This window comes from Gorilla gorilla, chromosome 22 (genome assembly GCF_029281585.2).
Source record: "Gorilla gorilla gorilla isolate KB3781 chromosome 22, NHGRI_mGorGor1-v2.1_pri, whole genome shotgun sequence".
NCBI classification, from domain to species: Eukaryota; Metazoa; Chordata; class Mammalia; order Primates; family Hominidae; genus Gorilla; species Gorilla gorilla.
Window position 1 is genome coordinate 43,937,804 of NC_073246.2, and position 137,806 is coordinate 44,075,609.

The following is a 137,806-nucleotide window of genomic DNA, read 5'->3' on the forward strand; positions in this document are numbered from 1 at the left end:
TAGTGCCTACTTCACAGCCCATCTGGGGTCTCTCCCTGCTTGCTTCTGGGCAGAGGGTGTCCATTATACCACAAGCACAACCCTGAAATGTGCTGGAGCAGGAAGTCGTGCAGGACCTCGTTCCCCAGGACTTTCCATACATGAGGAATGCAGGGCTGAGCAGGTGAGATGCGGCGGTGGGAGGCATACCGCCTGCTCCCCCTCCTGATTCACTGGGGTTTTGGGCTGCAGACGGTCAGAAGGTCTCATTTTGGGGGGTTCTCAGCAATAGATGGGGATACAGTAGGAGGGCAAAGTCACAGAAATTCTCTGCTGGAACTCCAAGACGCAGGCGCTGGGAACCGTCTGCAGGACCAAGACCCAGAGTTGGACCAGGATTAAAGGCGGTGGGGGGTGTGGGGTGCCGAATGTGAGGAACAGAACGGAAGTGCAGGAAGACAGCCCGACCTCCAGGAGACACCATCACTCTCGGTGTTTTCCTCCCTGTGTTTCTTTCTTCCAAGAAAGGGTATTTCCAAGAGGACAGATTGGATGACCAAAAGGCCATTTTATTTCTACTTTATAAAAATAGATGTAAGGAGACTTGAAATTATTTTGCCTCTTACATCACTGGGTTTGGGTTCTGGAAGTCCCTGGAGGGTGCGCCTGTAGCCCAGCCTTCACAGGTAGACATGGAGGTTATGCAGGTCACATGGCTGGTTGACACCTGTAAAGCTATGATGGCCAAGCAGAACTTTGCCGGGTATTTCTGGTCCTATTCCCTCCCCCGGGTCATCTGCCTCTCTCCTGGAATTGATTGATTAAGTGCTGTCCCTCCATTTCGTCCAATAGACCACGGGAAGGATAGGCCAAACAAGAAGGGCCTACTTCAACTTACAAGTCAGGGTTTCAGAACACCTGATCTCCAACCTCTGTCCCCACCACAAGCTAGCCCGACAGTGTCCTCATCTGATTTTCTCAAAATAGTTTGGGCGATCTTGAGGGCAAATCCCATTAAATATCTGTACCCAGTCTAGCATCCAGAGTTGTCAGCGTTCGTGAGCAAACAGATCTCAGAGGCATCAGTGTTTGTGAGCAAACAGATCTCAGAGGCGTCAGCATTCATGAGCAAACAGATCTCATTCTTAGTGAGAGTGCTTCTCCTCTGGAAGCTCTTGAGGAGACACCCTCCTTGCATCTTCCAGCTGCAGGTGTTACCGGCAAACCGTGGTGCGCCTTGGCTCACAGCCACATCTCTCCAACCTCTGCCTCCTCGGAGTCCTTTTCTGTCACTTAGAAGGACGCTGTCCCTGGATTCCGGGCAATGCTAGGGCAGGATGATCTCATCTCTGACCTTACATCTGCAACAGCCCTTTCCAAATAAGGTCCCATCCTAAGATTCTGGGTGGACATGAATTTTGAGGAGACACCATTCAAACATATCTTTGTATCTCTTCCTTCTCAGAGTGTGTCCTACCCCTCACAGCTTATTCTTTTTCCCTTCAAACGCTCTGTTGAGACCCTTACACGAGGCAGTTTCCCCAGACACCGCACAGATCTCTCCTCCCTAACGAGTTCCGCAGACTCTCTGGAAGTCTGGCTGGAAATGCTGCTCTCCCTTTTTCCTTCTGGGATGGAAAAACGCTCCCGATGGCTCCACCAGTCAGTCAGTGAGACGTTCCAAACAGGTCTTTCCACTTGGGCTTCCTCATCTGTTTATCTTTTATTTATACAAGCCTCAAACCACTGAACACTGCTTGGTAAACATTCCCTCATTTACTATGCAAATGTTAGCACGGGGGCCTACGCCCGCCCTTCCCCCAGGAAAGCCACTGAGTGCTGAATGCGGATGGACTTTCTTCACATTCTTTGGGGTTTTCGGAAAGGGTATGTTTTTCCTAACGTCACTTCAAATGTATTTCTTAACAAAAACCTCCTAACCTTTGGAAAATGGAAAAGAAGTTACTCATCTGGAAGGAAACTCCAAGTTTTTAGGACCTCTAACCAAACCCCTGAGTGACTGCGGTCACCTCGCCTGCCAGCATGCTAAGAAGGCATTGTCTTGCCGCAGGGCTGGGTTTCTGCCAGCGATTTCTGCAACATGTTATGTCTGGGTTATGTATTTGAATTCCCGGCCAGGATTTTCTGGTGGGTCTCCCTACCCTCCGTGAAAGAGTCCCTGTGCAGTGCCAGCCCTGCATCATGGTTCTCGCAACGCCAGAGCATTCTGCACGCCTGGAAATGTGGAGCAGCCCGGAGGATGAATGGCCGTCAGCTTCTGAGTCCCTCCTCATCTTTACAGCGCAATAGTGAGAGTCTTTTTCTAGGTCAGTGGTTTGTAAAATGGCCAGCTTTAGAGGGAGCCACCACCCTTCTAAGAATTGTAACTATATAATCACATGGCATTTAAATATATTACCAAGACCAAGGGCATCAGAGGGCATCAGTTTCTCAGCTGGGAGTGACTTCCTCACACTCCTGGATTCCCTCGGCAGGAGGCAGATGAAGAGAGCTGCTGAAAAAGTGACTTTCCTGGTTTGTGATCTCCACGGGAAAGAACATGCGACCCGTCTGAGCCTTGAATGTCGGAATGAAGTGTTTTGCTGCTGGTCACGGCTATTCAGGGAAGCACGGCTGTGGGTCTGTGAGACCATAGAAGAGGTCCTTAAAATAAGATGCACGCCCGGGAGTTGGGAGCGATGAGCGGCTGTGGGGAGCCCTCTTCTGCCTGCTGCTTCCTGGTCCTACCCTAATGTGTATGTGGGCTGACCCCAGGCCATTCAACAAGCACTTATTGAGTACCTACTGTATGCCATACATGGGCTGGGCCCCAGGAGGAAGTAGTCTTAGGTCCTGATTCCTCCTTTTGTTTTTGTTTTGTTTTGTTTTTGTTTTCGAGATAGAGCTTGGTTCTGCTGCCCAGGCTGGAGTGCAGTGACCTGAACATGGCTCACTGTAGCTTAGACCTCCTGGGCCCAAGTGATCCTCCTGCCTCAGCCTCCCGCATAGCTGGGTCTACAGGCACACACCACCACGCCTGGCAAATTTTTTCTTTTGTATTGTTTTGTAGAGACAGGGGTCTCACTATGTTGCCCAGGCTGATCTCAAGCTCTTGGTGTGAAGTGATCCTCCTGCCTCAGCCTCCTAAAGTGCTGGGATTACAGGCGTGAGTCACCGCGCCAGGCCCTGACTCCTCCCTTTGTGCTGCCCATCACCTATCAGGGCAGGGGAGACCTTCACTCACATTGTCACAGAATAAAGGGACCAATGACCTCAGAGAGGCGACAGCGAAGTGCTGTTTTAGGTGTCGGGAAGTGGGATGGCAGTGGGCCGAGGACTGAAGGGCAGCAGGGAGGAATGAGAATTTGAATTGGCACTGAGTGGGATGAGTGTTTGAACTGGCACTGATTGGAATGAGTATTTGGATTGGCACTGAATGGGTCAATATTGGTTCTCCCCTTTTGGGTTGATGCTGATTTGTGGCCCTAGCGTCCCCCAGGCAGGGCCCCAATTGTGTTGCTTGAACTTGGCCTCTGACCCCAGGCTGACGTGGACCCTGGGTTTAGCTGCTGCCGCTCGTGGGTTTAGCTGCTGCCGCTCGGCTCTGCTTCTGTTGCATTCCGGTTCTGGTCATCTGCTCAGTGGCTCAGCCCCTCTGGGGATGGCTCTTGCCATGTTTAGTCCCAGTGTCAGGAGTTTCTGGGCCTGGAATCAGCCCTGCCACTCCCTGGAGGACCTTCCCGAGGCCAGCTGCCTAATCCCCAGCCCCGATCCCCTGTCTGTGGCCTTGTGTCGTTGTGATCCACACTGTCCTGCCCACCACGCTGTCACCTGCTTGCCTCAACGCTGGCCAGCTACTGCTGAACACCCTTGGAAGCCCTGACCTGGCCCAGGCTGAGTGTCCCCTCCCCTGACCATTTGTGGGGACAGCTCCTCCAGCACTGGCCGGCTCTCATCGGGGTCCATTGGGGGCCACTTCTAGGCTAGACCCTCACTGCCTGCCTGTCTGTCCCTAGAGACCACCAATGGCAAGGAGTCCATCTGGCCAGTAGTCCCATGGACAGTGGACCGTGGACAGTGACAGCAGGTTGGACAGTGACTGCAGTGGACATGACACAGCCCTTTCTTGCAGGGAAGGTTGATTTCAGGGTCACTCTTGCACTTGATCTTCCTAAAGAGGAGGCAAGGAAGCCAGCCTCTCCAAAGCTCTGATTGCATCCTGGAGTCTCTGAGCAAGCTGGCTCAGTTGCCACCTGTGGGCATGCACTATTCTTCCACTTGCAGATTAGATGCCAGGACAAGTGTCTTCCAAAGGCCACCTACAAAGCAAACGTCAATGGATCTGGGGTTAGACCTGGCTCTGCAAAGACCCAAAGGTCATGGCAGCCCTCTTCCTCCTCGTCGTCCTCAGCGGTCAGCGGCTTCTGATGTCTCTTCCCCAATCGCTGCATACTTGTGCCTCAGAGCTGAGCTTCTTATCTACCCTCCACTGACGCTGCCCACTCGGGAAGGAGCCTCCCTTGCTCTGAAGCTGTCACTCAGGTACGGAGGCTGGAGGGCCCCATAGGGGACAGACAGGGTGGGTAGGGGAGTGCTGCCTGCCTGGCAGATTCACCCAATGCCAGCATTTCTCATCACAGCACCTCAGACAAGGCAGCCTGAGACTTAACAGCCCTCATTATCTGACCTAAATTCCTGCTGAAATTGAAGTCGGCCTCTTCTGATTCTGCCCCAAGTGATCTGGAGGCCTCGGTCACCATGCCCCTGTGAGGGGTCGCACCCTGTGCACGGAAACTGATGGTGACCGGGGCCACGTTCGCTGGTGCCCTGCCTTGATGCCCACTTCTAGAGAGGCAGAGCTCTCAGCACCTACATTGTCCTGGGGGCCGGGCAGGCCGGGACCTGGCGTGTGGCTGGAAGGGTGGAGTGATAGGGCAGTGGAAATGCATCTTGTGCCCTGTGCTCCGGCGTCCCTGCCCTCTGCATGGGTTCCTGGGTGAGGCCAGCTCCCGGCCCCAGCCTCTCCGGAGGGCCCAACTGACCCTTCTCCCTTCAGGCTTCAGTGTTGGTGCCACGGACCCTGTTGTCTGGGCATAATTGGGCGTGGGATTATGTTTAACCTACAGGTGCACACCTGTAGTCCCAGCTACTCGGGAGGCTGAGGTGGGAGGATTGGTGCCCAGGAGGTCGAGGCTGCAGTGAGCCCAGATCCTGTCATGCACTCCAGCCTGAGTGACAGAGAGAGACCCTGTCTAAAGAAACAAACAAAAAAACCAGCCAATTACTAAACAAACAAAAAAGCAGTGAGGGTTGGACATGGTGGCTCATGCCTGTAATCCCAGCACTTTGGGAGGCTGAGGCGGGAGGATTATGTTTAACCTGTTTAACATCTTCCCCTTTAGACTCTGTGTGAGTCGGCTTGGGCTGGGAACAAAGCAGTGCATACTGGGAGCTTAAACAACCGACGTTGATTCCCTCACAGCTCTGGAGGCCGGAAGGTCAAGATCCAGGTGTCTGGACAGAGCCCTCCTGGCCTGTGCTGGTGTGGGCGGGGGCGGTGGTCCCTGGTGTGCCCTGGCTGCAGCCGCCTCGCTCCTCCTCCACCTCTGTTGTCTCATGGTACTCCCTTCTCCATTCATTTGCATCCACATGTCTCTCTTTTTATAAGGACATATTAGATTTAGGGCCCACCCTACTCCAAATTGACCTCATTTTAACTACACCTGCAAAAATCCTGTTCCCAAATACAGTCACATTCACCAGTTCGGAGGGGTAGGACTTCAACATATCTTTTTGAGGGACACAATTTAGCCCCCAAGAGACTTTAAGGCTTTTGGAGGCCATGAGCGGGTCCCACTGAGGCCCCAGGCTGGCCTGCAGCAGGCAGGGCCGGCGAATGTGTGTGGAAGGAGTGGGGCAGGGCAGAGGCTGGCTCTCAGATGGGCAGCTGAAGAAAAACCCGGCGCATCCACGGGGAGTTCGTGCTGGTGTCTTCTCTCTCTCTTTTCCTCTCCTTTCTTATACGTTGGGTTCTTCTCAAATGTGAATTTTCTGTATCAGCATCCCTCCTGCTTGCCCACACCCTCCTCCCACCACCCAAGTCTCACTTCCTGTTTTCGGCCTTTCGCCTGAACTGCTTCAGAAGTTGAAACCCCACAGGGCTGGGCCTGCCCCTGCGAGGCATGTTTTTTTCTGGAAGGAGGAAGCGGCAACGGGTTACAGGCTGGAGGCTGTCCCTGTGCTCAGATCCCACACACGTCCCCAGCAAGCCCCAGCCCCTGCCCTGCGGGAAGTGGGGTCTTGAACACTGCCCTGTGGGGCTCTCTCAGGGGCAGGTGAGGCAGCGTCTTCTCGCACCCTCATTTCCCTCAACTTGTCTCCAGGGCAAAATCCTACGCAGTGGCACCCAGTGGCCGGCCCTGACTTTGCTCTTGGGTGCTTTCTTCTCCACCCAAGAGGCTCTGAGGTCATCTCTGTATCAGAAAATCAGCAAGATCCGCAGCGGGACAGTGGGGACTGATGGCCACTGTCATCAGCATCATGGTGAGCACTTGAGCTGTGGTTTCCTCAGGACAAATTGGCCTTCCCCACGTGAACTCGTGGCAGGCAGAGAATCTAGGTTGGGACCCTGGACTGCACCCGGTGCTGGGCTCCTGGCCTTTTCCCTCTCCACCCTGCTAAGGCTGCTGTGTCGAGCCCTGGGACCATGCAACAGGGAGAAAGGCCTTGGGACAAAAATGACACTTTCTCAACATCACCCACTGTTGAGGTTACAAGAAGCAGAGAGTGTGAGAACGTTTCCAAATGAAAGTGGGGGAAGGATCGCAAAGAAGCAAGTTAGTTAGGGCTGTGCCCGGCCAGCGCCAGTGCCAACGCCGAGCCGCCTCTGCAGGGGAAACCGAAGCAGATGTGGTGAGATAATACATCCAACCCTGAGCGCTACTCTAACCTGCCAGAGGCGGAGGGTTCTCAGTGAGATGAAAGCATTACAGATGCGTTAGATCTAAGGGAGGGGCCTGCAGAGGCGCAGCTGGCAGAGAAACCAGGGAGGGGCTGAACTGTCAGTCCCGACCACCAGGGATCTGAATCAGTTCACCGACAGCCTTGGGGACATTCACCTTGGGCTCCACAACCTGTCAGAAATGCCCCCAAGCCCAAAGGCATCGAGAGAATGGCCAGGTTGTTTCAGATTGACACATATCCTAATGTACAAGTCAGCCCACACACCCCACCTGCACTGAGCGTCTCTTGTTGTTCACCCCAAATAAACTCTGCCAGAACTGGGGCGGGCCTCGCAGGGGCGGAGAAGAGGGGAGACGGGCAGAGGGCAGAAGTGGATGGTGAGAAGAGCCAATGGAGGGGCCCCATGAGAGTGAGCAAGGCTGCACCCCTAACCGACGTCCTGGGGCTACTGTACAAAGGAAGAACCACAGGCTGGGAGGCTGAACAACAGACCTGCACTCCCTCGCAGCTCGGAGGCTGCAGGTCTGAAATCGAGGGGCTGACAGCGCTGGTTTCCTCTGGAGGCTGCGAGGGAGAAACCGTTCCCTGCCTCTCCCAGGCTCTGGGGTGAGCCCTTCCTGGCATCCCGGGCTCATTGTAGATGGATCACTCCAATCTCCATGGCTTCTCAGGGCTTCCCTCCATGCACCTCAAATCTCTCTCTCCTTCCTTTTGTAAGGATGCCAGTCATTGGATTTAGGTTCACCTTAAATCCAGGATGATCTCATCTAAATTACATCTGCAAAAAGACCCTTTTTCCAAATAAGTTGACATTCACAGGTACCTGGGGTTAGGATTGGACATATCTTTTGCAGGGGTGCAGGGGGCTGCCATTCAGCCCACTGCACAGGGTGACCTTGTGCCACTCAGCCCGCTGCACAGGGTGACCTTGTGCCACTCAGCCCGCTGCACAGGGTGACCTTGTGCCACTCAGCCCGCTGCACAGGGTGACCTTGGCCAAGGGCCCTTCACTTTCACTTCGTCATTGGCAAGCTGCCCTGTGTTTGGACTGGGCCGAGGCTGTCAACCTTGCTGCCCCTCGGAGTCCCCCCAGGTGTCCCCCAAAGAGATTCTAAGCTGCTTTTCCGGGGCTGGAGGCCAGGCATTGGGATTTTTTCAAGAGCTTCCCAGCAGGTGAGCAGCCTGTCATGGGTATCAGGAGACCTTCCTGGCAAATGTGGTGAAGGTCCTTCCTCCTGAGCAATGCCTTAGACCCAGGAACCCAGGGAGGCTGCTCACCTGATCATTAGGACAGGAGCAGTGGAAACCTCTGGCCTCAGTCCCCCTGGAGGAATCCCTCCCTCTAAGACTCTGGGACTGGTGCACGCAAGGAGCTATCGTGAACATTGCTCCCAACTGGCCGCTTGCTTGTCCCCTGGCTCCCCTTGGCCCCAGTGGCGGCTTTGCCTGAATTAGAGGGCGTGAGAGCCACCTGTGTCTCAGCACTGCAATTAAAGCAGGAAGCCCTTTCGGAAGCAGCCGTGTGCACCAGCCTCCCGTGGGTGGAGCAGAGCAAACCACCCACTTCTGCCCTCTGCCCTTCTTCCCTCTTCTCAACACCCTGCGGCCCCCCAGTTTCAGCAGAGTTTATTTGGGGTGAAAAACAAGAGACGCTCAGTGCCTGTGGGATGTGTGGGCTGACTCATACATTAGGACGTGTGTCAATCTGAAATAACCCGGCCGTTGTATGGATGCCTTTGGGCTTGGGGGGTTTCTGGCAGTTTGTGGAGCCCGAGATAAATGTCCCCAAGGCTGCTGGTGAATCAGATCCCTGGCGTTCTCAGTTGGCAGTTCAGCCCAACAGTTTCTCTGCTGGCCGTGCCTCTGCAGGTCCCTCCTCTGATCTGATCGGATTAATATTTGAATCAATAGACTGAGTCAAGCAGAATGTGGGTGGGCCTCATGCAATCAGCCGAAGCCCTGAAAAGAGCAAAAGGGCTGCCCCTTCCCCCGAGGAGGAGAGAACCCCTCCTGCCGGACGGCCTCCGAACTGGAACATCAGCTTTTTGCTGCCTTTGTACTTGAACTGAAACATTACCTCTCCCTGGGTCTTGAGTCTGCCTATGTCGGCACGGGAACTACACGTCGGCTCTCTTGGGCCCCAGCTTGCTGACTCACCCTGCAGGTGGTGTTGGACTTGTCAGCTCCATAACTGTGTGAGCCAATTTCTTATAATCACAGATTTCTTTCTTTCTTTTCTTTTTTTCTTTTGAGACAGAGTTTCGCTTTCGTTGCCCAGGCTGGAGTGCAGAGGCGTGATCTCGGCGCACTGCAACCTCTGCCTCCAGGTTCAACGATTCCCCTGCCTAAGCCTCCTGAGTAGCTGGGACTACAGGCGCCCACCACCACACCTGGCTAATTTTTGTATTTTTAGTAGAGACGGGTTTTTGCCATGTTGGCCAGACTGGTCTCTAACTCCTGACCTCAGGTGATCTGCCCTCCTCAGCCTCCCAAAGTGCTGGGATTACAGGCGTGCACCAACATGCCCGGCCCACAAATTTCTTTCTTTTCTTTTTTTTTTTTTTTTTTAAATCAGTTTTCTGTTTCTCTGGAGAATCCTGACAAAGAGTGCATATCTGAGAATTTTAAAATCATTTATTGGAACTATTGAATCTGTTGTATTCTGTTTTTACTTTTGAAAATCCTCGTGGCTGGGGGAATGTACACCTTCTCTCTTTTCCTCTTAAACATTAAAGCCTGATTCAAGGTAGAGGCAACTCACTGTTGTGATGTCCTTTTATCCCAACCTCAGCCCCGGCAGAAAGACTCCGCACCTTGGGACATTGGTGTTTTCCAGGAGTGAGTGTGCTGGGGCAGCTGCCTGTTGCGATGAGGGCTGGCGGGGAACGATCCCCTCTGAGTTTGGCGTCACTTATTTGGAACCCTCCAGCAGAAAGCTTTCTAAGATGCCACACTATAAACTCATTCATGCAGTTATTGCGTTTCAGTTCAGATTCTATTGCTCTTGCTTCCTTATTTCAAAGCCACATGATGATATCCATTACTGGGTGTAGAATGGCCCTGATGGGTCTAGAAGCACCATGGTCTGACCCGTCCTAAGAGATGATCCAGTCATGAAATGCTGGTGCAGGTGTGGATCGAGCCAGTTATCTTCACCATCTGGAAACAAGACCCTGAAGTCCAGGTGGCCAAGGACTGCACCAGATCTTTTTCTTTTTGAGGTGGAGTCTCGCTCTGTCACCCTGACTGGAGTGCAGTGGCATGATCTTGGCTCACTGCAACCTCCGACTCCCTGGTTCAAGCGATTCTCCTGCCTCAGCCTCCCGAGTAGCTGGGATTACAGGCATGCACCCCCATGCCCAGATTTTGTATTTTTAGTGGAGATGTGGTTTCACCATGTTGGCCAGGAGGGCCTCCATCTGCTGACCTTCTGATCCGGCTGCCTCAGCCTCCCAAAGTGTTGGGATTTCAGGAGTGAGCCACTGCACTCAGCCTGCACCAACTTTCACAGACAGGCTGGAGTCCTGTCTAGAAGTCAGGACACCAGGCCTGGCTGGCACCCTATTCTCGACCATGCTGCCCTCCGTGGTCAGGTCCCAGGACCCAGACATAGGTGGATTTTTGCTTCTGACTTGCATTCGCTCTTTTACATGAACCGTGAATTCTTTGTCCTAACGTTACTTGTTAGGACCGACAGCATTCCTGATGGTGGTGCTAATGCTGTTATCAATAGGCTCCAGAGCTTATCCTTGATGCTCACGATCTCAGAGTTGGAAGAGTCCCTGGCAAGCACCCAGGCCAGTCTTCTCTGGTCAGTGCCCTATGCCCTTAAAACCACCTCAGGATTTCAAGGACAGAGACAAATTAAAAATAGAGGCTTAATTCTCCTGATTGAAAAGAAGGGAAGAGATTTTTCTCTCCTTTTTCTCTGAGCATTACTCTTTTTTTTTTTTTTTTTTTTTTTTGAGACGGAGTCTCGCTCTGTTGCCCAGGCTGGAGTGCAGTGGCGCAATCTCGGCTCACTGCAACCTGCACCTCCTGGGTTCAAGCAATTCTCCTGCCTCAGCCTTCCGAGTAGCTGGGATTACAGGTGTGTGCCACTATGCTTGGCTAATATTTTTTGTATTTTTAGTAGAGGCAGGGTTTCACCATGTTGACCAGGCTGGTCTTGAACTCCTGACCTCAGGCGATCTGCCCAGCTCAGCCTCCCAAACTGTCTCCTGGCCTCTCTGATTTCCTAGGGAGGCCAAACGCCTAACTTAGTCGATCTTGCTCCAAGCTGCAAAACTACCTCCTGTCATGAAGATAGGAGTTCATTCTTCTTCTAGATACAGACAATTAACAAACACAGATGGTAACCCCAGTGACCAGGTGGTTCTGGGGTCAACAGTGTGTGACAAATGGCACTGTCAGGGCCTCTTCCTTAAGGACTAGTTATTGTTTATGTTGAAAACACGCATGCAGTGAGTTGTACCTGTTTGAGTCTTTAAAAGGATAAGATCCTTTCTTTGCAATCTCTTAGCCATTGCTTGTGATGCATATCATCTTCTGGCTTAATGGTTATTCAATAATGAAACTTTTCTTTCTTTTCCACCTTTGTGGAGAGGTTCTCTGGGTTGAGAGCACATGTCTTTTTTCTTTCTTTTTTTTTTTTTGAGATGGAGTCTCGCTCTGTCCTCCAGGCTGGAGTGCAGTGGTGCGATCTTGGCTCACTGCAACCTCCGCCTCCTGGGTTCAAGCAATTCTCTGCCTCAGCCTCCCAAGTAGCTGAGATTATAGGCATGTGCCACCACACCTGGCTAATTTTTGTATTTTTAGTAGAGATGGGGTTTCACCATCTTGGCCAGGCTGGTCTTGAACTCCTGACTTCGTGATCCACCCCCCCCCCCCTTCGGCCTCCCAAAGTGCTGGGATTACAGGCATGAGCCATTGTGCCTGGCCAGCACATTTTATTTTTAATTATATTTCCCCAGTAATGGCCTTACCTACATTTAATGACAATAAGTGATGGATACTTAAAATACACTCTAGTTCTAGAAGGCATTCCCATACATTAATTAATTTGGTTTTCATAAAATCGGGAGGCATTAAAACACCATTAAATTAGAAGGCATCACTATTCCCTTTTGGTAATTTCCCATTTAGGAAACTGAGGCACTGAGTGGATAAATGCCACCCAGGGGACCCTGTCCAGCTGTTGGCAGAACGAGGACTGGACTGAGGGTATTTGGCTCCTAATCCAGGGCTTTCCCCAGGTTCCACTGTGAGGCATGCAGGGTCTGAAAACACACCGGCACGTGCGTGTCCACTGCCCCCCTGGCCTTAGCTATGCCTTTGCTGTGTTACAGAAGCACCTCTGAAGGCCTGGGCGCCTCTTCTGGGAGTTTCTTGTGTCTCTTCGCCTTCCGATCTGCTCTGGCCTTGCCACGAGAAAGCGACAGGCCCACGCTGCTCCTTGGGGCCTGGAGACAATGTCCCAACCCCAGGCCGCACCCTCGCTTTCCATCCAACCCGGCAGCTGCTGCCCGTGGAGGGCCACAGTCTCCGAAGTGGAATGTGAAAAAGGAAAAGTCATTCGGGCTGTGATAAGAAAGCCGAGCTTCTGCAAAGGCAAACGGAAACAGAGACAAAGACGAGGGCACGTGTCTGTGTGAGTGAGGGAGAGAGAGATGGGGGAGGGGAGCAAAACAGAGGCGGCCCGGAGAACTCTCCAGAAGGGTCCGAAGGCTGCCACATGGAGGAGTGGCACTCACTGTCCAGTGTGAAGGTGGACCAGGCTTCTCGGGTGTGGTCGTTCCAGCAGGAAGGCCAACCTTGATTCCACATAGTGAGGAATTTTCAGGCAGAGCCATCTGTCCACAGAAGGGGCCATCCCACTGGATTCGTGGCCTGGTGTTCAGGAGGACGGGGTCCCGTCCCCAAGGTCGTGTGAGCACCCAAGTCACCCGGATGCCGGGGGGCCTATCCTCCAGTGCCTGAGAGAGGGGCGAGGCTGGGAGCCTGCATTTTCTATATGTTCCCTCCCCATGCAGGTTGTCCCCACCCACACCCCGAGAAACAGGGTGTTAAGTCACCGCCGCTGTCGGAGAGCCACCTGGATGGGCTGGTTGCTGGGCCGGATGACTCAAGGTCTCTTCCAAGTCCAAACCATTTTTTGGTTGCATGACTCTCCTCCCTAGCTTGTCCTCACATTCTCCATCACAACCAGCTTTCCCTGAAAGGCCACCCCTTGGAGATGAGGGCTTCTCCCACCCTGCCTCTTTCTGCCTGCACCTGCCTGGCAGCCGTTACCATGCATGCCCATATACATATGAGTGAATATGTGTACATGTGTTAGTGTGGGCATGTGTGAATGAGCATGCATGAGTGAGTGATGTGGCATATGAGTTTGTGTTTGTAAGTGTGTGTAAGTGTGAACGTGTGTCAGTATGTGTGTGGACTTGTGTGAGTGTGTCTGTATGTGTCGGTGCACATGTGAGTGTGGATGTGTCTGTGTTTATGCCCAGTGTGAGCGCATGTATGTGAGTGTGAGTGGGTGTGAATGCCTGGGCATGTGTGCCCTGAAAGCCAGCATGGCACACCAGTGGCCTCCATTGTCTCTCCAGCCCTTGGATGCTGTGTGGGGGATGCTGGCCTTTCTGCACAGAGGCCCTGAGCGAATTTGGGGCTCTCTGCTGGATGGACTGTGGAAGACACACCCCGGCAGTGTAGGACACCAAGTGCTGGAGAATTCTCTCCCTGTTGGGTTACAGTATGGGGTTGTTTTTCTCCTCAGAGTGTTTATATGGAGAGGGCAAACGTGGAAAATCCCTCTGGCCATCATGCAGGAAAATATGTATAAAGGATAACTGGAGAAAAATGCCTTCCGTGGACAAAACACAGACAGAAACACACACACACACACACACACACACACACACACACACACACACAGCAGCAGGGGTATCTTTCATTGTGCCTCAATAAAACGGAGGCTGAAGGAGAGACCAAGCTAGAAACAGACTGTTAATTTTGGGATTTTTTTCTTTAATCATTTTAATATAAAGAGACAGCATGTTACAATGACATTTTATGGATGATTGTAAATTATTATGAAGTCCTCAACTGGTAAAATGTCTTGACTTTGTTCCCCTGTCTTGGGGTCTGTGGTTAAATCATGACAGACCAGCAGTGGAGTGGAGTGTGAAGAACTGCGGCTTGAGGCTTAGACAAGCCTGGGTTTACTCTCTTGTTTACTGGCTGTGTGGCCTTTCTGAACCTGTTTTCTCACCTATATAATAGGGACAAAGGACCTATTTCATAGGGCAATCGTGAAGATGAGAGACAACGGTGCACCAGACGAATTTTGAGTTTTAACCTGTAATATTATCCCTGATTTACCTTGATATTTTATAGACATTCATACATTATAGTAGCAAACATTTTGAGATGATATATACAAGATAATACAAATTCATCTTGCATTTTAAAATGTTCAGATTTACTTAAATCATAATACTTTTTATTCTTTTAGTGTTAATAAAATTTCACTTTCTTGAGTATTATATAATAGCTTTAACATTTATTCTTTTCCTATGAAAACGTTTTTTAATGAGCCAATTCTGCGTGAAGCTTTTGGTTTTCTATAAAAGCTGCTGTGTTCCAAGGACACCCGTTGTACGCAGCCCCTTTGCTGTGAGATCATTTCCAGCCTCCTTTTTGTATTCTTGTCATGGCATCTGACGTTTAGTCATTAGCCAAGCAAATGCAGCAGTTCATCATCTCAGAGATTAATCTACAGAGAATAAAAGAGGTAGCAACGTTGGTGCGGGAGTTAGGTGAGAAGGTCCCTTCTGGAGGAATCGTTTTGTATCTAGAACACCAGGGAATTATGCTCCCGAACCATGCAGCCAACGTGAATCTTTGTTAATTCATCTGAATGTTTCCTCAGTAAAATCAACAAGATCTTCTTCATCCAATGTTAAAAATTGGGCTTCAGCAGTCAACACTAAGAAGTGAGAGGCAATCAACGGTGTGGTATGAAAACATCATGAGCTAGAAAGAACTTAACATGAGATTTAGAAATCTACTTCACATATACCATGATGACTACTGAAATAAAACATTAATCACCTGTATTCTTATCACTCCTCAAAATGTTTTCTTCCTGTCCCAGGGCCCTTTCTGGAGTTTTCTCCATGCTTATATAACTGTACAGAGTTGTCACTTTCATGGAGATGAAATTGCATGCGTTGCTGTTTTGACTTCACATTGTGAAGTATTTGTTTATGCTACTAAAACTTCATGGTGAGCATTTCAACGCCCGTGTAATGCTGCATCCAGATGCTCTGTAATAATTACTCTCCCACTCTCCTGTGGCTGTCCAATTATGTAATTTCCCACTTTAAGTCATAATAAGTAATGCACATCCCTGTGACCACAGCTTCGTGCTCTCAGCCCAAGCTCCGGGAGGAGAGGACTGGGTCAAAGCACCTGGACATTTTTGTGACTTTTCAACTGCATTGTGGAACCGTGTGAAGGACGCTTTTCTGAACGTGATGTACCACTTTGATTTGACGCTGTTTTCTTCTGCCAGTTCAGAACGATAGGGTAAGAGAATACTCCGTGTTGATGGAGAGACTCAGATTTGGGTCTCAAATGTGTTTTCTGCGTAACAACGAGATGGGATCCAGCGATGAGGTCTGGGCTTTTGGGTACTCACCTTTCCTAAAAGATGCCATCTGCTTGGAGCAGAATAGGCTGTGACATGCAGGAGCCCCCAAGGAAACGGCCATGGCAATGGTGGGTGTTAACGAGCAGGCATAAGGGACTGCTCCCAGCGGTGCTTCCTCTGAAGTCATTGCCACCTGCAGCAGCACAGGGGACAGAAAGGCCGTTTCTCCAGGTCCAGGCAGCTCAGGCCCCTATGAGCCCTGGCGTAGCAGAGACCCAGGCTTCTTGGTAGAGGCCCAGAGCCCTGTACTTCCACCACTGCCGGACGATGCTCAGGACCTCGGGGCTGGCACTGCTGGCTCTGGTCAGTGCTGTGGGCCCAAGCCAGGCCAGCGGCTTCACAGGTGAGGGGTCTGGGCTTGGCATGGGCAGTTCTTAAGGACAGGGGCTCCCTGGCATGGGTCTCATGAGGACAGCCCCCTGCGGAGACCTGGGCAGGCAAGGACGCCTCTGCTTGGAGAGGCGACATCTGTTCTTTTGTGGACAAGCTTTTCCGTAAGCGCACATGGTAGCAGATGTGGAGGTGGAGCAGGAGTGCCGGGTAGGGTTTTGGGAAGAGGACTCCCCCAGTGGGAACCTGTTGCTGAATCACCTGGGCGTTCGTAGGGGTAAAATGCAGATTCTTAGCCAGCAGGTCTGGGGTGCAGGGCCTGGAACTCTACATGTCTGTGGGTGATGCAGATGCTGTGGGTCCTCAGATCCCACTGAGAACAGTGAGCTCCTACAGACGCAGAAGCAAGGTCTCCTGAACCTTGGTGCATTCAAGTCCTCGCTTACAGATTTAAAAAAAAAAGGAGACCTAGCCTGGGCAACATCATGAGACCCCATCTGTACCAAAAAAAAAGAAAAAATTAGCCAGCCATGGTGGTGCACACTTGTGGTCCCAGCTACACAGGAGGCTGGGATGGGAGGATCACTTGAGCTTGGGAGGTCCAGGCTGCAGTGAGCTAAGATTGCTCCACTGCACTGCAACCTGGGCGGCAGAGCAAAAGCCCCCAAACAAACAAACAAACAAAAAAAGCCACAATACAAAAACAAAAAAGAAAGGGAGACCCAGAATGGATCAGGGACTCGCCCAGGCCACACAGCTCACAGGGCAGAGTCACCACAGGAGCCAGAGGCTGCACCAGGGCTCTGTCCGGAGTTTTCCCAGGCATGCGGAGAGCAGAGCAGCTTCTAAAAAACACACGGGAGTTCTGAAACCCCAGAATCCAGGGAAATGGGACTGCAGAATTTTAAAATCATTTTCCTCTTAAAATCTGTCATATTCAGTTACAAATTTAAAGGAATCCATTCTGTTTCTAAAATCAACTACGTTTTTGTACTACTTTAACGTTTTTCACCCAGAAGCAGGATTTTGCTTTGTGATTTGTGAAATGGATTTTCCCATTGGAACAGGTAATGTGTAGACCCCACAGTTCAGATGCATAATGGGTGGGAATCCTGGGAAGCTGGAGAAGGTCTTAGGAGGTGTTTCCAGAACCCCTCATTGTATATGAGGACACGGGGCAGAACCTCAGCAACCCCACGCGTGCTCGCCCCGAATTTTCCCTGTGTGCCAGCACTGCCTTCACAGGCATGACCCCACTTCAGCCTTTTGCAGCCACAGGACATGGCTGTTATGTCACAGATGACAAGAGAGGGGCACTGGGAGGGCATGACATGGGCGCAATCATGCAACAGGGGTTTGTGAGCCCGGGTGTGAGCGCAGGTCCATCTGACCCCAGGACTCCTGTTGGCCCCAGAGCATTAGGCTTTCCCATCTCTGAGACCGGAATCCAAGACCCCCGGCTCCTGCTCTGATGGCCCTTGTGGGTCTTTATGGAATGGCAGGATCTGCTAACTGCTTTCTTCTCTGGGCTTGGCCAAGAAGCCAGGCTTGGGATGGCACGTGACCTTGGATAAAATGTTAAAAACAAAACAGGGCAAACATCTCCCGGGTTCCACAGGAGATGAGTGTGTGTGTGCACGTGCGCGCGTGTGTGTGTGTGCATGTGCACGTGTGTGCAGGACGGCTCTGCTGCGGACCAGCTGGGGCCATGTAACGATCAGGTGGGGCCCTGGCACCTCTCTAGACACCAGGAGCTGTAAGTGTCCTTAATGTGATTGGCATCTCTGCTCAGGTTACGATGAAAAACGCAAGCTAGATCCACTCTGCTGAGTTCTTGGTGCAGGAAGTCCTCGGCCTTTGCCTAGCTCGGCATGGTCACTGAGTAGGTGAGCGCGTTCCTTCCGGCCATATTCCACCGTTCTTCATGCAAGTCACCTCTAGGCTCTCAGCCAAGCTGCCCTGGTCCCGGAAGCTGATTTGATTTGTCCTGTTCCACCCCGTACGATGAGGACCTCCCGTTCCTTTGCAGAGCTCACAGTAACTACCCCACTGGTGATGCCAAGCAGCAGGTGGTCCCCATCCCCAGAGGCCCTGCTGAGCCCGCAGAGTGATTTGGGGTTCAGCCCCCAGAGGAGGTTGCAGCTCCAGTCCCTGTTGCTTGTGGAGTGGGGTCGCTGTGCAGCAAGCCTGTGGTCCAGCACCTGTGTTCTGCCCAGAGCAAATCTGCAGCCTCTTCCCTCACCGTGTTTGAGGGCTGGCTCTGCCCTGTTTCTTCCTGGGGTGAGTAACAAGCCCCTGGAGTCCTGCTTTCTGCACACTTGTAGGTTGCTGCGAGGTCCAAGGAGGGAATCTTCAGAGATGCTGCCCCAGTGGAGCGAATAAGGACAGCAGTGGTTTTGTGATCATTTCTGCTCCCATCTCTGTGTTCCTCCCCAGAAATCAATCCAGCTACTCATTGAGGGAAATCAACTGTAATACTGAGCCCCCACCTCTTGGGGGTACAGTCTAGTAAAGCTTAGAGCTCAGGGGTTGAGTGTCTGAAATGCAAGCACTGTATGTCAAATCCTCCGTTCATCCTGCACTGAGAGTCCATGTACTCAGGGCCCCCTGCTAGGTGCCACGGGGGAGCTGGAGGGGACCCTTCACCATCCCTGTCTGCACTGGCTAGGGCTGCTGTAACAAAGAAACACAGCCTGGGTGGCTTAAACAGCAGAAATGGATTCGGTCACAGTTCTGGAGGCCGGAAGTCTAAGATGAAGTTGCGGGCAGGGCTGGCTCCTCCCGAGCCCCTGCAGGAGTCTCTGCTCCGGGCCTCCAGCTTCTGGAGCTGCTGGCAATCTTTGGTGTTCCTTGACAGGTAGAAGCATCACCCTGGTCTCTACCTTCTCCCTGTGTGCCTGTCTGTCTCCACATTTCCCTTTAGTATAATGGCCAGTCATATTGTATTAGGATCCACCCTAATGTCTCCACTTTAACTTGATACCCTCCGTAAGACATTACTGCAGATAAGGTCATATTCTGAGTTACTGGGGTTTAGGACTTTAACACACTAAGTTTTGGAGGAACACAATCAATTCAAACTAGGCAGTAGGGGCTCCCAGGGAGATGGGAAGCCCAGGCACCACGTCAGGGGATGTCCATGACCAAAGAGTCTCGTGGTGAATGTCATGGGGCCAGGGGTCTCGAGAACGGAGTAATCACGTTGATGGAGGGGCGGTGGACCTTGTGTAAAGGAACCAGGCTCCAGTGAGAGATGTGTGGGGCCTGACAGGGTAAACTTGATGCTTGTCCTGCAGCGGGGGTGACTGTGCCTCCTCCTGATCACAGTGGTAACAGCTGAAAAGTTGAACTGGTCTTTTTTTTGAGATGGAGTCTCGCTCTGTCACCCAGGCTGGAGTGCAGTCACATAATCTAGGCTCACTGCAACCTCCGCCTCCTGGGTTCAAGCAATTCTCCTGCCTCAGCCTCCTGAGTAGCTGGGATTACAGGCACCAGCCACCACAATTTTTTTTTTTTTTTTTTTTTTTTTTTTGAGACGGAGTCTTGCTTTGTCGCCCAGGCTGGAGTGCAGTGGCGCGATCTCGGCTCACTGCAAGCTCCACCTCCCGGGTTCACGCCATTCTCCTGCCTCAGCCTCCCGAGTAGCTGGGACTACAGGTGCCCACTACCACGCCCGGCTAATTTTTTTTTTTTGTATTTTTAGTAGAGACGGGGTTTCACCGTGTTAGCCAGGATGGTCTCGATCTCCTGACCTCGTGATCCGCCCACCTCGGCCTCCCAAAGTGCTGGGATTACAGGCGTGAGCCACCGCGCCCGGCCCACAGTTTTTTATTTTATTTTTTATTTTTGTTTTTTTCTTCAGAGGGAGTCTTCACTCTGTCACCCAGGGTGGAGTGCAGTGGCGCAATCTTGGCTCACTGCAACCTCCGCCTCCTGGGTTCACGCCATTCTGCCTCAGCCTCCCAAGTAGCTGGGCCTACAGGCGCCCACCACCACTCCCGGCTAATTTTTTGTATTTTTAGTAGAGAAGGGCTTTCACTGTGTTAGCCAGGATGGTCTCGATCTCCTGACCTCGTGATCCGCCCACCTCGGCCTCCCAAAGTGCTGGGATTGATTATAGGCATGAGCCACTGTGCCCAGCCCACACCCGGCTAATTTTTAAAAAATATTTTTGCTGGAGATGGGGGTTTCACCATGTTGGCCAGGCTGGTCTCGAACTCCTGAGCTTGAGTGATCCGCCTGCCTCAGCCTCCCAAAGTGCTGGGATTACAGGTGTGAGCCACCGCGCCCGGCCTGAGCTGGTCTTTTATCATCAACAAACTTCTCACACACTTGCCACAGAGCGACCCCACTCCACAGGTGCTTTAAGTACCTGCTTACTTGTCTTCCACCTCATTGAAAAGAAAGCCGTCATTGTCATGTCCTGGCCACAGCAGGCCTTCAGTTTGCACTGTGGAGGGAACTGCTGCACATTCACGTCCTATGTGGCAACCTTGAGGCTCAGGGGGACTAAGATGTAGATGTGCACGAGATTCTACGGCCTGTGGAATCAGCTCACATGGAGCAGAACAAAGGGATGTGATCTCTAAGCGTTGATTCCAGCGCTGTGCTCTCTCCTTCGTATATGGACCGTGAGAACTCTGTGCTTCAGGAAGCATGCGTGGGGCCCAGGTGGCACCTCCTCCTCGGTCACGGCGGCTTTCTTAGCAGGCCAGCCTACGTTTATGCTTTATTCTTCTGTGCTCACTCATGCAACAGCCTTCCTGGTGCACTAGCAGGCAAAGGCCGGTGGAGAGGGCCGGTGGGCAGCTTCTGAGAGGCCTGCCCGAGTGCGGGAGGTGTGGTCTCACTTGCTATTGCAGAGGGACGCCTTGCGGATAACCACTCGCACGGATCTGATCCTGGTGTTCTCAGTCGCCTTCTTGCTTGCCTCTTTTAGAAAAAGGCCTCTCCCTGTTGGGCTACCAGCTGTGCAGCCACCGTGTGACCCACACTGTACAGAAGGTGGAGGCCGTGCAGACGTCCTACACGTCCTATGTGTCCTGCGGCGGCTGGATCCCCTGGAGGCGGTGCCCTAAGATGGTTTACCGGACCCAGTACCTGGTAGTGGAGGTCCCCGAGTCCAGGAACGTGACCGACTGCTGTGAGGGCTATGAACAGCTCGGCCTCTACTGTGTCTTGCGTGAGTCCAGGGCTGCTGGGCTGGGGCGGGGCCACCCTTGCCGTCGAGACGCCTGATGGGACAGTCACCGTTGGCATCCATTGGCCCTGAACTTGCTAGATCTTCCAGGAGCACGGCTCCCAGCCTTGACCAGGCAGCAGGTCATCGGCAGGGCTTTCCCTGGCCCCACTCCCAGGTTTCTGAGTCCGTGGGTGGGGGTGAAGTATAAGAATTTGCCCTCCTGACAAGTTCCTGGGTGACACTGACGCTGCTGGCCCAGGGACCCCACTTTGAGAACCTCTGCTGTTCTCAGAGGGCTCCTGGATGGCTTTAAAAATGCAGATGTCTGGGTCTCTTCCTGAGAGAGTGTGAGGGAATTGGCCCAGGGTGTTGACAGAGTGTCAGGGAATTGGTCTGGGGTGTGGCATGGGTGTCGAAAGTTTTCAAAGCTCCCAGAGTGATTCTCATATACCGCTGAGTGTGAAAGCCAGCACTGAACTCTCTTCTACAGCAGCCTTTTCTTTCTAAAAGCTACAGTGAAATGCTTTCGTAGCCAAAATCCTATTCTGAACTCCAATACGTGAAAGAGCTGGAAGGAGCCCCGAGCCTACCACCCTAAGTGCTCAGAGGCCCCCAAGTCCTCCCGGTTCCTCAGTGCAGTTTGGAAGCTGCCTTCCTGTAGGATGCTTGGGGCCAGTTACCAGGGTGACCTGTGTGGTTATGCCAGGCCAGGGTCTGAGCCGTTGGGATAGGGCAGGGACTCAGGGCTCAGCCTACTGACACACAGGTGATCTCTTCCAGGGGAGGGGTTTGTGTGTGTGTGTGTGTGTGTGTGTGTGTGTGTGTGGTGGCTGCTAATTTCTGAGTCAATACCAGATCTGCAATGAGTTTCTGTACAGTCAGAAGGTCCTGCCTCGCACCCACACTGTGGAGGGATGTGGGGATGTATGGCTCCAGCTTGGTGTTGGCCAGGGTCACTGAGACATAAGGGCTGTGACCTCCAGAGTGCAGAAGCCACCAGCTCCTGGGTGCCCCGAAGGGGATCCTGCAGGACCCATCCTTGTGGCCTGAGACTGTTGTACCCAGGTGAGTTAGAGAAAATGCCATACTTTGAGACGAATTAAGAGTCTTTTATTAGCCGGCGACCGAGAGACGGCTAACGCTCAAAATTCTCTCGGCCCCGAAGAAGGGGCTAGATTTTCCTTTATACTTTGGTTTAGAAAGGGGAGCGGGGGTCTAGTTAAAACAATTTTACAGAAATAAAGTAGGCAAAAAGTTAAAAGGATAAATGGTTACAGAAAAGTAAACAATTCCAGGTGCAGGGGCTTTAAGACTATTATAAGACACGAGGCTTTGGGCGTTATCAATCAGACGAATTCCTGGGAACTGTGGATATAGCTCGCCACAGTATCTTATCAGTTAATTGCATTCTTGGATGTGCTGGGAGTCAGCTTGCACAAGTTAAGTCCTTGAGGAAGGGGCTGCCAGTGAAAGAGGCAAGATGGAGTCTGTCTGGCTCTCTTAGCTAAGGGAGAGTCCATTCAGATGGAAACAAGCCTAAAAACAGGGTTAGTAAAAACAAGGTTGGGCATTACAAGACCAGGACAACAGCAGAATGGAGCGTGGACTCCGCAAACCAAGGTGTCTGCCTCCTACAGAAACCAAGGTTCACAGATTGTAGAGTCTGGGGTCTGCATAGACCTGCATGCTGGGCCATCCTGAGTGGGCCCTCCCTCAGCCCCCAGTGCTATTTCACTGATGACAGGGAGAGTTGATGCGTTTCTGTTGCCCCGTTCAGAGGGCCAGGCAGAGAGAGGGCCTGATGGTTTCGGGTGTGCTGTTAACAGGCATGTTCCTCTTTCAGGAGTGTTAAAACAATACCACCATAACCAACACCTCCATCACCAATAGAAACCAGGCAGGGCCAGCTGACCCCAGAGCAACACCTCCATCACCAACAGAAACCAGGCGGGGCCAGCTGACCCCAGAGCAACACCTCCATCACCAACAGAAACCAGGCGGGGCCAGCTGACCCCAGAGCAACACCTCCATCACCAATAGAAACCAGGCGGGGCCAGCTGACCCCAGAGCAACACCTCCATCACCAACAGAAACCAGGCGGGGCCAGCTGACCCCAGAGCAACACCTCCATCACCAATAGAAACCAGGCAGGGCCAGCTGATCCCAGAGCAGCACCTCCATCACCAATAGAAACCAGGCGGGGCCAGCTGATCCCAGAGCAGCACCTCCATCACCAATAGAAACCAGGCGGGGTCAGCTGATCCCAGAGCAGCACCTCCATCACCAATAGAAACCAGGCAGGGCCAGCTGATCCCAGAGCAGCACCTCCATCACCAATAGAAACCAGGTGGGGCCAGCTGATCGCAGAGCAACACCTCCATCATCAATAGAAACCAGGCGGGGCCAGCTGACCCCAGAGCAATGGCCCTTCTGTACTCTCATTGGTTCCCTAGAGGGCCACTGGCAGGATAAGGCTCTGCCTTGGCCATGCTGGTCAGGTGCTGGTCTAAGGAGACCCTTCCTGTCCTGATGCCTGGCCTCATTTCCACTTTCTTCGAGGGCCACACACACAGAGGGGCCTGCTGAGCTACAGTTGCTGCTGTGCAACAACTCCACTCCTAGGGGATAGCGGGGGGCCATTAGGACACAGGTGCTGGTGCCACGGCAACTCGGTTTAGAGCATGTGGGCTTTGCAGTCAGGACATGCCCTGTCCTGTCCAGTCTTACCTGTGAAGGCCACACCTCTTCCTACCTGTTGGCATTGTCAGGACTGGTGAGGGGAGGAGGCCCTGGGGGAGGCTGATCAGCAGCCCCTTCCTGCCCCCGCTCTGCAGGGCCACACCAGCCCCACCCATGCCCACCATCACCTTCTGTAAGAGACCCTGGCCTGCTGCAACAAACAAGTTAATTCCCTCCCAGAAGATAGGGAGGCCCCTCCCCACCACCTGCCCTGCATCCTCCTTCACAGACCAGCCTCCAGGAAGCGCCTCTTGTTGGAATCAGCCCCACTTTTAGAGTGTTAACACCTTTAATTAGGGACTCACCAGGGCGATGCCCTTGCAGTCAGGGAGTCCCGTGGGTGAGAGTGGGCTGCCCTGGGGAGCTGCAGGGAGTGGAGAGCGAGGCCACAGGGAGGGACGTGGGGCATGAGGGGAGGTGGACTCAACCTGTGGGCCCTGAGCCCCTCAGTAATGGCCCCTCAGGTTCTAGAAGGCTCACTCTGGCACAGTGAAGAGGGGGCAGATCTAGAAGGAGGAAGGAAGAGAAGAGGGAGGGAAATAGGCACTGTCTGAGTGCATTCTTTCTAAGAGGCCAGGGCAGGAGACCCTCCAATCCCTCGGGCACCAAAGGAATGAGTATCCCTGGCTCTGCATGTGGGGATCCAGGCTAGGGGAGGCCCGTGCCTCCACCACTGTGGCACAGTTCTGGGAAGGCAGGCTGGGGACGTGGACCGGGGCTCTCTGACCTCCAGGCAGATTTTTGGGGGTTTACCAAGCTGCACTTTAGTGTAAGGGAGTTTGTGGCATTTGAGTGCTGTGGCTGTGGCGACTGTGGGAGGAGGAACATTTCAGGGCACTGAGGACACGGAGTTCTTTCTCAGAAAGGTCCCTGCCTGTGCCGGGGCCTGGTGAAGGGCACAGCCCACGAGGCTTCTGCAACTCCTGCCGCTGGAGGGCCTGTATCCCATTTCTTCCCAGCCCCACGGTCAGAGACACCATGCTGGTGGTGTGAAGGCGCCTGTGGTGGGCGGATTTACACCCCGGATTTTGGCAGCGCGAACTTCTCCATGCTTGCACAGCTCTTTTGATCAAAGCCGCCTTTTTCCGGGATGCCGCACAGCAGGTTGGCTCCTTGGAGCTGGATGTGAGATGGTTTCAGTAAGTGACCTGTTGAGCACCGTGACTCTGATTTGTACAGAATGAAGCAGGGCCCGAAGCTGGACCTGGCAGATGTTGGAGGCCCCTGGAAACACCGGGAGGCGTGAAGGGCAGGAGATGCTCCTTCCTCTGCGGTGGGGCCTCCAGGTCGCCCGAGTGTGGGTGACTCACACCTCAGCTGCCCGGAGGTCTGCGCCTCGGAGTCCTATCCCCCAGACAGTGGTAAAATGCCAGACATGTTTCCTCCTTTCTCCTCCCACTCAATAATGACTTATGCAAAAAAGGGAAGGGAAGCATGGACACACACGTGATATGACTTTCAGTGACTTTTTCAACTTTTTCAGTCCAGCATTTGGAATGCGATGACAACTGGTGCATTATTTTAAGTTTTTAAAAATATAATTACAGAAATGAACACACGAGCCATACAGAAAATTTGGAAACACAGAAAAGAACAGGAGGATGAAACAATCCCAAGCCTGCTGCTCACGAATAACCACCTTTCACATGTTCTTTATGCAGGGCAGACATTTCACAAGAGGATGGCCACTGTGTCCAAGACATTTGTAGCATGATTTTACCACTCAGCAATGTATCCACAGCAGCTTTCATGCCCATGAACATGACTCCACTGCATGCTTTTACGGCCACATGGCATTACCTCATACACACATCAGCATTCATTGAGCAAGCTCTTGCCACTTAACAGTCAGTTGTTTCCAATTACTCATTATCATACATAATGCTGTGATGAACATCACACGGTACAAACACGACTGTGCACAAGTTGGATTATGCGCTGAGGATGAATTCTGAGAAGTGGAACCCAGCATCTTAGCTATGCTCCGTAACTCCAGTGACACCCCAGTTCTGCACAGGATCAACCTCCTGGCAAACTCAGCCTCATTAGGCAAGTCCAGGACCCCCAGAGGACCAGGAGACTCCCCAAAACTTCCTGTCCCCGCATGCTGATGACCAGGGGCCCTTTGGTGAGAACCTCCTGTCCCGACCAGGCGAAGAGGCCCCGAGGAAGGAGGAGGGAGACAGGAGCGACTCCTCCCCAGCCCACCCAGTCCTCAGCCCTGGGAGCCTTGGGTTTTGTTGCTCAAACAGAAAGCTCCCCTGTTGCCTCACTGGACTATGACTAACAGTGTTGCCAGGAGCTGAGCAGTTCTGTTTTATTGTTTGCATTGAGTTAGGGAAGAAGGAGATTTGTGACTTTCTACCAAGTTGGACTTGTTCAGCGTTCTCAGGGCACTCAGTCAGCTGGCCAACTCCAAGGGATGGAGGGGCTTCCCGGCAGTAGCCAGTTAAGATGCAAACCTTTCACTTAAAAACACGCCTCTGGTGATTAGGAAACTATTTTTAGAAGCCAGTTTTGGGGGGATTGTTTCTATTTAAATAGGCTTTTAGTTTAGAATAGTTTTAGATTTGCAGGGAAGTTGCAAAGATAATGCAGAAAGGTCCTGTACCCCCCAACCCAGCTTCCCCTAACGTTAGCATCTTACAGCTCTCGGGACTACTTGTCCTAAGGAACCGACACTGGGCATTGTCAGGAAACTCCATAGTTTATTTGGATTCCCCTGTTTTCCCCCGAATGTCTTTTTCTGTCCCAGGAACCCACCTTCCATTTAGTCCACATGTCTGCTTAACCCTGAGGCCTTCGCTTTTTGCGCTGGGAGACAAAGCAGGGACCTTCAGATTCTCAGCAAGCCTCCACCAGGCTCCTGGCGTTGCCCTCCTCGAGCTGCACCCAACGTTCATTTTTCATGCACGGACATTGGTAGAGCTGCCTGGATGATGAGGAGATGAAGAGTGAGTCAGGGACAAAGCAGGAAAGAGAGCGCGGCTGAGAGGAATGCCCACAGCAAGGCCGGGCGCCAGGCAGACAGGGCTGTGTGAGGAGAGCGGGGATGCAGGCTATCTGCATATTCCGTGACTCTGGCTGCCCCTGCTCTGGCCAGCTGAGCAGTGTCCTTGGTGATGTGGTCCCAACAGAAGCCAGGGCCGCCACCTCTTTCTTCGTTGCAGAGTGCTCTGCAGAGAACTTGGGGGACCCGAGAGGCCGGTCCCTGGGACTGCAGCCTGCTGAGGCTGCCCTTCCGCTTGGCCAATCCCACGAGTTTTCCCCACCCTCGCGGGGGTGAGTCCAGGACCCAGTTACCAGCTGGCCTCCTCTAGTCTTCTGGGCTCTGAGAGGTCTTGAGCTGTGCTCCTAAACATCCCCGGGCCATAGACACACAAAGCTTGCCATGTATCTGGGCATGAACTGGACAGCTCTGAGTAAAGCCCCAGGGGGGCATGGCACCCACCGTCAGGGTGGCTGACTATGGAGGCCACAGAGCTGGGCAAGCCTTCTCTGGGGCCCAGCACTGGGGTCCCTCCTCCCTCTGTGTCCTCCTCATGGCTGCCCTCAGCCTCGTCCTGGAGCTCCCATCTTCTCAGCTTCCTTCAGTCCTGGGAGATGGGGTCATCTCCTGCCCTGGGCCCACCTCTGCCGTCTTGGCAAAGGCACACTGCAGGCTCTGCGGCATCGGGCACACTCTCTGCTGTCTCCTGACCCCTGGGGTTCGGTTTCTTCTCTTTGCCCTCCTCTTGTGCTTCTTGGAGCCCTGAGCATCAGCCCCCGGACTCCTGACAGCTTCCCTTTGGGTGGATTCTCAGACTCCTGCAGTGCTTTCTGAGACCTCTATAAGCCCCTTTTCTGGAAAGCCCACCGTGGCCTCCCTGCAGCCTTGGCTGAGGTCTGGTCCCCAGGACCAGCACACCTCCCATGGGGACCCCACCGGGTTGGCCTCTTGCCTTCCTCATCTTTGCCTCCTGCAGAGGCTGGCCGCATTTCTGTGTCTAGAGCTGCATCTGAGCTGCGCTCACACTGTGAAGGGCTGGGGAGCTGTGCAGCCAACAGCCAGCGGGCTGGCCTCAGTGGCCACCTCCAGTGCCACTCTGCCATGCGTCTCCACATGGGCGAGCAGTGGACATGTCCGACTTCACATTTGCACTGCCACACTCCTGGTCTACACCAGGCCATTCTTCCCGCAGCTTTCCCCAGCTCAGGAATGAAGCCCCAGGGATGCCAGACCCGAAGCCTGGGAGCCTTCCTGAAGCTTCTTCTTCTCTTACACCCCATCCCGTCTGTCAGCACATCCTGTGGACGCCCCCACCTGATCTCCCCAGGGTCCCATGCTGCACTCACCTGCACTGTCACCTAGGTCGGCCCCCACCACACCCCACACCAGGCCTGTACCTCGCCTTGTGGGCGCCAGGGCTGATGTCTGCAGAGCTGCTCCGAGCTCCCCTCTGCCCAGCCTAGGCATGAGCCCCTCTCCAGAGGGTCCTTCCAATCCCCCACACTGCTTCATTCCCTGAGGCTCTCACCCCATCTGAATATCTGTAGATCTCCTTGCACTATTGTTCCCCCAGTGGAATATAAGTTTCCTGAAGGCTGGGCCCTGGGCACCCGGCATTGTGCCCGGCACATAGCAGGTGCTCAACAAATATTGAATGAATGAATGAATGAATGAGCTATCAGGACTTGAAGCAGCAAGGGGCCCTTTCAGGGCATGGTGGAGCCCCCCGGACCTGGACTTCTGAGGCCTAGAGGAAACAGAGACACCTAGGACCCCAGCTGAAGCTGCCCTGGAAGGACAGATGGGCAGAGGATATGAAAGCCAAAGCCAATGGCCCTTCAATGGGGTGGGTGTCTGCCCAGGCATGGGGATGGGCCCTGAACAGGCCACAGACCTACAGGCAGACTTCAGCACCAGGAAGCACCGACGTGAGGTCCCTGTGCAGCAAATCAGGTTTGTCTTTTATCGCCAGCATCATTAATTGTATCATTTTCTCCCAGCCCTGAATCAGTCCGGGCAGTTCACGTCAAGACCCGGGGTCTGCCCCGCAGAGGGGCCTGAACCATCCACCTCCCCCTGCAGCTTGGACACCGACTGTCCTGGACTTGAGAAGTGCTGCCCCTGGTCAGGGGGGCGCTGCTGCATGGCCCCTGCACCCCAAGGTAGGCTGCTGCGGGCCATGCTTATGGACAGGCAGCAAAGGCGGGTCTCGGTGAGGCCTGATCTGTTTGAAGGTGTGGGGAGGAGTGTGTTTCTAGAAGCAGTGACCGATTTCATCAGGAGCCCCCACTGTGTGCACAGGCAGCGCCTGCTCTTAGATAATTTCTTAGTCAAAATCTGGCCACTGAACTCTCGGGGGAGAAATCTCATGGCGCTCTTAGGGGCCCTGAAATGGGAAGACACTTCTGGTGGAGCAGAGACCCGGATTTCCCAGTTTGCCTGGAGAGGCCAGGAGCTCCAGGTAGATTAGTTGCAGGTGTGGAGCTGGCTGTGCCTGCAGTGCCACAGGGGCCTGACGAGCGCCACAGCACCCATAGGCAGGCCCTGCCACCTCAGATGTGTGCCTGCTGGTCTGGAAAGTTCTCTTTTGATTGGGGTCTGCATCCAGGAGAATGGGAGAATGGGATGGCCTATACATATATATATGTATAATGTTACATATTATTTAATATTTAAAATACATATTATAGCATTAGTATGGTATGCAGTAATAAAGCAATAGTATACATAATATCAGATATTATTATATGATAATACTATATCATTATACTACATGCTATTATATAGTATATATCATATTACATATGATATATACTATCCAATATTTGTAGTATCAATAAAATAATGACACAGTATAAAGTAATTTTCTATATCAACATACCAGGACAGTATAATGAGGCTGATAGGCTCTATTTACCTCCTAAGCAGATCTCTTCAAGGGAACGCCCGCTGCTGTGGGTCCCAGGCCCAGCTCACCTCTGAGCAGGGATCGGTGGTCTTCAGGGACATTAGGATGGAGAGGAGCGAGGGGCAGGCAGTGAGGAGATCCCCCGTCTCCTGTGCTAGATGTCTTTTTGCAGGGAGGTAAATGCAGAGCAGGGCCTCTCATGGCCTCTGGTTCCCTCTCCTGCCCCCTCTCCCACCCCAGCGGCTTTTGTGACTTCAACCTGTCCTGGGTCCAAAATCATCAGTGTTTTCCCTTGTGCAGCTCCAGAGAGGGACCCTGTGGGCTCCTGGTACAACGTCACCATACTGGTGAAAATGGACTTCAAGGAACTCCAGCAAGTGGACCCCAGGCTCCTGAACCACATGCGCCTTCTGCATTCCTTGGTAGGTGAGACAGACGGGGGCTGCCTGCACCCTCCTTGTGGCAGCTGCTCAGGCAGACCCAGGTATGGGGCCGTGGAAGGGACCTGGGGGTTGGGGAGGGTGATGTTCCACAGATGGCCCCAAATGACTGACTCTGAACCAAATTCTAGTTCTTAAAAAATCAGCTTCAAAGAGGTATGATTTACATGCAACAAAATGCACACAACTGAAGCGTGTAGTTGGCTGAGTTGTTATGTGTGTACCCTCATAGGCCCGCCTGTCGTGGTGGAGAACGCGGATCCCTAAGCTTGCAGGGGTCTGCAGTCCCAGCAAAGACAGAGCCCCGAGCTCTTCCCTCACCACCCTCAGTCCCAATTTCTTCAAGTTCTGGCTCCTGCTTCGTGGAAGCCAGCACCAACCTGGGAGTGCTGAGATGGGAACCGTAGCCCAGGGCTGGAGAGCACCCTGGGGTCCGATGGTTAGCAGCGCCCCTGGCCTCTCCACACAAGTCAGAAGCACACCCCAGGGTGACATCCAAAACTGTCTCCAGACGTCGCCCACTGTCCCCTGGGGATAAAAACAAACACCCTGGCTGACCCTTGCTGATGACACAGGTCATGCTTTCTGGCCCATCAGCAGTGATTACCAACCAGGATGTCTTCTCCAGCTCAGGCCACCATCAGCCTCGGGAATCCCAGCGTGGACAGGGCGCTGCGTGTCCCCAGGGCCGCCCTCTCTGGGGGATGGTCTGGCTTCAGGGCCGGCTGCTGACAGGGGCCTGTGCTCAGAGGGGCCTCAGCTTGGTCTAATGTGCTGCTGTTGCCTCTGGAAATGCCTAACACTTTTCAGACAAGGGGCCCCGCATTTTCCTTCGGCATCTGTGTAGCTGTTCTGCGCTTCAGATCTTTCGTGTGTCCCATATGTCCCTGGGTGTCTTGGTGTCAAACCCAGGGTTGGGTCGCTCCTTGGCCATTAGACTAAGCTGGCTGGGAGCCCAGATCAGATGGTGCACACCTCGTGTTGTTCTGGGCTGCTGGCCAGTGAGCTGCTAGACAGGTAGTCTGCAGCCTCGGCCTTAACAGCCCGGGCTAGGAGTGATTCCTGTTTCCTCTTAGCTTGTTAAGGGGACTGCCCAATTGGCCAGTAAGAAACTAGCTCTGAAGCCACACTGCCTGGCCCTAGTGTTGCCACTCATCAGCTGTGTGACCTTGGGCAAGTCACTTAACCTCTCTGTGCCTGAGATACCTCCTCCATTAAACATAAATAATTGGCCAGGAGTGGTGGCTCAAGCTTGTAATCCCAGCACTTTGGGAGGCCAAGGCAGGCGGATCACTTGAGGTCAGGAGTTAAAGACCAGCCTGGCCAACATGGCGAAACCCCGTCTCTACTAGAAATCCAGTAATTAGCCAGGCGTGGTGGCACGTGCCTGTAATCCCAGCTACTGGGGAGGCTGAGGCAGGAGAATTGCTTGAACTCAGGAGGCGGAGGTTGCAGTGAGCTGAGATCGTGCCACTGCACTCCAGCCTGGGCTACAGAGCGAGACTCTGTCTCTAAGTAAATAAAAAGTAAATAAATAGAAATAATCATAACCCTGCCTGAGACAGGGCCATGAGTTTAAATCATACATGTAAAGAGCTTGAGATGGTTCCTGAGCTTCCTGATGTGTGTGGGGCCTGAGATGTTGTGGTTGTTGTGTTTTCAATATTGATGCGTGCCACCTGCTGTCTCCTCGTGCATGTAGGTTTCTTGTCTCCAACCAGCCCATTACCCCCTGCAGAAGCGCCTGCCTTGCACAGGGGTCAGGCACCAGCAGGGGCTGGTCTCTGAGGCCTGCTTCTGCTGCTGAATAGGGGGTTCTGGTGAGGTCGGGGCTGGTTCCCAGTTCTGTATGCTAAATTATGAGCTGCATCTCCTCCCAGGAAGGTGCTTCAAGTGTGTATCGGAGGACTCCTGCTCTCCCCAAACCTCCTTTGGAGTTCCCAGTGGAGACTTGGGGGTTTGCTGGCAAAGTTTGTTCTGGTGACCACTGGTCTGGCTGTGCAGCTGCCGGTTCACCTGGCTTCCCAAGGGTTGAGATTTCAAGATATTAAGCTGAAATAAAAATACTGCATATGAAATGAGGAAAGTGATCATTAAACCTCAAAAAAATAATTGGATGTGTACAACAGGAGACCGTGGCTTTTGATCTCGAATTGTCTAATTCTAGTTCTAATTCTCTGTTGTCAGCTGCAAGAGACCTGCAGTCTTGGCAAGGGCAGAAGACCGAGGGTCCTGGGTCTGGCTGCTGTATTAGTGTCCTGGGGCCACTGTAACCAAGGACCACAGACTGGGGGCTTCAAACAACAGAAACTTATTCTGTCACAGTTCTGGGGGCTGAAGAGTCTGAAATCAAGGTGTCAGCAGGGCTGGTTCCTCCTGAGGCCTCCAGGCCTCTCTCCTTGGCCTGCAGACGGCTGTCTTCTCTGTCTCCTCACACTGTCTTCCCCCATTCATGTCTGTTTCTGTGTCCAAATTTCCCCTTTTTGTGAGGGCACCAGCCATATTGGATTAGAACCCACCTTCACTAATTATATCTGCAGTAACCCTATTTCCAAATAAGGTCACATTCTGAGGTACTGGAGGTTAGGACTTCAACATATGGATTTTAGGGGACAGAATTCAGCTTATCACAACTGGTACTGAAAGGTACTGATAGTTCCGGTTTGTAGGGCTTCTATTGGGATAGTGATGGATAGATAAGTACTGTAGAGGTTCTTTGCTGAAGAGCATAATGGTGCGTGTGTGTGGACAGTTCATTTCAGCTCTGCAGGCCTCAGTCTCCTCGTCTGTCTGACGGGGTGTCCTTCTGCTGTGTGACACTCTGATTCTGCCTTCACAGGTCACCAGCGCCCTGCAACCAATGGCCTCCACCGTCCACCACCTGCACTCAGCCCCTGGGGACGCCTCCACCACAGTGTCGCGGCTGCTACTGGGCCTGCCACGGCCACTGCCTGTGGCTGACGTCTCCACCCTGCTGGGTGACATTGCGAAGCGTGTCTATGAAGTGATCAGCGTCCAGGTGCAAGGTTGGGCTTCCCTCAATCCTCCCTCTGGGGAGGCTGCAGGGCGGTGCCTGAACAGCCAAAATGCAAGGTGGACGCTAAAGCCAGACCAGTCCTTTGTCTTTTAAAGGAGGTTTAAGTTCAGGAGCAAAAGAATAACTGGTTCAAGTGTGTTCATCCCACAGGTGTGGGACCCATCTTCAGCTCACCCTGTAAACTCCAAGTCCCCAAATGCAGACCTCGAGAACTTATTTTGCACCCCATTTCCCGCCCCTCTCCCCTTCCCTCCATCTCTCCTCGGATCCCTCTGGCCTCCTGCCCCCTCGGCAGGCTTCTCCTTCCATCCTAGTGAACACTGGAGTGCAAATCCCAGAGCCACACACAAAGAACTTGTTTCTTCAGTTCTTTGGTTTCCTAAATTTCCCTCTCGCCTCTTTCCCACCCTTGCCAAGGACATCCTTGTACTCCAAAGGCTCCTTCAGCACAATTTGTCTAAAGTTGAATTTGTATCTGGCAAAGCACATAGACGTGGCCTTGTTTCTGGAAGAAATTACCTATTCTTTGTTGTTGTTGTTGTATGTCAGGAATTGGCAAGCCTCATCTAAAAGGGATCAGATAGTAAATATTTTTGGCTTTGCGGGCCCACGTGGTCTCTGTCTCAACGACTCAGCCCTGCTGCTATAGTAGTCACAGACAGTCCGCAAGCAAACCCCTGGGCTCCCGTACGGCTTCCTGTACCCAAGCAGGAGGCAGCCAGGCTAGTCTGCTGCTCCCAGGGCTTTGCAGGAGGGTGGCTGCCTTGGTGAAGCCTCTTCTATGACACTGAGGAGGCACGTGACAATGCCAGGGCTCAGAGCCGTGTGAAAGCTCTTGTGATTGCATTGATCTCCCTTCAGATCCGCACATGTTCTTCAAAACCAAGCTGCATTGCTCTAGTGCCATTAAAAAAAGTGCTCGTTCTGTCATCTGCTCTGTCAATGACCTTTGGCCAGAGGTTGCAGGAGCACACCTGTGGGTGGACCAGTTGAGTTTATTATTCGAGGCAGCGAGGGAGAACCCACACCATGGAGAACCATGAGGTCTCTCAGTAAAAGATTGTTAGAAAGAACCTGTTATAGGATGTGGGTTTTCATTGGGTGGTTTGGGTCTAGGGAAGTGTGATTTTGTTCTGAATTGAATGCTGTCAGAAAATGGAGGCAACTCCACGACTGGGAATCTCAATACATCTAAGCAAAAGAGATGGGAACAATTGCATAAAGATAAGCCATAGTTTGTAAAGAACTAATAATCACTCATTTGGGCCAAGGGAGGGGCATTAGTATTTTGTGGGTGACACATGAGCTTATCGCGCTGTCTGTACTTAGACAGCATTATGAAGAGGCCCTGTCTGAGGCTGGTTGCTGTGAGATGGTTCTGTTTGGGTGGCCTGGGCCAGCCTCAGAACGTCAGGGGTGGCTCTGGGTTTCCTTGTTGGCGCAGAAAACACCCACTGATTTGCTTTACACTTGGGGTGGGATGTTTTGGCCCCGTCTTTTCATGACCACTGAGACTCAGTCCAGCCCACAGTGATTTGCTCACGTGAGGCTGCCTGGTGAGCCAGCCACGAGCCCTGCCTGAACGTGGGCTGCTGCTTGGATGAAGATGGCCAGCAGCCGCACAGGGCCCTCTAAGACGAGGCTTCCATAGTCCCCCTTGGGATCACTGCCCAAGGCACCCCTCAACCGACGTGGCACAAATTCGTGGCACGAGTCCACAGAGGCCGTGTGTGTGCAGGTAGATGAAGACGACGAGGTAGCTGTGACTGCTGAGTGTGGGTCCTGCTCTCCTTCCCTGTAGATGTGAATGAGTGTTTCTACGAGGAGCTCAATGCCTGTTCTGGAAGGGAACTGTGCGCAAACCTGGAGGGCTCGTACCAGTGCGTCTGTCACCAGGAAGCTCCAGCCACGTCTCCACGGAAGCTGAACCTGGAGTGGGAAGGTAACGGCTAGGCTCTCTCAGATGGCGTGGGAATGGCTTAATTCCTGTTTGCCCCCGGAATACTCACCAGCAGTGCTTACAGCTGCAGCATTTACCCCGAGATAACTCTGCCATGAAATATCTTGCTTTTATTATTATTTTCGCATCACTCTGGTATATTGACTTTGGAAACAAAGGACACAATTCTACTTATAGCATTCTGCTTTTAGTAGTGGTATTTCCATTTACAAAATACAGTGATTCTCAATCACTGAAAATGTCAAATCCTAGAAAACAGCAGTCCCGCATGTGTTGTTAACATTGTTCTCAAACAAGTTGTTGGCCGACGATTCATTTGCTGAACCTGTTTTTCTGAAATAGATGATTCTGATGATTCAGACAGTTCTGATGTTAGTTCTGTTTAGAAGTAATTCCAAGAACAGTTTTTATATTTTGTTTTCATATTGAAAATCAGTTAGATTTGCTTCAGCCCCAAAGAGCGTGTTTATGTAAAATTAAATGAGTGCCGGCAGTGAGCTGCCCTTTTTTTCTTTGAAACGGGAAAAGGGTGAAGGCATTTTTTAAAGGCTGGATGGTCTTCAGACCACAAGGACTCTTCTTGCCAAGAGGGAACGGCTGGCTCACCGGCACAGAATACACTTAGTTCTTTCAGCCATTATTGATCTCCTAGTGGGCCACCCTCGCATCCGTTCTTTGGCTTGGGAAATGTTGATTTAGGTGCTATTCACTGTGCTAGGTGCTGGTAATGGAAGCATGCAGAAGCAGGTCCTAATCTCTGCCTGTCTAGTGGATTGTGGAAATGGAGACATTTTGGCACATGAAAGGGCATGACTGATGTCTGCACTGGAACCACGAGGATAAGCTGGGACCATCCCTAGCATCGCGGGATCAGCCTGGAGAGCAGAAGAGCAGACTGGGTGTGGGGGGAAGCATGTAGATAAACGTGCCCAGGTCTGTCCCTGTTGGGCGTGGGGAGGGATGTACCAGCCAGGACTGGCACACGGGATTGGCTCTGCCATCAAGCAGCTTGGAAGAAGAAGTAACTGTGTAACCTGAAATGTAGGAAGGTGCTATAAAGACGATACTCTGAGTGCAGGAGTCTAGGGTGTGGAAGGTGGTGGAGAAAGGGATTCTGGCAACATTTTAGAGATAGAACCTCTGGAACTTATTGATTAATTCAGTGAAGAAGAGGAAAAAGGAAAGAAGACGGAATCCAGATATCTTGATTGAACAGTGGAGTAGAAGGTGTTTCCATTGGAGGGGATGGGGAAGACCCGAGCTGTTGTTATTATTGTCAATAATAGTTATAGCTGAGATGGAGTGAGTGGAGGTGCCAGGATGCTGACTGAGTTGGACTCGTGGTGCTGGAGCACAGAGGCGGGGCTGGGCTGCACACGTGAGTCCAGGGTCACCTCCAGGTGACACTTACACCATGGTATGGCTGAGAGAAGGGAAGACGCCTGGGGCCTGTGGCCAGAGAACCCCAACAGTGCCAGGTCAGTGCAGGAGGAGAGGCTGCAGAGGACCTGGGTAAGGCAGGAAAACAGCTGGAAGGGCGTGCGCAGCAAGGTCAGCAGGGAAGGCTCAGCAAGCCCCAAGCGAGCAAGCGGTAAGCTGGCCGGCAAGCAGGGAGGGTACGCGCATGGGTAACAGCAGGGCAGGAAAGTGCCCGTGGGAACTGCGGGGATCCGGTGCAGACTTCAGGAGCGCAGAAGGGAAGCAGCCGGCAGCCTGGGTTAGGAAGACAGCTGGAGGAGAGAAAGAAGCGAGAATAGCCGAGAATCCTGCAGGGAAGCTTGACTATGAAGAGGCTGAGGGAAGGAAAGCCTGATGTGGAGGAGGCTGTGGACTCCCAGGGGGTCTCTCAAAAGACAGGCGAAGCTGATCCCGGCTCTTTCTATTCCCTGTTCCTTTCCAGGTTTTGACCTTATTGAATGCAGGGTTGAGGTTTTTTTTTTTTTTTAAACCTTATTTAAATCCTGCTACATGTGTAATTTTATAAGCTGCTTTCTTCAGTTCCTATATAATGTGTATAAAGTTTCCAAGAAGAAGCCTGGTTTTCACCATGATAATTATTGGTGGTTGAAAACTAGTGGCTTTCTAAAGCAATCATATAATATTCTTTCCCCTCACGGGAGCACTTCTGTTGCTTTCAAGAGTCTGGAACTGTAACCTTGTGACAGGGGTTACAGAGAATCCCTTTATATCCAATTTGAATTCGTTAATCATTTAATTTCCATGTTCTTTTTCCTTAAAAGGGACTCAACAGTGAGGACCGTCCCTTTGTTCACAATAACACCACAGCTGGCAGTTGCCCGCACTTCACGCGCTCTGGGCTCTGCTCTGAGCACTCTGGGTATTGCTTCGTTTAAATTCTTAGAATAACCCCAAGAGGCAACTACTATCCTTAAGCTCATTTTTTTTTCAGAAGAGGAAATTGAGGGAGACGAAGGTGATTTTCTTGCATAAGATCCCAAGGCTGGTCCTCTGAAGACGCACATGAACCAGCTGTTCACGACTCCCTGCCGCCCCGGTGTGCCAAGGCCGTCTTCCCTAGGAGCCCTCTGGCGGGGACCTGCCTGAGAGTGTGATGGGCTCTCCCCCGCCCTCAGGGGCTGCCTTTTGTCCCAGTGCACTCAGGAAAACCGCCATGCCCTTTCCAACCTTCATGAGTGCTTAGGACCAAGAGTTGGGTAGAGCTCCAGAAGAGTTGAATTATTTTATTTGGCATTCTAGAACCCAACTAGGAAAAGGAGTCTAAGGTTCTGGCTTATTTATTTATTTAATTAATTTTATTTTTTGTTTTTTATAGAGACAGGGTCTTACTCTGTCACCCAGGCTGGAGTGCAGTGGCGTGATCACCGGTCACTGCAGCCTCCAGCTCCCAGGCTCCAATCTCAGCCTCTGGAGTAGCTGGGACCACAGGCATGCACCACCACAGCCATGCACCACCACAGCTGGCTCATTTTTAAATTTTTTTTGTAGAGACGAGGTCTCACTGAGTAGCCCAGGCTGGTCTCAAGCTCCCAGCCTCAAGAGATCCTTCCTCCTTGGCCTCACAAAGCGCTGGGATTGCAGGCAGGAGACCCCGTGTTCAGCCTAAGGTTCTGATTGGCTCTTCTCGTTGTCCTGTGGGCGAGGGGTTGGGGGAGTGGACCAGTTCCCAGAGCCAGCTGTGGATGTGGCGGGCTCCAGGGTCAGATCTTCCCCCCATCACCAGGAACATTCCCCTCCTATCAGAATGAGGCTGTGTGGGGAGAGCGGACTTGCCTTCCACCCGCTCGCAGATGAATCCCTGGTGCCCCGCAAACAGCAGGCACTCCACAAACGTTTCCTGGATCAATCACGGAAAGAGAGGTTTTCACAGTGGTCATCCCCGGGGTCTCCAGGTATTAAAAATTTCCAGCCCAGCTCTGCCAGCAAAACACTGAGAACACTCCTGTACCCCGCAGCACGTGGCCTTGAGATCCACTTAGAACTTTGCGCCGCGTCCACACCCCACGGCACCCCACTAAGCTCTGTAGAGAACTGTCTATAGATTCCTGCTCTGTGGCTTCCAGGGTGAGAATCCTGTCCCTTTCGTGAGCACAGAAGGTTGGAAAACAGGTATTTTCCGAATAGTTATTTTTACCCTGGTCAGTCATCTGGAAAAATATTAGATTCTATTTACGGTTAGGTTTGTTGGCAGTCACACTCTGCCGTGTTGCTTGGCACAGTGAACTGCCAGATTGCGTCAGGATACAGGGCCGCTCGAGCAACCGCCAAACACAAACAGGGGAGGCTGCGCGGCCCCAGCTTCACTTCTAATAGGGCAGGACACACTAATCCAGTGTTTCCAGATCAGCAGTTTAGAGTGAATTCCAATTGCATATTGCTAAGGGAAACAGCATCCCCGGCACCTTCCCTGCTGAACCAGAGATGAGTCACGGCTGCCCGGGAAGAAACAAGGGCCAGACTGTCAGACGTGGAGAACCCAGGGTGCTTTACCCAGATAGAGGCAAAGTTCTGAACTTGTGTTCCCAGCTGTGGATGGGGGGGGCTGTGGAGCAAGGGCTCTGGGGCCTGAAGTTTAGATTATCCGCATTGCCGTGGCCTTGGGTCATACAAACCCAGAGTCAAGAGCATCATTTTCTAGGGCCACATTTAAGGGGGACACTGAAAAGGGTCCCCATTTAAGGGTAACCAAAGGAGGGTGTCCTGGCTAATGAAAAACCAAAAACCAAGTTATAGGGGCCTACCCTGGAAGAGAGGAGTCAGGGGTAGAAGGAAGATTTCTAGTTTTAAAATACCCCAAGGTCTGTCCAACAAAAGAGAGATTGGCCTTAGCACGTTAGAAGTTGGTTGGTTGGTTTTACAACACAAAGAAAACTCTCCAAGCTGTGCTGTCCAGCCACGGGAACAGCTGCCATGAAATTTTGTTAAAGAAGGGTTGGGAGATATGTAAGTTTCCCGGGTTTCCCTAACAAAGGCCCATGAACTGGGTGGCTTCAAACAAGAGAAATGTATCCTCTCACAGTTCTGAGGACCAGAAATTTGAAATAGTTACCACTGGGCCTAAATCAGGTTGCCAGCAGGGCTGTGCTCCCAGGAGGCTCTGGGAGAATCCATTCCTTGCCTCTCTGCCCTCTGGTGGCTGCCGGCATTCCTTGGCTTGTGGCTGCATCACTCCTTTGTTTTCTTCTGCTGTTGTTTTTTTTTTTTTTTTTTTTTTTGAGACAGGGTCTTGCTCTGTCACTCAGGCTGAAGTACAGTGGCACAGTCTCGGCTCACTGCAGCCTCCACCTCCCAGGTTCAATTAATCCTCCTAGCTCAGCCCCCCAAGTAGCTGGGACTATAGGCACACATCACTACGTCTGGCTAATGTTTGTGTTTTTTGTAAAGATAGGGTCTTGCTATATTGCCCAGGCTGGTTTCAAACTCCTGGGCTCAAGCCATCCACCCACTTTGGCCTCCCAAAGTTCTGGGATTACAGATGTGAGCCACCACGCCCAGCCCTACTCCATCTTCAAGGTCAACATCTTTGTTTTTTCTCTATTCCAGCTTCATACCGCCTTCTCCTTTGTGTGTGTGTGTGTGTGTCTGTGTATAAATCTCCCCTGATTCTCTTTTGTAAGGACACTCGTGATTGCATTTAGGGTGTACCTGGGAAATCCAGGATTATCTTTCCATCAGAAGACACTTCACTGAATCACATCTGCAAAGATTCCTTTTCCAAATAAGGTCACAGTCGTAGGTTGCAGGGATTAGGACTTGATATCTTTGAAGCTCATTATTCAGCCTACTACTGGTGATAGGAAAGCTTAGTAGTAAGGCAAGTGAACTTTGCTATTTCCTATTGTTCAGCTTTGCCATTTACTACCTACTTGACCTTTCTAGGCCTCAGTTTTGTCCTCTGTAAAATGGGGATCCTAGAAGAACCTATTACCTGGGATTGCTGTAAGGACTAAATAGGATAACATGGCTGGTGCACACAGCACCCAGGAAACATTACCTGTAACCATGTCGCTGATAGCTTGGCTGGTTTGTGACATGGATGTCATGGGAGGGAGTACTGCAGGGGGCTCATACCAGGGAGTTAATTTATAGCTCCCTGCAAGTTCCTACTGCTGCTATAATGCATGCTGCATTAGCTTGGACACTGTGGACCTTAACTCATCATTGTTCCCTCAGTGTTTATGGTGATGCTGGGTGCATAGTAGATGCTCAATTAAAAAAAAATTGAGCCATAAGAAATTGGTGCCTTTATTGGTCAAACATGGTCAAATATGGACAATTCCAAATGCTTCAAGGTAACATACTGGAGAAAGGGCCACACAGATATTGGATGGCAACATTGTCCTCAGGGATAATGCATTTCTTTGGATTAGATGAGATTCTTTTTCCCCAAATGCTCGCAATCTCTCTTAGTTGCAAAAGTCACTGACAGCAGCTTCTGCAGATGCCTCGGAGGGTTTCACAGCATTTGAAATGCCAGGTTTGCAGGTCCCCCATCCAGTGATCCAAAAACCCCCTGGCGTCTTAATTTAAAGAGTAAATATACTTATTAAAAGAGGTAAAGCATGCATTGCCAGCCCCGTACCCTTTGAGACTTCTTTCCAAACACCATTCCTCTGCGTTCTTTTCAAATAAGTACGGGTGCCCTTTTAATTTTAACTCTGCTCCGTTCAGAAGCACTCCTTATAGAATGCGTTTTTAAATGGCCTGTAATCTGGGTGGGCCATCTGTTGTCCCACCCATGTGCTCTCTCACTCTGCGTCAAGTTTGAGATCTGAATGGCAACAAGGAGGCAAGGTTGGAGCCCTGGGTGTGGGCTGGGGGCTGCTGTTAAAGCTGCTGTGCCTGCTCGTGGCCGCCCCACTTTCCTGTTTGCAGGGCGTTTTGCTGTCACACCATCCTCCACCAACGTGGATTAAAAAAATGCTTGGGGCTGTGTCCTGACTGTACAAAAATAGAACAGTCAGTGCTTTTAGCAGACTTTTTGGAAAAGAAATTGTAACCCTTCCTTCCTTTTTCAGTGAGACATATGTTCCCAAGGAACAGACTTTAAGAAGCTGGGTGGTTGTTAGAAGGCCAGGCAGTGAGTGGGGGGTCTTTTTGATTCCAGGGTTCTGGTGACCCTGGAGACGGGGGTGCCACCCACAATGTCAGGTCCCAAGCTTTGGGCCACCCTCAGTTGAAGCATTTCTGCTTTTCTTGCCACTAAAGAAAATATCATGAAGAATGAATCTATGTCTGTTTCTCTGACCAGTATGCCGAAAATCACTGGACAATCCTGTAAAAAGTATAGATGCGTCTTTTAAAAAACTACATTCTACCCCACATCCTAGAAGTGTTATTAGGACACATCAGAATTTGGATGGATGTCACTGATCCTGTCCGAGTGAAGCCTGTCCAGATTCCAGTAACAGATGCTCATCTGCTGGGAGGTGGAGCGGCAGGGTTCTCAGTGAGGGAGCTCACCTACACAGGGACCAAGATTCAAAGGAGGCAGCTCAGTCTCAGGTTGGAAGGAGGAGACAGCAGGGCTATGTCGCGTGGTGGTGACTGGGCACTAAATTGGATTCTGAGCCTCTCAGCAGCCAAGGCGAAAAGGGAAATGAGTTGGATAGTGTTGGGTTTTTTTGTTTTGGGTTGTTTTGTTTTTTGTTATTGGGAGAAAGCAGGCACGTGTGTCTAAAAACAGAATTCTTCTCATGATACTAGAAAGCATATATCCTACCAGTCCTTACAGAAAAGGCTTTGGGAAGCCACACATTATAAAATTATTATTTTCTTTACCATGGTTTTGCAAAATATATTTTTAAAAGTTCTTTGTTGCTTATTTTTATAGAGCTTAAATTCTGATGTGAAAATTTTGGTGCGTAGACTGGGGGCCGTCTACTTTTTATATAATTCTTACTGCCCAGACACTTGCTGTACAGCCAGAATGTTTTTAACCAAAAAAGAGCTTCAATGCTATTTGAGCACTAGAATATATATAGGTTGGTACATCAGAGCTTTGTTCTCTGAGGCATGGATTTCAATAGGAAAGCATAAAAAGGGCAATAAAGGAAGCTCAGCCTGATTTCTGAGTCCGGCTTCCTGATGAGGCCATTGTTTACGGCGTGATGAGTCAGCCCAGTGCAGAAGTTCTCGTGCAAATGATCAAGTGCTTGTCATGAATCAGAGCAGCCCAGGGCCTCAGGAGAGGCTGGCAAGGCAGTATTTGTAGATGTGGCACAGAAACCTTACACTGTCGTGGCCATTGCTACAAATGTTTTCTGTACCATGACTGTATACGGGTCCCCAGAGAGACTGTTCTGACTTTCTAGTAACCACCGATTCTGGATCCCAGAGAGCCCCACGACTCAATGCTGTTCACTGTGTAGACACAGGCACACTTGGATGACTCCCACCCTCTAACTTGGCTCAGTGATAGAGAGGCTGGGATTTCAACTTCAGACCTCTTGCTTCTCCATTTCGTCTCAAATATCCCCATCACCTAATGCAATCCTGAGCTACCTTCCAAAATTACTCAGAAGCCTAGAGAGAGAGAAGATTGATACCTCTGTTTTGAATGAATGGGTTTCATTTATTATTGGAAAAAAAAACAGCGAGTGGGTCAGGCGTGGTGGCGCACACCTGTAATCCCAGCACTTTGGGAGGCTGAGGTGGGTGGATCACGAGGTCAGGAGTTCAAGACCAGCCTGGCCAACATGGTGAAACCCTGTCTCTACTAAAAATACAAAAAATTAGCCGGGCGTGGTGGCGAGTGCCTGTAATCCCAGCTACTCGGGAGGCTGAGGCAGAGAATTGCTTGAACCCGGGAGGCAGAGGTTGCAGTGAGCCGAGATCGCACCACTGCACTCCAGCCTGGGTGACAGAGTGAGACTCTGTCTCAAAACAAAAAACAAAAAATAGCCAGTGCTGTCCTGGATGGGTCAACTTGATCAATACATCGGTGAGAACCAAGTTGAGATGAGGTTGTGTTACCTGCTTCAGAAGAGAAAGCCGCCCTCACTGACCCTTTGCTCATCTTCTCTGTCTGTGCTTTCGTAGATTGTCCTCCAGTCAGTGACTACGTGGTCCTCAACGTCACCAGTGACAGTTTTCAAGTATCCTGGCGTTTAAATTCTACACAGAACCACACTTTCCATGTCCGGGTTTACCGGGGTATGGAGTTGCTCAGGAGTGCCAGGACACAGAGCCAGGCACTGGCGGTGGCTGGGCTGGAGGCTGGAGTGCTGTACAGGGTGAAGACCAGCTACCAGGGGTGCGGGGCCGACGTCTCCACCACGCTGACCATCAAAACCAGTAAGACCCCCAGTCAGAGACCCACGTTAGCTTGCGAGCTTGTCTTTCTATCCCAGGTCCGTGGCCCTAGCATGTCGCGTTCTTCTTCCTATAACCAGGGCACCAGAAGTCACTGACCGCCCTGCACTTCCTCCCTCCCCTCCCAGTCATCCCACTGCCTGCCTGGCATTGCACCGGCCCGCTGGTGCCTTCACTGGCTCCCTCGCTTCCCTACATGTCGTCCTGTTAGGGGTTCACTCTGCCATGTGAGGGGACAACATGTGGACTCAGAAGCACCAATAAGGCATCAGCTCGGGTGAAGCAAAGGAATAAAATAATAATAATAAAGCAGAAGGCGGCAGCTCCTGGCAGGCAGATCCAGACCCTGCCTGCTTACCCAGCAGCACTGAGGCCGTCTAAGTTCCCTCCCCGAGAGGGGAGCATCGCTGACGTTTTCACGCCTTGCTTCCCTCATGATGCATGTAAAGCGAATGCCATGCCCACCACATTGGTGCTGGGACAAAACGTTTTTTCTTTTTGAGACAGGGTCTTGCTCTGTCACCCAGGCTGGAGTGTAGTGGTATGATCACAGCTCGCTGCAGCCTCGACCCCCTGGACTCAAGTGATCCTGCCACCTCAGCCTCCCTAGTAGCTGGGACCACAGGCACACACCACCACACCAGGCTACATTTTTTATTTTTCATAAGGATGGAGTCTTGCCATGTTGCTCAGGCTGGTGTCAAACTCCTGGGCTCAAGTGATCTCAGGAGGCAACTTTTGTCTCCAAAACACACATGACGCACACATGAACTTGGGACTTGTGTCAGGAAGGCAGCCGGTGTGGCCCATCTGGGTCTGTCCCGGGCAGCCCACTTGGCTCTGCCCGTGTCTTGCTCCCCACTTGCCTGGTGCCCAGTGGTGCCTAGACTTGGTCAGATGAGGCCTGGCTGGTGGAAGTTTTCCCCCAGGCTGGCATCTGTGGCTGTGGGGTGTGAATGTGGGGTTGCTGGGGCTCCGTTCTGGTTCTGGGTTCCGATGTGTGTCCCTGACGTAGAGCCAGTGGGAGCCCTGGGCTGTGGGCTTTGGGCTTCATGTCTCAGCAGAGCGTACAGAGCATACAAATTGCTGCATGAAGACCATACTGGGGCCTTTCTCACTCACAGGGGTTAATGCTAGTGACAGTGAGTGGTGGTGGAGAATGAATGGCGGAATGAGTGACCTTCTGTGGCTCGGCTCTACCCCCTTTTCAAACTGATTTGGGGCGGACCTCAAGCTAAGTCCTCATAGCAGCCAACACGGGCATCCAGAAAGCCCTCAAGCACCCCGGCCACCCTCGACACAAGCCCTCCACTGTGCACACGGCATCCCGTTCCAAGCTGACTCCACCTCATCTTCTCATTTCATTTCCAAAGTACTCCAGGGCTGAGGGGAGGGACACTCTTTTCCCTTTTTGGAAACTGAGGCCTGAGAGGCAGTTCCGTTACAGAACCATCCTCCAGGGTGCAAAATTGATCTCTGTTGGGAAAAGCAATAGGAACTTGCAGCTCCCTCCCCACCCCAGCAACCCCGTGCCCTCCTCACCCTCCCCACCCCACCAACCCCGTGCCCTCCTCACCCCCCCCACCCCACCAACCCCATGCCCTCCTCACCCTCCCCACCCCACCAACCCCGTGCCCTCCTCACCCTCCCCACCCACCAACCCCATGCCCTCACCCTCCCCACCCACCAACCCCGTGCCTTCAGGAAAAAAAATACCTGCATTCCAATGTCAGGCACAGATAATTTGGAAGACTCTAGAAGACTCTAGAATTACCAACCTATTCCACTTCCCAGCCTTGATTTTCTTTCCTTTTCCAGATTATAAAAATGCCCTTTTTTTATAGAGCCCTTTTTTAAGGAGCCCAATTTGCTTTAAAGGCCTTGTCTAATTCCACCTTGTCATGAGCCTGTGACGCCGGGAGGCAGCAGGGCAGGTGTTACGGTGGCAGCTGATGCCCAGAGCCTCCAGGGAGTCCAATTCCCAGGGCCCTGGAGGAGACCGCCAGTCCACGGGGCTCTGCGATACGTCGGGGCCTGAGAATCGGAGGCCACATGGAGTGCTACTCCCTCTTGCTAAGATGGGAGATTCACAGGGGCCCCAACTGGGAAATATACAATATATAACATTGGTGGCATTTCTGTGGCCTTCAGTGTGGCGTGCATAGGTGACACACTCTGATGGCCTGTAGCTTGCCAGCTGGGAGAGAGCCAGGGTGGGGCACAGCTGCGGGTGGCTGTTAGATAACTAGAGAAACGTGCAGAATTGCCGCCGACCTGCTCCTGTGCCCGCCGACGCTTGGGTTGTGCATGTTGGGTTTCCTTTCAGTAATGAAAGATGAATATTCCCGTGTCCCATCTTGAAGCTTTTTTCCATCTTTGCTTATGCCCCAAAATAACGCAACCTCCCTTGTAAGTAAGCAACCCTACCATTTTGACTGGCAGAGTACGTTCTTGAGAAGTTGGACTTTCAGAGCTAAATTCTGGAACCTCCCGGGCAGGTTGGAACCCATTGGTCACCCTGATGTTGGGGGCCTGAGTAAGGGCCTCGTCGTGTGAGTACCTCCTGGGCCCTGTGGTTGTGAATAGGGCAAAGGAAAGCAGCAGCCACCCCATGGGAAAGGACCCTCCATGCTCTGGTTGAATCCCAGTTCCCGTGGGTACGGGCTGTGTGTGACGTTTGTACCTCCTTCCTGGGATGTCTCTGCCCTGGACATAAAAGTGTTTGTTTATTCTCTCATTTCTTACATTTATTTCCCCCAATTAGGGTACCTCAATCTAAGATTCATGCCTCAATCTATTAAAAAAAATTATCCGCCAAAGAGTAGGCTTCATGGAAAACATTAACAGACAAGTGTGTGACTTTTGACCACAGGCTAATTTGTTTCACTGTCTGTCTCAGATGCCCAGGTATCTTTACAATAAAGATTGTAAACCACAACCTGACGGAGAAGTTACTCAACCGCAGCAGCGTGGAGTACCAGGACTTTTCTAGACAACTGCTTCACGAGGTAAAGCCACAATGCAGACAGAAATCTTTTCTTGGGTGTTCTGAGTGAGGACATCAAACACAAGCCGTTAATTCCTGCCCAGCTCTTCCTCTGGGATTGTGGCAAAAATACATGTTACTGCAGCTTCAGGGGAGGCCAAACCCAAATCGCACAGTGATTGGTCAAAAGCTTTCCCCCTGCTTTTATGGGGTACTTAATCCAGATACTGGGCCAATCCATCTTTAAAATATGTGCCTTTATTCAAATGGTGTACACCACTTAATCCTACCGTTGGATTTTCTGTGGAACCTTCTGTCTGAGGGCCCTGGCTTCCAGCTATGGGGTAGCTTCATTAGTGAAGCATTTACCAACAATCATGGCATCCATTCCTCCCTCGTGACTAAAGGGAGACATCAGCAGACAGCCAGGGAGAAGCAAGCCAGTGGGAAGCACCATCTATCCACAGATGGTGCATTGGAGGGAGAAGTGACTTCCTAAACTGCCAAGAATCACATAAAGTCTGAGGTTTTACCCTCCCTGCAAACTAACAAGTGAGTCTGCCACAGTTTCATGGATGCTGGCAGAAGACACGAGACTCCTGGGCCAGAGACAGAAGACTGTATTACTCACAGCACAGCAGGCAGCATGCGTGTGCTGCTGTGCCGGTTCCCCTTCCTGCACCCGAGTCCCACAGAGGTGATGCAGAGGGGCCCAGGGGCATGAAGCACACAAAGTGGGTCTGCACCTGAGCTGAGGAACCCCAACTCTAGGGAACCTGAATCTTTTATAATGGGTGCAAGCACTGGCTCCAGAAGGAGACATTATCTGTTACATCAGACAGTAACAAACCTGCCCTTTGCTCTGGAGGGAGCCACTATCTCTCCCTCCCAAGGCTGTTCACTATGCAAACATCCTTGGAAAGATATTCTGGAACAAAAGGGCAGTTAGTGCGTCTACTTGCAAGATGTGTAGAAATGCCAGAGACGCACAGAGTGTTGCTTCCCAACATTCGCCTGGAGGGGGAATCTGGTTTTCAGTGTTTTCAGAGAATTCCCTCCCTTTTTAAATGTTAACTCACTTGTGTGTGCAAGTGTGGGTTGGCACAAAGGCGGGGAACCAGGCTGGTATCTCCCTTGCTTGGGCATGGGTAGCCCTAAGCACCTGGCTCTGTGTGCGTGTTTTGTGTGGGATACAGCCTAGTAAGAGGGGGGATAGCTCCAAATAGCCTTAGGCATTGTTCCTTGGTGGGGCCTCTCCATCTATCAATCCATCTATGAATCAATCAGTCTTTCTCACACACTCACACAAATGACCTTCGCACCAGTTTTCAGGATACTCAGAGGGGATTGTCCACCTGATGCTCCACAACTGGGAGCTTGATTGCAGTGGTCACTGTGAGTCCCCAGCATACACCAGGCCAGGCCCGGCCATCCCAGGGAAAGCCCAGCTAAGGTGCTGTGAACGGACTTCTCTGCGTGCTCTGAGAGGTCGGTCGTCAGGTGCCTCCTCTTGATTGTAGAGGAGACAAATGGCTCCAAGCACCATCCATCGGTCACACCTGGAACCCTGCTTAATGGTCGTGAAGACGTTGATGGATGTCTGCTGTTGCCTCTTCTTGGCTAGGTCGAGAGCTCCTTCCCACCGGCGGTGTCTGACTTGTACCGAAGTGGGAAGCTGAGAATGCAGATCGTGTCTCTCCAGGCGGGAAGCGTGGTCGTGAGGCTCAAGCTCACCGTGCAGGACCCAGGGTTTCCCATGGGCATCTCCATGCTGGCCCCCATACTCCAGCCCCTGTTGGCAAGCACAGTGTTCCAGATTGACCGGCAGGGGACACGCGTGCAAGGTATGGCCCGGCCACCCGTCCTGCTGCCTGGTGTCCTCCAGCTCAGAAATCCTCTTGGTGACTTTATTTGAGTCAGTCTTTCCTTTATTTCAAAGGGTAAAGAAATGCAAATCCTTATTCTATCTTCCTCCACCGGAACCAGGGGCCAGGGCAGTAGCCCTGAATAACTAGCTCACCTGTGTCTCATTGGTCAGCCCAGGACACTGAGTGAAATGGGGCTGGAAGGTCCCCTCGGGGGAAAGGGACAGGAGTTCACTGTGTCTGTCGTCAGGGCCCCCCAGCACTTCTGGGCAGCGGGACAACTGCCCACCTGTGGGTCTATTTCTTTTCTTTTTTTTCTTTTTCTTTTCTTTTCTTTTTTTTTTTTAAGACAGAGTTTCGCTCTTGTTGCCCAGGCTGGAGTGCAATGGCACGATCTCGGCTCACTGCAACCTCCGCCTCCTAGGTTAAAGTGATTCTCCTGCCTCAGCCTCTCCAGTAGCTGGGATTATAGGCGCCTGCCACCACGCCTGGTTAATTTTTGTATTTTAAGTAGAGACAGGGTTTCACCGTGTTGGTCAGGCTGGTCTCGAACTCCTGACCTCAGGTGATCCACCTGCCTCAGCCTCCCAAGGTGCTGGGATTACAGGCGTGAGCCACCGTGCCCGGCCTCTGTGTGTCTATTTCATTACGCTGTGTGTTATTTCATTTTACTTGGTGTTGCCTTGAAGCAGGAGGTCATGGACACAGGACAGATACAAAGACAGAGACAGAGAGATAAAGAGAGAGACAGAAAGGCACGGAGACCAGGTTCTTGCCGTCCTACAGCAGGCACGGAGTTCTCTCCTGGCTGTGAGGGCACACACAGTCTCTAGATCCACAAGCTCCAGTTTTGGGCTCAATCTGTGGAGTGGGCACCTCTCTGGTCATGTCCTGGGGTGCTGGGTCTTGGAGCTCAGCCACGTGCTGGCTTCCTGTCCCAACCTTCCCCCACCAGGAGGTGCCAGGAAGAACTGGGTTGGGTGTGGGGGGATCTACTCTTTGAAGTCATGCCTGGAAACCTCAGCCTGGGGTTACTCTGTTCACTTGGCACTCCCTAAGGATGGAGATACTACAGTGGCCCCTGTACCTGGTAAGATCCCACCTAGCTGGGCTGCAGGGTAGGGCCTGAGGTTGGGGTCCACAGGGTATGCCCCCAGCAGGGTCCTCAGTGTGTGACCCCGTGATCCAACCTTCAGGTGGATCCAGCCTTCAGGTGGATGCCACCCAGCCCGCCCTCCACACCTCCCTGCCTCCCTCCTCCCATCCTCTGGGACTAGGGCTCAGGCGATTCCAGATCCCTGCCAAATGAGAACCTTGGCAGCAGGGATGTCGTGGGTAGAATGGTGGCCCCCTCCAAAAAGATATGTTCACCTGGGACTTCAGAATGTGACCTTATTTAGAATAACGGTGTCTGCAGACACGATTAAGTTAAGGATGTCAAGATGAGGTCCTCCTGCCGTTGGATTTGGGTGGGCCTGAAGTTCAGTGACAAGTGTTCTTATACGAGACAAGAGGAGGAGACACAGACACAGAGGCCAAGATTGGAGCGATGCAGCCACAAGCCAAAGGACTCCTGGAGCCACAAGATAAGACACTGGAAGAGGCCTGGGAAAGCCCCTTTCCTGGAGCCCCAGAGGGAGGGCGGCCCTGCCGACACCTGGAGTTTGGACTTCACCTCCGGAACGGCGGGAATACATCTGTGCTGTTTCAGGCCCCCCAGCTGGTGTGTTTGTGATGGCGGCCACAGGAGACTCGTGTCTTGCATCTCTAGGACTGGATGAATCCATTGTAAGCATTTGCAGCACCCCACTCCCCACGCTGTTCCAGTGGTCCTGCAGAAATTGTTAAGCTCCTTCTGCAGGCTCTTGCCCGGCAGGGTCCCGGGCAGGCTGTGGGCTGCTTCCTCCACATTTCAGAGCTGAGGTGCTGGTGCAGGCAGGTCTCCTGAGCTAGGGGTCAGCTGTGTGGCCAGTGATGGTGACGCCTCAGGCCGTGCATGGCTGGGGAGGCGGCCCTGCCTCTGCACTCTTTTGACTCCATGACTACTGGTGTCTTTAGACGCCAGAGTCGGGGGAGCAACCATGGGGCACCGCCCCTGCCTGGGGAGGCAGCACGAGGCCTGAGCCCAGCTTACAGGGGGACATCCACCCCCCCTGAGAGCCCCACCTTCACGGCGAGGATCTGCAGAAGAAGACATTTGATACTACTCGGCAAAAAAAAACAAGAAACGAAAACACAAAAAGAGCTCCTCTGAAGAAGAAAAGGTATTTGCGCTGTGGTCCACGTAGAAATAATGTTGCTGGCACAACTAGAGCATTCCTCAGTCATTCAGGAGCACTCCCTGCCCATGCGTCAACATGTCCCAACCCCGATAGATGAGGCGAACAGCAGCCCGTGGAGGGGTCAGGTTGTCGTGACCTTATCTTTACCCTTAGGCCGTCCATCCCAGGGCCTGGGGTTTCCTGCGCCAGTCACGGTGGGCTGTGTAGGTGGCCATGTGTTCGGTCTCTCCCCAGGAGGTACGTACCATGTGCTGGGAGGCCTGGAGGCTGAGCCGCCCCCTGCGCCTACGAGTTGCACCCTCACAGCAGCGGCCAAGCCTCCTGCTCACTTTGCCCCATAGGAAGAGGTTAGAGTGAGGCGGAATGGGTTGGAATCCCAGCTCTGACACTCACTCACTGTGGGATGCTGCACAAATGACTTCCTCTCCCTGGGCCTCAGTATACTCATCTGCGGAATGAGATTACAGCAACATCCCACCTCCTATGGGGATGGAGTAAATTAAGGCACAATGCCTGTGTGGGTTTAGCCCAGTGCCTGTGCATGGCGACAGTGCATTTCTGATGGCCCCTCCAGCATTCAGGGCTGACTCTTCCAGGATTAACTTTCATATCTTGGATGAGAGCTCATCTAGGAAGGTCTCCTAGCAACCCCTGGGTTCCCACTGGTCCTTCCTCCTCATGGGGCTCCTTTTTGTACCCCTCACATCACTTCCATTCAATCTCTTGCTCCTAACAGCACGGCCCCTATTCCTTCTCTTCCCCAACATCTGCTCTCAGGAGAGATTCTCATACAGTGTGCATTTGTTCTAGAGTGAGGGTCAGACCACTGAGCTTCTACGAGGCACCACTGTGAACCCTCTGCACCGATCTCAGCCAGAGGAGCAGGACTCCCACTGGCATCCTTCTGCGTGAGAGGCCTTGTGGGTCTCCTGGGGTTCTGGAATCAACGCCGCTTTTCCTGGGGCCAGAGTAGGTGGAGCTGAGCTCCCCAAAGCTTCCAGTTGGCTGCCTGCTCCCACCCGCCTCGCCACTGCGCGAGCCCTTTCCATCCCCTCTGCAGAGTGAGAGAAGGGCCGTGAGTGAGGATCCTGGCCTGGGGCTGTCACCATCCCCCTCACCTGCTGGCCAGGCTAACCTACTGCAGGCTGCTTCCTTTCCTTAGGTTCACGGGTACCGCTATTTGTCCAGCGTCCATTTGCGGTGGCATTAGGATGAGGTGCTCTGTGCCCTCTTTCTCCCAGTGTGAATCTGACACACGCCCCCAGGAGAGTCCAAGGGGCATCACTTCTGGAGGACGCCCTGGGCCCTGAAAGGCAGCTCATGGTCCAACTGAGGAGCCTGCACCTTGCTGGGACAGGGTGGCCCAGGAGATCTGGGGTCTGTATCTGCTCCTGGACCCTCTCCAGCTTGTTGTTCTGGGTGGGGCCAGCTCAGGAGGGGCACCTGGGCTGGGAGTCTCTGAAGCAGCTGCCCCCATTGCTCCAGGAGAGGGCTCAGCCCTTGTCCCAGCTGCGGGGCCAGCGGGAACAGTGTGCAGCATCCTGCCCTGGGCTCTCGCTGGCTCTGCGCCCTTGCCTGGCCAGCCCGGGAGGGTGCAGAGGCTCACTGGCAACTCTTCCTGCTCCCACACCTGCCTCTTCCTCTGAACTGGAGGGCCGGCAAGCCTCAAGGCTTAATGCAAGACTAAATACAGCTGTCAGCGCCTTCCTCTGAGCTCGCTTGGGAGCTGTCTGTGGGGACGGAGGAGGGAAGATTAGGTGAATCACCAGGCACCAAAATAGACATCAGGTGCTTGGTGGTTTGAGCCAGCGTCTTGCCTGGTGCCTCTGCTGTCCTCCGTGGACTGCAGCCCAGCCAGCCTAGGCTCCAACCCCAACCCGGAGCACCCCCAGGAGAGTTACCTGTAGGCTGGAGGTTGAGTAGCACCCCAGGAAGAGGTGTGGGTTGGCACCAGCAGTGTTCTGATGGCAAGGCAGCCCCCAGGCCATGCTAGGGTGGTGGCATAGCTGTTGTGGCAGCTGACGAGCTTGCTGTTCTCCAGGAAAGCTGCTTCTGTGGAGACCGCAGGAAGCACAACAGAAAAAAACCCACAAAACGAGCCTCAGAGCACTCAGCAGCAGGGTTTTCTTTGCCCAGAACTGAACTGGTCCTGCATCATGGCTTAAATTCCAACTGAATTGGAACTTCTCTGGCATGCCGGGTGTGGGTTCATTCCCGAGCACTTCCACCTGCAGCTCTGCAGAAGCACGCACAGCAGGCACTGTCACCGTCCAGCAGGGCCTGGTCCCTGACGACCTCAGCTCAGCCACCCCATGGGAGCTACATTGTCCTTGTCCTCACCTTCATTCCCCTCAGGCGGGCCCCCCGGTGACATGACATCACAAGTCTTTGGGCACAGGAGGAAGAACATACCTGTGGAGACAACTGGGTGCTCTAGAACATGGTGTGGGAAGTTCATGTTATACTCAGCTGGACCCCACCCCCCGACAAGAGAAGTCCATGTTATACTCAGGCGGATCCCCACTCCCGGCATGTAAAGCTGGTGTTATACTCAGCTGGACCCCCACCCCCGGCGTGGAAAGCTCATGTTATACTCCGCTGGACCCCCACCCCCGGCGTGGAAAGCTCATGTTATACTCCGCTGGACCCCCACCCCCGGCGTGGAAAGCTCATGTTATACTCTGCTGGACCCCCACCCCCGGCGTGGAAAGCTCGTGTTATACTCAGCTGGACCCCCACCCCCCATGCAGAAAGTTCACGTTATACTCAGCTGTGTCCCCACCCCTGGCTCAGTTACTTTCCTATTTCTTGGTTGAGACACTAAGTATTGGAGAATGTTGGCACATCAAAGAGAGAGGAGAAAACATTTCAACTTTTGGGTGTGGAAACAGAATGAAGAAGAGAGGGCTAGATGCACACCCATGGGTGCTAATATTTAAGGAATGAACATTTCCTAATCTTTGCCCCCAAATAAGCCAACCAATGTGAAGGTGGGCACAGGTAGGCCGTAAGCTTGTCACGAGAGTGTTGGACGGATGCCCCAAAAGTGCCCCTGCTCCCGGCCGTTCACTGCAAAGACGGCTAGGAAGGACTCCTTCCAGCATGGGTCTGTCTTCTGATCACTCTTTGACTGTTTTCTCATGGGTTTTGACTTGTGTCTCCCCCTGGCAGACTGGGATGAGTGTGTGGACAGCGCAGAACACGACTGCTCACCGGCTGCCTGGTGCATCAACCTGGAGGGCTCCTACACCTGCCAGTGCCGCACCACCAGGGACGCCACCCCCTCCCGCGCAGGCCGGGCCTGTGAGGGTACGTGTCGACCCCCCTGCTGACTCTGGGAAGACCCCCTGCCCGAGAATCTGGGGGTGGGGCAAGGTCCAATTCTCCATAGGCACAGCGCTGAGGACCTATGGTAATGTTAGGGGCCTACAGAAATGTTTTCATTTCAATTTATTTTAAAATCAGAAGAAAGAAATTAATAGAAGGATAGTAAATATACATAAAACAATGAATCTAGCTTGGATTACACTCATCTCTATCCAAACACCATTATAAAATGTAATTTTTGATAGATTTTTAAGTGGAGGGGTGCAGGGGTCCATGAAGGCCAAGTTCCTTGGGCCCACAGAAGTCAGGATGCAGCCCGGGGTCGGGGGATTCCTTCCCAGGTGGCCTGGAGCCCGAGAGAGTGTGGCCTGGAGCCCAAGAGGGTGTGGCCTGGAGCCCAAGAGGGTGTGGCCTGGAGCCCGAGAGAGTGTGGAAGCCCAGAGAAGCTGCAGGGAGGCTCGATGGGGGCCGCTGAGCTCTAGTCCTGCTGTATCGGCCCCCAGTCTTTTCTGTGGACCAGTTCTGATGAGTGGGTCGGGGATACCTGGGATGCTGAATTGAGCAGCAGGAGGAGGCCACGTAGGGACCTAAAATGCAGTGACTGATTAGCAATGTCGGCCCGGACACAGGTGTGGCAGAGGCGCCCAGCCACTGGCTTGCCAGCCCCCGCTGAGGGCATTCTAGCTGGAAGGAGCAGCAGAGACCAGTTCCCTGGGGAGAATATTCCTTAGACACTGCGTGTGCTGTCCTGCTTCCTAACATCCCACACCTTGTCTTCTGTTTTTCTTATTTGCCTAATGTCCTGCAAGTCGACGACAGCATCCAGCACCAAGTCCCACATTGAGCACAAATCTGGGGGAAATTGTCCCATTTTCCCAGAGTCCTGATGGATTAATCTGAGGCCTATGAGAACCAAGCCCTGCATTCAAGCCCAGGTTTTGTAGCCCCCCGGGTGGATCCCTCAGCCTCAACTTCAGTTTCCTCATTTATCCAGTGGAGAGGCGTGATTTGCCTTCAGAGAGCCCCGGGGAGCCTGCAAACATGGGCCCATGAAACACTCCTGAATGCTGGCTGAGCCCGCCTGCGTCCCTGGCCAGGTCCACTCCGGGATGCAGAGCAGTCCTGCTGGATGGCCATGCTGCCCTCCTGGGAGGGCTCTTACTCATGGGTGGGATCCAGCAGGCTCTGACAGTGGATGTGTCTTGGCAGGTGACCTGGCGAGCCCCACGGGCGGTGGGCCGTCTGCGGCAACAGGGGTAACGGTCCCAGGTCTTGGCACGGGAACAGCAGCCCTCGGCCTAGAGAACTTCACCTTGTCACCCAGCCCTGGGCACCCTCAGGGCACCCCGGCAGCAGGCCAGGCCTGGACCCCAGAGCCCTCACCCAGAAGAGGGGGCAGCAGTGTGGTCGGGTATGACAGGAACAACACAAGAAAAGGCGTGGAGCAGGAGGTGCCCAGCACTGCCCCGGGTCTGGGGATGGACCAGGGGAGCCCCAGCCAGGGGAGCCCCAGCCCGGGGAGCCTCAGACAGGAGAGCACCAGCCAGGGGAGCCCCAGCCAGGCAAGCACCAGCCAGGGGAGCCCCAGCCAGGTGAACCCCAGCCAGGGGAGCCTCAGACAGGAGAGCACCAGCCAGGCGAGCCCCAGCCAGAGGAGCACCAGCCAGGGGAGCCCCAGCCAGGTGAACCCCAGCCAGGGGAGCACCAGCCAGGCGAGCACCAGCCAGGGAAGCACCAGCCACGCGAACTCCAGCCAGGGGAGCCCCAGCCACGCGAACTCCAGCCAGGGGAACCCCAGCCAGGGGAGCCCCAGCCAGGTGAGCCCCAGCCATAGGAACACTATCGGGGTGATAGGCACCACCTCCTCCCCGAAGGCTCCTGGGTCAACCCACAGCTTCCCTCCTGGGGCCACAGATGGCCCACTGGCCCTCCCTGGACAGCTACAGGGAAACTCCACCATGGAGCCACCCTCCTGGCCTTCCCCTACCGGCCACGTCATGTGGCATGCCACCCGTTCCACCCGGGAAACACTTCTGAATCCCACGTGGCTGCGAAATGAGGACAGTGGACCCTCCGGTTCTGTATACCTGCCATTGACCCCCACCCTCACAGCTCTGAAGACCCCCGCCTGTGGTGAGTTCCTCGAATAGTGCATGGGGACTAGGACTAATAGGACCCACAGCCTGTGTGAGCCTCTGAGGCAAAGCTCCCGCAGCCGTGCAGTCGCAGGCTGCTAGCGATGCTCAGGCGGCATCCTCACCTTGTGCGTGAGGAAACGGAGGCACCCAGCAGCTGGTTTCTAGTTGAGTTAGGAAGACAGCTTGGTCCCCTTGCCTGTCCCAGATCTCTCTTCCCCGTCTCTTAGGGCTCCCTGTCTGCAGCAGCTGGGGCGGAGGTCTGCCTTCAGGAGCAGGCTTTGGGCCTTACTTGTTGCATTAGGTGTTGGAGCCATCCCCTGAGGTGTTGACCACTCCCGCTGTCCTGCCTCCTAGCAGAACTGTGTCCCAGCCCCGATCAGTGTCATGACACCCCCACAACAACTCTGCACCCCCCCAGTAATGCTGCACTCCCATAGCTGTTCTGCACCCGTCAGCTGTTCCGTCACCCTGCCAAGCATTCTGCAGCCCTGCAGCTGCTCTGCACACCAAGGTGTGCTGCACCCCAGCTTTTCTGCACCCCCGGCTCTTCTGTACTCCCAGCTGTTCTTCACCTCCCCAGCTGTTCTGTATCTCCCCAGCTGCTCTGTATCTGCCTAGCTGTTCTATATGCCCCAGAGATTCTGCATTTCCCCAGCTGTTCTGCACCTCCCCAGTTCTTCTGCACCCCCAGCTGTTCTGCATCCCCAGCTGTTCTGTATCTGCCCAGCTGCTCTGTATCTCCCCAGCTGCTCTGTATCTGCCCGGCTGTTCTATATGCCCCAGAGATTCTGCATCGCCCCAGCTGTTCTGTATCTCCCCAGCTGTTCTGCACCCCCAGCTGTTCTGCACCCCCAGCTGTTTTGTACCTCCCAGCTCTTCTGTATCTCCCCAGCTCTTCTGTATCTCCCCACTGTTCTGCACCTCCATAGGTGTTCTGCACCTCCCCAGCTGTTTTGTGCCCCCTCAGCTGTTCTGCACCCACAGTTCTGTAGTTCCCCAGCTGTTCTTCACCCCAGATATTGAACCTCCGCAGATGCTCTGGATTGTCAGCTGTTCCGCACCCCCAGTTGTTTTTTTACCCCCTAAGTGTTCTGTACCCCCATCTGCTCTACACATCCAGAGTTCCTGCACCCCCCAGCTGTTATGCACCTCTAGTCATACCGTAACCCCCAGCAATTCCATGCTACTTGTAGAAGATTTAGCCATCACCAAGCCCCCAGGTGACATCTCAGGAGATTCACAGCAGGAATCTGTGCAGGAGTTGGATCTCGGCCGTGACAGCCCTGTGAGCTTGCAGAGCTAGCCTGCCTCTGGATTTCATCCAAATGAGCTGTTAAATGTGATCTTCCTCAATGCATTTCCTCTGCTAAGCAGCACAGGCTCTAAGACTAAACTCTTAGCCCATGTAAGTCAGTATTACCAAGGGACCTGGGGTCTTCCTGTAAGAATGGCTCTCTAGCCAGCATTGTCACCAATGTCAACTCCTAGTTGGACCCTGGGTAAATCCACCCAGGGGTCAAGAGTAGACAGTCCATCTGAGGCGCCACCAAGAACCTGCTCAAGAGGCCTTCATTTTGGGGAGTCCAGGGGCCTCAGGGATGTATATGAACCATCTGCTGAAACAAAACAAAATCAGAAGCCATTTGCTATCATCCCAAGGAGGGGCAAGGATGCAGGCCCAGGAAGCCCGGGCTTGGGAGGTTTGTACAGGATCCTACTCACCCATCACCTTGGCGGCCATCACCTGCAAATCGCTCATGTCCCCATGGTGATGAATTTGATTTTTGGCATTGGGCGAGGCTTCTTTTCTCCTAGAAATGGCTTGATTGTAATTTTGGTGTTTATATTCCACTTCCCAGTTCCTGTCTCCATTGGGAGGATCATGGTCTCCAATGTGACCAGCACCAGCTTCCACCTGGCATGGGAGGCGGATCTCGCTATGGACTCCACCTTCCAGCTCACTCTGACTTCCACGTGGAGCCCTGCTGTGGTCCTAGAGACCTGGAACACGAGTGTGACACTGTCGGGGCTGGAGCCTGGGGTCTTGTACCTGGTTGAGATCATGGCCAAAGCATGTGGGAAACAAGGTGCCAGAGCTCATCTGAAAGTGAGGACAGGTAATGGGCTTCCATTTGTTTTTAAAGAGGGGAACAAAAAGTATGAAAAAGACTTTCTGTGGGTTAAGGCTTAAGAGAGCTGGATTTGTTTATGGGCTGCTAGGTGTCATTGTTCTTCTCAGCTTAGGGACATCCGGCTGGCTTCAGCAGGCGTGCAATGACGGCCAGACAGGAGGTGGCTTATTCAGGAAAAGGCATTAGGCATCCCACGGGCATGGAGGCGGCAGCACAGTGCCATAGACTGCGCCTGGGAGGCTGCGGGTGCGGCTCACCCTTGTCCTCCCGGGGAGGCAGCATGGAAAATGCATGCGGTGCTCATCTGTTGAGCTGCATCCACTCCCTCTGATCTCAACAGTCCTACAGAGGACTTGGCTTTCAGGAAGGACATCAACAGACAATCGGCAGTCACATGGATGATCTGTGAGCAGCCTGCCAGAGCCTGGGGCCACAAAGTAAAGAATTGAGCAATAATGAATCAAACATAGACTCCACTGCGTTCCAGCTGGACAGTGACAATATTACACATATTTGGATGAAATTCCTCTTTTCTTTTCATTAGCATCGCTACCTGGGTATTTTCTTATGTGTACCTTACCTGAGTAGTCAAGAGCGTGTCTGATGTTGCAGGCTGGTTTTCACGCCATGGGCAGCTTCCCAAGCGTTGATAGCAGTGGTCTGCACGGTGAGGCACACACCCCTTGAGGGAGGTGTAAGATGGTTTCACACCATGGGCAGCGTTGATAGCAGTGGTCTGCACAGTGGGGCGCACAGCCCTTGAGGGTGTTCACACTGTGGGCAGCGTTGATAGCAGTGGTCTGCACGGTGGGGCGCACACCCCTTGAGGGAGGTGTAGGATGGTTTCACACTGTGGGCAGCATTGATAGCAGTGGTCTGCACAGTGGGGCGCACACCCCTTGAGAGAGGCATAAGATGGTCTATTGGGATGCAATAATAGAAGTTGAGAACTATGTATGTGCTTTAAAGTACTAATCAGCCATGGCCTGAGAAATTAGAGAACAGATGGAGTACATGACGTGAATTGTGCACGTTCACGAGCAGCTGGAGAGGAGGGAGATCAGTGCTGGCTGGACAGTCAGACAGGGTGGCTCTGGGGTCTGAGAGCCAGAGTTGGGCCTCTGAAGGTCTCAGCTGCTCTGGACGGGACAGGCTGCATGGGGGACCCCAAACCTGTGGGTGCACTTATACCTGCTCTCACCTGTGCACCTGTCCTGCTACTGATGGCTTTCAGACTGGGTTGCTCATGCCAGCCATGGAGACTGAACCAGAGGCCCTCAGGGGCAGCAACAACAATGATCTCAAGGACGTAGAGTTTGGGGTTCGCCCAGGAATGCATAGCAGAATGGCTCTGTGGTTTGTCTTAAACTTAGTGAGAAGCTCTGGGGAGATGGACTCTAAGCCCCCTGAGGGGACAGCTGTGTCTTTCTCCTTCACTGTCTAGAATGCCTCTGGCACATGGCAGGCGCTTCGCAAATATCTGGTGAGGGACTGACTGAACACGGGGGTGGCTGCCATGCCAGGGCCAGGATGGGATGGCGACATTCCTGGACCACATTTATGTGCCACATACTCCTAGAAGCCCTCTGCGGAGGGAAAAGATTCAGATGGAACAGATGATGCCAAAACAGGGGCTGCCCATAGACCAGGGGAGGTGGGGCTGCTGGGGGAGGAAGAAGGGCTGGCTCTAAACAAGACCCCTGGGCACCCTGTGGCCACGTGGACTCTGAGCAGAGGCCTGGCCAGGGCCCTAAGTCCTGGTATACCTGGGACAGCCCAGTTTGCACCCGTAGCCCTGGCAAAGTTATTTAATGGTGCCTCCACATGCTTCAAGTCATGCCAGCTTGCTGGGAAATTGTCTGAACCCCAGCATGGGGGAACGGCAGCAAGGAAGGAAGGCTGTGTGTGGTGGGGAGACAGTTGCAGGGGCGAGCTGGCTCTGTGGCCTCTGGAAGGTTCTCCCACTGTGTTCAGGCTTTGCTCTGTGTCCTCTGGAAGCTGATGGGCTGTGTCCCTGAGCCCTGGCACTATTCCTTCTTTCTAGAACACGGGTTGGCTTTGGTGTGATGCTCTTCCTGGACATGAAAATACATTTATTAATATTGAAATGTTAGTCTGTTATCTAATACAGCACCAATTCCAAATGTGCTTATCCTCCATCCTGCAGCAGCCCGGAAGCTCATTGGAAAGGTCAGAATCAAAAATGTCAGGTACTCAGAATCCTTTCGCAACGCAAGCAGCCAGGAGTATCGAGATTTCCTAGAACTATTCTTCAGGACGGTGAGTTGGTGATATCAGCCCTTAATTCCTTTCAGGAGGGAAAGGGTGGAAGGCTGATAGAATTCTAGGTTAGGCACGGTGGCTCACCCCTGTAATCCTAGCACTTTGGGAGGCAGAGGCGGGCAGATTGCCTGAGCTCAGGAGTTCAAGACCAGCCTGGGCAACATGGCAAAACCCCATCTCCACCAAAAAAAAAAAAAAAAATACAAAAAATTAGCCTGTCATGGTGGCGCATGTTTGTGACCTCAGCTACTCAGCAGGCTAAGGCAGGAGAATCTCTTGAACCCAGGAGGCGGAGGTCGCAGTAAGCCGAGATCGTGCCACTGCACTCCAGCCTGGACAACAGAGTGAAACCCTGTGGAAAAAAAAAAAAAGAATTCTAGTCTCATCCAACTAGGAATTTGACCTATAGGTCCTATGAGCTCCTCATTTCTGAAGGAAGCCAGGACGTTAAGCTCTGGCCTGACTCCCTGAGTGTCCCTGGATCTGCCCCGGCGAAGACACGGTTGGCAGACAGGAGGCACAAGTCTTCCTCTGCTGCATCCTTACTTCACACTTCACTTTTCTGTCCAGTGAAACCTGTTTTTCAGTTGTGGAACCTATGAAGCAGAAAGTTCCTCCACGGTTTTTTTTTAAACCTGTAAAAAATGAGATTTATTTCATAGACCATAAAATCTACTTTTAAACTGTACAATTCAGTGGTTTAGACTATTTTGCAAAATTGTGCAACCATCACTACTAATTCCAGAACATTTTCATCACCCAAAAAGAAACCTTATAGCCATTAGAAGTCACTCCCAGCTGGGCATGGTGGCTCATGTCTATAATCCTAGCACTTTGGGAGGCTGAGGTGGGTGGATCGCCTGAGGTCAGGAGTTCTAGACTAGCCTTGCCAACATGGCGAAACCCCATCTCTACTAAAAATACAAAAATTAGCCGGATGTGGTGGCGGGTGCCTGTAATCCGAGGTACTCAGGAGGCTGAGGCAGGAGAATCGCTTGAAACCAGGAGGCAGAGGTTGCAGTGAGCTGAGATCTTGCCACTGCATTCCAGCCTAGGTGACAGATCAAGACCCCATCTCAAAAACAGAAAAAAAAAAAAAAGTCACTCCCTCTCGCCACTTCCTCCAGCTCCTGGTAATCACTAATCTGCTTTTTATCTCTATAGATTTGCCCATTGTGGACATTTCACAGAAATAGAATCATACAATATGTGACTTTTTGTGTCTGGCTTCTTTCAGTTAAAATGAGGTTTTTGGGTTTCATCCACGTGGAAGCATGTGTCAGTACTGGATTCCTTGTTATGGCTGGGGCATAACCCATGCAGTCTCATCCATTCATTCACCGAGCGCACTGGGCGGCTCCCGCCTTCTGTCTGTTATAAATAGTGCTGCGATGCCCCTGCCTCAGAGAAAGTTCTTTTCCTGCTCTTTCCTGCATTCCTCCCTGCCATCCCCTCAGCATTCTCCAGGACGCTACCTGTTACCATTTAGTGACGTGGCTTCTTGTGGACTTTTTGAGGTATAGGGAGTGCCCTTGTCATAATCTAGTGATTTTGTTTGCACGGAATCTCACATTGTAGATTTCCTGAGTCTGAGCTCAGCACAGAGAGGGTTTGACATTGCCACCTAGTGGCCTGTCGTGGTAATACCGTAGCAGGGCTGCAAACCCCAGCGCTTCACCCACAGATGAGAAGATTCGACAGCCTTTGGGAACGGCCTAGCTCATTCCCTGCTCCTGGTTTGTGCATTCAACAGTTGTTGACGGTTTGATTAATGTGATTTCATTGATAAGGTTAAATAGTAGTTAGAATATTAAACAACAAACACTGAATCCTTCCACCTGGCTCTAGTGGTCAAAAGAGGCAGCTCCGTTTCCTTCCCGAGTTTCTTGATTAATCTTTCCTCTTTGAACCATTTCATCCTTTGCCCATTTTTGGGGTGTTGTTTTTCTGTTCGCCTAGAATTTCAGGACAGCAAATAATTATACAACTTAATCACAGAAGTAGGATGTTAAGAGAAATTTCGGGGGTTTCACTTGCTGATAACCGCAGACGTGGATGTCAGGAGGTGTTGGCTGTATGCCTCGGTCCCTGGCTCTTCACCGCTTCCTAGCAAGGGGCCTGGAAGTTTGCTTAGAGGTTGGTTTGAAATGCAGCTAAAAGTCACATTAATCCAAGACTATGCCAGATTCCTCTGAGAGAGAGAGGGAAGAACTGATTGTGAAGATGGTCACGACAACAGTCATCTACTGAGCCAACCAAGGGCAGCTGTGGTCTCCCTGGGGTCCACAGGCTCTGAGAGGGACAATGGATCTGTTCACCTTGGTGGCCCAGAAGCCGGGAAGTGAGTCCATGACCCAGGCCCTGAGCCATCGCACCTGTGAGGACAAACCCTGGAAGTACCCATAGGAGGTTTGCATTGAGGATGATTGAAGCTCATTATAAGATTGTTTGCCTTTCTGGGTGCTTTGACCATGATGGGTTAGCATGGAATCATATAGCGTGTGGTGTGTGACTCTGTCCAAAGAGACAGAGTAGAAAGCAGGGTGTTCGGGGGCAGGAACCCCCTGTCCTAATGGGGATGTTGGAAATGCTCACAGGAAGCAGTCTGGGGAGAGGTAGGGAGGAAGAATGAAAGGGGACACGTTCTGCAGTGCCAGGAGCAAAAGGGCTGTTCCAGAGAAGGCAGCGGGGAGTGGTCTCCCTCCCCACGACCCTGCACTCAGCCCCCTGCCCTCAGTGGCTGCAAACCAGGAGTATTAGGTTCTAGAAGCCCTTGTGGGCCCCCAGCAAATTTTAAGCCCCACGAGGTAGGGTCTCTGCCTGTGCCCCAGGTCCCACCCTCGCCCCACAGGCATCTTTCTGAAGCCGTTTACTGGTTTGGGGGTGGAAACAAGGGCTCTTCTCATATCACAGACACTCCCAGACATTTGTGCTGGGCTTGAAAACACGGCAGACAGGAAAGGGGCCCAGAACCAACCTGTGGCTTTTACTTTGTGCCACGGGCCAGCCCTGCTGCTGGGCAGACTGGCAGGAGGAACCGCCTTGAGACGGGCATCTGTTTCCTCTCAGCGTGGGGACCTCCTCACATGGCCTCTTTCCCCGCAGGTGCGGGGCTCCCTGCCAGCCAGCATGTGTCAGCACATGGACGCTGGCGGGGTCAGGATGGAAGTCATCGGCGTCACCAACGGCAGCGTCGTGGTGGAGTTTCACTTGCTGATAATCACAGATGTGGATGTCCAGGAGGTGTCAGCTGCATTTCTCACCGCCTTCCAGACCGCGCCTCTGCTGGAGGTGATCAGAGGCGACACCTTCATACAGGGTACGAGAGGCTGGGACGGAGCCTCTCCCGTGTTCCGGAACCAGAGGCAGCCAGAGGGCAGCCACCACCCTTTGCTTTTGAAAGATGTTGTGTTGTGCCCATGTGGTCCTTCTTCCCCCAGAATTAGATGAAGATGTGAAATAGATAGGACCCTGTCTGTCCCTCTTATTGTGATTATAATTGTGTAAAGGTTGAAGTGTTGAAAACATCTTTGGGTGAACCTGCAGATCCCCAGGGGTGCTGCTTTCTTTCCGGGTCGACTGCCCCCCCCCCCCCCCCGCTTGTTTCCATGGGCTGAGGGCAGACGCATCCCTCTCTGCAGCCAGACTCTCCCCCAAGCATAGTTCCCAAGGAGATCCCAGTAAAGATAATTAACGAGAAAAGCAGGGAGAAAAAGACAATTCAGATTCTTTTCTCCTATCATACTTGAACATGAATGATGAGTGGCTTATAGTTACATGTATCAGAAACAAAAGACTTTTTAAAAATTGAAGATTCACATTACTTTTTTGATTTTTAGAATAAGAAGGACTTCCTAAAGAAAATATGATTTTTAGAGGAAAACAATGAGATGCCGACTACATGCAGAGATAAATCAAAATAAAGGCACCATTTTAAAGCAAAGTAAACAAAAAAATTTTCAATAATTTGGTGAAGTGTTAGTATCCCAAATATATAGAGAGATCATACAAATAGATGATAAATATTAAGAACCTGATGGATAAATGCAAGAAAGCTCTACACAGACAAGGTATAAAAGAAGAAATATGAATGACTAACAAAGATGTGGTAACCCAAGACATCCCCATTAGAATGCATTGCACTTTTTGCCCATCGAATTGCAAACAAAAGCTCTCTTTACTGCTGACATGAAGACTGGTGAAAGTGTAGTGAGGCAGGTGTTTGCACAGATTGCTGGTGGCAGAAGGATTTGCTCATGCTTCCTGGAAACCAGTTTGGTGACATAAATCAAGCGCTTTCAAAGTGGCCATCCACTTGGATTTTGAATTATCACCTCTACGACTTTGTCCTAATGAATTTGATCTGTTTGGACCGTAGTTTAAATACAAAGATGTTCATCTTCAGTGTTACTTTAAAAGCCAAAGAGTTGGAAAACACCAATCATCCAGTAACAAAGAAGGTGCTAAGTTACCAGGTGTCCCTGCCCCGGGCTGTTATGCAATGATGAGAATAGCGGTTTGTGGATTTGCATGGAGCTAGTTGGTGGCAGAGGCAAACTATGCTCTCAGAGCATGCGTGCATTTTAAAAGGCTGGAAGGAAATACGTCCACATGCTAACTTGCCCCTGGCCACGCTTTTCTGGTTCTTATCCATGTTCTGCAGTAAACCTGTTTTGCTGTCAACAATCAACCCAGCATCATGGCGAAAGGCAAATGGCCTGAGGGCCTTCTGCCCAGGGTTGGGCTTGCGGCCCGGGTCCCTTGGGCTGGACCGAGGTGGATCTGGGGGCCTGTGCATCTCCTGGTTACTCCCGGGAACTGAGGGGATGGCCCTGCTCTGCCCAGATCCCCCTCCCAGCCCTGGGCCAGAATCCTCCTTCCAGAACAGCCCCTGCAGACATACTTAGCCATTCCCAGCCCCAGCTTCAGGAAGCCTCCTGTACTTTCCAGAACTGGTGAGCTTGACTGCAGTCTGCTGTGGCTGGAGTTTCCAGCTTTGTCTGTGAGATGCAGTCTCCCCCAACCAGGCTGCTGTGAGCCTACAAGCCCCCAGGGATGTTCTTCTGTTTTGTCTTCTAAATGTTGTGCAGATTACGATGAGTGTGAAAGGAAGGAGGACGACTGTGTGCCGGGGACATCCTGTCGAAACACCCTCGGGTCTTTCACTTGTAGCTGCGAGGGAGGAGCCCCCGACTTCCCTGTGGAATATTCTCAGAGACCCTGTGAAGGTAATGTTGTCAGAGTTTCTTCTTCTGGAATACTGTATCATGATCGGTTTTTTTTAAGGACATTCACGTGCAAAGGGCTTCTTGTCCCTCTGAGGTCATATTTTTATGTCCTGGGGAAGTTTCCTGTGTGTGATGTGGGTGCACGTGTGTGTGTGATGTATGTGTACGTGTGTGTACATGCGTGTGCATGTTCCTTCCCATTCTTTCATATGTGTCCAGGCTTCTGGGCAGTGCCTTATCTCTCCGAGTGCTAGCTCTGATATCCATGGAGAGAAAATACACACATACATGAGGTGTGAACGTGCAGATGCTGAGCGACCGTCTTGTGACACACGCAGCCGTGGGGCACGCGACACGGGAATGTTGCCTCTTGGCCACTCTTTCCACCCAGCTCTTTTCCTGTTAAACGGGGTCCTAGTGGATTTAGCACTGACCCCACGATGGCCACTGCTATCCAGGAATCTGCGTCAAGTGAAGGGAGGTGGACATTTTTACCAGTGAGTGTGGTATCCGGGGGGCTATAGAACGTGTCCTGCTTGAGGTAGAATCAGGAAGCACAGAGGAGGCTAAGTTGCTTCAGTCCGGTGAGTGTGGCCAGGGAGGGCTTCCTGGAAGTGGTGTCTTGAAGCTGGTCTTAACGGATAGCTAAGATGGCACCCAGCAGGGAGGGCAGGGCATGGTGGGTAGGTGCCATGGTGAGAACAGAGCTGGTGATGGGCATGATCTCACATGCAGGGACCTGCAGGAGATGGGTGGCAGAGAGCGAGAAGCAGGCTGCCCAGGGAGGCGGGTGAGGCAGCAGCCAACTGTGAAGTCCTCAGCAACGGTTTGGACTATGGCCCAGAGACAGGAGTGAGCTGGGTGGAGCTGCAGGGTGCTGGGGCTGGGCAAGCCCCACTCTGAGATAAAAGAAGGCACAAACCAGGCCCACAGATGATGGAGCCACTGCTGAAGGAGGGTGGAGGGCACATGCGGAGCTGTGTCTGGGGTCTGCTTCCATATAGACCACCCCGAGAACAGGTGGGTGGATTGGAAACCTTTCCTGGCCCCTTGTTCTCCTAGGCATTGAAACTGAACCTGCTCTGGGGGCAAGAAGGGAGCTGGAGTGGGAAGTTTGGGCACAAGGACCTCAAGAGGAGGCATCATTACCCCATCTTAGAGAATAGACTCAGGGCTCTCAGGGCAGAAGACTCACCCTGTATCCACTGGCTTGGCACATCCCCGGCATCAGGTCCCTCGGTCCTTGGCCCTCGGGGGCCCATGGTGAGCCTGGATCCCTGAGCTGGTGGAAATGTGCAACATGTGCATGTGTGCATGCGTGTGTGTGTGTGCACGTGTGTGCGTGCGTGTGTGCATGTGTGTGCATATGTGTGTGTGCACGTGTGTATGTGCGTGTGTGCATATCTGTGTGTGCATGTGCGTGTGTGCACGTGTGCGTGCGTGTATGCATGTGTGTGCATATTTCTGCGTGCATGTGTGTGCATGCACGTGTGTGTGTGCATGTGCATGTGTGTGTACGTGTGTGTGCATATGTGTGCGTGTGTGTGTGTGCACGTGTGTAGTTGTGGCTGGAACATGCGGTTCCCAGGTGTGGCTGCTGCAGAGTGCAGGGCAGCTCCAGTCTGCTCCTTACCCCTGCCCCTCCATGCCAACCCCAAACACAGAGCCACTCTTTGCCTTTTCCTCCTTGTGCCTTGCAGGTGACTCTCCTGGCAATGAAACCTGGGCCACCAGCCCAGAGAGGCCTCTCACCACAGCAGGGACCAAGGCTGCCTTTATGCAAGGCACCAGCCCCACCCCCCAAGGCCTGCCCCAGCGGCTGAACCTGACCGGAGCAGTCAGGGTGCTCTGTGAGATCGAGAAGGTGGTTGTCGCCATCCAGAAGCGCTTCCTGCAGCAGGAATCCATCCCCGAGTCCTCGTTGTACCTCAGCCACCCCTCCTGCAACGTGAGCCACAGCAATGGCACACACGTGCTCCTGGAGGCCGGCTGGAGCGAGTGTGGGACCCTCATGCAGAGCGTAAGACCAGGAGAGCCAGGCTCAGGATGTACACTAGGGCGCAAGGGGCTCTAGGTTACATGGGCCTCGATGTGGGAGGGCCAGGCAAGACTCTGCACCCCGAGGGGAACCCAGCAAGGGGGTTCAGGACAGGGTTGAGTTCTCAACCAGGGACCAGCCTGCACCCCAGAATCGGAAGGGAGCTGTGAGTCCACCCAGGAGGGACTCTGGTGCAGAGTGCTGGGGCAGGCTTCAGAGTCATGGCTTAAAACTCCTCCCTGCACAGACAGGATGAGAGGCGGTGGGACAGGAAGAGGCAGGAAAGCCAAGGAGTTGTGTGTGGATATGAGAGTGTGTGTGTGTGAGTGTACGTGTGTGCATGTGTCTGAATATGTCTGTGTATGTGGGGGTGTGCATGTGTGTGAATGTGTGTAAATGTGTGAATCTGTGTGCGAATGTGTATGTGTATATGCATGGCTGTGCTTGTATGTACATGCGTGTGTGTGTGCATGTGTATCGTGTGCTTGTGTGCGTGTGGGTGTGCATGTGTGTATGAATGCGTGAGTGTGTGAATGTGAGAATGTGTCTACGTGCATGTGTGCATGCGTGCGTGAGTTGAGCATGTGTGGATGCGTTTGTCCATGTGTGAGTGTGTATGTATGGGTGTGTGTTTGGGGGGCATTGGATGGCATTAGTCAGAACTGCCCTGTCGGAGGGACTGTGTTCCTAGTGAACATTCTCTATTTCAGGGTCCTGGATGGGCTGTGGGGCTCCCGGGACAGAGGGAGCCCAGGTGGGGAAAGTGGGTTTTCCTGGCCTGAGGCCTTCGCACCTCCGTGTACACAGATGGGCTCTGGCGCCTCCCCTTGCGGGTGACTCTGGGCCAGTGGGTCCTGGGTCTACTCTGAGCCTCTAGTGTGTGGCACCCACGAGGTAGCCGACCTGGCTTCAGGTCCTGCTTCTTCCCAGGGTGCCTCTGTGTCACAGCGAACGCTCCCATGCAGGCCCTTGTTCGTCTCCAACCCCACTTGGCCACATGGAGCACAAAGGCTTCGTGTTCAGGGCCCTGCTTGGGGGACAAGAGGAGGGGAGAGCCAGCACCTTCCACCAGCTCAGCCCGGTACTGGACACAGGGGCCTGGGCCGCATGGGCCTGGGAGTGCAGGGTGGATCAGGGAAGCTGCATGGAGGGGCCGGCGGCTTCAGAGGGAGCCCGTGCCGGCTCTGGGTTGGGGAAGTGGCCTTCTGGGAAGGGGCTCGACCTAGAAAGGAGGCCAGCATCGTTCCAAGGGTGAGTGAGAGAGCTGTGAGTGTATCCAAGGACCATGCCGGGGGTGGCTAGATGAGGGAGGCTGGAAACCATGGCAGAGTTAAGAGTCTGCCTGAGTGGTTCTGGCCAGGTGGGCAGGGATGGAAGGGTGGACTCGTGGGCAGGGTGGGGTGTGAGGCCTGGTGGGAAAGGTGGGGCTGTGGATGGAGCTGAGCAGGGAGCAGTGCCTGGCCTAGGAGCCAGGGCCAGAAGGCTCTCCTAATGGGGACATTGTCCTCATCGGGAGCTAGGCAGGAATGGTGGTTCCTGGTCGTTGGCAGGAACTCTGGGCCCTGCACTTCTGTCCCTCAGGACCTTTGAGCAGTCCAAGGCATTGCATTCTAAAAAAAAGGGATTGGGAGGGGTGGTGCCCTGAAACCGCCATGGACCTGCTTGGCTGAGAGTTCTACATGCGTGATGATGTTTAGTCCCTTAGCGACCGCATGGGTCAGGCATCATCATCCACGCTCTGCGGCTGAGCCCTGGGTGCTCGGCAGGGTCCATGGGAGTTCAGGGTCAAAGTCACCCTGACGCCGAGAAGCAGCCCCGTCCCTGTGGCTTTGCCTCTTGAGGAGCCTTGAGGGGGTGCTGCTTCTGGTTGGGGCTCTGGACACACTCCTTAGTGGGGACAGGGTGGCCTCTGGCACTGGATGGGGCAAAGCTGTCAGATGAAACCCAGAGTCCTGGCATGGGGTGTCAATGTCTGGGAGCCGACAAAGTGGGAACCGGGTGGACGTCCTGAGCAGGAGGCTGGGACATGGACCTTGGGGCTGAGTAAGGAGCTAGCCCTGGGGAGCAGAGGCCAGAAAGCCCCAGGGGCTGAGGGATGAGGCGGGGAGGTGGGGCATAAGGTGATTCCACGGCGTGGAGCCTGCTTGGAGCCTGGAGCTGGGACTGAGGGTGGCCAGGAAGCTGAGGGATTCACGTGGACGCCTCCGAGGCCATCGCAGAGCACAAGCTTGCCTGGGAGGCACAGCTCACTCTGCCGAGCTCATTCCGCCCCCTCGGGGGCTCTTCGGATCCTCCCTGGGCTGAAGGAGTGACCTGCACTGTTTCAACAGCTACAAAACCTTCCTCACCCTTCAGCCCCTCAAACGGCACAACTTAAGCAGAACTGCCCAGAATTAGTTTTCTCCCTCAAAGCTTCTTAGACGGCCACCTGGAGGCCGAGCGTTGGCAGCAGGGGGGTGTCTGCAAGGGGGATGGGCGGTGATCAGTGGCTCCTGTGGCTTCTCGGCAGCTTCCCTGGTGAGGGAGGTCTGGGGTGAGAGGTGCACGTGGGCCGGGCCACGGCGGCATCCTCAAGCCTATGCAGGGCTCTTGCAGGGCTGCGGGGCCAAGTGGAGAGGCTGAGGGTGCAGGACAGCCTGCCCGGTGCTCAGAGCACCACCCACACAGCGGCAGCTCCAGTGGAGAGACAGCGCCTCCCAGGACTGGGGCCCTGGGCAGAGCCTGCTGCCGGCAGCTCCATCTGTGTTTTTCTGAACCAGACCAATGCTTGGCTTGATTATTAAATGCAGCAGGGTTTGGGGCATGTTGAAAGAAAAGGGAATTTGTCTCTGATGACTCACCCAGTCCCTGAAATCCACAAGAGCTCTTGATGGTTTTTGACACTTGTCAAAAACTAAGTTTCCCAGAAAGACTTATTTGTGCAGCTGCCATGGAATCCACACAGGTTCAGGTGCTGCCTCCTCTGGTCAATAGGGAATGAGCAGAGGCCGAGCCCTTAGGCTCTTAGGCAGTTTATGGTTGGGAGAATCGCCAGGGTCTCGATGCTGCTGGGGAGAGGCTTTAGAGAAGAACCCCCGTCCCCCGTCCCCCCAGCACCTAGAGCCGTGGCCCACAGCAGGGCGTGGGGGGCCGGATGGGGCCTGGGAGCTCCTCATGCTCCGCTTTGTGCTCAGAACGTGACGAACACCGTGGTGAGGACCACGCTGAGGAACGACCTGTCCCAGGAGGGCATCATCCACCACCTGAAGATCCTGAGCCCCATCTACTGCGCCTTCCAGAATGACCTGCTGACATCCTCCGGCTTCACCCTGGAGTGGGGGTAAGGGAGAAATGCCCCGGCTGCACCACAGCCCCATGCCTCCAGACCACCTGCGCTTTGAGAGTTCTTTAGGGTGTCAACCACTTAAGGACCCTTCCTTGAGACGGAATATACAAATGGGTGTGGCCCGGCTGCTCCCCAAATTTTGTTCCCTCTTCCCACTCAGGGTTAGCCAGAGAAGGCCAAATATGTCCCGTGGCCAATCCCATGGGATGGCCCCACTTCCAGTGAGCCACCGGCAGGCCGCCACCCGAGCCTCCATCAGGCACCACTTTTTCTATAATAGGTGGACCCCCCACCTTCCACTGAGTCTCCACCTATACACTGAGGGAGGCAACCCCTGGACCAGCCAGCCCTGAATAAATGGCCTCCAAGTGCTCTCATCTGGCGTTGAGGGGGTCTTCTTGTTCATTTGCACGTTCCTCTGGAGCTGTGTTTTAGGGGAGAAGTGGGAATGGGAGGGGCCACAATAATGCACCTCCTGAAACATGCCTCCTGCAAGCTGCTGCTTCTTGCAGGGTTTACACCATCATCGAGGACCTCCACGGCGCTGGGAATTTTGTTACCGAAATGCAATTGTTTATCGGAGACTCTCCCATACCTCAGAATTATAGCGTGTCTGCCAGTGACGACGTCAAGATCGAAGTGGGGCTCTACAGGCAGAAAAGCAACCTCAAGGTGGTCCTGACGGAGTGCTGGGCAACCCCGTCTAGCAACGCCCGGGACCCCGTCACCTTCAGCTTCATTAACAACAGGTAGGGCTCAGGAGTGCAGGCACCCCCATTCAGCAATGCCTGGGGCTTTATTAACAATAGGTAGGGCTCAAGAATGCAGACATCCCCATCCAGCAATGCCCAGGGCTTCATTAACAATAGGTAGGGCTCAGGAGTGCAGGCACCCCCATCCAGCAATGCCTGGGGCTTTATTAACAATAGGTAGGGCTCAAGAATGCAGACATCCCCATCCAGCAATGCCCAGGGCTTCATTAACAATAGGTAGGGCTCAGGAGTGCAGGCACCCCTGTCCAGCAATGCCCAGGGCTTCATTAAGAACAGGTAGGGCTCAAGCGGGCACTGCCATTGCCTGGCCTTGCTGTGTGGCCAGCTCTGGGCTCTGCAGGATTTCCAGGCAAGTGCTGTCATGGACCTGGGTTTTGGGGAATAAATAAGGTGCCCGGTCCTCGACTTCCACGGAGCCTGTGGAATCTGCGAGTGTCGTCAGATGAAGTCGTGAGTAAACTCATCTGAGAACAAGGACAGTGGGGCTTGCTGACAAGCAAGGAGTCCCATTTCCTCTCTTCTCAGCTGCCCCGTGCCCAACACATACACCAACGTGATTGAGAACGGCAACTCCAATAAGGCCCAGTTCAAGCTGAGGATCTTTTCCTTTATCAACAACTCCATCGTCTACCTGCACTGCAAACTCCGCATCTGCATGGAATCCCCCGGGGCCACGTGCAAAATCGTAAGTGTTTTTTGGTTTTCTAAACGTTTGGTTGGATTCACGTTCCTTATTGTTATGGTTCAAGGCTCTGTTAATAAAAGCCTAGGGCTCGAGTGGCTCGGGGCCAACCTCTGGGAGGAGTCGCTGTGCCTGTCCTGCAGACTCCGCGTGTGAAATGGTATTTCCACAGCAGGCAGCCCTTGGACGGAGGACTCATGTGGACTGGTGGGCATTTCCCATTTCTCAATGGCTGAGCTAAGTTCCTTCTTGAGGCCATAATATTCAACTGGCTGTCGCATCGGCACTGCCTTGCCATGATACCTAGTTCTTCTAAGGTGGTTTATAGGTGTAAAAATATTTTTTAAATATTATTTTTAACAACATTGATGGAACATACTAAATATCAGCCACTCTGTTATTTAATAAAGTTTTTTCCCCTTTCCTTTGTTCAACAATCATGCAGGGATAATTTTACATTCCTGTTTCCTTAGACTTTTGAATTTGAAATATGCTTTGTAATCCTGAGGTTTGAAAACTGTGCTTTATATCACAGACAAGTACATGAGGTTCCCACATGTTGGTCGCCTGTTGTCTGAGGCAGGGGGCAGCTTAGGGAGCTCCGCTGCTTTTTGCTCAGTGACCGAATGCTTCTCTCTCCTCGGAGGGAGTGCTTGTTCCTGCTCTCATCTGAGCACGCGTCGCAGAACGAGGCTGTTTTCCTGGGTGACCAAGCTCTGAGCGTCTGCAGGACATGGATAGAGAAGCAACACAAGGAAGGCTGATTCTGTTCGTGTCTGTTTTGCTCAAACACTAGATCTTCCTGAGCAATGGGACAGAAGGAACCTCAGGTCCTAATGACAGCGGGCTGAGGGCCACACACGAGGAGCCTGCCCCTGGTTCCACTGGAGCCTCAGAAATGACAGGAGCACGGACGGCCACCGCCAGGCTTCGTCTCTGCAGGGAGCGGCTGGCTCTCAAGTTCTCTACAAGAGAATTCTTTACAAGAGGAGCGGCACACAGTGTGTTTTTCAAGCTCCTTTAGGATGGATAGATAGTGTATGAGCTTTCCAGGCTGCTGTAGGAACGTACCACAAACTGAGCGGCTTAAACAGTGGAAACTTACTGTCTCTGTTCTGGAGGCAGGAAGTCCAAGATGGAGGTGTCAGCCGGCTGGTTCCCTCTGAGAGTTCTAAAGGAAGGATCTGTCCCAGGCCTCTCTCCCAGCTTCTGGTGGCCTCGGGCGTTCCTTGGCTGGTAGACGGCATTTGCCCTGTCTCTCTCTGTTGCCTTCCCTCAGTACACATCTATGTTTGTGTCCAAATTTCCCCTTTACAGAGGGACACCAGCCATAGTGGATTAGGGCCCACCCTGATGACCTCAGCTTGATTATCTGTTTCCAAATAAGGTCACATGCACAGGTGCTGGGATTTAGGACTTCAATCCCTTTTTGGAGGACATGTTGCAGCCCATCTCAGGCATCTAGTGAGCAGATCCCACCATGTCACTGAGCCAGGCAGTCTTTTTTGTAAGGCAAAGGTGTAAAGGGGAACAAATGGCTGCAGCAACCTTTGGAGAACACAGAGGGACTCTGAGGGCTGTGACCAAGACACAGTCCTCAAGGGACCCAAGGAAGCAGCTCTAGCAACCAAAAGCAGCTCAAGGGGTCTTCTCCAGCCTGCTGCTCTTGCAGACCTCACCTCCTTCCCCGCTGATGCCTGGGCCTGCCTCTTGTTGCACCGGGACCCACCACCCTGGTCTCACCAGGTCTCCCACTCCTCTGTCTAAACTCAGCCCCCTTGCCTTGCAACTTCTAGCAGGATAAAATCGCATGCATCACATTAGCATCCTTGACAGTAGCTCCTTTCTCATAAATGTTGTTCAATTAATTTGATGTTTCTCTTCTTGGAAAAAAAACAGAATTGCAATAACTTTCGGTTGCTGCAAAATAGTGAAACCTCTGCCACACACCAGATGTCCTGGGGACCCCTCATCCGGTCTGAAGGTGAGTTGATGACTTGGTTTAGACAATGAAAGAAAAGATGCAACCGATTCCTTTTCACCAGCATGTAAACAAAAAAGCAACTGTTGTGAAATGCAGAACTCTTGAGAGACTTCTAAGAGGCTTATCATAACAGAAATACTAATAGTTAGTATTCACTGAGAGCTGCTACGTGTCAGCCTGGCACTAAGTTCTTTATGTGCAGAATGTAATATGCTCCTCTCAGCAACCCTATGGAGCATAAGCTATTACCATACCCATGCTACAAATGAAAAGACTGAGGCTTCAAGAGGCCAGGCACAAAGTTACATAATGAAATGTTTTGAGCTGCATAATATCAAGCTGGTGAAGTTTTCTGACACTGGGTAAATACATCCAGTGGGCTGTTAAGAGATAAGAACTCAAACTATAATCAGGCCATGTCAACTTGTGTGTGTGTGTGTGTGTGTGCACGTGTGCACACAAATGTGCATGCACAAGGAAAAGCTGTTTTATTCAAAAGATGCAAAAAATGGCATGTCTGTTCCCCCTCAGTTTAAAACTTCCATCAGCCAATTACATTGCATGTATTTTCAAAACCCCACATCAACTTTCCAGAAAAACATTTTATTTTCTATATGGTCCATCATCTTATTTTGAAAAAAAAAACACATTGGTTTGGGGAAAATTGTGTGCTTTGGGTATTAAGAGAGAAACCGCTAGTTGTCCCGTAGTATCTGTTCTCCTCCCCTTTCATAGAAATAGTGTCCCCAGGTTTTGCTGGTACATGGCTGCCAGGAATAAAAACTGTAATTCCAACCTCCTGGGAGCTAAGTGTGGCCGTGTGAGTAAGTTCTGACCAATAACATATAAGTGGGAAAGTCATGTGACAACTTTTAGAGGTGCACCCTCCTTAAAAGACGTTTGTGCCTACCCTCTTCCTCTTTCTTCTTTAGGGCTGTGGGGCCCAGTCCTTGGAGGGATCTGGCTTCCCCAGGACACTGTGGGCAAGTGGCCAAGGCAGGCCTGGGCTCTGACCTCCACTTTTTTTTTTTTTTTTTTGAGACGGAGTTTTTCTCTGTCGCCCAGGCTGGAGTGCAGTGGCGCGATCTCAGCTCACTGCAAGCTCTGCCTCCTGGGTTCACGCCATTCTCCTGCTTCCTACTCAGTCCCGAGTAACAAGGACTATGGGCACCCACCGCCACGCCTGGCTAATTTTTTGTATCTTTAGTAGAGACGGAGTTTCACTGTTTTAGCCAGGATGGTCTCAATCTCCTGACCTCATGATTTGCCCGCCTCGGTCTCCCAAAGTGCTGGGATTACAGGCATGAGCCACTGCTCCCGGACTGACCCCCACTTTTATGACAGAAGGAAAGAAACTTCCATGTCCTTTAAGCCACTGCTATTTTGATTTTTTTCTCTTGCTTGCTGCTGAGCCTAATCCTAATTGGTTTTCCTTTTTTTGTTGTTTTTTTCCCTAATCTTGATGACCCTCTCCCTTCTCTGTCTTTCCCTGTATGAGAACTTCTGGGGTTTGGATGTAGGGTGTGAGCCAGAATCTGAATGCTGCTCAGGTCTTGGCCATGAAGCTGGGGAACAGGAGGAGGGAGGTCTTGGCCATGAAGCTGGGGAACAGGAGGAAGGAGGTCTTGGCCATGAAGCTGGGGAACAGGAGGAAGGAGGTCTTGGCCATGAAGCTGGGGAACAGGAGGAGGGAGGTCTTGGCCATGAAGCTGGGGAACAGGAGGAGGGAGGTCTTGGCCATGAAGCTGGGGAACAGGAAGAGGGAGGTCTTGGCCATGAAGCTGGGGAACAGGAGGAGGGAGGTCTTGGCCAGTGACTCAACTGCTGGTTCTCATTTAAAGCATTTGGGAAACTAAAAAAGTAGACACAGGTCCCAGGCCACACCCCAGGCCCCTGAGCTGGTCATCAGGTGACTGTTGGTCAAGGTGCTGGGACAACCTGCTTCTCCTCACTCTTCATTTTCTTAATTTCCTGGGAAGAACGGGTCAGCCTATTTCTTTCACCCTATAAGAAATAGCATATGTGTGAAATATGTTCTCATTAATAGATAATGTGTTCTTTCATGAATAGAAATTAAACTTCCTCCTTCATTCATTGATATCATAGGGAATGTCATGACTAGGGGGTGAAAAGCACTAGACTTGGACTTGGGACACCTGAATTTGATTATAGGCTCTGACACTTATGAGCTGTATGGTTCATCCATCATCCACCCATACATCTATCTCATCTTTCCATCTATCATTTTTCCATCCATCCATCCATCCCTCTACCCATTCATTCATCTATCCATCTATCATCCATCCATCCATTCATCCCTCCACTCATCTATCATCCATCCATCCATCTACCCATTCATTCATCTATTCATCTATCATCCGTCCATCCATTCATCCACTCATCTATCATCCATCCATCCATCTATCCATTGGTCATCCATCTATCCACCCATTCATTCATCCATCTATCCACCATCATCCATCCATCCATTCATCCAACCATACATTCATCTGTCATCCATCCATCCATTCATCCCTCCACTCATCTATCATCCATCCATCCATCTATCCATTGGTCATCCATCCATCCACCCATTCATTCATCCATCTATCCACCATCATCCATCCATCCATTCATCCAACCATACATTCATCTGTCATCCATCCATCCATCCATCCATTCAACTATCATCCATCTATCCATCCATCATCCATCTATCATCATCCATTCATCCATCTATCATTCATCCTTCTGTCATCCCTTCATCCATCCATCCATCCATCTATTCATCCATCCATCCTCCATCATCCATCCATCTGTTCATTAATCCATCCACCCACCCATCCATCCGTCTATCCATCCACCCATTTATTCATTAATTCATTCATCTACTATGTGTCAGATACTCTGATTTTTCTTTGCAACATGCCCTGCCTACCTCATAAGGTTGTTGTGAGTGTCTAATGGTAACTAAGAATTCTTTGTGAGGCTAAGATTTGTGAGGTTGAAACTAGGCTCCCTGGATTCACAACTTGGCTCTGACACTTAATAATTTTGTGGCTTTGTGCATGCTGCATATGAATTGTGCCTTATTTTCCTCATCTGTGAAAAGGGAATAATAATAATTCCTACTTCATAAAGAGCCTGGCCCATAGAAGTTATTGAATAAGTGCTACTTTTCACTTGTAACCAGTAGAGCACTACACTGGCATAACCAAAGCAGGAAGCACCAAATGTAATAAGGGTGTAATTGCTCACATTCAAGAACAAGGACTGTAAATATTCATGTTGTTCAACATTCTTTCTCATTGTGTTAGTAGCTTTTGTTTGATCTATGACTATCATACAAATACACAGCAAAATCATTTAGACACATGGAATCTCCCAGTTGGTGGGGACTCGGCTGCATTTTAATAGTGTATATTAACAGAAACACTGTTGGAGACTGCAGAGATGAGAGGAGGCTGGCAGACAGGTTCCTCAGGACCTCACCGCTATCCGCGGCCTCTGAGCTCCCACGCTCTGTCCCTGCCATCACCATCACCTCCATTTCAGGGAAGAAATGAGAACAACTGAGAGATTTTAGGGAATGTGCCTAAGCTCACACAGCTGGTACCTGCGCGAGCTGGGCCTGCGAGTGCAGATCCAGGCTGCTCATAACCCGCTCTCCTCTCTCTGTCTCCTGGGGACTGAGCTGGCTTCATCTTGAGGCTTCCCTCCACCCCAGCCCTCACATCACACTCACGATGTCTTGGCACCACCACAACAAAGTCCCACAGCCTGGGTGGCTTGAACAAGAGAAATCTGTTCTCTCTCAGTTCTGGAGGCCAGAAGTCCAAAATCAAGGTGCTGGCAAAGCCACAGTCCCTCGCAACATTGTAGGGCCGAGTCCTCCCTTGCCCCTTCCTCGTTTCTGCTGGATGTGCCCAATCTTTGGTGGACCTTGGCTTGCAGCTGCCTCCCTCCAGTCTCTGCCCCCGTCTGCACATGGCCTTCTTTTTATAAGGACACCAGTCATGTTGGACTAGGGGCCTGTCTACCTCAGTGTGGCTTCATCTTAACTACTTGCACCTGCAACAATTCCAGTTCCAAATAAGGCCATGCCCCACAGTACTAAGGGTTAGGATTTCAATATATCTGTTTTTTGTTTTGTCTTGTTTTGTTTTGTTTTGTTTTGTTTTGTTTTGTTTGAGACAGAGTCTCACTCTATTGCCAGGCTGGAGTGCAGTGGCATGATCTCGGCTCACTGCAACATCTGCCTCCTAGGTTCAAGCGATTCTCCTGTCTCAGCCTCCAGAGTAGCTGGGGCTACAGGTGTTGTGGGCCACCACGCCAAGCTAATTTTTGTATTTTCAGTAGAGATGGAGTTTCACCATGTTGGCCAGGATGGTCTCGATCTCCTGACCTCATGATCTACCCACCTCGGCCTCCCAAAGTGTCAACATATCTGTTTTTGCAGGGGGTGAGGGGTTCACAATTCAACACATAGGTAACCCTGTATATTGACAGTTTAAGAAAGAATCCATTTGGGCATCTTCCCCGAATGTCTGCCACCGACAAATAGTACATCAGCATGATAATTTTTGCATATTCAGTTTTTGGAACTCCTCCATGGCCTTTCTTTTCCTAGCTGGCCCACTTATTTCACATTCATGAGCATGTCCCTGTGCTAAAAGGCCAAGAAATTTCGAGGATAGTGTCCAGGGAGTGCTCAGTGTCCCAGCAGGAAGGGCCTGGAGCAATTACTGTAGCTGCTCAGCAGTGAGGAGACAGGCGGTGGCTGAGCTGGAACTCAAACCCCTGGAAGGTCCCTGTTTCCTCTGAACCCGGGTTCTTTTTTAATTTTTTAATTTTTAAAATTAGTTAATTAATTAATTTATTTTTGAGACTGAGTCTTGCTCTGTTGCCCAGGCTGGAGTGCAGTGGTGCGATCTCGGCTCACTGCAGCCTCTGCCTCCCGGGTTCAAGTGATTCTCCTGCCTCAGCCTCCTGAGTAGCTGGGACTACAGGTGCGCACTACCAAGTCTGGCTATTTTTTTTTATATATATATTTTTTTTAGTAGAGACGGGGGTTTTACCATGTTGGCCAGGATGGTCTTGATCTCCTGACCTTGTGATCCGCCCGCCTCAGCCTCCGAAGGTTCTGGGATTATAGGCGTGAGCCACCTTGCCTGGCAATTTTTTATTTTACTTTAAGTTCTGGGATACATGTGCAGAACGTGCAGGTTGTTACATAGGTGTACATGTGCCACGGTGGTTTGCTGCACCCATCAACCCATCATCTAGGTTTTAAGCCTCACACGCCTTCTTCCCTTTCCCTCGCTGGGTTATATCCCCCTTTACAAAAGCAGCCATTGCTGAGTCTCAGCCGTCATTTAAATTTCCCCCGCATCATGGCCTGACATGTGGTCCGACGGTCACGATGCATACACAGCTTACGCCACACGCATGGAGCCTCCCTGAACGGGGAGATAGATGCCCTGTTTGGCAGGATGCCTCACCAGTGGCTGCGGGAAATTACCATCCACAGTTCTCAGGGCTGGCTCTCCACTTCTAGCTAATCTGGCCATGGGGAGTAACCATTTCTGGACTTTGGTGTCAGTCAGTGGGCAGCACTGGCCTGTGGACCCCCTGTGGCCAGCCCTGAGCTAGTGGTTCAGTTCGGAGCACACAGCTGCAGGTCACAGAAACCTAGCTGGAGAGGTGGCAACTGAACAGGGATGGGTCTTTCCCAGGGCTGAGAGTCCAGGGCCATTCCAGGCTGCAAAGGGCCAGCAGGAGCGGGTCTCCTTGGTCTTTCTGCTCCGCATCCTCAGGGCAGCACCCCCCCTTGTGCTGGCAAGGTGGCCCGTCACTCGAGGCCCAGGAGGAAGGTCCACTACAGAGCCCCTGGGGGCTGGATTTAGTGGCCATCGTGATTTAGGAGTTGTCTGGGGAAGTGGCCGGCCGGGATCTGGGGGCCTCGGTTGCTTGGGGAGGGTGGAGTCACTTTGGCTGGAGGGGGGGAGGTGTTCCCTGTCCCTCTCTCTGGAGGAGGGATGGTGTGGTTCTAGCTGGCTTATGTTCAGCACCCCAGGGATCCCACAGTGCCATTGTTGGATGGCTTTGCTGATGGTGACGCTCCATGCTGTTCCCTGGGGGACGCACAGCAGCGTCCACTCTGGGCAGACTGCCCGGAAATCAATACAGGGAATGAAAATGAGATCTCAGATGCTCCTGGTTGCACAGAAAGGCTGTTTCCAATGCAGACCTTCCTGATATGTGGGGATGAACACCCTGAGATGGAGGGGACTGGGTGGTGCAGGATGTGGCTGTGACCTGGCTATAGACGCCCTTGACAACGAATTATACCTACACACGGTGGGCAGAGGGTCACATCTCCCCCTGAGCTCATAGGGGCCAGCCAGAGAGCCAGCAGGCAGCTGGCATCTTTCTCAGGCAGCACAGTTTTTAAAAAATTAAACTGAGATGAAATTCACGTAACCTCAAGCTACCTGTGTTAGAGTAAACGACTCAGTGGTGTTTAGTACATTGAGAGTGTTTTATAGCCACCAACTCCATGTAGTTTCAAAACATTTTCCTCACCGCAAATGCAACTTCATACGCATGAGTCCGTCCCCATCCTCCTTCCCCCTGTCCCTGAAAGTCACTCGTTTGCTTTCTGTTCAGTTCTGGGTAGTTCCTATGAACAGGGTCATGTTATCGGTGCCTCTTGGGCCTGGCTTCCTTCACTCAGTGCTTTCACTCAGCATGACATCTTCGAGGTTCATTTACGTTGCAGTGGGTCAGCGCTTTATTCCTTTCATGGTTGGGTCATGTTCCATTGCACGGTGGGGCCACAATGTATGGATCCATTCACCTGTTGGTGGACACTTAAGTTGTTGCCACCCTTTGGCTGGTGCTGTGAACAGGGGTGTGCAAATAGCTGTTTGAATCAGTTGTCACATCTTTTAGGGTCCGCACTCTGTTTTTCTTTTTTGTTTTGTTTTGTTTTTTCTTTCTTTTTTGAGACCGAGTCTTGCTCTGTAACCAGTCTGGAGTACAGTGGCACAATCTCAGCTCACTATAACCTCCGCCTCCTGTGTTCAAGTGATTCTCCTGCCTCAGCCTCCCGAGTAGCTGGGACTACAGACATGCACCACCACGCCCGGCTAATTTTTGTATTTTTAGTAGAGACAGGGTTTCACCATGTGGGCCAGGATGGTCTCAATCTCTTGACCTTGTGACCCGCCCGCCTCGGTCCCCCAAAGTGCTGAGATTACAGTCGTCAGCCACTGCGCCCAGCCCACACTCTCTATTTTTTAATTGCTCCTCTGGGTCTGGGGATGGCTCATTCCTCTGTGTTGTGGAGCCTGTGTGGGCCCAGACTGTGTGTCCATGCAGGGAATCTGACTGGGCTCTCCCCCTCCCACCAGGAGGACCTGCTGGTCCCGCGCAGCCCCACCCTCATGGCCCAGGCCTCCCCAGGCTGCGCTGTCCTTACTGCAATGCTGTCCTGGGCTTGGACACCTTCCTCGGCTTTGGTAACCCACAGGCACACGGGTGCACACGTGGGCCTTGCATTCCCCGTGCTTCAGATCCATCAGCCCCGGATCCGGGTGGAGGGCTTGCTCTATCGCCTTCCTCCCGTTTGCGCAGATCTCTCACCTGTGCCTGTCTCCTCCCCGAGGTGAGCCTCCACATGCAGAAGCAAGCCTGGGTGCCGGTTATGTGGTCCTTATTGTGGTGGCCATCTTCGTGCTGGTGGTGGGAACAGCCACCCTTCTGATCGTGCGCTACCAGAGAATGAATGGGAGATACAACTTTAAAATCCAGTCCAACAACTTCAGCTACCAGGTGTTCTACGAATAGGAGGCGCAGGCTGACAGGAAGGTGGGTGTGGAGTGGGGTGGGAGGTGCAGGCTGACAGGAGGGTGGGTGCAGAGTGGGGTGGGAGGTGTAGGCTGACAGGAAGGTGGGTGTGGAGTGGGGTAGGAGGTGCAGGCTGACAAGAAGGTGGGTGTGGAGTGGGGGCATCTGTTGTGCATGTCCTGCCTTGCCATCCATGGTGATGGGGACGGCCAGCAGGATTCAGCCAAGGGTAGATATGTGTGTGTCTGTGTTTTGTGGCCCTTTACGGACTGTGCAGCCTCCCTTCTGAAAAAGCAACCAGGAGCAGGCAGAGAGGGGAAACTACAGGTAGGTTGGTGAAGGTTCGATCGCTTCACACACCCACTGGACTGGCTCCACGATACCAGCGGCAGTGCTATGTGGGTGACCACAGGACCCAGGGGCCCACCACAAATCCCGTCTCTGCCACCCACTCTCTTGACCGCCCGGGCAAGGTCCTGAGCCTCTTGGTGCCTCGGTTTCATCATTTGTAAAAGAAACCATGGTAACATTTCCGGCCGCGTGGAGGGTGTGAGATTTAAATGGGAAGATGCCCAAGAGGCCCCGCTATGGGGTCTGACGCCCTCAATTGCTGGTGGATCCTAACGATGGTCCTCGGCCGAGTGTCCCTGAAACCTGGTGCTCATAGGGATTGTCACGTGTGGTGTGGATGCCACAGCGGACCCCCCACACCTTGCTGCTCATGCCCGCAGCCCCGACTTATGTATGACCTTTTGAGGCTGAAGATGCTTCTCTGATCTGCCCTGTGGACTTTTGTTTTTCCTGGGCCTGCACATAGTTCACCACAAATGAATAACAAGCATTATGGAGGGCAGTATGGTTAGTATAAACCTTCAGTGGGAAACGCCAAGACTGGGACTTTTGTAAAGATTTTCAGATTTTTTTTTTTTTTTTGAGATGGAGTTTTGCTCTTATTGCCCAGGTTGGAGTGCAGTGGTGCGATCTTGGCTCACCACAACCTCCACCTCCCAGGTTAAAGCGATTCTCCTGTCTCAGCCTCCTGAGTAGCTGGGATTACAGGCATGCGCCACCACACCCAGCTAGTTTTGTATTTTTAGTAGATACAGGGTTTCTCCATGTTGGTCAGGCTGGTCTCCAACTCCTGACCTCAGGTGATCCACCCGTCTCGGCCTCTCAAAGTGCTGGGATTACAGGCGTGAGCCACCGTGCCCGGCCAAATTTTGAGATTTTTCTAAAAAACGAACATGCCTGTAATCCTAGCACTTTTGGAGGCCAAGGCAGGAGGATCGCTTAAGCTTAGGAGTTCCAGACCAGCCTGGGCAAGATAGAAAGACTCCATCTCTACAAAAAATACAAAAATAAGCCGGGTGTGGTGGCACACACCTGTGGTCCCAGCTACTTGGGAGGCTGAGGTGGAAGGATCCTTGAGCTTGAGAGGTGGAGGTTGCAGTGAGCCGAGACTGCCCCACTACACTCCAGAGGGAAACCCTGCCTCAAAAATAAATAAATACTAATAAAAGAAGAAGAGAAACAATCACAAGGTTTATCTGGCAGCATGTGAGACTGCTGACTCCAAATGCTGTAAGGGAAGCATGGTGGCTTCGGCTTCTGGGGAGGCCTCAGGAAACTTACAATCATGGCGGAAGACCAAGGGGAAGCAGGCACATCTTCCATGGCTGGAGCAGGAGGAAGGGGTTGGGGCAGGTGCTACAGATGTTTAATCAACCAGATCTTATGAGAGCTCTATCACGAGACAGCAGCAAGGGGATGGTGCTAAATCATTTACGAAGGATCCACCCCATGATCCAACCACCTCCCACCAGGCCCCACCTTTAATATGGGGATCACATTGAACATGAAATTTGGGTGGGGATACAGATCCACACCATATCAACTGCCCACCCTCTCAGCCAACAGGAGAACAAGGAAAGACGAGAGGCCAATTTTCCCTCGATGTTTTAATTTCAAGGAGGGGGACACCCAGCATGACCCAGCACCAACTCACCAGCTGTCCTTAGAAATCTAGTGGGATAGTGTTGGCCTCATCGCTGGGATTCACATCTTAAATATTAAGTAAAAGGCACTGACATTTCCTCGTAACTCTATCTAGGGAGGTGACTGGTCTCTAGCACTGGCCTCGTCTATGCTGTAAGGGTTCTGAGACCCCAGAATCATGCGCATGTTAGTTACCAGGAGTCCTGGCAGGAGAGACGGGAAAGACAAAGCTAACACAAGCGTCCTCCTCACATGGGCAGAATCACATCCACAAGCGGGTGGCGTTTTCTTTGAAGTTGCCCAGCAAGGGCAGCATGGAGTTTGCCTTTTGGAAACGTGTGCTGTAGTCTGGGCTTTGCTGGTGACCTGGGAGGATTGGCTTGAGTTCTCTGGGCCCCATTTCCTCATTTTAAGATTGGAGCCAGTGTCTACTACACTTTGCTGAGTTGTTTCAAAAATCTGTTATCTCAAGAAAATAAGGACCTGAGCACAGGAAAGATGGGCTGGGCTGGAGAAGCTGCCTGCCCGACGAAGAGGGGGTGGGCTGATGTTGACAATGTCTGTTGTTTCCCAACATCCCCGTGAGGTTGTGCTGTTATTAGCATCCTGTGTTATAGACGGGAATCCAGGGCAGAAAGGGATAGACGTCCCAGGTCACGTGGCTAGGAGGTCCAGGGCAAGAAGGGATAGGTGTCCCAGGTCATGTGGCTAGGAGGTCCAGGGCAGGAAGGGATAGGTGTCCCAGGTCACGTGGCTAGGAGGTCCAGGGCACGTGGCTGGGAGGTCCAGGGCAGGAAGGGATAGGTGTCCCAGGTCATGTGGCTGGGAGGTCCAGGGCAGTTAGGGATGTGTCCCAGGTCACGTGGTTGGGAGGTCCAGGGCAGGAACGGATAGGCGTCCCAGGTCACGTGGCTGGGAGGTGGCCGAGCTGGGGCTGCATGGGATTTCCGTTTGGCTCTGGGGTCAGCTCTCTTAGCTACCAAGCTTAGAGCCTTTCTTACACTAGTGTTCACATGACTGATGGACCCTTAGAACAATGCCCCTTGCCTTTCCCCTTCATCAGAGACCCGGAGAATTTGTATTTTAGCAGCTGTGCGAGGGGATCCACAATTCTTAATTCTTGCAGTGGGGACACCAGGTGTCCCAGTTGAGAGGCAGCAACTGTTGTGGTTACAGGGAAGGAGCCTTCCCAGGACCCCTGAGCCTCCCCGGGAGGCGGGCGCTGCTGCTCAATTGTGGTCTGGGTCCTCAGCCACCTCCGGGGATCCCAAAGGGGCAGGGAACAACAGCGAAGTTTCAGTTCAACTTTACACTCTAATAGTGAAAAATAAGGAAGCTTCCTCAGTTTGGTAGCTTTTGGCCTCTGGTTTGGGGCCCATGGGGTTTGGGCCATGAAGACCCCTCCTCACCAACCCCATTGCCTCCCATCCTGGGCAGGAGACATTGTCAATACCAGCCCGCCCCCTCTTCTTCAGGCAGGCAGCTTCCCCAGCCAAGCCCGTCTTCCCTGTGCTCAGGTCCTTATTTTCTTGAGATAACAGATTTTTGAAACAACTCAGCAAAGTATAGTAGACACTGGCTCCAATCTTAAAATGAGGAAATGGGGCCCAGAGAACTCAAGCCAATCCTCCCAGGTCACCAGCAAAGCCCAGACTACAGCACACGTTTCTAAAAGGCAACCTCCATGCTGCCCTTGCTGGGCAACTTCAGAGAAAACGCCACCCGCTTGTGGAAGTGATTCTGCCCATGGGAGGGGGACACTTGTGTTAGCTTTGTCTTTCCCGTCTCTCCTGCCAGGACTCCTGGTAACTAACATGCGCATTATTCTGGGGTCTCAGGACCCTTACAGCATAGACAAGGCCAGTGCTAGAGACCAGTCACCTCCCTAGATAGAGTTACGAGGAAATGTCAGTGCCTTTTACTTAATATTTAAGATGCGAATCCCAGCGATGAGGCCAACACTATCCCGCTAGCTTTCTAAGGACATCTGGTGGGTTGGTGCTAGGTCATGCTGGATGTCCCCCTCCTCGAAATTAAAACATCCGAGGGAAAATTGGCCTCTTGTCTGTCTTTGTTCTCCTGGGGCTCCTGTCTTTCGAAGTGAGAACTGTCTCACCAGTTCTAAAGTTCCTGCAGACATCTGCTCTTTGAAAACCATCAGCCAACCCACCCACCCCCAGCAGGTTGACCCTTGGGCAGCCCCACTCAGAGATGTTCCCAGAGTCCTGGTGGGTTCTCCACGGATGGTGCAAAGGTGCAGGGGCCCCAGCTGTGCTCGTCCGGCTCAGGTATCGGCACTAGCCACCCCCACCAGTTGGCGTGTCAGGAGCATCGCTCGCCTGAGGGCAGGCACAGCCCCATGGTCCCCGTTCCACTGGGCACTCTGGGAGTGGCTGCCTTTTCATTAGGGGCTTGATCTGTCCCTCTCCAGTAAACATAGACGCCATGTCCTCGGGTTGGTGTTTCCTCTACTACCCACCCTCCTGGGGTTTTCTGTATTAACTTTACCTTTCCTGCATGCAAGCTGACCCAGGTGACCTCTTTCTCCACACAGGTCGCCGTGAGTCAACCTGCCTCCAGAACCTCAGAGCTTCCCCGGTGGGCTCCCCCGGGATCCCCAGTGTCTCTCTGCGCCTCCACCCATCCCTCGGTTCTTAACTCTTCAAGCCTTAACGGAGGTCTGCTCTGATGGGTGAGCTCTGCCAGAGCCTGGGTGAGCCCAGAAAGGAAGACAGCAGCCACCGTCTGCCCCGAAGAGGCAGGCCGTCCTGTAGGTCCTAGAGGAGCCACAGCCCACAGGCAGATGAATGGGCTGCGGAAGACGGGGCAGTCCTGGGGGTGCTGCGGCTACACCACCACCCGCGCGGCCCCCGCAGCCCAGAGCTCCCAGGCCCGTGGCCCTCCACACCAGCCCTCAGAACCCTCCTGGGCTTGCCCTCCCTTGGCGTCCGTCACCCTTTGGCAAATATAGAATATTTCACATTCTCAGAGAGACCCGACCGTGCTCTTGATGCTCTTTTGAAAATAGGTCAGTCTTAGAAATATACTGCTAATGTTATTTTTAGTGGATGTTTATGCTCTTTGACTTTTCTCCTGTGTACCAAGGTATTGCTTTTATTTACACGACAGCGACTCAAAAGGCACTCGATTAATGTGACAACCTTTTTAATAAGTAGAAATAACATAGGTACACATCACTCTTTACATTTTTCGAAGCATTTTCACAGCCGTTTCTTCATATAATCCGACCACAGTGGGAGGTGTGATTTACCCATTACACAATGAGAAACCAGAGGAGCTGATGAGTTACTTAATTGAGGTCACAGAATGAATTAGCAAGAAAATGGTTCTAAAATCTAAGTATTTTAGTCTAGAATTTTCTCCATTATATCATCCTAAGAGATAATGCTCTGTACTTTATTTGAAATAATTTGGAATTGTATTAGATAGCTGACACCTGAAAGTAGAGTGTTTTTCCTCAATGAACTTAGAATTATAACATGGCCTTAGTTTTCAACCCATGATACTAATTTTGTTGAATATAATTAATTGTCATTCATACAGAACATTTGGGGAAAGGAGTATTTTGATTTACGGGATATTCTCAGAGTCAGTAAAGAATGACAGTGGGTAATATGTGTGGATCACAGATTCTGATCAAGTAGAATCAATTGCATAAGACACTGAAATGTGGCTGGTTGTGCTGGATGCTCCATTTGGGATGGTCCATCACAGGCTCGCTGAGCATCCAACGAGGGCCGGTGCTGTGTTGGGCACGCTGGGGAGGCCAGGAACGCATCTCTGGTTCTTCCCAAGTCATGTCCCACTGTTCTGATGTCAGCTGAGGAGCTTTCACTTGCCTTTCTTGGAAGAGCATGACACATATTCAGTAAAACCAGCTGTTGAGCCCCATGACTGTGTGGCTCTTTGGATTTCAGATAAAGTCGTTGACATATATTTAAAAACCCTGTCTTTCAAACTTCATCTACAGTTTTCAAGTAATTTTTTTTTTTTGAGACAAAGTCTCGCTGTTGTTGCCCAGGCTGGAGTGCAATGGCGTGACCTCGGCCCACTGCAACCTCCACCTCCCGTGTTCAAGCAATTCTCCTGCCTCAGCCTCCCGAGTAGTTGGGATTACAGGCTCCTGCCACCATGCCTGGCTAATTTTTGTATTTTTAGTAGAGATGGGGTTTCACCATGTTGGCCAGGCTGGTCTCGAACTTCTGACCTCAGGTGATTCACCCGCCTCAGCCTCTCAAAGTGCTGGGATTACAGGCATGAGCCGCTGTGCCTGGCCTCATGTAATCTTAATACATGTGCCACGTCTGTTCATTTGTGTTTTCTGTAATAATGAAAACTTGGTTTCCTGTCATCCTACCTCCCCCATCCAAGTCTATTCTTCGACAAACACTTCCTGAGCACTCACAGTGCTCCAGGCCCTGAGCTTAGTGCTCTGGGCGAAGTGATGAGAGGGACAGACCAAGCCCTGCCCTCACAGAGCACACGGTCTTGTGGGGGAGGGAGACACTGAAGTCAGATGATGACAGCCGTGGTAAGTACTGAAAGTGATGATTGCATATGTGCTGTGAGATGCCCCTGACCTGGTCCCTTCATTCACCCATCTAACCATCTAACCATCTACCCATCCATTCACCCACCCACCCACCCATTTGTCCACCTGTTCACACATCCGCTCGTCTGTCCATCCATCCACCTACCCACCCATCCACCCATTCACCCATCCATCCGTCTGTTCATCCATCCAACCATCCATTCATCTATTCAACCATCCATCCATTCATCCACTCAACCATTTATCGATCCATTCATCCAACCACTCACCCACGCATCCACCCACTCATCCACCCCTCCATCCATCCATCCACCTCCATCCACCCACCAACCCATCCACCCAACCATCTGACCGACCATCCACTCAACCATCCATCTATCTATCCATCTACCCACCCATCCATCCATCCATCCAACCAAGGAATGTGTATTGAGTCCCAGTTTATATACTGACATGAGGAAGACAAGAAGAATGAGGCAGAGATTTTGCCCTCAGGTATTCACAATCCATCTGAAGAAAAACCCCTGTGGATACTATAATACGTGCAGTAAATCCAGGGAGGCCTCTGGTGGAAGGAAGAGAGAGAAACAGAAAAATGCACGTCTATGCATATGGACTTGTGCACCTGTTCCCATTACTTCATTGGAAGGGCTTTGGGATGCTGCTGTGTCATGAATGCTGTTTAAGAATATTATCAGCACGCATATTGCTTGTAGCTTAAACCTTCCAATCCTAGACTGTTTCCACTGGCATGGCTTAAGGGATTAAATCCAAAGTGTTTGGAAACAGAAGGAGGAAGGGAGGGCCCCTGGGTGGCCCTTGGATGTCTGTAGAAGTTGTTCACTGCTCTCCAGTGCAGATGTCACCCCAGGGTTGTGCAGTGCACAACCTGTGAGGCCAGACTTCAGGGCCTTGGAGACTTCCCAGAAGATCTCTTAACAGACTGAGTGGGCAACTCAAATCCTCCTGTCTGTGGAAGCGGGGAGACTGACATAGACATATTCTATACAAGCCTCATTATAAGCCCTCCACAAATGATTGTTCTCACTGTGCAGCTGAGGAAATGGAGACAGTTAGCAACTTTTCTGAAGCCAAACAGCTGGCCAGTGAAGGAGCTGCAATTTAAACCAAGCCCGTTGGGTGTAAAGTTCATGCCACCCTCTGCTTTCTGTGGGGGATGGGAAGGAGGGTCTTTGCAGACTTTAGAACTCAGAGTACCTCTGAGATGTGGGAAGAAGGCTTAGGGGTTCCCCAAGGCCAGTGGGCCTTGGGCTCCTGGGGTTCTGGGTCCCTGGAGGTTCTCATGTTCAGACACTATCGGGATCTCAATCTTCCTGGCCCAGGATCCCAAGCTGTGAATCACTGGAAAGTGGAAGATCTGATGGAAGAGAATCTGATGGAGGAGGGTCTGATGGAGGTGAAGGCTCTGATGGAGGAGGGTCTGATGGCGGAGGAGGGTCTGATGGCGGGGGAGGGTCTGATGGAACTGGAGAATTACTGGGGCTTTCCATGGGCCTTCTGGCCCAGGTTGCATCTCTCCATGCTGGCCACTAGATGGCGATATTAGCTGGAGTCCACGCTGGAAACCGAATGTCCCCTGAGTTTCCGCAGCAACCACATCCCTGGGTTCTCTTGTTTGTTCTCTTTCACTGGATTTGAGCCTCTTGCGTGTCTGAAATTGTTCTGCAGACCTGCAGGCTCCGGGGCACATGTGTGCAAAGGTGGTGCCCTGGAGGCCCTGTAAATAGCTCAGAAAGTGAGGCTGGTCTTCTTCAGAGACTGATTGCCAAGTGCAGGACAAATGAGTCTATGTGGGGGCCACAGTACGGACGTCCACCCTCCCATCTGGATTTCCCAAGAGTGGGAGACAGCTTTTCCCTCCCTTCCCATTTCTGGGAGGAAAGGGGCAGATGGACAGGTGACTAAGACAGGTGGCAGGGAGCCAGCAGCCCCAGGAGCTGGTGCTGGGGAGGCCCAGGTGAGATCCCTGTGGCTCAGGAGAGGACCTGTGCATGTCGAAGGGACGCCCGCAATGCCCAGTGACACCTCTGTCTATTGTGGAGGGTGACGGAGTCTGCTGAGGTAGCCACATAAGCACCTAAACCAGAAGTGAGTATCCAAAACGGCCCTGCATGCCATAAGTCATCAGATAAGAGGGGCTGGACAGGGGCTCTCCAAGCCTGTCCTCAGCTGTGACTGGGTGGTTAGCAACCCTCTTTAGTTTGAGTACCTGCTTTGTCCCAGAGAGAATTAAATGTCTGCTGTTCACCCCCCACGCCCCGTCTCTGTCCCTCCTGGGGAGGAGGGCTGAGGTTGGAGTCACCCCCTGCACCCTGTCTCTGTCCCTCCTGGGGAGGAGGGCTGCAGTGGGAGTCCCATGATGCAGGCTCCTCCCAGTTCTCTGCTCACCTGTGCTGAGGCTCTGCGTTCTGTGGAATGGGGCCGTGTTGCAGGCTCTTGTAAGGATCAATGTTGCCCACCGAGGGCCCAGCACACAGGCGCCTAAGGTGACGAAGCACACATCCTGCTGCCAAAGTCACAGCAGCAGCGGCGCCCTCAGACGGGCCCTTGGGCCTCTCCTCCGCACAGTGTCGGGTGCTGAGTGCCTCTTGTGGGCTCTGGGCTTCGCGTCCAGCACTGCCAAAGTTGCCCAGGTTTCACGGGAAGTTCGCGGCAGGCCGGGCCCAGCAGCCTTCCGGGAGAAGGACACTACACATCTGCGGCCCTGCATGCCCCCAGGAGCCCATGGGCTCCAGCACGGGGGTGGGCAAGGGGCGAGAGTCTGGCCCCTCATCTCCTGGCAGATTTCAAAGTGTGGTCAGAAACATAGCTGGACTGGGCAACTGGCTGAAGTGGAAGTCATCATTCAGCTAATGAGGCTTGATCTTTTCTCCATCCCCTGCTACTGCTGGTGTCTGTGCTGGCCTGGAGCTCACCCCACCTCACCCGGGCAGAGCAAAGGCCCTTGGCTGGCAGATGCTGGAGGGTCTGTAAACTGTTGCTGGTGAATGCCCAGCTGTGGACACACAGCAGATGCCTGTCAAGGGAGAAGAAGCCAAGGAGAGCCCTGGGGATTCCGAAGAGCTTTAGGGTGTAGGGATAATTGCCCAGGCAGGCTGATTCTGCGAGGCTTGTCCCTATAGCAGGAGATGGCCTGTGCGAAGTGGGACTCCTGGGAAGGAGCGATGAGGACTGGAGGGAAGGGGCAGCATGACTCCACAGGCTCTCACGAGGGACACAACATGGACGTGCTTCTGGCCTGGATGCCCCTCTGAGTCAACAGAGATCCATGTGCCCTGGCATCAAGGTCAGGCAGGGGAGACGTGCAGGGAGTGGAGTGGACACCAGAGGGGCAAGCACCACGGTGTGGACACCGAGGGGAGCCATGGGTCCTGGAGGTGGCCTGGGACTGGACTGTTGAGTCTTGGGTGGGCAGAAATCGTTCCCCTCATCAAGGACTGTAGATCCTCACTTGCGACACCCAGAACACCAAAGCGCTTCTGTTACCAGATAAAAGGTCTTGACTGTGTGTCATCCAGGCTCTTTGTGTTAAACAAAAAATTGAACAAAATGCATAAACAAAGCAAAAAAGAAGGAAGCGACGAAAGACAAAGCAACAAAATAACAGTAAATAAAGTGCAGGTGTATTGAAGCTAAAGTACACTCCACAGAGTGGGAGCAGGCTGGAGCAGGTGGCTCAAGAGCCCCCATTACAATGCTCTTTAGGGTTTTTGTAAAGCTCAAATAACCTGGTGACACCCCTAGGCACCCTTTAGAAGCCTCCGATTAGTCAGACCCTATGAAGGATTGGCCTGTGACCAATCAGAAGCTGAAGTGGAAACTTCTGTCTTGTTATCGCTGGAGTGAGGATGTGGCCCGTGTGCTGCCTAATCTTGCCTAGAACTGGCTGCACCTGCTGTTCTTTTGCTTATCCCTTAACCCTTGGTCACCCTAATCCCTATTCTCCTGTCTCAGTTCTGATGGAAAGAAAGTGACAGATGACCTGGAGGTTCCTAACCCAGGGAATAGCTAGAGTTTGCATCCTACAAACTAGTGTGAGACTGTGGGAGGCTAAGGGCATGGGCTTTGCAGTTGTGAGAGTTTGGAGGTTGAATCTCAGCCCTCCTATGTGGGGCATGTCACCCAATCTCTCTGAGCCCCTGTTTCCTTATATTTACCCCACCTGTGAGTTGAAGCTGTTGCTAGCATTGGTTAGGGAACTTTGGGCAACAAGCAATGGAAATGTCAACTCCAACAGGCTTTAAGGATAAAGTCAATTTATGACCCCTTGCAAGTGAGAAGTCCAGGCCAGGGTGGAGCTCAGGTGTGGCTTGCTCCTGCAGCTCTCAATGGCCCAGATTTTGTCTGCCTTTTGCTCTGCATTCCATGATATTAGTTTAACCCAGAGCTCCCTCTTAGCTCCAAATGGCTGCGAGCAGTAATCAGGACTAATTGCTCATTTGTGCATGTCCAGCTGAAGACAGAACAGGTCTTCCCCCAACTACTGATTAAAAGGCTGGGTTAGGCCGGGTGCGGTGGCTCACGCCTATAATCCCAGCACTTTGGGAGGCCGAGGTGGGTGGATCACGAGGTCAGGGGTTCCAGACCAGTCTGGCCAATTGGTGAAACCCCATCTCTACTAATGATACAAAAATTAGCTGGGCGTGGTGGCACGTGCGTATAATCCCAGCTACTCTGGAGGCTGAGGCAGGAGAATCGCTTGAACCTGGGAGGCGGAGGTTGCAGTGAGCCAAGATCATGCCATTGCACTCCAGCCTGGGCCACAGAGTGAGACGAGACTCGTCTCAAAATAAATAAATAAATAAATAAATAAATAAATAAATAAATAAATAAATAAAATAAAAAAAGGTTAGAGTTATCTCTTGATTGAAATGTCCTACGTGATGTCCCCAACTCCGAGCCTGTTGCTCTGGCCAGGAGGATGTTGGGTGCTCCTGATAGGCTGAGGCCTGGGCTATTTGCAGTGTCAAAGGGAAAGGCCTCATGCTGTTGGTTCATTAGTGAGAAGCCACAGGAAGGTGACATGCCAGGGAAAGAGACTAGGCTCTGTGTTTTGGGTTCACAGCACCCAAGCCTGCACCCAAACATGGAGGAGGGGACTTGAGTGTCTTTTGAATGGGTCTACACTGATACTTGCTTCTCTGACCCCCGAAGGCTCCATCTCCTAGGACGTTTTCTGGGAGCCAGGGAAAGCAGGATAGCAGAGCCCGGTCACGTAGTGCTTTGAGAATGCGCTCGGTGGGCGAGCGGTGCCTTCTTATTGGGTTGTTCTCGTGAGAAGCATTCTGATTCCTACTTAGAAGCCCTGAATGAAGGTGGGAGCCCCTGACGATGGCAGAGGCGGGTATGTCTAGGGTCTGGGGGCACCTGGTGTCATCTACTTGAGTCCTCTTTGAACTCTGCATTTGGCAGCTGAGCGATACCGAGGAAGTCACTTCCCCTCAGCGTCAAGCACCTGTGCTCATCCTCAAAGGGGTCAATGACGCTTAGGTCACACTCTCCAGGGCCCAGAGCTGCTGAGCTGCACGCATGTACGTTTCTCCATGAGACATCTTGGGGGACAAGTGCTGGCACCCCCACATGGTAGGACAAAGACAGAAGCCCTGAGACATTAGTAACCTGCCTCAGATCACACAGCTGGGGCCAGACCAGAGCCCAGGCTGCCCGCGGTCATGTCCGAGGCACCATTTCCCATGGGCATCGTTGGGTGGGAGTCTGGGCTAAACAAGACCACACTGGTTTTGATGACAGCATTTTCTGCCTCTGTACCGCATGGTAGGCCAGGGCCTCCCTCCCACCTGGCTACGCTGCACCTCCACCTTCACTCTCAGTCTCTGTAAAGACATGTTTTGAGTGCTTGGGGCAGTGGCTGAGAATATTAAAGACATAACACAGGGGCATGCACGATGTGGGGCCTTGGTACAGGTTGGTACAGGTTGGATCCATGCCTGCCCTGGCTCTGGGACCCTCCTCCCCAGGATAGAGCCAGGACAGGTGGGGAGGGGGTCACTACCTGGCATGATCCGCCAGGGGCTGGGCAGAGGGATGGAGCCTGCCTGGCAACAGCCATGATCCGCCAGGGGCTGGGCAGAGGGATGGAGCCTGCCTGGCAACAGTTCCAGGGGCCGTCCTTGCTGGGACTTCCCCTTCCCAGGACCGCCAGTCCCCCGAACACAGCGAACACAGCGGAAGCCCTGGTCAGGGAGGCTGGTAACCTAGGGGGAAGCCAGCGCTGGAGCTCTGGCTGAGGATGGAGCAGGCACTCTCTGTTCAACCCTCCAGGAAGCCAGCATCACCAGGTGGCTGGGGTGGCTTCTGGCCTCCACTGTCTGCACGCTGTGCCCTGGAGCTGCCTTGGGAAGGTTTCGGCTCCTGCAGTTCCCCCACGCCAATGCAGGCATTGGCCTCATTCAGAGCAGGTCCGCTCTTCCCTAGGGGCAGGCCGCTCTCATGCAGCCCGCTTTCACTTTATCAGAGTCACAATGATCTGACTTCCTCCTACTGATCACGCACAGCATTTCCTGGGACTGAGTCTAATTTCTAATATCTGACCCATCAGGCCCCTCCTGGGCAATCCTCTTCCTTCCTGGAAGGTACATTAAACTCTGAGGTTTCACAAGGGCCGGCTGCATCCCTGTGCAGGCAGACAGGACCCCACACACCCAGGCGAGCCCTCCTTGGCGGCCTGTTCATCTGCAGGGATTCTTCCGGTTCCCCCTCTGGAGAGCCCCACAGCCCAGATGCCTTGGCTTCCCAGCCACAGATCCCTCATTGACCTCCCCTCCTTGCTGGGGAGAGGCAGGCGCTGGGCCATCCATGGGGCATGAAAGTGACGGCTACACCCTCCAAGCCCGCTGGGTCCCTCTGCCGGGTGCCTCCCATACCTGCCCCTCTGCAGTTGAGCAGGAGAGATCTGCTAGGGGAGGAGGTGGCCCCAGGATCCCTGTCACCATCCCGGCCTCCCCGCTGCCCTGCACTGGCTCCTGGGCTTCTCCTCGGCCCTCGGTTCCATGGCTTCCTGGCTCCGGCCTCCTGCCTGGGGCTACCCAGGGCCGCCAGGGGCTTAGTTGTTCCAGGAGGCTGTTGTACACAGAAAACACCTTCATGGCTGCTGGAACATTTAATATATAATTTATTGAGGTTAATTTAAAAAAACGATTAGTTTTCCTTAAATAAACTCAATTCATGAATCTTATTTATTTGTTTTATATTCATCTGGGAGCTTTTGGCGGTCTCTTTCAGAGGGACTTTTGATTAATGTTTGACCAATTCAGTTGAAAAAAAACCCTCATGAACAGTCAATTCTGTTAATTAAATTCCCTCAGACATTTACACTGAACTTAGAAATTTATTTGATTTTCTGTTTAAGACACTTCAGCTGCCTGACCCAAGTACTTCAGAGGACTCCGAGAAAACCACTGACACCTTTGTAAACAGGCAGCTCCCAGATTCCAGGAAACATTCCAATTCTACTTATATATCTAGTTTGTTTTGCTCACACCTTTCAATTTAGAATCAGTAGTCTGCAGAGAATGGCACATTTTAAACTAGAATCAGCTGTTCTGGGGAATAAACTAGGAAAGTGTGTGCTGTGGGAGCCTCTAGTATGTCTCTTTCTCTTACACACTGTAAACACTTTCAAACACATACACAGACTGTTTCAGAACACAGCAGGAAAGTATTAATATGACAGGTTTGATTTACTTCATCATCTGCAAACAATAGTAAACCTTCCTGGAGTTGAAGCGCTTTCTCCACTGTGGAAGCAATTTCCTGTAGCAAGAATGGGGTTACTTTCTCTAAGTGTGCGTGATTTCGGTCTGGGCTAGAGACCTGGGATCACAGGCCTTCTGGATGATTCTGTGATGCCACTGATGAGAACTTTGGAAGCTGCCCTGACACAGACCTCCACATCCTCCAGAGGGGCCAGTCTCCCAGGCATGACCTGGTTCAGATAAATCATTCCCCAATCCTTCCATCAGATTAGTCTGTGCCCATTGCCCGGTGACTTCACCACTGATTAGATTCAATGTTTCTGCTTCTTCTCGAGTTATTTTCAAGCTCTTCTGAACCGGAGAAGTACAACTGATTAGATTCAACTTCTCTGCTTCTCTTTCAAGTTATTTTCAAGCTCTTCTGAACTGCAGGGGTACAACTCTCACAGGCAGAGTCTGCATTTCTTTTGTGCTCTGCCCAGCTAGGTGGTTCCTGTCCTGTGATGCTGTCTGGTGTTCTGGGCTGCCCCTTGATCTGCTTCTGATTTAGCATCTGGCTCTAGCTCCTCCACTGTGGCCCTGGCCCTACCTGTCCTCTTGCAAGGAGCGTTTGCCCTATTCAAAACCAAACCCTACCACCCAGTCTGTCCACGTGCACTTAGAGAGTGTGGCACAATTGGTTGGCTGTATAGGACTGTGGGCTTTAGAGACCTTCATACACATTTGATCACTGATCCTCACAAAGGCTGTGCAATTAGCAGGCATCCTCCCAGGTTCATAGGTGGGGAATTGATGCCAAGGCACGTTAAGGGGCCTCATCAAACTGCATAACCAGCACCCTTAGAACCTCGATAGCAAGAGCGGATATTGATTGGTTCTGTTCTTAGAGCTGGATGCTGTACTAAGAAGTTTACATACATGATCTCAATGATGCCCCCCAAGAATAGCACGGTTTGGGAACTGTTACCACCCCCGTCTCACAAATGGGCACTCAGGACCTCACAGAGGATGAGCAACTCGGTGAGGCTGAGATTCCAGCTGAGGCACCCTGACCCCAGAGCTTGAGCTTAGCATCTGCAGCGCTGCGTTTCCCCTGACGTCAGCCCCGGCATCGCCGCCTGCAGTGACTTTGGACACAGTTATAGGTGCCCTGCTTAACTGCACCTGGAGGAGGCAGGGTGGGTGAGCTCTATCAGGACAAATCCTGGGGGTGGCCCCAGCTGCAGGCAGGACTTGGTCCTCAGCAGAGTGGCCACTGTACAGAAGGCCACGCCAAGTCAGAGGGCGCAGGGTGGCACTGCAAGGAAGGAGTGTGTCCAACACTCAGCACCCAGGCTGCAGCTGGAGGGGGCAGCAGCACAGCTTTCCGGGCAGGCAGACAGCTGGGGACACCTGTCCAGGGGCAGCACTGTCCACTGCTGGGCTGGCTGATTGGGATGCAGGAGTGAGACTCTATTCCCTGGCTTGGGCAGAGGCAAGGTTTCTAACATGAATGTTTGTTGAACTTTTATTATGTGCTGGGTGGTGAACCATGCACTTCACAGAGATGATGCCCTTGAATGTGCTCTTGGCAGCAGGAAGCGTTTTCCTTATTCTTCAGCCAGACAAACTGAGCGCAGAGTGAAGGGAGCTTGGCCAAGGTCGTCCGTGAGCAGTGTCGGGCCTGACCTAGCACGCCACACCTGGGCAGGTCACCAAGGCTCTGTGCTTCAGGAACCAGGCTGGGGAGCCCCGGCCCAGCAGCAGGAGCAGCACCAGGCTGTGTGGGACTGAGCCCTGGAACACGGGACAGGAGAGCTGATGCCCTGATTCTCTGGAGCCTGAGCCCTGGGACCCAAGCTGGGCCGAGTGTGCGTGGCCCTCTCTCAGGTCTCAGTGGCAGGGGAAGGAGGTCGTGGGGACTGGGGACCAATGTGTCCTTTTATTCATCACCCCATAGCTACCTCCTCCCAAACCCCGTTAGGATACAATGTGTCAAATCTCAGACAGCAAATCCTTCTCTCATAAAGGGGCAGGATCATCTCCATCCTGTTTGTTCCAACAGAGGCTCTAGTCAGGGGCAGTTTATGGGGGAAGAAGGATGTACTGGGGGCCCCCAGAACCATGCTTAGGCTTGTTGCTTCTCTGGAAAGACTCACAGACCACAGAAGTCACAGTTTCTTACAGCAAAAGGAGGCAGATTAAAATCAGCAAATGAGAAAGTCACACAGGGTCGGGAGGGACCAGGTGCAAGCTTTCAGCTCCTCTCGCAGTGGGGTCACCAGTCAGCACCCGTTCCCTCAGCGTTGATGTGTGACAACACTCACCATGCCTTGCCACCACCCTGGGAGCCCTGAGCCTTGGTGTCCACATTTTTATTAGGGGTCAGCCATGAAGGCATGGAGCACCCACACGGCTGCCCACGGCTTCTCAGCCCCCAGCCCCCAAGAGGTCAAAACTGTGACCCAGGACCCCAGAAGACCAAGCCAAACCTTTACCCCTAAATCCCCTGGTTAGGGTAAACCGTCCAACAGGGCCCCAGGTCCCAGGTCTACAAAGACATGCTTGTCGGGCGGGATATTCCAAGGGCTTAGAGGTCATCACCAGGCCAAGCAGGAGCCAGTCCTGTGGAATGTGCAGGGTCTGGACACCCAGCCCCACTGAGTGAGCCCTTCCCCGCACAGAGGACAGGTGGTCTGGAAGGGAGGGGCGTGAGTGTCTGAGGGTGCCTGTGTCCATGGAGCCACCCTCTGAGCACTGACGTCTCATAAAGACGTGTCCCGGCTGTTGGGGGTCAGCCCCTCCTGTGTCTGGCTCTGATTTCCCTGCAGGGTGGGGAAATTGCCCCACCCCAGGCACTCAGGTGCAGCTGGACTAAAGGTCAAGGGGGCATTAGCTCAAGCTCGGAGCTCCTTGACTTCAGCTGTGCAGAAACGATGAGCACCTGCTGGAGGGACAACTGGTGTGTGCAGCTGACGGCGCGCAGCTGAGAGGAGACGCCCCTCATTGGTTTTGGATGCATCACATTTTACACATCTCCGAAGGTGTTTATAATTTTTTTTCTCAAGTAGCAGAAATCGCTGTCAACCCAGCAAAAACAAACATATCAGTAACCATGGTGACTTCAGCCTTCCAGCCCTGGGCAGAAATGACCTCAGGCGGACACAGAGGGGTGCAGGTGTGGTTCTAAACGCTGGGTTCTGTTGAAGGTGGACTAGATCTGATTGAAACTCTTCACAGCTGCTGGTGGTTGGAATTCCAGGCTCCCTGCAGGTGTCTGCCCTTCCCCTGGGAAGCCTCATCAGTGACAGGGGCTGTAGCTGCTGGTGCCCGGGTTGTCTCCTGAGGCCACCACTAGCTTCCTAGGGAGGGGCTTTACCCAGCTAGGACCCAGGGCTGCAGACCTGGGCATCGCTCAGCCAGGCTTCCTTCCTCGGGCCCGGACTCACTATCTGCCTGGGCTTCTGTTGCACAGCGATGATGCCAGGAAGCCCAAATATTCCAGCGTTCACCAGTGCACACCACCACACATCGACGCTGAGGGAACAGGTGCTGACTGGTGACCCCACTGCGAGAGGAGCTGAAAGCTTGTGCCCGGTCCCTCCCCACCCTGTGTGACTTTCTCATTTGCTGATTTTAATCTGCTTCCTTTTGCTGTAAGAAACTGTGACTTCTGTGGTCTGTGAGTCTTTCCAGAGAAGCATCAAATATTCCATCATTCACCTCTGCACACCAAAATTCTCTCTGTGGATTTTGGGAGAGCAAGAGCGAGAGAGAAACAACAGCAACAAAACTCTAAGGAACTAACGGTGTGAAAAAATAAATTAACATGCAGAATTTTCTATGGAAAATTGATAGATGCCACCAGGTTATAGCCTTGAGAGTGTCAGTTAAGAGCTGGGTGTGAGGGCGTGGGAGTCCCTCCCCCCACCATTAGGATGAAGATGTTGAGGCTTGAACCTTCTCTACCCTGTAATAGGAGATGACTGGGGTGGTGTGTTAAGCAGCAGTGGGGCAGAGAAGCCACAGGACAGGGTCTTCCACAGAGGCAACAGGGAAGGGGACTTCCTGCCAGGTGGGCGGCCAGAGACCCTGAGTCTTCCAGCAGAGGGGCCCCCAGGCATGGCCTGTGGCTGGCAAGAAAGTGTGAGCTGGGGTCTGTGCGTATTCATGCAGTCTCCAGGGTCTTAGCTGGGGTTGTGGCTGGTAGTAAGAGAACAAATTGTTTTGTGGAAGTTATTTTAGAATTCTTAAACAAGACAAGCCACGAGCACTCGAGGTTCCCTTCCTGAGGGTTTGCAGTTCCCATTAAATGGAGTCCAGAAAGTTCTCTGGCCCCAGTGAACGGATGGAGGAAGAGGCACGAGGCTGGGTGTTGGGAGGCCTGCGCCCATGGGGCTGAGGCAAGAGGGACCAGCCTGCTGGAGCTCCCAGGGGTGCACAGCCCAGACACCACCTTCATAGACCCCTGGGGGTTGCTGGGGGCTTAGAAAGAGGCTGGGCCTGGGGAAGGCCTGGAGGAGACAACCTGGGGGAGAGTCCAAGGGGGCCAGTGTCCCTTCTACCGTCTACGTGACATGCTTACATCGCCATGGAGAACGAGGCCGTGAACTTAACCTCGAGAAGCTCAGCTGGACTGGAGGCAATGGCTGGAGGAAACCCTTCCCTGTTCTGTGGCGGGGACATGCAGGCTGTGCTGGACTCGGCCCTTCTTCCAAGGGCAGGTGGCTGGCCCAGGCTTCCCCATCTGTGGAGTCAGAATAATTAAAATGTGTGATACCCCAGGGACACTCTTAGCGGGACTCTGGGCCACGTCGCACACTTGATCCCAAAAGGGTCTTCCCAAACTTTCCCAAATCTTAGGACCACCTGGGGCTTGTTAGGCAGATCCTGGGCCCCACACACAGTCTTTCCCATTCAATAAACTGGAGGGTGCCCTCTTTTTTTTTTAAAGTGTATCTTTTGGCACAATAATTGTACGCATTTATGGGGCACATGGTGATGTTTTGATACAGATGATGTGTTGTGATCAGATCCATCATCTCAAACATCATTTCTTCATGTTGGGAATATCAGTCTCCTCCCTCCAGCGATTTGAAACTTTGGATTACTATGAGCTGTGGCTATCCTACAGTGCTATAGCTATAGCCCACCAGAACTTACCCCTCCCAGCCAGCTGCAATTTTGTATCCTTCAACAAATCTCTCCCTATTCCTCCCTCCCGCTACCCTTCCTTCCCAGCCTCTGGCATCCTCTGTCCTACATTTTACTTCCACGAGATTTTTTTTTTTTAGCTTCTGCACATGAGTTCAGGCAGTGTTTACCTTTCTGCTCCTGGCTTATTTCACTTGACATCAGGTCCTTTAATTCCATCCATGCCACCTCAAATGACAGGATTCTGTCCTTTTTGATGGCGAAATAAGATTCCATTGTGTATATTTCCCTTTGTGTAATATACACATTCCATGTGTGTATTTACCACGCTTTCTTTATCCATTCATCTGTTGTTGGTTTATCACGTTTCTTACAAATGTTTTGGGGGCATTAGAAGGCAGGCAGCCCTCTCCCCGCAGTGCTCCAAGCAAGACTGGAATCTTCTTAGCAGATTTCAGAGTCCGAGAGGGACTCCATTGCTCCTGGTGACTGGATCTGGGTGTGGAGTGTGGGAGCTGCCAACGGTGAGGATCAGGGTCACAGGTTCAGCGACCCCATCCCCAGGGCCTGCCTCTGTGGGGTGTTGTGTGGTCAGTCGTGGAGCTGCTGTGGGAAGTGAATATTTACTGAGCACCTACTATGCCCAAAGCAAAGCGACATTCTGGGGAGATAAAGAGGAACAAGACACACAGCCCTGTCCCCAGAGAACTTCCTGAGGAGCAGGGCAGATGGAGAGGCATGGAGCCAGAACGTGGGTCAGGATGGACAGCAGCCGAGGGGCATTAGGAGCGTGGTCTGCAGGAGGCCTGGGGCAGCTGGGGGAGGCTCACGCTCTGGCCCTGGAGCTTGTCATGGAGCAGCAAGCAGGGGCCGGGCATGTCCTGGGGGACTGGCCCAGCCCCGCAAATGTCCCCTGTGCTTGGCCGGAACTTCCCTACTGAATTCAGACCCGAGATCTTTCCAGTGCCTGAACTTGCGTCTAGAGACATCCGCATACACTTGGGGCATTTAGAGAAATGGCAACTGGAGGGTTCCTCCCCTGGCTGCCTGATCACTGGACTCCCACAGCACGCTGTGGCTGCCTTCTCCGTGGGCAGCAGAGCAAGGAGGCATTTCTCCCTTGTCTGCAGTGAGCTTCTGTACCCCCTGCAATACCACGGGAATGAGAGGCTGCGGGTCTCCCTGCAATTCTGGGTAGCGGGTACTGTGGTGGGATCTGTGGGACACTCAAACCTTAACCCAAAACTTCAGATGAGCCAGCAACACAGGCACTCACTACCCAGGCCACAGCTCTCTAGGACTGATTTCACATAAGGTCCGTCCGCATGGCCTCCCCAGGCAAAGCTTTCACCTTCTTCCTAAGGCCCAGCCTCCCCCTGGAGAAAAGGCCATTCACCCACCTGCTGGCGAGGGAGAGGTGGCCCCCAGATTCTCACACACAGGGTCACGGAGCTTGTCCTCCCTCCCAAACCACCTTCACTTCGGATCTGCCTGGACGCTGATTAGACTGGAGAGAGGAACAGATCAGAGACACTAGACCAGGGTGGGCGGAGGAGGGGCCAGGAGGCAGATGCAAAAAGGGGAGCCTGCCAGGCGCAGTGGTTCATGCCTGTAATCCCAGCACTTTGGGACGCCGAGGTGGGCAGATCACTTGAGGTCAGGAGTTCGAGACCAGCCTGGCCAACATGGCAAAACCCCGTCTCTACTAAAAATACAAAAATTAGCTGGGCGTGGTGGCAGTCTCCTGTAATCCCAGCTACTCGGGAGGCTGAGTCAGGAGAATTGCTTGAACCCGGGAGATGGAGGTTGCAGTGAGCTGAGATTGCGCCATTGCACTCCAGGCTGGGGGACAGAGCGAGACTCCATCTCAAAACGCAAACAAACAAACTAAAAGGGGAACCTGAGACCCCCAGCTCTGGCTACACTCGGTCTACACTGCTGGCAGCAAGTCCAGTCCATAGTTTTTTCAGACTTTGAGGCCCAAATCTTTGATCTGGAAGGATCTGGGATCGCCACCTTCGCAGGGACTAGAGGGTAAAGGGTGGAGTCTGTCAAGGCGGGGTGTGGGGCGCCCTGGACACAGAAGACTGGATTTTGGGTCTTTATCCCTCATTGTCTCCGCAGATGCTTTTGTGAAGACAGGTCTGCTCTCCAGGTGCACGCCTCTGCCCCTGGGTCCTGAGGGCACCGGCCCTGCCTCCCCAACCTTCTTCCAGGTGAGAATGCAGGTCAGGCTGGAGGCAGACACCTGCAGATCCTCCTAGAATGCGGGCCGCTGGGGACTCCAGATGTGGGAGTCCTGATACCCACAGTCCAGCTGTGGCCGAGAAAAGGGGCATTTTCCACTTTGCTGATCTATTTGAAGGGAATAACACCCAAACATGGCTTTCTCCCAAGTCATGGACAGACAAAGGCAAACACGAAAACACCATCAGCCTGGCTGGCTCCGGGCCATGAAGCCTGCGGGGCTGAGCAGACTTCTGCTGCATCTGTTGGGAAACAATGCACAGTGGCCCTTGTCCCGAGGATGCAGGCTGCCTTTCAATCACTGCTGTTTCTGGAAAAAGAGAGCCCAGTCTTCCCAGAGAAGCGGGCTTAATAAGGACACAACCCTTCTGTACTCATGATAATCACAGCTCACGGCCGTGGAGAGCTTCATAGCGCCCCGTCCTGTACTGAGGCCTACACATTTATAATCTCATTTAATCCTCGTAACAATCGGGCAAGGTCAATATCGCTGTCACTGCTCCCCTTCAGGAAGCTGAGGAACTGCCCAGGGCCCCAGGATAGATCGGCGTGGGGCAGGGTCAGCCCGAGACTCCCAGCCCTTAGCCCACAGAGCCTGGGGTCACAGCGGTGAAAGAACGGGACATACAAATGCAGAGGGCTCCTGCTCTAGGGTCCTCTAGGTGCTGTCACAGAGAACCACACAATTGGTAATTTAAAACAATGCACATTTATTCTCTTAAAGGTCTAGAGATTGAAGTCTAACACAGGTCTCCTTGAGCTAAAATCAAGGTACTGTAGGGCTGGTTCCTCCCAGAGGCTGGGTTTAGGGAGAGTCCACTTCTTGCCTTTCCCGGCTTCTAGAGCCGCCCTCAGGCCTTGGCCCTCGGCCCCTCCTCCCTCTTCAAAGGCAGCACTGGCGTGGAGGCCTCCTCACATCTCATCCCCTGAGGTCCTCTTCCACCTGCTCTTTCACATTTAAGGATCTTGGTGATCACTTTGGGCCTACCAGGATAATCCAAAATAAACTCCTGATGTTAAGGTCAGTAGATGAGCAATTTTCATTCCACCTGATGCCTTAATTCATTTGCCAGGTAAGGCAACCGAGTCACAGGTTCCAGGATTAGGAGGTAGAAAGGGCTTCAGCCGGGGTTGACGCATTGAGATGTGTGCTCTCTATGGCCTTTCTGTGTGTTGGCCTGGCAGTCCTCCTGGAGTCGTCCCTGCTGGCAGGGACAGGTGCTGGAGTCAGCTCACGCCGGCTTGTGAGAGCCCAGAGGGGAACGGCTGAAATGTACAATTAATAAATTGCATTAAAACAAAGGTAACTTGAGTTTTGAGCATTTGTTACCTTTGTTTTAATACAATTTATTAATTGTACATTTTATGGTATTATGATATAATTTTATTGTGATATAATTTTACGATCATCATGCTGTGGCAGTTATTACCACTGTTGCATCTGTATGGCAGAAATCCTGTGTAACAGGAGGTTTGCTAGGGCACACCGGTCTCTGCATTGAGCTTCGTCGTGTCCACAGCTTGAACCCACCATCGCTAGAGCATTTACGTCACGGAAATCAGCATGTGCTACAAATTGAGGCTTGATTTTATCGTCTTATTGATTATCTAGACTCAAGGAAATGATGAAAATCTTCCATTAACGCAGATTAATCTACAAGTGTGCTATGCTCATAACTGTTACACTGTAAATAGCATAAAACGTTGTCAAATCGTAGTTGAATTGCAGCTATAGGCTGGCTACAAATATGAGAGTTTGGCCAAAATCAACAAAAGCATCCGTGTGGACCAGTTGGCTCTATGGAATTTATGATAAAAAGTCCTGTATATTTATTATTTGTAAATTGCGTGCTTCCCTTGTATGAATAAAATTTAGAGTGGACTGATGTACAGATGTTTACACACACATCTTTTCTGCAGAGAGCTTGTTGTTAAACATTTGCCAGCACACCACCGCCTCCCCCCCGCAACCCCCACCCCACCAGCCTCACCTTCCCGGCCCCACACTTTGTGCTCTCGTCCTCTGAGCCACGAGCACTTTCCAGAGCTCTCCTGCTGCACCGATGCCCTCTGCCCAGCATGGGATGACCCATCCCAACCATCCTCTCCCCTTGCCTGGCCCATCCTACTGGTCCCCCAGGCACGGCCCAGCAGCTGTTCTCTCCAGGAGGCTGTTCTCTCCAGGACGCTGTCCTGGCTTCTGGGTTGGGTCAGTGCCCTTCTGTGTTCTGGGGGTCCCGGGTTTTCCCCCATTGCACCCTGCAGGAATCATGCTTGCTTCTCTGTGTTTAGGACTGGCCCCTGGCTGCCTCGTTGGTGGGGCCATAAAACTCTCCGTTTGTGCTCCAGAATCTAGCACATTTCCTACATAGTAGATGCTCAGTAAACATTCACTCAATAGAACAAACAGAATATTCACTTAAGGAGCTGGGATTGTTCTTGACTGAATACAGAGTTAGGTCTCTTTCTGGACACAGAAGGAAACAGACAAGGGAAGGGAAAGCTCTGATGGATACATGGTTCTGAAGGGGCCCTGGGTCCTGGCACATGAAGACGCTTGGGCACGTGGGTGAGGAACACTGGGGAATGCCACGTCTCAGCTCCTATGACTGGAGGGCCCTTTGGACCATTTTGGCTTCAATACAGCAGGCACCTGATATCCTTGACAGAGGAGTTTCTTTCTGCAGATGCACGAGGGATGTGGAACCCAGGACTCAGAGGGGGCAGATTAGTGTTCCCCCCAGGGGGCCCTGGGAGCCACGATCCTGCAGCCAAGCATGCTCAGAGGATAAACAGGTGAGGCAGTTAATTGGGAGGCAGTCCTCTGGGAGCCCCAGCGCAGTCAGCCAGGCATGGAAGCCGTCTGTGTGGGCTTCCATCATGGTGGGGCACTGGGGGCCACTTGGGGTTCCTTCACTTCACATTGTGGGTACAGCTCATCATGGGATGACAGTGGGGGGTTGGAGGGGAGACCCGACGGGTCCCAGAGATGCCAAGTGAGGTCATCGTGATGATGGAGGTGCTGGCTGGTGGCCTCCAAAGCGAGGCAGGGGCAGGCCCTTTCCCTGTGTCCAAGTCCACATGGGCACTCTCAGGGCTATGCCCATTTGACACATGAGTCTCCACGCCTGGTGAATGTTGGCACCAGGACAGCCATTCCATCGTGGCCCTGAAACCACCACAGAATACTCCATATCATGATCGTAAAACACTCAGTGTCAGCCGCAAGCTCCTCTGACGGAGGCTGTGGTTCCCATGGAGCCCAGGCGCCTGTGGCACCCTCTGCCCTCCTGCTCCATCCGGAGCCCTGGTGGCTGTGAGGCGGGGGCTCCTCTCCTGTCCCTGCCACCCCCACCAGGTGGTGGCACCCCATCCTGGGAGGCCCCTGCCTCCTCTGCCTCTTCTTCTACTTGGAGTGTGAAATCAGTGGACACACGCTGGGACAGGGTGCAGCACTGACCTCTGTGCTCACCTACTCTGCAGGCGCCGTGGGCAGGGGCTGGGTGGGGGGCTGCTGAGCCAGCATGAGGGCCCTCCCCACATCCTCACCTCGTAAGGAAATGCCCTCCCTGGAGCCACGGGGCAGTAACTGAGGTAGCACAGCTGTTGAGTGCGTGTCTGGTGCCAGGCCAGGGGGGCAACCCGTGTTGGGGACATGTTGGATGCCTCTCTGAGTTGTGGAGCCTGAGTGGCTCTAGCCACCAGATGTTCTCCAGGAAGCTTTACTGGCCTGAGGGTTGCTCGGGAGCAGAGATGGAGGGGAGAGATGGGCCCTTCCCACTCGGCCTCCAGCAGCTCAGCCCAGCCTCTGCCCCCTGCCAACCCCCCTCTTCAGGTCTCCTTTTGGAGACAACAGGGTCACTGTGGCACAAGGACCCACAGTTCCTTATAGTCCAGAGAAATTTAGGGCTGTGGACGGTAAGCTGGGGCAAGAACTGTTCTCAGGCAGCCCCAGCTGGAAACATCACAGATTTGTCAATGAGTTTGCAAACATGATTAAGACACCTTTGCTCAGGAGCCCTGGGCTTCAGGTGACAATGACTCATTGGCATGGGCTACCAAGTGTGTGTGTATTTGACCTCAGTGAGTTACACATGCACAACACACAGACACACAAAGACACGGACAGACACAGACACACACACAGACACACACACACACACACACACAGAGAAATATACACAGGCCGGGCACAGTGGTTCAGGCCTGTAATCTCAGCACTTTGGGAGGCTGAGGCAGGCGGATCACTTGAGGTCAGGAGTTCGAGACCAGCCTGGCCATCATGGTAAAACCCCATCTCCACTAAAAATACAAAATTAGCTGAGTGTGGTGGTGCATGCCTGTAATCCCAGCTACTCAGGAGGCTGAGGCAGGAGAATTGCTTGAACCTGGGAGAAAGAGGTTGCGGTGAGCCGAGATCATACCACTGCACTCCAGCCTGGGCAACAGAGTGAGACTCCATCTCAAAAAAAAAAAAAAAAAAAAAAACGAAACACAGAGACATACCCAAACATATACACAGACACACACACACGAATACACACAGACACACACAGAGAGACACAGAGAGACACACGCAAACACATACACACACTGACACACAGACACACATATACAGAGACACAGATACACACAGACACAGAGAAACACGCACACACACAAACACACACATACAGACATATGCACAGAGAAACACACACAGAGAAGACATACAGACACACACACACAGACACATACAGACACACAGAGCCTCACACACAGGCACACATACCGCCCTGAGGCCACACAGGCCACACTTCGTAAGCAGCCCCCACCTTCCACAGGCCTCTCTGTTTGTACAAACACTGCCAAACACATTCCCTTCATCAGCCCGTTTGAGTTTTCAAAACAGTTACGATATCCTCACTCCAACAATATCTGGAGGAAGGCTGCCTTTCCCCAATTTTATTTTTCTTAGACAAAGAAACAAAGAGTCCAGGAGATGCCTGGGAGAAGACGGAGGAAGTGGCAGAGCGGGGGCGGGGAGCAGAGCATCCAGCAGACCAGAGAAGGGGAGCAGGGGAGGGGGGATCCAGTGGAAGGCTCAGAGCCACCAGTGAGGTGGAGGACCAGCACAGCCACAGATTCTGCAGGCGGACTTGTCAGGACAGAGTGGAGTGAGGGTGAGTGAGAGGCAGATTCAGATGGCTGTTCAGGAGCGAGTGCGGGGAGACTCGTGGCTGTGCGGGGGTGAGTCGGGGGAGACTTGTGTGGCTGTGCAGGGGTGAATGGGGGGAGACTCACATGGCTGGGCAGCAGTGAGTGGGGGGAGGCTTGCATGGCTGTGCAGGGGTAAGTTCGGGAAGACTCCCATGGCTATGCAGGGGTGAGTCGGGGAGACTTGCACGGCTGGGCAGTGGTGAGTCGGGGGAGACCCGCATGGATATGCAGGGGTGAGTGGGGGAAGAGTTGCATGTCTGTGCAGGGGTGAAGAGGAGACTTACATGTCTGGGCAGGGATGAGTGAGGAGTGATTCACATGGCTGTGCAGGGGTGAGTGGGGGAGACTGACATGACTGTGCAGGGGTGAGTGGGGGGAGACTCGCATGGCTGTGCAGGGGTGAGTTGGGGAGAGACTTACTTTGCTGTGCAGGGATAAGTGAGGAGGAGACTCAAATGTCTGGGCAGGAGTGAGTGAGGGGTGACTCACATGGCTGGGCAGGGGTGTATGAGAGAGGGAGACTCACGTGGCTGGGCAGGGGTGAGTGAGGAGGAGACTCACAAGGCTGGGCAGGGGTTAGTAGGGGGTGACTCCTATGGCTGGGCAGAGGTGAGTAGGTAGAGACTCCCATCGCTGGGTAGGGATGAGTGAGGGGAGACTCATGGCTGTGCAGGGGTGAGTGAGAAAGGGAGACTCCCATGGCTGGACAGGGGTGAGTTGGGGGAGACTCCTGTGGCTGGGCAAGGGTGAATGAGAGGAGACTCACAGGGCTGTGCAGGGGTGAGTCGGGGGGAGACTCACATAGCTGTGCAGGGGTGAGTGGGAGGAGACTCACGTGGCTGTGCAGGGGTGAGTGGGGGAAGACTCGCATGGCTGTGCAGGGATAAGTGAGGAGGAGACTCACATGTCTGGGCAGGAGTAAGCGAGGGGTGACTCACATGGCTGGGCAGGGGTGTGTGAGAGAGGGAGACTCACATGGCTGGGTAGGGGTGAGTGAGGAGGAGACTCACATGTCTGTGCAGGGGTTAGTCGGGGGTGACTCCTACGGCTGGGCAGAGGTGAGTCGGGAGAGACTCCCATGTCTGGGCAGGGGTAAGTGAGAGGAGACTGACAGGGCTGTGCAGGGGTGAGTGAGAGAGGGAGACTCACATGGCTGGACAGGGGTGAGTTGGGGGAGACTCACACGGCTGGGTAGGGGTGAGTGGGGGGAGACTCCTATGGCTGGGCAGGGGTGAGTGAGAGGAGACTCACAGGGCTGTGCAGGGGTGTGTGAGAGAGGGAGACTCATATGGCTGGGCAGGAGCTAGTGAGGGTGAGACTGCATGGCTGGGCAGGGGTGGGTGAGGGATGAGGAATGGAGGCAAAGAGCAGATTGCTCCTTAGGGACCTGGGTTGCTAATGGTAAGAGGCTGCTGAGGAGGCTCCTGGTTGCAGAGAAGGGTTTGTTTTCGCCTTGTGCAAGATGGGCAGGTTTGTGGGCTGGAGGGCAGGAGGCAAAGACACAGCCTGGATGAGGGGGAGGAGGAGGGGCTTGGGGAGCAGCTGCTGGAGGCATGGGGAACGGGTCACTGTGAGCAGAGGGCCCTGCCAGCTTCGGATGGAGGGGCAGTGGTGAAGGAGGGAACGTGAGTGGACAGATGTTAGGGCTCAGTGGGGGGTGCGGGGTGCAGGGTTGGGCCCACTGGTGGAGTGGAAGTCGGTCACGAGGGATGTGCCAGGTGCCCAGTCCTCAGCGCGGTCAGAGCTGAGCCCCAGGTCAGAGTGCACGGCCTGGGGAGTGTGGTGAGTAGTTAATGGGTGCGAGCCTGTTGACTTCTGCCATTAAAATCTTTTTATTTTGAGACAATTATTATAAGAAGAGTCGATAACATACACTGCACTCCAGCCTGGGCGACAGAGCGAGACTCCGTCTCAAAAAACAAAAAACAAATGAAAAAAAGAAGAGTAGATAAGATAGTAGTTATCAGAAATAATACAGAGAGCTCATGCGCCCACTTCCCATTGCCCGTGGTAGCATCCTGCCTGACTCGGGACTCTCTGCCCTGTGTTCTGGTCCCTGGGCTCTCCTCATGGTGGCCATGCCCCTGACCTTCCTGTCCTGGATTTCTAAGCCATCTTTGAACTAATTAGAAAGCCTGGCCTACCAACCTGCAGACCACCTGGGAGAACCCTTAGCCCTGACCCAGTGTCTGGCATGGGCCTCTGGGTTTTAGAATGGGGCTAGTGATCAGAGGAGCTAGTCAAGGTCTTTGGTTGCAGGCCACAGAATATGGGCTGAGAATCCAAGAGGCCAGGGTATGTGGGAACTTGGAGCCGGGGGAATAGCTAAAGAACCAACCAAGAAAGAGCAGTTTCCAGGCAGCTCTGGGGATCCAGGTAGTTGAGTCTGCAGGTCACTGCCCTGGGAGGAATTGCTTTTGACAGTTTCACCTCCATCCCTCCATCACCCTGATCTGAGTTTCAAACTAGAGTCTCCTTGGCCTGGCTTGTGTCCCAGCCCCACACTTGGCCAGGAGGTGGAGCTCCTTGATTGACAACCTCTAAGCCTGCACACAGGGTCAAAGGCAGCCGTCCAAAGTCAGGCAGCTGTGGCCAGAGGAAGGAGAAAGAAACAGACTAATTTGACCCCCAGATCTTGGTTCGATGTTGGGTCAAATTATGGCTGGCACCAGAGCCCAGAAGTTGCAAGGACACTCAAGTGAGAACGTTTGGGTGCAGAGGTGCAAGACAAGTGCATCTGAGAGTTCGAGTCCCAGTGTGGACGTGTCTGGCATTGTGTAGATAGGCAGACTGTGCTGAAACACGTGTAGATCAGTGGTAGAGAACAAAAAGACCTTTAGTTTTCTGGGAAACTGTACTTAAAACTAGTTATGCATCTTGCCGTCATGAAACAGAGTCACTTATTGCCAGTAATCTCCCTATGAGAGTCTACTCAAACTCAGATGGTTTATTTTTTATAACTTTAACCTGGGGACTATGATGTTTGTTTTACTTACTTGTGTGGAGAAATTATACTTACTCGTGCTTTGTTCATTTATAGGAAATTGGACTGACTTACCAACCATATTACATTAACCTATGGACTAACTTGTTTTAATAACCCAGCAGCAATATAAAAGAATGGCCATAGATTCTCTTTGAATAAGGAAAACATCTGTTTTTCTTCTTAAATAGAAAAAAACTCAGTAAGACTATTAATGATGATTAAAGCTGATTTAAAATACACAGCAAGACTTTCAGTTTAAAAACAGTGTTCTAGGCTGGACGCAGTGGCTCACGCCTGTAATCCCAGCGCTGTGTGAGGCCGATGGGGGCAGATCACCTGAGGTCAGGAGTTTGAGACCAGCCTGGCCAACATGGAGAAACCCCATCTCTACTAAAAATACAAAAATTAGCTGGGTGTGGTGGCACATGCCTGTAATCCCACCTACTCGGGAGGCTGAGGTAAGAGAATCACTTGAACCTGGGAGGCAGAGGTTGCAGTGAGCCTAGATCCCGTCACTGCACTCCAGCCTGGGAAACAGAGCAAGACTCCATCTCAAAAAAACAAACAAAAGCAGTGGTCTAAGGGCAGAATTTCCCCCTTAACATCTAGGAAGACCCGCACACAACAAGAGGAATAAGAAACATGAGCTCTATCTGTAATAAAATCTGGGTGTACATGAGACCTCAAGCTATGGAGGTGGAAGAGATATCAAAAGCAGCAGCTGGCCGGGCCCAGTGGCTAAAGCCTGTAATCCCAGCACTTTGGGAGGCCGAGGCGGGCGGATCACCTGAGGTCAGGAGTTCAAGACCAGCCTCCCCAACATGGTGAAACCCCGTCTCTACTAAAAATACAAAAATTAGCCGGGCATGGTGGCGGGCCCCTGTAATCCCCGCTACTCGAGAGGCTGAGGCATGAGAATCGCTTGAACCCGGGAGTCAGAGGTTGCAGTGAGCCGAGATCACGCCACTGCACTCCAGCCTGGGCGAAGCAAGGGTGCAGGAAGAAATGGAGACAGAATCTTGCAGCCGCACATTTCAGAAAAGGCCATGGAGGATCGCATCACGAAGGCAAAAGCTGGTATGTAGCAGGGAGATGAGGTCCGTGCGCAGGCAGAGGGGCACCTGCACCTGTGTTGGTTCTGAGAAGTGGAGGATGTGTGGCTGAATGAAGAATTACCCAGCAAACCATACGACGAGGAAGCTGTGTGTTGATGTTGTACCTTTTCATTATAAAAAGAGAAAGCGTCCCATGTACACGTACGAGAGAACCAAGATCAAACGCGTCAGGTCATTTAATATAAACGAGATAAACAGAAGGATCAAAAACTCAATCCCGTGCCTGTCCAGGAGAGAGTCCTAAAGCTCTGTGACTGAGAGAGCTTGTAAAATGAAACGATGGGCGAAGAAGGGATGGACAGCCTCAAACAGAAACGAAGCTCGATTTGTATCCTTAATGTCAGGTAAGGCTGAGTTCAGGGAGAAACACACCAAGAAAGACCAGAATAGGTTCTTTAGAATAATAAAGAATGCAATTGACAACAGATATGTCCCAACTACAAATATTTATGTACCAAAAAGGTGCTTCACCATGCATAGGGTGAAAATTGTGGGAGATACAGTGAGGTACGTGTAGGGCCATGATACTAATAGGAGACTTTAAAGAAAATAACTGTTGTAATGTATTTAATTTCTTTTTGTATTTTCCCCAATATTTTACTATGAAAATGTTTTAAATACACAGAAAAGTTGAAAGAATTGTACAAGAAATGCCCACATGCCCTCCTCCTATGTCAGGGGTAAGCAAATTATAGCCCGTGGGCTAAAGCTCACCCACTACCCGTTATTATATGGGCTGCAAGCTAACAATGGTTTTTCTGTTCTTAAATGGTTAAAAAGTCAAAAGAAAAAATATGTTGGGACACATAAAAATTATATGAAATTCAACTTTCAACATCTACAAATGAAGTTGCATTTGTTTTACAACAGAACCCAGGCACACTCATCATTTGCATAGTGACTATGGCTGGCTTCTAACAGCAACGGAAGAAGAGTCGAGCCATCGTGACTGACATTGTCTGGTCCATAAAATCTGCAATATGCATTTGGCCCTTTAGAGAAAAGTGTAACAAACTCTTCCTAGATTCTAAAATGAACATTTTTCTATTATTGCTTTATCACATATTTGTCAGTTCCTCTGTCGACAAATCCACTGGTTTTTCGGATGCATTTTAAAGTAAGTTGTAGACACCAATACTTCACTTTGCAAGCGCTTCAGCATGCAGATCATTAATTAGAGTTCATTATGAGTTTATAATTCTTTTTTAAAATAAAATTTACAAACAGCAATGTGCATAACTTTTAAGTCTCATCCAAACCTCTCTCACAATGCAGAACATTAGCCAAGAATCCCCTGTGACCTTTCCCAGGTATATGGAACCACTAAGGCAACCACAGTGTTGAATTTTCTTCCCTGGGGATGAGCTTTGCTGGCTCTAGACCTTCATATAAATGGAGTTGCACAGTCTGTACTCCTTTGTGTAAGATTTCTCTCACATGGCATGGTGTTCTGAGGATCACACTGTTGCATGCAATGGTAGGCCAAGCCTTTGATGGATGAGTATTGTTCCACTGTACGAATGCACCATGGCTTGTCAATTCGCTCTCCTGGTGACAGACACACAAGCTGAGTCCAGGATTTGCTTTGACTTGTCTTGGGTAAATATCTAAGAGTGGGAGGTTAACTGATGGGGCTGTTGCATATTTAATTTTATAAGATCCTGCTGGACATTTTTCCAAAGTGGCTGTGCCATTTTGCCTTCCAACGTGTGAGAGTTCTCATCATACTACATCTTTCCCAACAATTGGTGTTGCCATTCTTTCTAATTTTAGCCATTCTGTTGTGATCTCTTTGTGGCTTATGGGTATTTTCCTGATGTTGATGATTTTTGCATGTGCTTTTTGGACATCATGTATCTTTCTTCGTAAAGTAAAAAGTTAGATGGGCTCATGCCTGTAATCCCTGCACTTTAGGAGGCCGAGGTGGGTGGATCACCTGAGGTCAGGAGTTCGAGACCAGCCTGGCCAACATGGTGAAACCCCATCTCTACTAAAAATGCAAAAATTAGCTGGGCGTGGTGGCACACGCTTGTGATCCCAGCTACTCGGGAGGCTGAGGCAGGAGAATCTCTTGAACCTGGGAGGTGGAGGTTGCAGTGACCTGAGATCGCGCTACTGCCTGAGCGAAGAGCGAGACTCCATCTCAAAAAAAAAAAAAAAAAGATTAGATGGATTCTTGTCATCTAAATGTTCTTGTGAACATTTGTGTATCAATATTTGTGTACTTGCTCACTGTGAACATTTGTGTATCAATATTTGTGTATTTGCTCACTGTGAACATTTGTGTATTTGCTCACAGATGAGTAAGACTAAGAATAATAGTCTTGAAACATTCATCTGTGAGCAAATACACAAAAACAACACTGGAATAATCAGTGAATTGGTTAAAAATAAACAGCTCTTTTTAAAAAATTAACTTTATTGAGATGTAATTTGCACATTCAACAATGCACCCATTGTAAGTATACAGTTCAATGCATATGTCCTGAGAGAAGGTTTGAGGTTCCTTTTTCTTGTTCTCATATGGACACCCTGTTGTTCCAGTACCATTTGTTGGAAAGACTATCCCTCCTTTCCCCATTCAATTACCTTAGCATTTTTTGTCAACAATTAATTGAGGGTATATTTCTGGACTCTCTGTCCTGTCCCATGAATCTTTATGTCTATGTTTATATCCATACTACAATGTCCTGATATAAGCCTAAAAAGTATGTAGTGGAAGGCTTCTAATTTTATTCATTTTCCAAAAAACTTTTGGCTGTTCTAGGTCCTCTGCATTTCATATTAAATTTTTGAGTCAGCCTATCAATTTCTACAAAAAAAGAATGCTAAGCTTTTTAAAGAGTTTTGCAGAATTAATGTTATTTCTGCCTAGAATGTTTAGTAGAATTCACCAATGAAGCCATCTGGGGCTACAGTTTTCTTTGAGGAAAGCTTTTAACTACAAATTCAATTTCTTTAATAGATACAGGAATATTCAGGTTATTGATTTTTTTCTTGAGTGAGCTATGGTAGTTTGTGTTTTTCAAGAAATGTTTTTCAATTAACTTGTCTAATTTATTGGCATGAAGTTATTCATAATATTCCTTTATTAATCATTCTTTTAAAGTTTGTAGTATTTATAGTAATGTCCTCTTTATAATTTCTGATATTGGTGACTTCTGTCTTTTCTCCTTTTTAAAAATTTTTTAATTTTCCTGTCTAGAGATGTATTAATTGTGTTGATCTTGTCAAATAACTTGGTTTTATTTTCATTGATTTTTCTATTCCTTTTTTGTCTTCTGTTTCGTTGATTTCCACCCTCAGGTTTATCATTTTCTTCCTTTCATAATTTGAGTTTAATTTGCTTTTTCCTTCCTTCTTGTGTTGCAAATATGGATAATTGATTTGAGGCCTTTGTTCTTTTTTTTACATAAACATTTAATGCTATCAACTTCCCATTAAGTGCTACTTTAGCTGCATTTCGCAAATTTTGATATGGTGTGATTTTATTTTCATTCAATTCAAAATATTTTCTAATTTCCTTTGTAATTTGTTCTTTAGCCTATGGGCTATTTAAATGTGTGTTATAATTTCCAAATACTTGAAAGATTTTTCACATATTTTTCTTATTGACTCCTATTTTAATTATCTTATGGTTAAAAAACAAATACTACGTAATTCGAACCACTTTACCTTTATTATGATTTGTTTAATGGCCTGGGATATGGTCTATCTTGGTAAGCATGCTGCGTGTACTTGGAAAGAATGTATATTTATTTGTCAGTAGTTGGGTGGAGTGTCAGTAATTGTGAACTGGGCAAGCAGGTTGATAGTGGCTAGTACTTTGTTCCTGAGTAAGGAACATATTCTTACTAACTTCCTGTCTACTTGTTCTATCAATTACTGAGAAGAATGTTTAATTGCCAACTCTAATTGCTGATTTGTCTGTTCCTTCTTTGAGATCTGTCAGCTTTTCCTTTATGTATTTTTGAAGTTCTATAATTAGGTACATTCACATTTAGAATTGTTATATCCTCATAATACATTTCTTCCTTTATCATTCTGAAATGTCCCTCCCTATCCCTGGTAATATTCCTTGTTCTAAAGTCTACTTTGCCTGATGTTAACATAGCTATGCCAGCTAATTTCATGCCTAGTATATGCATGGCATATTTTTTCTCATGTTTTTAATCTTTAATCTATCTGTGTCATTATGTGGATTTAAAGTCAGTTTCTTGTAGACAGCATAAATTTGGGCCCTGCTTTCTTGTCCAGTTTGACAGTCTTTGTCTTTTAATTGCAGTGCTTAGCCCCTTTATATGTGAGATAATTTGGGTGTGGTTGAGTTTAAGTCTACTATCTTGTAATTTGCTTCATTTGTCCCATCATTTACTTGTTTCTTTTTCCTTTTTTCCTCTCCTATTTTGATCAATTGAATATTCAGTATTTTTTTAAAATCGTGGTAAAATACCCATAACCAAAATTTAAACTGAGTGTTTTTTAGTGTTTCATTTTATCTCCACAACTGGCTCGTTGGTTGTACTTTTTTTGTTATTTAGTGGTTGCTCTGTCGCTTTTTAGTATCAGGCTCTAGGGCATCTTCATTTGTCACAGGCCATCTCCAAATCACAGGACACCTCTTCCCCATGTAGTATAAGAACCTTACAACTATAACTATGTACTTTCATTTCCCCACCCTCCCTTTGTATTATTGTTTTCATACATTTTACTTTTACACATGTAGGATACACATGAACCCTACAATACATTCCACATCATTTTTAAGCACTTCTTTTATGATCACAACTTAACGGAAAAGTAATTTTTAAATACAAATATCATTAACATAAGATGTCAAAATGACACAGCAACTACACGGCTTCTTCCTCTTGCTTCTAGAATGTACTGTTTGTACTTCAGTTGCAGCATTTTTATGCTGTTATTATTTATTTGTCTTTCTCTTGCATTAGACAATAAGGCCCTTGAGAGTAGAAACAATATCTATTCATCTCGTAACTTTAGCACAATGCTTGGCACTCGGCGGGAGGTCAACAAATGTTGTAGCATCACTGATTTCCTGACTGTCCAAGTGACTGACTGACTGAGGGAAGGAATGATGAGCCTGCGGAAACACACATACCACACGCAGGTTGGGGCAGGCTCTAGCACACGCAACCAGATAAGCACCCTCCCCCTTCATAACTTTTATGTGCGCCTCCTCCCCTCTGTCCTCACCTCTCAATGTTCAGCTTCTCTTTTAAAATTTGGCAAGAGGAAAGAGGAAATCATGGACCATCAAAGAGTGCCTTAAAGAGAATGGACTTCTAAAAGTCACAAATAGGACTCAGGTGGACCCTAAGTTTGGCTGCCTGCCAGGAGCTGCTGAACGTGGCCCTGTTGGGTGCGTCATTGTGTCTGGAGGCCTTGGGTGTGTCTGTATTGTGAACAAATGTGACTGTGGGTGGGGTCTGGAAACAGAGAGTGGGTCACTCTGGATCCGTGTTCTAGCTGGGCCTGGAAACTGTCCCAGAGCCCATGCTTGCTCCTGATCTCATTGGGCAAACTGAGACATCTTGGCAGCAGCATCAACTGCAAATAATTCTCTGCAACTAAAGTGGAGCATTGAATGCTTAATAATGTGGGTGTTAATTGTTTGGGATATAAAAATTTCATGCCTAGAGCTTTAAAGTCGTACCCCAAATGCTTTCTAAAGCGGTTGTGTGCCACAGGAATAGTTAAAACTGCCTCACAATGTACAACAGTGTTCTCAGTTCTAAAAATGAGGATGTGGAAGTATTTCTCTTCTAGCATTTTGAGTTCAGAACAATGATAGCATTATGTTATACTTCACTCTGCTTTCCTGACCATTCTCTAATTTTTTAATCCTTGAATGTTGGAATGATTAGAAAAATGTTCACAATGTGCTTTAATAAAAGTTTCTACATAAATAAACAAAAAACCAAAAATAATAAAATAATACTCTCCCCCTCCCCAGCTAGTTTTTTTTTTTTTTTTTTTTTTTTTTTTTTTTTTTTTTTTTTTTTTTGAGACAGAGCATCACTCTGTCGCCCAGGCTGGAGTGCAGTGGCGCGATCTCGGCTCACTGCAACCTCTGCCTCCCGGGTTCAAGAGATTCTCCTGCCTCAGCCTCCCGTGTAGCTAGGACTACAGGCGCCCGCCACCAGGTCCGGCTAATTTTTGCATTTTTAATAGAGACGGGGTTTCACCGAGTTAGCCAGGATGACCTCGATTTCCTGACCTCAGGTGATCCGCCTGCCTCGGCCTCCCAAAGTGCTGGGATTACAGGTGTAAGCCACTGTGCCCAGTCCCCAGCCTGTTTTAACTTTCTATTGAAGAAGACTTATTTCATAGAGGGATCTTTAAGGTATATATAACATTATTTGAAAAGCTAAAGAATTTTCTTTCAAATGTAAAATTAAAATTAAGTTCAACAGCCTTCCTGTTTCCTGTTTCATTTATTGAGCACGGATTTCTTTTGCATTTTTGATGGGGAGAGGTGGGTTTTGCCACCCGTGACTCTGATAGAAGACCGATGGGGTGACTTGCTTGAAGGGAGGCAGGAAGGTCTCCGCCAAGTGATCAGCATTTGCTCTCAACGTGCTTCTGTGTTTCCCACACATGTATGGATCGGACTCATGTAGAAATGCCTGCTGCCATTGCATCACGGAACCAGCAAGCCCTTGAAGGCCACGCGCCACGGCGGTTCAGGCGTTCTTTTGTAGCCCGGGGGCCTGCTGCGCAGTGATCCAAGTGGAGCCGCAGGTAGTAGCAGTGGGGCAGGGCTCGTGGCTCTGCCTCTTACCACCTCCCCATTGTTCTCCCGAGACTTGGGCGGTGGGCGGTGGAGAACCACTGACCTCGGCTACTGCCTTCATTTAAACATGGGGAAACTGTGGCTCTGTGAGCTTCTGTGGCCTGCCAAGGTCCCATGCACCCCTCCCTCGACCCTTGCCGAGACAGAGCTGGCCTCGATAGGGGTCTTCTGACTCCTGGACTGGTGTGGTCTCCCTTGCACCCGCATTCTCGGAGACGGCAGCAGTGGCGGTGTGGAGGAGAGGGCATGCCTTGAAAAGCGCCGGCACCTCTGAGCACGTGGGTGAGACCCCGGCCAGCTGAGCAGTGGTGACCCGCTGAATTAGTGGCCAGGGCTGCCAGCATCCAGGGGGTGTTGGGACCCAGAACATCTCTGAGCTTGAAGGCTAAGGCTAGGATCCCGCGAGTAAGCCTGTTCTCGGTCCATTTGGGCCCTGGCCAGTGTGGAGACCTGCCAGGTGTGATGGCACGGGAGAGGGGACCTCTCGTTTAGAGGTTGCCCAGGGAATGGCAGTGAGCCCAGGAGATCCTCCAAGGGGAATCGGGACAGGACTTTTTCCGCAGAAAACACCCCATGTGGCTCATCAAAGAGGAGAGGCAACCCATCTGTTCCAGACCATTCCAGATCATCATTTAAGACCCCCAATGACTCTATCACAGAAGATAGGGTCAGTATCTCCTTTGCCTTTAAAGAGGTCATCACCCCTAGAGCTTAGAGTTTTCTAGAAGTGTTCAGCCTGATTCAACCAATTCAAAAACTACTCTAAGAAAGCAAACCAGGTATTGTTTTAGAAGTTCCATCAACTCTTCCAAAATGATCAGGTACCATTTAGTTAATGACTACTCTGGAGTATTTAATGACATTCCAGCACCTGAGAACATTGGTTTCATCTCATAACACTCGCTAAAATGTGTGTGGGTGGGAGAGAGAAGGAGAGAGACACAGAGAGCTGGTTTGGAGAAATAATGTATAAATGCAAAGGTTTCTCTACACCTCTAAAATGCAGCTCATTCCTCTCTCGGTGGCCTGAATTAACAGCCAGTTCTGTTTCTATTTTGGGGAATTATTAGCTGTAGTTTCTTTAAAATGCCGTTTATCACCCCATTATGGTTAAAGGTTGTATTAGTCTGAGAAGCAGCCGCCTCAAACCGGCCTAAGCAAAACAGGGAGCCCCTTGGCTGACACAAATGGAAAGCCCAGAGTGCACCCAAGTGGCCCTTGGCCAGGCTTTAATGATGTCATTAGTCTCTCCCAGCCCCTTCCTATCCTCTTACCTTTTAAAGGTGCTTTCTGGGCCAGGCTGGAGAGGAGGCAGGTGGACCCTTGGGTTTCACATTCTCCTTGGTGCAACACATCAATGAAGGGAGAGAGCTTTTCCCATTGGCTCAGTGCTGGTCAGGAGAGAGTCTGATTGGTCCAGCCTCAGTCACGTGAGTGGGCTTAAACTAATACCATAGCCAGGAGGTGGGGTGCTCTCATTGGTCAGGTCTGGACCATATGGTTGGCAAGATATCAGCCCCATCTGGGCCAGGTGGAAACGAGCCCTCTTGGGAAAAGGGGTTGGTTGACATCAGAAAGGCACGAAAGGGTACTGTACACACAAAACTCACCAGCCCCTGTTTTTCTGGCCCTTAGTTCATGTCTTAAATGACCTTAATCTTGACAGCCCTACAAATAGCGCCAATGATACCCTCCTAATCCTCCCTGGAACAAGGCTGGGTCTCAATACATAAATGTATAACTATATACTGTTTTATTTTAAAACCTCGTTGCCTGCTGTCTCTGTAGTTACTGCCTTGATTGTGTTTAGCTTTTAGTCTGGCTTTATTTCTTCATATATAGGCCATTTGTTCTGGCAATATACATTTCAAACTCGATTTCAAGAATTCTGAGAGACCAGGCACAGTGGCTTACGTCTGTAATCCCAGCACTTTGGGAGGCTGAGGTGGGTGGATCACCCAAGGTCAGGAGTTCAAGACCAGCCTCGCCGACATAGTGAAATCCCATCTCTACTAAAAATACAAAAATTAGCTGGATGTGGTGGCAAGTGCTTGTAATCGCAGCTACTTGGGAGTCTGAGGCAAGAGAATTGCTTGAACCCAGGAGGTGGAAGTTGCAGTGAGCCGAGATCGCGCCATTGCACTCCAGCCTGGGCGACAGAGCAAGACTCTGTCAAAAAAAAAAAGAAAAGAAAAGAAAGAAAAAAGAAAGAAAGAAAGAAGGAAGGAAGGAAGGAAGGAAGGAAGGAAGGAAGGAAGGAAAGAAAGTTCCGAGAGATTTAGCGAAGTCATCCCTCAATGCCTCTAGTGAGTTTTTTAACACTGGAACGTCTTGGCAATTTCTACTGTTCCACGTACTGTCCTTGGCTATTTGAATTGCTTAACAGACTGACCTTCAACCTGCCAGGAATGCCTCCTGCAGAGGAGTTCCATGGATGTCCTTACTCTTCCTGGCAATGGCCTTAAAAATGTCAATCCATTTTCCCAGTGGCCCTCAAGCACTTCTCTGCACCCCTTCACCCAAGCCACTTGCCTGCACAGAAGCCTCCTGATCACTCCAACTTCCCTTCGAAGCTTCTCAGCTTCTTGGCTCCATGTGCTTTCTCTTGGCTACCATGTGGATTTTTAAAATCTGATTATTTTAGTAAGAAATGACCTCAGACCACAGTTTTGAAGTTGGCTTTATGAAGCACTAACAAACCACTTTAGATCTTTAGAGTCAGGGAACCTAACCTTGCTCCTTTGCTCACTTGGCCATCGGCTGAGTGGCTTCTTCCCTACATACATCTGCAAGCGGATGGCCAAGTGAGCAAAGGAGCAAGGTTAGGTTCCCTGACTCTAAAGATTTAACCCCAATATAGACATGACACACTCCTCTCTTCCATCTAGAAGGCGTCCTGCTCCATCGGACAGCAAGTTCTGTCTCCTTCGGGCTTCTGCAAAACATGGACACTTGACCAAACGCAGCTTAAATGTTGGCCATGTTTTGGATGCTCGAGTGGGCATGCGTGTTCGTGTGTCTGAGCGTGTGTGTGCAAGTGCACAGAACTTAGCTCCATTAATTAGCCTGTCAACTCGAGGTTGGGGACCAAGTTTTCCAGAGCTTTGGATTCTGCACGGTGCCTTCCTAGCCAGCACTCAATAAACACTTTTAAATGAACTCAAGACCTGCTTCAAGATTTACAAAGGTGTTTTCCTTCTGTTCTACTCTCGGGTCTGCACCTTGCCCTCACAGATCTGAAGCTCACAGGACCCCCAGCACCAGCCTGCTCTTACACCCGCTCAGCTGCCAGAGCCTTCTGGGTGTTTTTGATGGCCACACAGTCACAGCGGGAGACAGGGCAGCTGCTTTGGTGTTTCTTTCTGGAACCTCAAAATGGTGCATGCTTTAAGATTGAAGATCTGAACATGCAAAACCCAACACTGAGGTATTAGTGCATGCCCTGGAAGAGCTGAGGCTCACCAGAGCCTTCCTGCTGGGCTGCCAATGCACTTCCCAGAGCTGAAAAGGATCACAAGGTAACTGGGGAGACATGATCGCCAAAGCCTAACCTCAAACTCACAGTGAAATAGGGGAAAAGCCAGAGGATTTTCCTCACCTGGAGAAAGGGGCTGAACATGAGGATTCCCATGTTCCTTCTTTTTTTTTTTTTTTTTGAGACGGGGTCTCTCTCTTGTCACCCGGGCTGGAGTGCAATGGCGCAATCTCAGCTCACTGCAACCTCCACCTCTCGGGTTCAAGCAATTCTCCTGCTTCAGCCTCCTGAGTAGCTGGGATTACAGGCACCTGCCATCACGCCCAGATAATTTTTGTACTTTTAGTAGAGACAGGGTTTCGCCATGTTGGCCAGGCTGGTCTCGAACTCCTGACCTCAGGTGATCCACCCGCCTCAGCCTCCCAAAGTGTTGGGATTACAGGCATGAGCCAATGCACCCAGCCTCCACATTCCTTCAGCTAAAAATCTTAGGGACACAAAACACGTGGGCAGGATTGGTGAGAAATCATTTAAAAGCAGCCCCTTACATGATTCAGCCCTTATAGGATGGAACAATCCAATTTGACTTCGTAGAAGCATGGATTTCCTCCAGCAAAATACATTTGGTTTCTTTTTAGAAAACAGGCCATTTTTAAGTGGTTGAAATGTTCTTGGAAACATTCTTACATGATTGCACTGAATACTTTGTGTTAACATTGAAGCTAAAAATACACCCAGTGTTTTTTTTTGTTGTTGTTCTTCTCCGCTTGTAATATTGACATCCCTTGTATCCACGCACTCAAGGAGCTAAGATTTGATGATTAGATTTTCCATTTGGATTAAACACTTTGGAAGTTTCTTTTTTATAAGTTATGAGAAAACAAACCACGAGATCATGAGAGTGAACAAAACGTGGACTTGTTAAAATGTCCAAATGCCATTAGAGATTGATCGTCTCACATGATTAATCTCCTTGTTTTGAGAGGCAGGGGTGCCTAATGGGCAGAGCAGAGCCCTGGATGGAGCTGGGCACTGCCATGCACTGATTTTGTAATCTTGACCACCTGCGTCCTTTCCTTTACCCTTAAAAGGACCAGCTTACAGAGGATACGCATCCTCAAATTCACCCAATGTCATGAACCTGCCCTCCAAAGTGGTTGTACCATGTTATTCTCCACCGAGAATGTGCTAGAAATCCTGTTATCTGCATTGCTTGGGTACACTTGTCGTCGACAGGCTCAAAACGTCTAAACATGTGAACGAGTGTGACATGGTCTGTCATTGTTTTAAGTTACAGCTCCATGTTTACTGACAAATTTGAACATCTTTTTATGTGTTTGGTGGATATCTGAGTTTCTTCTGTGAATTTTCTATTCATATCCATTGCATGTTTCAAATATCAGTTTTTTGTTTTGTTTTGTTTTGAGACAGGGTCTCTGTTGCCTATGCTGGAGTGCAGTGGTGCAAACTTGGCTCACTGCAGACTCAACCTCCTGGGCTCAAGCGATCCTCCCACCCCAGCCTCTAGGGTGGCAGGGACTACAGGTGCAAGCCACCTCACCCAGGTGATTTTTGTATTTTTTGTACAGACTCGGTCTCACTTTATTGCCCAGGATGCTGTTGAACTCCTAAGCTCAAGCAAGCCTCCAGCCTTGGCCTTCCAAAGTGCTGGGATTACAGGCGTAAACCACCATGCCTGGCCTGAATTTCTTACATAGTCTAGATATTAAATCTTTTTGGTTGAATTGTACATGTATATTCCCTTAAACTTATGCTAGCATCTTAAAAGCGTTGCTATGAAGAATAGTGTTCTACCAATACTCTTCGAAATTGATTTCAGGGATTCTGAGAGATTTAACATTTTTATACATGCTAATGTATGTATGTATGTATAGCATAATTTGTGTATGATGAAGATAATCTATTTCTTGAGGATTTGATAAAAACTCATCTGAAATTCTATCTAGGATCTCTAGGGAGGTGGGAGAGTTTTGATTACCAAATCAATGTATATTAATGGTTATAGGTTTTTCCAGGTGTTCGATTTCTTCTTGATTCGGTTTTGGTGATATTTACTTCTCTGAAGATGATCCCTTCCGTTGCTGCTTTCAGGTTCATTGGACAAGGTTATTCATAGTATCTCATAGATGTGTTTTAAATTTCACTGCCATTAAATCTCCTTTTCATTCTCATTAGTCATAATTTGTTCTCTTTACTCCCTCTTCCTCTCCCTCCGTCTTCTCTGTCCCCTGCCTCCCTTTCTACGTCATTCTGGCTGATGCTTGTCTATTTTATTAGTCTTTACAGAAAACCCACTTTTGAGTTTGTTGATTTTAGTTGCTTCTAGGGGTAATGTTCATCTATGGCAATATGACGTGTTCTTGCCATCCATCCATTCAGGTGGAGCTGGCATCCCCTAACTCAAACGATTCTTGGGTTAGAAATTGCCATTTCCTAACCCCAGAGTCATTTAAGAGGACATTTTAATTTCTTTCTTTCTTTTTTTTTTTTTAATTGGGACGGAGTCAGGCTGGAGTGCAATGGCGTGATCTCGGTTCACCACATCCTCCGCCTCCCGGGTTCAAGCGATTCTCCTGCCTCAGCCTCCCGAGCAGCTGGGATTACAGGCATGCGCCACCACACCCGGCTAATTTTGTATTTTTGGTAGAGATGGGGTTTCTCCATGTTGGTCAGGCTGGTCTCAAACTCCTGACCTCAGGTGATCTGCCCACCTCAGCCTCCCAAAGTGCTGGGATTACAGGCGTGAGCCACCGCACCCGGCCCTTAATTTCTAACATACTTTTGAAGTGCTTGTATTGTTGATTTCTAACTTAATTGCATTGAGGTCTGAGAAAGTGCTCTGAATGGTGGTAATTTTAAAAACTTGCTGAAACTTTTTCTAAAACTTTATTTACAGTTATTTAACCTGGTCCCATGTGCTTGAAAGAATTATTTTGTTTCTTGGATGCTAAAATGTTTGCCACCGCTCTGAGCAATTGTTGATTTTTTTTTTCTTGACCCTGCTGGGACCTACTGAGGAGGGCATGGAATTCCCTCAGACTTCTTTGTCCAAGTAACAAGAGAGGGCCGTCAGCTGGCAGAGAACGGAGCCCCCATGCAGCTGTTGGCTGAGGCCACAGCTGGAACGAGACAAAAACTGCATAGATCTGAGCTGGGCACAGGGGCCTGGTGCAGTCGGCTTTCTAATTTATCATTGTCAATTTGGTATTTATTATTTTCTTCCTTCTGATATTTTTGTGCTTATTTGCTTGTTCTTTTTCTAATTTCTTACGCTGGAAGCTTAATTCATTTTTTTTTTTTAGCCTATCCTGTTTTCTAATGTAAGCTTTTAGGGTTTCAAATATCACTTTAAGAAACATTTAATCTGTACTCTTTAAGATTTAAGATAGTTTATTAGGGCTAAACTATTATTTTCTAATTTTCTTTTTTAAAAATTTTACTTTAAATTCTGGGATACATGTGCAGAACATGCAGGTTTGTTACATAGGTATACACGTGACATGGTGCTTTGCTGCATCTATCAACCAGTCATTTAGGTTTTAAGCCCCACATGCATTAGATATTTGTCCTAATGTTCTCCCTCCCCTTGCCCCCCACGCCCCGACAGGCCTCGGTGTGTGATGTTCCCCTCCCTGTATCCATGTGTTCTCATTGCTCAACTCCCACTTATGAGTGAGAACATGCAGTGTTTGGTTTTCTGTTCCTGTGTTAGTTTGCTGCGAATGATGGTTTCCAGCTTCATCTATGTCCCTGCAAAGGACGTGAACTCATTCTTTTTTATGGCTGCATAGTATTCCATGGTGTATATGTGCCACATTTTCTTTATCCAGTCTATCATTGATGGGCATTTGGGTTGGTTCCAAGTCTTTGCTATTGTAAATAGTGCTGCAGTAAACATATGTGTGCATGTGTCTTCATAGTAAAATGACTTATAATCCTTTGGGTATATACCCAGTAATGGGATTGCTGGGTCAAATGGTATTTCTGGTTCTAGATCCTTGAGGAATAGCCACACTGTCTTCCACAATGGTCAAACTAATTTACACTCCCACCAACAGTGTAAAAGCATTCCCGTTTCTCCACAGCCTCGCCAGCATCTATCGTTTCCTGACTTTTTAATAATTGACATTCTGACTGGCGTGAGATGGTATCTCATTGCGGTTTTGATTTGCATTTCTCCAATGACCAGTGATGATGAGCTTTTTTTCATATGTTTGTTGGCTGCACAAATGTCTTCTTTTGAGAAGTGTCTGCTCATATCCTTTGCCCACTTTTTGATGGGGTTTTTTTTTCTTGTAAATTTGTTTAAGTTCCTTGTATATTCTGGATATTGGACCTTTGTCAGATGGATAGATTGCAAAAATTTTCTCCCATTCTGTAGGTTGCCTGTTCACTCTGATGGTAGTTTCTTTTGCTGTGCAGAAACTCTTTAGTTTAATTAGGTCCCATTTGTCAATTTTGGCTTTTGTTGCCATTGCTTTTGGTGTTTTAGTCATGAAGTCTTTGTCCTCGCCTATGTCCTGAATGGTATTGACTAGGTTTTCTTCTAGGGTTTTTATGGTTTTAGGTTTTACATTTAAGTCTTTAATCCATCTTGAGTTAATTTTTGTATTATTTTCTAACTTCAACATAGTTTCTTTTTTGACCCATGAGTGAGTTAGTGTATTTATTAATTCCTAAACATGTGCTCCCTCTCCCCAGTTATCTTTTGTGTTTAATTATTAATTGTGGATAAATAATAAAATGTTCATGAAACCAAATTTTTAACATTTTTTGAGTTTTGCTCTGTGTCCTGGAATTAGGTAAATTTTTGTAAGTGTTCTGCTTGTGCCTGAAACATGCCTGTGTTCTCTCATGTCACAGATGCGGCTGGTGTCACCTATGTCTCTGGGGCCCTGTCATTTTGGGATGTTCTGTATAACTCGCAACTAGCAGTGACTGCATCTCTGTGTTAGGAGGCATTTCTGGAAATACAGAAGGCAGGGCAGGCCAGAAGTACTTGGGAATTGACATTCCTAGGAAAATCCATGAGACAGTGAGGATGAGAGCTGGGGAAAGGCCCTCTCCTGTCTACAGACATGTTTGTTTTATTGTCCTGGTGAACTGAAGCTTTGTCATTGAGTACTGACACTCTATTTATTGCTCATGGTTTTGCCTTACATTTATTTTTCTGATATTTACATGTATTCTTTGGTTAATGTTTTCTTACTATTTCTCTTCTCTCTTTTTAGTTTTTTATATGGAAATGTCTAAACATAAAATAGAGAGCATCGTATAACAAACTACAATGATGCAGCTTCAAGAATCAGCAGAAAACCAACTTTTGTATTTTAAACCTGTTTGTAAAGAACTAAGTTGACTTTTGAATTTTCTCTCTTGGAGATGTTTTTCAAAGAACCAGACCATTCATCCATTCTACCTATGTCTGATTTCTAACTCAGTGACTTCTACTTTTATCTATATTAATTCCTTCTTTTTACTTTTTTTGCCAGGTATAAGGTTTGTTTTATACTTCAATTATTCTACCCTTCATTTTCAAAATTTTTAATGTGATTCTCTTTTTATATCTTTTTTCTTTGTTTAATAATTTCTTCTGCTTCTTTTACATTTAAATAATTTCTTCAGTATTTCCGCCAGAATGTCCTATAAAATTAATTCTATTTGATGCGAATGCATGCTTCTAATGTTTCCAATGCTAGTTTTGGGGATTGGTCATTTGGGCTGGAATCCAGGTCTGCTGGCCCTGGTTTTCAGATAGCTCTTCACTCAGTTATGTGACTCCATGGCATTAAAAAAGGCTTTGAAAGGCCAGGTGCAGTGGCTCACGCCTGTAATCCCAGCACTTTGGGAGGCTGACGTGGGCAGATCACTTGAGGCCAGGAGTTCGAGACCAGCCTGGCCAACATGGTGAAATCCTGTCTCTACTAAAAATACAAAAAATTAGCTGGGCGTGGTGACACGCACATGTAGTCCCAGCTACTCAGGAGGCTGAGGCAGGAGAATTGCTTGAACCCGGGAAGTGGAGGTTGCAGTGAGCTGAGATCACTCCACTGCACTCCAAGCTGGGTGATAGAGTGAGACTCCATCTCAAAAAAAAGTGGGGGGAGCTTTGAAAGCCTCACAAATTAGGCAGACAACTGTAAAAACTTAAACAAACTATTATGAAGGCTTAGTAAGGTATTCAAAGCCAGTGGATTGTTAGACGTCTCCATGTGTTTTAGAATTGTGGTTTGCAAGCTCATGTTGCATGAGAACTTGGGTTTCTGTTTTTTTGTCCCCCAACCAAGAAGCAGCTCTGGGACCCCTCTCTGCCAGCTCCCTCCCATCCCAAGGCTCACCTGGGCCAGCCTCCTTCTCCCTAGGGGCTGGGGCTTGTCTAGCAGAGTCTCAGCACTGCCATCTGTGAAACCCATCCCCTCCCTTGCCCAGTGTCCTTGGCCAAGGAGCCCTAGCCCAGCCCAGCCAGTAGCAGCAGCAGCAGCTTTTTCTCAGTCATTTTCGCTAGTAGGGCTGGCCTGACCCCTGCCCTGCTTTAAGCAGGGAGCTGTCTCCATCCCCACCTCACTCCTGACCCTCCAGCACCTGCCTCCAGCCCCAGAGCCCAGCCAGCCATCCTCAGCCATGGGCATCCCAAACCTGGCTTTGGCTATGGATTTGTCCTTCTAGGTTTTATGTTTAGGGCAGCACCATGTCCCCACACCACCCTGCCTATTCATGAAGAGGTCTGGAGAGGTGGTGTGCCTGCACAGCATCAGGGACTGGTCAGCTGAGGGATGAGGGCTGGAATCCAGGCTTGCCGGCCCGACTCTCAGGGCACACATCACTCTGGCATGGGACTTCATGACATTAAACAAATTAGGCAGACAAGTGTAAAAACATACAAACTATTCTGAGACTGCTTAGTAGATAAGCTATTCAAAGCCAATGGTTTATTAGAAGAGGGAAAAATATATGTGTGTGTGTGGTATGAGTGTGTCTGTGCAGTGTGTGTAGTGTGTGTATGTGGTGGGGTGTGTGTGTGGTGTGTTTGTGTGGTATATATCTGGTGTGTGGTGTGGTGTATGTATGGGAGATGTGTGGTGTGTGATGTGTGGTGTGCATGTAGTGTGTATGTAGTGTCTGTGTGGTGTGTGGTGTGGTGTGTGGGTGTGGTGTGTGGGGTGTGTGATGTATGGTGTGTGGTACACTGTGTGAGTGTGTGTGTGGTATGGTGTGTGTGATGTATGATGTTGTGTGTGTGTGTTTGTGTGGTATGTGATATGTGTGTGGTATGTGTATGAGGTGTGTGGTTGTGTGTGTGAGGTGTGTGGTGTAGTGTGATGTGGTGTGTGTCTGAGATGTGTGGTGTGGTGTGTGTAGTGTGTGTGTTGTGTGGCATGTGTGGTGGTGTGTGTGTGAGGTGTGTGGTGTGGTGTGTGTTTATGGTGTGTGTGTGTGAGGTATGTGTTTTGTGTTGTATGTGTTGTGTGTGTGGTATATGATGTGGTGTGGCATGGTATGTGTGTGAGGTGTGTGGTGTATGTGGTTTGTGTGTGTGGTTTGTGTGATGTGTGTGAGGTGTGTGGTGTGGTGTGTGTCATTTGTATGTGTGATGTGTGTGGTGTGTGTGCACACATCTGTGTGGTGTGCGTGTAGTGAATGTGTGTTTGGGTATGTGTGTGTTGTGTGTGTATGGTGTGAGTGGTGTGTGGTGTGTATGTGTGGTGCGTGTGTGGTGTGTGGTGTATATGTGTGGTGTGTGTATGTGCCTGTGTGTGTGGTGTGCATGTGGTGAATGTGTGTTTGTGTATGTGTGATGTGTGTGTGGTTTGTGTGTGTGGTGCATATGTGTGGGGTGTGTGTGTGGTGTATATAGGGGGCATGTGTGTGGTGTGTGTGTAGTCTGTGTGCATGGCGTGGGGTGTGGGTGTGTGTATAGAAAAATGAAGAGGAGCTCCCTGAGTTAACATACCTGGGACCCACTGGACAATTGAGCCTCATGTTTTTTTAAAACCTTAATGGTTAGAAGACTGGGAAATAGTTTTTTTAAACCATAAGCAATTTCTGTGCTCAGAAGTGAGGAATTCCTTGGGTGGAATATTTCGTCGCTCTGGTAAGCCTCACAGTGTCATTGGTGTGTGTTTGGCCATGGGGGAAGAAAAGGAGGAAGAGGTGATGGCTCCAGTGAAACTGCAGGGACTTGGCGCCAGTGGAGCTGGCAGTGGCCTCCACTGGCCAGTAGGGACCAATCATTAAACCCACTCTTGGTCCAAAATTGGATTATTTTAAAACCAAGAGTACTAAATCCTCAATCCTCAAACCTTATCAATTCCTAGTTATGTTATCCCATTTTATTCTGTCAGTTCTGGAGGTTGTTGATGGTGGAAATACTCCACGACAGGGTGCAGCTGCACCTCTCTTCCTGATGTGTCCAGGGAAGTCATATTGGGCACTTTTAATTGGTCAGTGGTAGGAGTATTTACACCATGGAATCTGGCAAACTCTACAAGCCAGGGGGTTTTTTTTTAACCCCCAAATCTGATTGTTCAGTATGGATCAGTATACCACTGCTTAAAGCCGTGGCTTTTTGGCTTTCCAGGTTGATGAGGCCTCATTCTCCCCTTATATCAGTCAGAATAGTTCCTTAGCAATACGGGAAGCTACTCTCCTGTTAAGATCTGTTAAGATGTGAGTATGGCCGGGCGCAGTGGCTCACGCCTGTAATCCCAGCACTTTGGGAGGCCGAGACGGGCAGATCACGAGTTCAGGAGATCGAGACCATCCTGGCTAACACGGTGAAACCCCGTCTCTACTAAAAATGCAAAAAAATTAGCCAGGCATGGTGGTGGTGGGGGGGGGGGGGGGGGGGGGAGGGGAGGCCTGTAGTCCCAGCTACTCAGGTGGCTGAGGCAGGAGAATGGCATGAACCCGGGAGGCGGAGCTTGCAGTGAGCTGAGATCGCGCCACTGCACTACAGCCTGGGAGACAGAGCAAGACTCTGTCTAAAAAAAAAAAAAGATGCAAGTATCGCAGTATCTTAGGACAGCCAGGGATAAAAAACATGGTCACTCAAAAACAAATAAGCCCAAGTTGTTTCAAATATAAGAGGAAAAAAAAAGGTAAAACTGTCCATTTCTTAAAAACAAACTACTAGTTAAGGAAAAACCATGACTAATAGAGAAGAATATATTATTGACCATTTCTAGAACATGCACACAAAAGAAAAAGCTAGAGTTGCCAGTATTAGTATTAGCAGGAAAATCATGCCAGTAACAGTATTAGCAGAAAAAAAGGCAGCAAATTTCATGTTCCTACATCAGAGAATAGCTGAATAAATTATGGCACTTACAATTCAAGGAAAGATGATGTGGCTAATAAAATAATGGGTACGATCTGCATATATGGCCATGGAATGCTTTCAAGATATGGAAAAGGTAACATGATTAGTACAATTCCATAGTGATTTAAAAGGAAAACTACCTCACATAAATAATGCACACACACAGACACACACACACTCACAATTACTTATGTGTTATGATTAGAGGAAGTTATGGAAGGATGTTGTTTTGGTCTGCTTGGGGTATGATATGGTTTGGCTGTGTCCCCACCCAAATCTCATCTTGAATTCCCACGTGTTGTGGGAGGGACCCAATGGGAGGTAGTTGAATCATGGGGGTAGGTCTTTCCCATGTTGTTCTCATGATAGTGAATAAGTTTCACGAAATCTGATGGTTTTAAAAAGGAGAGTTTCCCTGCACAAGCTGTCTTCTCTTGTCTGCCACCATGTGAGACGTGCCTTTCACCTTCCACCATGATTGTGAGGCCTTCCCAGCCATATGTAAGTTCATTAAACCTCTTTCTTTTGTAAATTGCCCAGTCTCACGTATGTCTTTATCAGCAGCATGAAAACGGATTAATACAGGATGATATAACACAACAGCATACAGTGGGTGGCTTAAACAACAGAAATTTATTTCTTACAGTTCTGGAGGCCACAGCCTTAGTGTTCTCTTCTGAACATGCCTTCTCATTTTTTACAACATAGATAGGCTGAGATTTTTCCAAATCTTTAAGTTCTAGTTCTGTTTTGCTTAGCAATTCTTCTTCAATCCATTATCTTTTCTCACATTTCACTATAAGCAGTCAGGAGGAACCAAGCCACTCTTTCACGACTTTGCTTGGAAATATTCCCAGCTAAAGATCCCATTTCATCTTTTACAAGTTTCACCTTCCACAAAACACTAGAACAGGAACACATGTCAGCCCAGTTTTTTGCTACTTTATAACAAAGATCACCTTTCCTCTGCTGTCCCACGCCATGTTTCTCATTTCCCCCTGAGACCTCACCCACGTGGCCTTTGGTATTCCTACCAGCATTCTGCTCATGGTTGTCTGTGTGTCCTCTGAGAAGATGAATGCTTTCCCTCCAGCTCTCCTCTCCCCTTTCTGAGCCCTCAGCAAATTGACTTTAGTGCTTCCTTCACAGCTATCTCAGCTTTTTCTAGCATGGACCCCCAAACTCTTCCAGCCTCCACTCATCACCAAGCTCCAAAGCTGCATCCATATTTGTGGGTCTTGGTTACAGCAGCATCCCACTCCTCAGGGCCACTTTCTGTCTCAGTCAGCTTAGGCCGCCATGGGGACTGGGTGGCTCAAAAGCAACAGGCTCCCAGTTCCAGAGCCTGGGAAGTGTGAGATCAGGGTGGTGGCAGGGTCAGGGTCTGGTGGGGGCCCTCTTCGTGACTGGCCAACAGAAGACTTCTTGCTGTGTCTCCCACGGTTAGGGTTGAGAGAGCATGAACATGCTGGTGTCTCTCTCTTTGTATGGGGCACCAATCCAAACATGAGAGCCCCACCCTCGTGACCTTATCTCCTCCCCAAGGCGGCACCTCCAAATACCACCACGTTGGAAATCAGGGGTTCAGCACGTGGATTTTGGGAGTCCATAGCAGAAATACACCCAATTTTTAAGTATCTGATACGTGCATTGGGAGTGAAAAAGGCTAGAAGCATTGTTTCATATATCTTTATTTTGTTATAATTTATCCTATTTTTTTGAAAGAGATCTTCCGCTTCTTTTTGTTTTCTGAATAATTTGGTCCTAAAGTCATGAGGTGGACTGAGCAGGATAGGGGTCTATTCTGGCATGGGCAGGGCAGTACCCTGAGTCAGAGGAGGTGCAGGAGTTTGAGCAGGGTGAGGGTCGTGCTCATGGAGGGGAGGCCTGGTGTAGAGGTGAGAGCTGGGGGAGATTGGGAGGCATCCTTTGGTGGGGGCAGCTGACTCAGATTGTGTGTACCCCAGCAGGGGCAGGTGGGTACCCCACAGGGGGGCTGAACGCTGCAGCTCATGTCTATTCGTTATGTCTTTCAGGGTTCACCCAGGGCCCAGAAGCTTGTGTCTGGACCATTGAGAAAGACAACTGGACAGTTCTATGTGGATACGAACATGCAGGAAGAAGTCCATGCTTCCTAGCACAGGCCCTAGAATCAGAGTAAACGAGGTCAGAAGTCAGCTGCCCCACTGGCTGTGTGCCCTAGACAAGCCAGGGGCTCCTCTGTGCCTCAGTTACCTCACCTGGAAAATGGGAATCACTTTGGAGTGACCAACTTGTCCTGGTTTTAGCACTGAAATTCCCGCTTTCCAGGAACTCCTCTCCCCTCCTTCCCAGTCCTGGCAAAGCCACCCTAAATAATCCCCACAGTGCTAGGCTGTGCTGAGAGTAAAGTGCTGAGCACGGGGCAGTCACTTGGTAACAGGTAGTTACTGCTTTCATAATAATGGAAGCAGTTTACAGACATCTGCTTGGGAGAAAGTATGAAAATGTCCACCACCCACAGTCTGGAACCACTAGGCTTTTAGAGTTTGTGGAGGCCTCGCCGACTGTCTCCTTCTCTTCTGCAGTTAGAGAAGAGCTGCAGGAGTGTTAGCAACAACTCAGCCAGAAAGAGAAACCAGTGTATTTCCTGTGATCAAGTCACACAACCTAGGCTGCAACAGCGAGACAGCCAGTAGTTAAGAAGTTGGCTCTAAGACTGAGCAACCAGGAAGAGCTTTGGCTGTGGGCTAAGATGGAAACCACGAGCGGAAGTCAGACATAGCCCAGGGAGAAGGGGGCTGGGCGAGGCATTTACTCATTTAGAAATCTATCATCTCTCTCTTTCTGCCTACCTATCTATGTATCTATCATCTATCTATCTCTTTATCTATCTGTTCATCATTGATTCATTCCTTCCTTCATTCAAAAAGATGTCCTACATATGGTTGCTTCATATTGGTTGAGCTCAGTTATGTTGCTAAAAAGATTTTTTTTTCAATTTAAGAGGCATGAACATTTTGCAGTGGATTTCAGTGGAAAGCTGATGTTTGTGGGTTCAGAAGTCAGTCCTTCCCACACGAGCTCCAGGCCCAACACTTGCATCTGCTGGGAAGCAGGTTGCAAGCCCTGTGAATGCTTCTGGGACAACAGTTCCCTGTCTCAGCCTCTGAGATGAGCTGTGCCATGGTGCAAGCTCTTGCAATGGGGTGGCACGAATATCGCAGTCAGCCAAGGATCCTCTGCTATCCTAGAATTCCCAGGAAACTCCCCTTGAGAGCTTTAATCATTTGTTTGCCCTTCAATAACTGCTTATGGAGAAGTTCCCAGACTCACTGACACCTATCATTTTAGGGGACAGTTATGAATGAAAAACACTTTAAATTGACAATGAGTGGGCCGGGCACAGTGGCTGACGCCTGTAATCCCAGTACTTTGGGAGGCCGAGGCGGGCGGATCGCCTGAGGTTAGAAGTTCAAGACCAGCCTAGCCAACATGGCGGAACCCCATCTCTACTAAAAATACAAAAAATCAGCCAGGCGTGGCAGCACACATCTGCAGTTCCAGCCACTTGGGAGGCTGAGGCAGGAGAATTGCTTGAACCCAGTGGGTGGAGGTTGCAGTGAGCTGAGATTGTGCCACTGCACTCCAGTCTGGGGGACAGGAGTGAAACTCCATCTCAAAAAAAAAAAAGAAAAGAATGATTGAATTGTTACATTTCAGTTATAATACATCTTTTAAATTATGTTGTAAATCAGTTGACAATATATTATTTAATGTCCCAAAATATATTAGTGCCTATACAACTTTGAAGAGTTATGAAGTATGGCAACATAAAATTGCAGAAGCAACTCAAGTGCAATATACAGTGGCTGTAAATATACTTTGTAGCTAAGTTTTTCTGGACACGGAAGTGGGAAACATTCAACTTTTCAAAACTAGTGATTTCAGCTCTCTAGACTACACTTAATTTTGTGTACAGAAAACAAAACCTTTTCCCCAGAACATGACTGCCTGCTTTTTCCCTGACATTGCATAGATGCCATTTGGCATAGAACATTTTTAGATTTATGTGCCGAATTGTAGAATCCTTGACAAATAATGCTTCTAGTATGGACTTCTGAAAATGACCCAAGTGTCAGCTTGCATTTAAGAGCACATTTTTCCATGGGGAATTCTAAAAGTATGGCAGGTACTGACTTTCCCAGTGAAGATGTGGCCAGGGTTGGCAAATTCCCAGCACAGTGTCCCTGCCCCGTTCCGTGGCAGACATCACTAATCAAT

General features: G+C 50.9%; 1 protein-coding gene across 1 annotated transcript; it reads left to right on the forward strand.

Moving 5' to 3' along the window:
• Positions 1-15,922: 15,922 nt before the first annotated feature.
• Positions 15,923-88,281, forward strand: UMODL1 (uromodulin like 1). The gene is made up of 22 exons (XM_055373635.2): positions 15,923-15,998; positions 20,925-21,167; positions 28,896-29,057; positions 30,104-30,225; positions 33,083-33,269; positions 35,082-35,222; positions 43,761-44,027; positions 46,941-47,041; positions 48,644-48,863; positions 54,338-54,475; positions 55,703-56,626; positions 58,491-58,748; positions 60,931-61,043; positions 64,152-64,365; positions 66,137-66,274; positions 67,975-68,294; positions 71,486-71,631; positions 72,150-72,386; positions 72,936-73,095; positions 74,992-75,076; positions 82,746-82,948; positions 87,477-88,281. Exons 1-21 carry the CDS (start codon positions 15,923-15,925, stop codon positions 82,925-82,927), a joined length of 4,434 nt encoding a protein of 1,477 aa, XP_055229610.1. The 3' UTR covers positions 82,928-82,948; positions 87,477-88,281.
• Positions 88,282-137,806: the final 49,525 nt, after the last annotated feature.

What these genes read in the sequence shown, in the direction of transcription:
- UMODL1 (XM_055373635.2), top strand. Translation starts at nt 15,923, where the DNA reads ATGCTCAGGACCTCGGGGCTGGCACTGCTGGCTCTGGTCAGTGCTGTG. An exon ending in CATGGCCCCTGCACCCCAAG is followed by an intron (nt 29,058 to 30,103) that starts GTAGGCTGCTGC and finishes TCCCTTGTGCAG; the next exon opens with CTCCAGAGAGGGACCCTGTG. An exon ending in TAGAACTATTCTTCAGGACG is followed by an intron (nt 61,044 to 64,151) that starts GTGAGTTGGTGA and finishes CTTTCCCCGCAG; the next exon opens with GTGCGGGGCTCCCTGCCAGC.